At 37.7% G+C, this 144,179-nt stretch overlaps 10 protein-coding genes across 21 annotated transcripts; 8 read left to right on the forward strand and 2 right to left on the reverse strand.

Moving 5' to 3' along the window:
* The first annotated feature begins 10,197 nt into the window (after positions 1-10,197).
* LOC103974582 (MADS-box transcription factor 51) lies at positions 10,198-35,347 on the forward strand. 4 transcript variants are annotated; one of them, XM_065140412.1, is made up of 8 exons: positions 10,198-10,494; positions 10,748-10,795; positions 31,256-31,334; positions 33,417-33,478; positions 33,563-33,659; positions 34,210-34,251; positions 34,370-34,497; positions 34,964-35,102. In XM_065140412.1, the coding sequence occupies exons 1-7, from the start codon at positions 10,304-10,306 to the stop codon at positions 34,472-34,474; spliced, it is 624 nt and encodes a 207-aa protein (XP_064996484.1). In that variant the 5' UTR covers positions 10,198-10,303; the 3' UTR covers positions 34,475-34,497; positions 34,964-35,102. The 4 variants fall into 4 exon arrangements, with proteins under 4 accessions (XP_064996484.1, XP_064996483.1, XP_064996485.1 ...); XM_065140411.1 differs by lacking the exon at positions 34,370-34,497 and having other exon boundaries at positions 34,964-35,347; XM_065140413.1 differs by lacking the exon at positions 10,748-10,795.
* A 2,929-nt stretch (positions 35,348-38,276) lies between these two features.
* Positions 38,277-41,047, forward strand: LOC135631376 (uncharacterized). The gene is made up of 2 exons (XM_065138994.1): positions 38,277-38,722; positions 40,762-41,047. The coding sequence occupies exons 1-2, from the start codon at positions 38,416-38,418 to the stop codon at positions 40,791-40,793; spliced, it is 339 nt and encodes a 112-aa protein (XP_064995066.1). The 5' UTR covers positions 38,277-38,415; the 3' UTR covers positions 40,794-41,047.
* A 7,242-nt stretch (positions 41,048-48,289) lies between these two features.
* Positions 48,290-71,352, forward strand: LOC103972836 (calmodulin-binding transcription activator 4). Of its 3 annotated transcripts, none has more exons than XM_009387209.3 (12): positions 48,291-48,658; positions 49,185-49,316; positions 49,431-49,546; positions 56,596-56,684; positions 61,335-61,380; positions 63,494-63,977; positions 64,651-64,931; positions 67,347-68,026; positions 68,192-68,774; positions 69,428-69,718; positions 70,044-70,185; positions 70,996-71,352. In XM_009387209.3, the coding sequence occupies exons 1-11, from the start codon at positions 48,646-48,648 to the stop codon at positions 70,098-70,100; spliced, it is 2,772 nt and encodes a 923-aa protein (XP_009385484.2). In that variant the 5' UTR covers positions 48,291-48,645; the 3' UTR covers positions 70,101-70,185; positions 70,996-71,352. The 3 variants fall into 3 exon arrangements, with proteins under 3 accessions (XP_064994190.1, XP_009385484.2, XP_009385485.2); XM_009387210.3 differs by having other exon boundaries at positions 49,191-49,316; XM_065138118.1 differs by lacking the exon at positions 70,044-70,185 and having other exon boundaries at positions 48,290-48,658.
* A 1,816-nt stretch (positions 71,353-73,168) lies between these two features.
* On the forward strand, positions 73,169-76,899 carry LOC103972834 (protein NUCLEAR FUSION DEFECTIVE 4). The gene is made up of 4 exons (XM_009387208.3): positions 73,169-73,484; positions 73,581-73,984; positions 74,569-75,506; positions 76,228-76,899. Exons 2-4 carry the CDS (start codon positions 73,649-73,651, stop codon positions 76,736-76,738), a joined length of 1,785 nt encoding a protein of 594 aa, XP_009385483.2. The 5' UTR covers positions 73,169-73,484; positions 73,581-73,648; the 3' UTR covers positions 76,739-76,899.
* Positions 76,900-78,183: 1,284 nt separating this feature from the next.
* Positions 78,184-85,169, reverse strand: LOC135632047 (F-box only protein 6-like). The gene is made up of 2 exons (XM_065140349.1): positions 84,985-85,169; positions 78,184-79,628 (listed from the first exon to the last, which is right to left on the reverse strand). Exons 1-2 carry the CDS (start codon positions 85,083-85,085, stop codon positions 78,389-78,391), a joined length of 1,341 nt encoding a protein of 446 aa, XP_064996421.1. The 5' UTR covers positions 85,086-85,169; the 3' UTR covers positions 78,184-78,388.
* Positions 85,170-98,744: 13,575 nt separating this feature from the next.
* On the forward strand, positions 98,745-102,852 carry LOC103972832 (transcription factor TCP20). Of its 3 annotated transcripts, XM_009387204.3 has the most exons (3): positions 98,745-99,864; positions 100,032-100,105; positions 101,531-102,852. In XM_009387204.3, the coding sequence occupies exon 1, from the start codon at positions 98,844-98,846 to the stop codon at positions 99,783-99,785; it is 942 nt and encodes a 313-aa protein (XP_009385479.2). In that variant the 5' UTR covers positions 98,745-98,843; the 3' UTR covers positions 99,786-99,864; positions 100,032-100,105; positions 101,531-102,852. The 3 variants fall into 3 exon arrangements, with proteins under 3 accessions (XP_009385479.2, XP_009385477.2, XP_018676705.2); XM_009387202.3 differs by having other exon boundaries at positions 98,745-100,105; XM_018821160.2 differs by having other exon boundaries at positions 98,745-100,097.
* Positions 102,853-103,204: 352 nt separating this feature from the next.
* LOC135630888 (uncharacterized) lies at positions 103,205-105,224 on the forward strand. The gene is made up of 4 exons (XM_065138169.1): positions 103,205-103,361; positions 104,538-104,610; positions 104,789-104,844; positions 104,915-105,224. Exons 1-4 carry the CDS (start codon positions 103,285-103,287, stop codon positions 105,012-105,014), a joined length of 306 nt encoding a protein of 101 aa, XP_064994241.1. The 5' UTR covers positions 103,205-103,284; the 3' UTR covers positions 105,015-105,224.
* Positions 105,225-119,230: 14,006 nt separating this feature from the next.
* LOC103972830 (uncharacterized) lies at positions 119,231-124,375 on the forward strand. Of its 2 annotated transcripts, XM_065139036.1 has the most exons (4): positions 119,231-119,785; positions 119,870-120,128; positions 121,681-122,905; positions 123,041-124,375. In XM_065139036.1, exons 2-4 carry the CDS (start codon positions 120,039-120,041, stop codon positions 123,493-123,495), a joined length of 1,770 nt encoding a protein of 589 aa, XP_064995108.1. In that variant the 5' UTR covers positions 119,231-119,785; positions 119,870-120,038; the 3' UTR covers positions 123,496-124,375. The 2 variants fall into 2 exon arrangements, with proteins under 2 accessions (XP_064995108.1, XP_009385474.2); XM_009387199.3 differs by having other exon boundaries at positions 119,231-120,128.
* Positions 124,376-128,079: 3,704 nt separating this feature from the next.
* LOC135631910 (probable glucan endo-1,3-beta-glucosidase A6) lies at positions 128,080-131,809 on the forward strand. 4 transcript variants are annotated; one of them, XM_065140026.1, is made up of 4 exons: positions 128,080-128,395; positions 128,521-128,638; positions 128,779-130,101; positions 131,584-131,809. In XM_065140026.1, the coding sequence occupies exons 2-4, from the start codon at positions 128,575-128,577 to the stop codon at positions 131,619-131,621; spliced, it is 1,425 nt and encodes a 474-aa protein (XP_064996098.1). In that variant the 5' UTR covers positions 128,080-128,395; positions 128,521-128,574; the 3' UTR covers positions 131,622-131,809. The 4 variants fall into 4 exon arrangements, with proteins under 4 accessions (XP_064996098.1, XP_064996095.1, XP_064996096.1 ...); XM_065140024.1 differs by having other exon boundaries at positions 128,089-128,461; XM_065140025.1 differs by having other exon boundaries at positions 128,089-128,445.
* Positions 131,810-132,866: 1,057 nt separating this feature from the next.
* Positions 132,867-135,029, reverse strand: LOC135631178 (cytochrome b561 and DOMON domain-containing protein At4g12980-like). Its single transcript, XM_065138640.1, has 3 exons — positions 134,287-135,029; positions 133,502-133,756; positions 132,867-133,228 (listed from the first exon to the last, which is right to left on the reverse strand). Exons 1-3 carry the CDS (start codon positions 134,896-134,898, stop codon positions 132,920-132,922), a joined length of 1,176 nt encoding a protein of 391 aa, XP_064994712.1. The 5' UTR covers positions 134,899-135,029; the 3' UTR covers positions 132,867-132,919.
* Between the last annotated feature and the right edge of the window lie 9,150 nt (positions 135,030-144,179).

A 144,179-nucleotide genomic window follows, 5' to 3' on the forward strand; every position in this document is an offset into this window, starting at 1 on the left:
TATGTTAGCTTGCTCATCTCAAAAGAGAAGCAAAGATTGCTAACTTGCATATTTCTAGAAGTAAAAGTACTGTATGCTGTAAAACTTGCATATCTAAAACTTGATAGCTTGAATGTTCTAAGCATGATGTAACACTTGCTAAATTTTCTAGCTTCAAAACTGCATAATGATAAAACTTGATACTATGTTTTTCATGCAATGAGTTAAACTTATATTCCAAACACAAGAATAGTTGGACTTCTCCTTTTTGTTGATGACAAAGGGGGAGAAGTATGATGTTATGCATAAGTTTATGCATAAGTTCATGATGACGTGTTGTAAGTATTCATGATGAATATTGCAATGACTTGAATTCAGTTTGAATTCAAGGTTCTATCAATATGGCATATTGATAGGGGAGTTTATTTAAACTCTTGGAGTTAAGTTTAACTCCGTCATCAAGTGGTTGTTATCATCAAAAAGGGAGAGATTGTTAAATCTCGTATTTTGATGATGAAACCACTTGATATGTGCTTATATTTTAATCTGTGTTTTGAGTGACGCAGGATGCTTCGATCAGGATGAGACAATTAAAGCAGGAAGAATCATGTTGTGCCGAAGAAATATGTTAGAAGATTGGACGTCGGGCCGGTGGATCGGTCGACATATCGATAGAAGGCTTCAGGCCGCGAACTCGGGCATCGAGCCAAGAAGAGCGGGTATTGTGCCAAGGATATCGAAGTTGCGGAGTCAATTGGCCGATTGGGCAATAGGCCGCAGGAGAGGACGATGCGCCGAATAATCGAACGAAGCGTCGAGGGACCAATGACATGCCGGACAACAAGGTTAATTGCTTAGGATTAATTGTCTCGATCAAAGTTTTATTTTACATGTGCAGGATTAACTACGATGGAAGATAGACATGCAACAGGAGTTACATCGGAGTCAAGACTATGATCACGTTGGGAGTTCAAGAGTTCGACGGAAGTCCGGACGGTCGTCGGAGGTTCTACGGGAATAAATATGAGAAGTCCAGGAACTTGCCAAAGTAGCTCATCGGAACTCGTCAAGTGGATCATCGCAAGTCCAGGAGTTTGCCGGAAGTCCGCCGGAACATCATCGAAGGTTCGTCGGATGTTCGCTGGAAGTTCGCCGGAAGAAGCGATTGACGCACCGGAACAAGTTATAGTAAATGTCTTAAGAAATATCGTAGTTAGCATGTAGATTAAGTTAGGAATGGGAGGTGATCTCATTAACTTAATCTGGGGGCAATTGGGCCCTTGATATACCTAAATTGGGTCGAATGGATAAACCCATTCGGAACAGAATTCCTGCTAGGCGGTGGCACCGCCAGGGTCGGCAGTGGCACCGCCCAGGAGATGGTCTCCCAGACTGGGTGGTGCAACCGCCCCTGTCAGGCGGTGGCACCGCCCAGAGGCTTAGTCTCCGAGCTTCCAGGCGGTTGTACCGCCCCAGTCAAGAGGTAGTACCGCCAGGACCCCGGAAATCCAGGAAAAGATATTTTTTGAGCTCCAAATTCAAACTAGTTTGGGGCCTATATATACCCAAAAACATCGAAAATCCAATCTTACTCTGTGATTTTTAGAGCTCAAAAGTGTTGTAAAGGCTAGAAGTTCTCCTCCCTCTTTTCTTCCAAGTTTTGATCTTTCAAGAGAGGAGAGAAAAGTTTGTAAGGGTTGTCTCCTAAGCCCGTCAAAATGAGTGAAACTGTAAAAGGGTGGTTGGCCTTCGCCTATTGAAGGAAGGCCTCTAGTGGAAGTCGGTGACCTCGTTAGAGGAGGAAGCCAAAAGTGGATGTAGGTCAAGATTGACCGAACCACTCTAAAATTGCGGTGCTCTCTGGTTTGCATTTCTTCTTGTTGCTTACCTTACTGCAAACCTTCATATGTGCTTTACTTCCTTATTACTTTTGCTGCACTCCTTTACGAACTCGCTTTCAAGTTAAGTTTCCGAAAACGGTTTTACGTCGGAAATGATTTCATCATACGAACGCAATTTTAATCGTCGAAAGTTTTTCGCTGCACTAATTCACCCCCGCCCCCCCCCCCCCCCTCTTAGTGCTCTTGATCCTAACACGTCGGTCTCACCTCGTCAGGCCCCGGCCGCCCGATCAACAGAGTTAATCCTTCTCGAGGCACGGGGCGCCGCCCCTCTAAAATGCCCCACGATGAGTCGATCCCGCTTCTCCACGTAAGTGATCAGCATCACTCCAACCTAGGCATGCCTTCTGGCCCTTTAAGGACCCCATGGCACGCCTCGGAGGAGGGGGGAGAAGTGATATGGCGTATTTTGGGCCCAAGACACGTCACAACTGATGCCACACGCCAAGTCAGAACCGTATTAAGAAGTTGTTCCACCTGTCCCATCCCGAGAGCTCGGAGCAGTGCCATCTGACGTCGCTTTGCTCGACCTGAGACGACGGCCGGTCAGAGGTGTCGTCCCATCCCTCGAGGGTCAGCTGCCACGTCGAATCGACGTGCTACCGACCCTCATGCAATAGTATAAAGCCCCAGGCCAGTCTCCGACCTAGAGGAGGAACGATCGATCCCATTACTGACTTGCTCGTCGGAGGGGCCAAAGCCAAGGATCACTCAGCGAGGGCCATTTATTGTAGGCGAGCGACCACCCATGAGCTGCAAACGTTTTAACCCAGGGGCGCCATCCACCGCGCAAAGGAGAGCAGTCAATCAGCCCGGATCCCGACCAACGCCAACCAGCACTCTTTCCTGAGGGCATGGCCACCTTATCATCTAGCTCACTCTACAGAAAGCTCCCAACATCGACCCGTGGACATAGCCGTACTGACTCATCAGTCACGATATATTTGTTCGCTAACAACTTGCACTTGCTGTTAATGATTTGAGCTAATGTCACTGGAGCAACTCAAGTCACTTCAGTTTTGCCATAGTGTTAATAGGGCAGCTGAGAGAGAACTGGACTATGTCTTCATAGTTCTTTTTATTGTGTTTCCCACTAGAATCCAGTTTCCCACACACACACACACACACACACACACACACACACACACACACACACACACACACATATATATATATATATATATATATATATATATATATATATATATATATATATATATATATATATATATATATATATATATATATATATATATATATATATATATATATATATATATATATATATATATATATATATTCTTTAAAAGATTAAAATTATATTATTTTTGTACTTTTACCTCATTTAGGTGAATTCACAACACGGGCCAGAAACCACTTGAATATTATCAGGTAAGAGTTTTTGAAGTTCTCATGAATATATTTGATTTGTAACATGGAAAGGCAGGAAGAATAGCAATTATTTACTCATATATAGATGATTAATTTATACTTGATAATGATTCTAAAGTCTTGATAATATTATTATGTAAATAATATTTAATATTTGATTGAAATATACAAAGATTGAGTTTTATCTTTTTTTTGGGTATTTAATGCCGTCTTTCTTCACATATCCTTTCTTGCCACAAAAGAAGTATTTTATCATGAAAGTTTTCTTTTCATTAGTCTGTTAAATATTTTTAGACCTAGCAAATTTCTTTGATTGATGATGCTTCAGTTTTCTTTTTTTTGTTATCAGTTCCTTGAGTAATAGTCATAATATTATGAGAATTTTTCTATTTTAATCTTATTTTTTTTAAAATACAAATTAGTCAGCTCATTCAAGTCTCACTTATCCTTATTTATATTATAGTAAATCTTGAATTAGCCAAACTGAGAAAGAAGAGAAATAAGAATGAATTGCACAAGGAAAGGAAAGACTCACTAACATTCATACCTAATGTTTTAAGTTTCATAGTTTTGTCAGTCATATTGAGAATGTGATCTTAAATCCCTTGAGTGTCATCATACTAAATCGTAGTCAGTTCTTTCATTAACGTGCCAACCAATGACTTATCAATAGATTTAAATCTATCTTCAATAGCCCTTAAATATTCTCGTGCATTAGTTGTAGTTGGTAATTAAGTCTTTATATTATTTACAATCATCATTTTTATAAATTTAAACTAAGTTTATTAGATCTTTTTCAAGTATTCATTTTATTAATTTGTTTCACTGTACTTTCATTAGTCAAGTTAATAGGCCTTTCAACAAGTAATGTTTAGTCAATATCTAATATGTCTAATATGAATTGTATATATTCTAACAATTTTGAATAATTTGATCCAAAGAGCATAGGAACACTAGAAGCATGAGAAGGTATGAAAGAAAGTATCATTGCAAAATATAAAATAATATTCATGTTTTGAGTTTCCAAGATATGATGAACTATTGATATCATCCATATTTCACCTTTGAGTGAAATATTGATATATAAAGTGTTTACTCAAAATTATTTATGGAGGACTGATACAATTTTTTAGAATAATATTGTTATTTTTGGGTATATAACTTTAAACTGCAAGGATATTCAAAATAGTATCAGTCTACCGTATTATATAATTATTTGAATTAGATTCTCATTTAAGATTATTTAAATATCTTAATTATGTATGTCATTATGAATATTATTTCTTAATGCCATTTAGGGCTAATTCCTTAATGTAATTTTATAAGTTATTCGTATAGACTATTTTGCTGGCTATAATAATATAAAACATAATTTAAAATATTTTATAAATGATAAAACTTTTATTATAATTTACATTCCATAAATTTACTATCCCTACTTTAGCAACTACTGATCAAATAAAACTTAGAGAGATGAGTTATAAATAATATTAATCAATTTTTTTTCAATCTAATTTATGTCCAAACAATTCAGTAAAATAATAATTGTGATAATTATTGAATATTAATTTACATAAATGGAAACTCATATAATAACTATAATTATGATGAAATATAAATCATGTCTTCATGTGAAAGATAAATATAATTTTATAATCTCAAATATATACATGTGAATAATCAAATAAATATTCAAAAATAATAATTAGATTTTTATTTATCAAATATAAAATATAATTAATAAGTTATATGAGAAAATTATAAAAGAAATTTATATTTTATATTTTTTTATTTAGCATAAAACTTTAAATTAAACTAGTTAATTTTAACTTTTCTCACATTGATCAAAATTAAATCCAGTTAAACAATCAAAATGAAGTCATGATCGATTCAATCACAATTAAAATCAATCATATTGATCAATTTTATAATTGAGGATATAAGTCAAAAATTCTCAATTTCATATGGGTAAAATTATAATTTTGCTATATGATATAAAGTATAATTTTAAAATTTATAAAGAGTAGACCTATCAAAAGATTAAAATAAAATTAATGAAATTTAGAAGGGTAAAACTATAAATTTTCTAAAAGAACCATAATATGCACAGCTGTTGCGACCCGTGCGTGCACGATGCACAACCGTCACCTGCACGCTTGCGTAGCCTTTGCGATGCGTGCGCAATGCGCAACCATCGCCTGCACACTTGTGTAGCCTTTATGATGCCTGGCCATCACTTGTGCGATTATAACATGTGTGGCCAACTCGATGCACTACCATTTCCTGCATGGCTATCGCCTACACGACCAACCTAGCGCACGGCTCGTGGTCGTCGCCTACGTGGCCATTGCGATGCGCGGCCAATGCGGCCACCTTGACATGCGGCCATTGTTGTGTGCAATCGCCTCCTGCTGTTATGGTGCACATGCGCTACCCAGCGTAGTCGCCCGCTACCAACAAATTTGTCGTAGCGGTTAGCAGATCCGCCATAGAGGACCACACATAGCGGTGCTATTGCAGTCACTATGGTTGTCATTGCCAGCGGTGTTGCTATCGCCATCATGCATAGCGCTGTTGTACAACTAACACAACCATCATAGGGCTGACGATCATTGAAGATTGCAACCCTCAACAATATTATCGAAGATAATATTATCTTCGATAACAAGCTGTCGACGATAATCCATTGATCTAATACAAGAAATCTCACGTCGCCCGCAAGCAGACGACAAGGAGCAAATAGGAAGATAGATCGATAATATACATGGATCATTCAAGTATCATAAATTAGAAAATAATATATCTAAGATATTTGATTTCAAAAAACTCGACTTTGATACCAATTATAAGCATAAAACTATAATATGCTATATGTTACAAGGAAAAAATTTAATGCCAAGATTGAAATCAAATAACAATATATCATATTTTCGACTCATATCTTTTGATGTCATCTGGAAAAATCTTTATATGATCTGAAGTGACACCGTCTTCAAATTCAAAAATCACGATGATGTCAATCTGTAAAGAGAACTAAACTCTGTCTCTTCTCTTCTCATCTTTTCACATGACAACTTAGATCAATAGAATAGGAACAAAAGAGGATGATAGAAAAATCATAATCTCTCAATGATTATCACATATCCACTCGTTATATATCATGTGTTTAGTCCTTAGGATCATATCTATATATAGGCGAGAGCAAAGATTCTACAATAAATAATTAAGAGAGTTTCTCTTATCAAGATAATCTCTTAAGGAAAGGAATCTTATCGATTTTCTTTCTATTGATCGATAACTATCATCATAATTTAATCAAATTTATAATATATTTTATCAATTAGATAGGATCATGTAATCTAATGATTCTAACAAATCCCAAGTTAAGTTAATATAGGTGTCTTGTCGAGGTGAACAGGGTTGTGTGGGGTTGCTTTAACCTGATCCTGCCTGGTTTCTGTCATGGCTCCTTCTCAATGATGGCTCAGTTTGGAATCTATGTCAAGAATTGAATGTTAGGAAGGCTCTCCACAAACCACTCTACTGTTTCTGCTGCCGTTGCCTCTGTCTAGTAACACTGACCGGTCTTCAATTCCTTTCTGACCTTCTCGATTGTTCTTCTACCCTACCCTAACAAAATACGATGTGAAAAGAGGCCAAAAAAAAAAAGAGAGAGAGAGAGGAAGAAAAGTGGTGAGAATCTGTTGGACAAGATAAAAATAAAATATTGAAATATATTTTTTAATATTAAAAATTTTCATACTTTTTATGCTATGAACGCTGTCTATAAATAAAGATTACGAAACATATCTTGAAGAATTTGTATTTATCGTCGTGAAGTTATCATAAGGTTCATGTACATTTCCATAGTGACTCTGTTTAATCAATTCTTAATTTTTTTATATATATTTCCATGGTGTCTCTTCCTAATACAATAGACTAAAAACTAAATCAAATTTATTTTTCGACATCCCCAATAAATTTAATTTATTTTCATCATTCACTTAAACTAGACACTTAAATATGAAAATTAGTTTTGATTTGAGGGGCCTGTGTATCTTTCTTCTTCTTTTGTATCATCTTTTTATTTCTTTATTCTTTTTTTATTTTTTTAATGTCCCAACCTCTATCACAATCGCAATCACTTAAAAGTACAATCTTTAACTTTTACCTTTGTTCGGAAGATCTCTCGTACTTGCATGGGAGTATGTGTTGATGATCCAAACATTTTTTATTTTTCATATAAATATTTACAGATTAGGAAGAGTATTTCCTGTGTTTTGTTCATTCAACGCCTCACAGATCAACCTGAAATGATCTGATGTTGCACAGCCTTTCCTGCTACTTGATTCTTCGCTTGTTGTTGGCTCATTGTTGCTGATTAGCTTTGCTGAAGTAGTTGCCATGCAGTTTGGGTTCTCATTTTGCTTGGATCATTCTGCACCTGTCATGTTTCTCTCTCTCTCTCTTTTGCTTTGTTAAACACATGCTGGACTTGTGAAGAGGTAAGGGTAGTAGTGAGAGTAGAGTCACATGAGTTGTAGGAAGACAAAGGATATCAAGATTACAAGATAAATATAAATATAAATATACATATATATATATATATACATATATATATATATATATATATATATATATATATATATATATGTGTGTGTGTGTGTGTGTGTATATATATATATATCTCTCTTTAAAAGCTTAAAATTATCTTATTTTTGTACATTTACCTAATTTAGGTGAATTCACAACACCTTTGAGCCAAAAACCACTTGAATATTATCAGGTAAGAGTGTTTTGATGTTCTGAGGAATCTATTTGATTTGTAACATGGAAATGCAGGAAGAATAGCAATTATTTACTCATATATGGATGATTAATTTATACTTGATCATAATCCTAATATAACTCATAGATTTCAGTCAAAATTTAATATGCTAATATACTAGTTTTGATTTCATAGTAATACTATGCTTGAAGCTTAGCAATGCTGAGAGTGGCATAATGATGAATAATACTTTTCATAAAGATTTTTGGCAGTCATATATACTTGCCATTAACTAAGACTAATACATGTAAAGAGACGACCTATCAAGGAGATATACGAAGAATTTAACCAAAAAAATTTCATTTTCAGGTGATAAAGGGAATTCTACAGCATCCTAATGAGACTCGTGATTTGATAAATTTTATACCCAAAAAATTTTTATTTAACTTGATATATTGTTAATGATTATATTGGTATAATGAAGACCGAAAAGAGTATATATTTTTTCATAACGTTTAAAGTAACTTAACGGTATCTGACATGAGAGTGAGTGAGGATGATGTTAACACTTTAGCACTGTACGATTGATATCCCAGCATTATGTAGTTGACATCTCAACATTACGTAACCAATATCATGGCACCATGTGATTGACTCCTCGGATCCACATGGACGGTATATATTTGACATCTCAAGACCACATTGGGAGATAACTTGATGTCACATGATCTAATCGGTTGAATCGTTATCACGCTACCAAACTTTGAGCGGCACGATTGTAATTAAGACTAATAGGAACATGCAATTGCTCCCCGTAACCGACACTAATCGTAGAAGCAATAATCATAAAAGCTCATTATAAAAAAAAGGCTCCCAAGTGTGTTCCTCACTCTCTAAAATGCAACTTTAAGTTTTTTTTTAATCTTAGAACCAACTCAAGCATCACACGGATATTTGTTATTTGTTATGAATACTTCTAATCTAGTTTATAGGGTTTAATATCTTCAGAGTTGGACGCACCAATCATAATTTAATATCAAACCGAGACAAATGTAGAAAAGAATCTCAATTGATTTTAAATCGACTTATAATCGAGACAATCAAAAACTAATTTAAGAATATCCTAAGAAATAATAGATTATAATAGTATCAACAATAGAGATAAAATATATCACAACACCACCGTATGCATAAGCAAACTATCTTCAGATGTCTAAATCTAAAGAAGAAGTGGCATCAGATATTTTTATAAAAAACACTCTTCAGCTTTAAAGATATCCAAGAATTACAGGAGAATTAAAAATATATAATTTTCTATAAAATGGTTGTATGCCTTTATCAATATCTGAATGTTTCTCTGAGCACCCATCTCTCAAATCATTGCAGTCGATGGAGCTTCTTGTTCTACCATATCCAATAAAGGAAAAGAAGAGGAGAATTTTATTTATATATAATCTATCAAAATTATGATGTGTGAATAAATAAAAAATATGAGCACTTTTTCCGCGTATAGATCCTACGCAGTAGAAGCTTACTGCGTTGCTCCGTACTATTATAATAGGAGATCCGTACTGAACTAATTTTAGAGCGTCTTAATTTGGGGGTAGATAGATTGATGCAGTAGCAGTGATAAAGGAGTCAACCCTTCTTTTACGATTGAGAGAGTCTTTGGCGGCTTCGCGACGTTTAAAGCATCCGACCCGAATATGCCACTTTTGGGTTATTATGGGTTGACCACACGCCCAGAGAATTCCTCCGACAAAATGCCGTCGGTTCCTCTTCGTACTCGGCCCGACATGTACATCCCCAGCGGCAGGCTCGACCTCGCGGGCCCAAGTTAATCGGGTCCGAACCGTAAAGCATGGAGACAGTTGCGGGGATAGCCATCGGGGACGTGTCCTCGAATGAATACCGTTCGCTGCAAAGCCGCGACGTGGACCCTCCTGCCTGAGGCTTATTTACTCGCACACGACGCACCGCCGATCGACATCATGTACATTCACGGGCCCGCGCGAGGACCGTCGCCCATCGGACCCACCTTCGGAGACCAGCTCGGTAACTCACAACCACGTGCTGGGTATTCGATTGGGTACCGACGGTATCTCTGGAAAATGATAATAATAAAGAAGAGGAATGACCAACGACCTCACCATCCTTTGGTTCTGTCGAAGGCGACGCGAGTCACTCGCTCGACCTCGTCACCCTCGGCTCGGTCCGGGGGATAAGACTTTGGGGATCGGCGCCTCGGCGAAGGCGGCGTGGGATGGCGCCGCGGAGAGGGAGGGTGGAGATGCGGCGGATCGAGGACCGGACGAGCCGCCAGGTGCGCTTCTCCAAGCGACGGAGCGGGCTCTTCAAGAAGGCCTTCGAGCTCGCCGTGCTCTGCGATGCCGAGGTCGCCCTCCTCGTCTTCTCCCCCGGGGGGAAGCTCTACGAGTTCTCCAGCGTCTCCAGGTACGCCGCCCTCCCCCTGCCCTCGTTTCCATCCACCACGTCCTCCATCACTCGGGTCCCGCTGTCGGAACCCTAGGTGTTGGATCCGTCCGTTTCGTGGTAGGCCTTCGGTCACCTCCTCTCTCGTTCTTGACGCGGCGGTGGCATAGAACATGATCGCCGATGCGGGAACGGGAGAGGGGATCTTAGTGTGTTATGGCTTCCCCTTTCACTTTTCCGGGACACTGATAGCTTTGATTTGGTTCTGTTCGAGGCTGGACCATGCGGCATGCATTGCCACTCGCCTGAACTTTGCGTGCGGGTATAGTTTAATGTCTTGTCGTGTGTTCTGACATGCCTTATCATTCCAATTACATGTGTATCTCTTCCTGCTGTTTGATAAGCAACATACTTTAGAGTTACAGTTTCATGCTTGTTCTTTATTATATCTTTTATCTAGGAACAATAGTTCGTCTTGTCTTTGGTGATATTTCCTATTATCTCGATGTGTCAGTTGCCATGGCTGCATCCGTATAGTCATCGTTTTCAGAATATTACCTACATTTAGACGCTAAAGCCATAGATTATAGTGGACTTGAAGGCTGGGATGAGAAGATTTTTCTTGGGCACCTCAATTTGCTGACATGAGACACACGTGATTCATGTAAATGGGAAAGAAAAAAAAAATCCTTGAAGCTAGTTCTTTTGATAATCGAACTCTATTGTTTGGTGGCCTATAGAACGTTACAATGTTTGCATTAGGTTGTCTTTAGGGAGGCATCATTTTAATCGTCTCATATATGATTCATGGCTATTATAATGGTTGAAGCCATGCACATCTTATGTTAAGAGAAACCAAATTTCGATGCCTCCATCCTCTCGTCTTTTGGTGGAAAAGTAGAAGGGAGGTGAGAAACACAAGGACGGATATATGGCATCGAGTAGGAGATATTGGATGATGATGCAACTTAAGTTTCACTTATAAAAATAGGTGATTAAGTCGTTGATGGGCATATAGTAAAGAAAACCATCAACTTTGGTTGCTTTTGATATCATCTATAGACTTCTTAGTTCATTATAACTCTTTATTTTCCCGAAATGTTAATCCATCTCAAGTCCAAGTAGATTTGGGTAGTTATTTCCCATGGGCAGTAAAACTCTAGGCTGTTTTATATATTAATATGATTATTTATTAGTCTTTAATTTTTGTTTCTTTTGTGAGTACATTATTTGCTATTGCCAATGAGTCTCCCTTAAAGTTTACTATCTATAGTTCTTCAATTCTATGCAATGTTGTATAGGAAATTGACCCAAAAATTAACAATTATTTTGAAAATTAAGACAACTTCTATTAAGCATATTACAATTTATTGCTTGAAATTGGTAAATGAAGTGTTCTATTTTAAACAAAATTTTTTTGAAAAAAAAGGAGTGGAGTTATCTGAGGGAACTGAATGTATAGGACTTGAATACCATAATATATATGATATGGAGGTTGAGGTTCATTTGTGATGTAAGGCTCCTAAGTAGACCATAAGTTTTTAAGTGGTGTTCTTTTCTTTTATTTCTCTCTCTTTTTAACATGGGACTATTAATTTACCACTTTATCTCTTTTTGATCTGATTTCTCTAATTTAACATTGTGTGGGCCTACAAGTAACATTAGAGAGGGCTTGTCCAATAACATGATTTAAAGATCCTGACACCATAGTGATAGTGTTATCAATAATTGATCAGTATTGACATTAATTATTTTAAGTTTTCTTATAAAAGCAATCATATTGAAGATTTTATAACACAAGACATGGCACGGAAAGAACTCGGGTTGATGTTTAAATATTTGAAATATGTAGTTTGATAATTTTTGCTTTTTCACAATATTGCCAAGGTTGATGAGAAATATTGTTTTGGTTTGTCCATCAAAAGAACTCAGGTCAAAGTTTAAAGATTTAAGAGATGTCTGATAGCTTTCAATTTCCCACCTATTGCCAAGTTTAATGGAAGACTCTTACGTGTAGAAAATTAGGCTGAAATCTTTTTTTACAATAATAGGCTTAAAAGACTTGCAAAATTTGCTTAGGACTAATTTTCAAGATATGACTTACTTACAGTTTAAAGTAATATCCTATGTGAAATTAATCCCTTAAAGGAAAAAAGATGTGTAATCCGAAGCATTTTCACGTGGCATGGGGTTTTTTAATATGAAAGAGAATATAAGAGCATATGCTTCATGATGATAGATGAGTATGTGTTATCATGCAAATTATGGCCAACCAAGTCAGATTAACTTAAGGTGTTGTATTTATTTCGGATTTGAAGCACTCTGCTCTAACTATTTATATGTGTAGGAGAGATCAATCAGCTAACAAATTCCATGAACATCATAATTTTAATTGAGGCAATGAGATATTATTCACCACTTCATTCTAAGGTGAAAATATCATTTTTAACACTCAAATCACAAGGGACTATAATGAATATAATCTAGCCCTAATCTTTCCTTAAGTCTTTACTAGGTTCCTTGTCCTAGTTGGAACAAGAGACCACATCAAGATCTTTTCTAATTTGATAAGCTTGAACCACATAATTCAAGGTTGGTCATTTACATTCTTTTCTAATTTGATAAGCTTGAACCACATAATTCAGTCATTTACATGCTTTCACCCAGTGTTATTCTAGTCATGGATAAATCATCCGGATTTAGATCCATGAGGAATGACTATAACTAAATAAAGACACTATACTTATGGCTATGGTTGGATTCTTTAACTTAGCCACTGCCTATGAGTCAATTTAATACTTATCAAGGTCCACAACCCCTAAAGAGCAATGATCTTATTTGATTGGGGTTTGTATACCATAAGTGAATTAGGAATTCACATATATTTTTAACACTATTTCGGGAATGATATTGCTAGACCTCTAGTGCCTTGTTTAGTGTAGTGTTTGAAAGCCCTAAAGCCCTAAAGTAGATATATAATATGTTATAATAGTTATTTTTATTTGTATTTGAAAGTTGTAAAATTTTTCAATAATGAATTTTTTTGGGATATGAAAGTAACTTCCATTCTTCAAACACATGATTATAACATTTTTGTTCCGTTGTACATTATATATATATATATATATATATATATATATATATATATATATATATATATATATATATATATATATATATAGGGCATCAAACTTACTGCATTACATGTCGATAATATCTCTTATAAATAAGAAATGTCAAATTGCCTAAGAGTTTATGCTAGTCTAGACACCTCATTGGTCATGAGGTTTGAAAACACTAGTTAACATGTTGCTACTACTAGTGGTCATCTCTGTAGGATCAGAGATTCACTACGATGTATAGTAGATTTCACCCTACTTCACACACTATGTTAAGTTACTACTCTTAAATCAATTTTTCATGATTCAAGTTTAATAATCTTGATTGAAGTTCCTCTATCAACCTTCGAAGTAAGATTTTTAATCTCAAATATAGATCCTCTATCAATCTTGACTCAGGCAACATGACATTGGTTCATGCTAACGTTCCGAGTATTGGTACACTAGTATATATTGAATTTTAAAAATATCCTTAAAAAGGTTAAAAATCAAGGTTGAATTTAAACTATTAAAAAAATCAAATGTAAAAGAAAGGCATACTTGCTCGAACTATACCGGTACATCTACGACTAGTACGACTCCACTGTATCAAATTGATAAAATTATATATCAATATGGTGTATTTCTAGGACCAATGCATCAAATTGCTACAAGATTTGATATTGCTAAACAATGTGTCATTGATGCAATAACATGGTTCACAATTATCACTTTATCATCATTGATGACCCATGTGGCAAGTAGGATCATGGTTGGGATGACTCTAGAGGATAGAGTCTACAATTGTCGTTACAACACTATTGTTACATATTCGACTCAAAGAAAGATGATCAACATCCTCCATGCATATGTTGATCATTATGGGTAATGTTTCATTGTTTTATGGTTGTCAATTGTGAGATTCGGGTTGATATTATTGTCACGATCCTAGAAATCCACATACATCTACAATTTGATAGAAACCTTATCAAATTCGTCCTTGTTTGTCAACTTCTCCTTGAGTCGCAATACTTTCCAGAAACTCTACTTTGAAGATCCTTTTGGTTTCGTGGATCACTTTTGAGTCGCAACACCTTGACCGATGTAGTCGCAATGAACATATTGGCATGGTGTGCCTAAAAGCGATGACATGCTATCATGTAAAAATGAAAATTTGTTGCTTTTGAATCATTTATCCATAGGAAATTAACATATAATTAGATCCACAAAATTATTGTATTTTCAAAGCTAGCTTAGTTGTTGGTTGATCTAATGGATCTAGCCTTGATCCACATTATATCCTAAAAGGTAGGTTTTTCTAAATGTAACCTAGGTCCATGAGGATGGAGCCTAGATCCACCAAATCTAACTACATTAACCCAAAATTAGGTCCAAACTTTGAGACTATATAAACTTTGAGACTTAACATAGGCAAGCAGAAATATGGATAAACATATTACAATTTTTAACCTAATTTTGGTTACATTATTAATTTCTTGAAATATATTTGTGTTATCATATTTAATAATGATAAACAATTTAAGTACCTGACAATAATAAGTAAATGGACGTTGACCGAAGGCAATTACAGTCTAAATCAATTTATTTACAAGGTTTAAACAAATTAGCATCTCTTTTTCATGTATTTAACATTAAAAAAAAGCTCAGACTAGACAAAAATGTAAAGATATCTTGAGGTCCTAATACACTAAACCATTGACATAATGTAAACCATTGACATAAACCTTGAAGGATATTTGTTTACTTATTTGTTGCATGGACCATCCGAATAATTGGCATGTGTATGACATCAGTTTTGCATGGCCTATTGGTTCATGACGAGACGTCAAAGAAAATTACTTATTAGTAAACTGTGTCTAGCTAATTCAACTTAGGAAAACAGTGTTACAGTAATGTGTTGAAATTATTGTCTTAGTCGCTTGGAGCTACTTTTTAGTAATAAAATGTCAACCAATGCAGGATCTTGGAGGTGGAATGTTGAACTCTTTTTTACTTTCCAATTAATTTTCTTGTCTCAGAGGGAATTCTATACAGTGTTATAAATAGTTTGTAGCTAGTCATTGTGAATTTTGACAATCCATCAGATATTGCAGTCTTAAAATATGGCATGGGACAAATAAAATATAGCCAGAAATGTAATATTAAGTTTATTTAATTTATAAAAAATGCAAAAAGAAATGCTAGTGTCATATAATCAAACAAAAAGTTCTTGGACTCCATCTAGAAAACATTGAATTTGACAATCATTTTTTCATAGTTTTTCTATCCTTTATTTGATGAAAAATACAATACACTTTGATGAATATATACACAAAAAATAGATGTATTGGATGAAAATAAAATTATATTCTTGGATGCCTAAGATACCCCATAGTTATCAAAATTGAATAAAACCAGCAAGCTAAGCTAGGCCAGACAAAATTTAAGAACAAAACCCATGGCTGATTTGCATCTCAATTGGAACATTTGTCAATAATAAGGACTAGGTTGAACTATTGACCCAATCTTTTTATGGTGATTCATGAGAACCTTTCAGATCAAACCAAATTATCCTATTTTGCCATCCACTACAACCCTTGATGCTTGTGAATTGGAGTATAAAGGAGCCTGACCATTTTAGCTATTATAAAATTTATTAATTTCTTATCATCTATAGGATGTCATAAATACAAGGATATCAATGGAGTGGGGTGGAACTACCTTTCCCATCTTTGTCCCTACCCTCATCTCATTCCCACCCCAAACCCCATTTTGTCATGGCCTTAGCTGGAATTGTCTAAGGCGTGAGACACCCTTGCGGTAAAGACGCAAACTTAGCTTGCGTTGCCTAAGTCGCGCTTCGCCCTTGCGATTTGCGTCCACAAAGATCAACCTCTCATAGGTCCCGAAAGATCTGTAAAAAGAGAAAGTTGATTAGTTTGTAGAACGAGCGACGGATAAGTCCCGACGTCTCGCGAGAAGGGGAAGATTTATAAGCAATTCAGCGAGCACCTTGCGTGCACAAGAGAAAAGAGGGAGGGGGAAAATAAGGACTTTAGAAGGTTGAACGAATAGCTGCAAGTTCACAAACAACTGCTCACCGGGTGCCCGGCGCGACAACAAGTTCCCGTCAAGGTAACGTGCGAACTTACGAAAGGTTATTCAACGCTCGACACTATACCGAAGCCTCATCCAACTGTGCCACCCGGGTGGTTCCAAGGGGTTGAGATGGCTGACGTTTTGTGAGCGGAAGCGGACTACAGAAAACAGCTCGTGGCACACGAAAATGAAGCTGTTTTAGGGTTGTTTTGCTCGATTCGGTGAGCGATCGCTTTGTAACTTTACAACTTGTTCGAACTTACAATTTTACAAGCAAATTGACTCAAAACCAAGATAAAACATGATGCCAAGCAGCTGTACATATAGATGAGAGCGACAAACGGTTCGTTGAATGGAGTTGTTGCGTGTACGCGATGACCGTTCGTGACATTCTCTCCCACTTAAACTGTTGATGCCCTCGTCGACGCTTGTTGGTAGTTGTTGATGATTGCTTCTTCATGTCGTAGGGTGTCTTCAGGCTCCCAACTAGCTTCAGTTCGGGAAAACTTTCATCACTTCACCAAGTACTCTGTCTGCTCAGCTCCATTGGGTAGCTTTATCTTGCGGTCCGCTAGAATGATTTTAACTCGCTTCTCGTAGGAGGCTGTGGTTGGGGGTAGTCGAGTTTGAACACTTCGGGAAGCATCTTGCGGATCCGAGTGGTAGGCTTTCAAGTTGTTGGCGTGAAGAACATTGTGAATTTTGAACCATATTGGCAGGTGCAACTTGTAGGAGACGTTACCCACCCTGCTGATAATTGGGAAGGACCCTTCATACTTGCGCACTAATCATTTATGTACTTTGTTCCTAAAGAATTGGAGAGATACTGGTTGGAGCTTAACCAACACCAAATCGTCGATCTTGAATTCTTGCGGTCGCCTTCCCAAGTCTACCCACTTCTTCATTCTTTTTGTCGTCTTTTCCAAGTAAGCCCATGCAATATCTGCATTTCGGTGCCACTCCCTTGTAAAGTGATAAGCTGACGGATTACTCCCAGTATACCCAATTACCATAGTGTGAGGAGTTGACGATTGTTGCCCTGTAATAATCTCGAAGGGGCTCTTGTTGGACACAGAGCTCCACTGCAAGTTGTAGGAGAATTGAGCAATGTCCAACAGCTTCACCTAATCTCGTTGGTTGGCACTCACGTAGTGCTGAAGATATTGCTCTAGGAGCGAGTTTATCCTCTCGATTTGGCCATCCGTCTAGGGGTGGAGGCTTGTGGAGAAGTATAACTTGGATCCCAACAGTTTGAATAGCTCGGTCCATAATCGTCTCAGGAATCGAGCATCTCGATCACTGATGATATTGTGCGGGACTCCCCGATACTTTACCACATCCTTCAGCATCAGCTTGGCCGCCTCCTCTGCTGAACAATGTAGGGGAGTAGCAATGAAAGTTGCATACTTTGAAAAGTGATCGATTACCACGAGTATCGATCCGAGCTCCCTACTAGTGGCAAGCTTGATATGAAGTCTAAGGAAATGCTCTCCCATGGCTTTTCTGGTACAAGCAACGACTCCAAAAGTCCCACCGACTTCCGCTGCTCCACCGTCCCACCGACTTCCGTTGCTCCACCTTCTCTTGTTGGCAAATGAGGCACATTCGAATATATTCCTCCACATCAGTCCCCATCTTCGGCAAGTAGAAGGCCCTCTCTACGAGAGCCAACGTTCGGTGAATACTTGGGTGTCCAGCCCAAAGGGAATCGTGACACTCTCTTAAGAGTTCACGCCTCAAATTATCCACTTGATGAACATAAATTCTATTCCCTTTTGTGTACACGAGTCCCTTCTGGACCCAAATTTGTCGTACCTTGCCTTCTTTGATGAGCTACATCAGGATAACTGCCTGGGGGTCACTATACAGTCCATCCCTGATCCTGGAAAGGAAGTAGTGCAACTAACTTGCTTGGCCTCTGCCCTCCAATTGTACGACATTCACGCGCTCTACTTTCCGACTCAATGCATCAGCCACGACATTTGCCTTTCCAGGCTTGTACTCCATTGCCATATCAAATTTAGCCAGGAAATCCTACCATCGTGCTTGCTTTGGGGAAAGTTTCTTCTGCGTTTGGAAATAGCTCAGAGCGATGTTGTCTGTCTTCAGCAATCCGAGAAGGTAGTGTCGCCAAACTCGTAGACAATGGACCACCGCTGTTATTTCCTTCTCGTGCATTGGATACCGTCGTTCGGTTTCGTTGAGCTTGCGGCTCTCGTAGGCCATTGGATGACCCTCCTACATGAGTACTCCCCCAATAGCGAAGTTTGAAGCATCTGTATGGACTTCAAAAGGCTCTCCATAGTCCGAAAATTTGAGCACCGATTCTTCCAGAACAGCAACCTTCAGATCTTGGAATGCTATTTCACATTTGTCAGACCACTTCCAAGGTTGCTCCTTCAGCAACTCAGCCAGTGGAGTTACACGCTTCGAATACCCCGCTATGAAGCGTCGATAGTAGTTGACGTCGATAGTAGTTGACGAAATCAAGGAAGGATCTCAACTCTGGTACCTTCTTTGTAGTTCGTCATGCCGCAACCTCTTGCACTTTTGATTTGTCCATCCGAATGGAGCCATCACCGATTTGATGCCCCAAGAATAAGATCTCCATTTGGGCAAAGTAGTATTTCTCCCTCTTCACGAACAAAGTGTTCTCCCTGAGAACCTTGAAAATTGTCTAAAGGTACTTGACATGCTCCTCGAGCGTTTGACTGTAGACGACGATATCGTCTAGAAGACAACCACAAATTTATCCAAATACTCATTAAATAGCTGGTTTATGAGAGTGCAGAAACCAACCGAATGTCAAGTTTTGAGAAATACTTAGCTTTTCCCAACTGGTCGAACAAGTCCGTGATGAGCGGGATGAGATATTTGTTCTTTACTGTCACTTTGTTAAGGGCTCGATGATCGACACATAGTCGGAGGCTCCCATCTTATTTCTTCTGAAAGAGAACTGGAGCTTTGAATGGTGCTTTAAAGCTGCGGATGAGACCACCGCTTAGCAGTTCACCTAACTGCTTTTTGAGTTCTGCCAACTTTGACGGGGGCATGCGGTAGGGTGGTCTCGCTGGAGGCTTCACTCCTGGCTTCAGCTCGATGTTGTGATCCACGTCTTTGCATGGTGGAAGAGTCTTCGGCAAGTGAACTCTTTCAAGACGTTCTGTAACGGACAAACTTCTAAACAAGATGTTGGATGTAATGCTTATGTCTGTCCGTTGTCTTTTGGCATGTTCATGCCTTGTACAGCAGGTAGAGGGGCGGCCGAAGGCTAAATAGTCCCATGTTAGTTGGGTTGGTGGCCTCTTTAGGCTTGTAAATAAAGGTTGTGTCATGTGGACACGTGCGAGAGCTTTTCGGTCTGTAATGGACCATTTTACCCTTTGTTGTGCAACTATTCAGAGCTTGTAAAGTCTGTTTGTAATTTGCATTGTCTATGAAGTGTTTTTCGGACATGTTTGCTTGTGGATCCCGATTGAGGCGTTCTCTTTAACCCGTTCTCTCTTTTGTTGGTCCTAAGGGACAATGGGAGGCTTCGGGGAGGCTGACCTTTGCGGACGGACGCGCGAGGGTGCCGCACGCCTTAGGCAAAACCAGCTAAGGTCGTGACATTATGGTATCAGAGCGGGACAAGCACTCATAGAAACACTTGACATGCAAACGTGGGGGACCTAGCGGGGCTGCGTTGAGGGCAGTCAGCACACGCGCGACCGTTTGAGGGAATACGGGCATGGAGATGTAGGGAAAAGAGTCGCTCAGAGGAGCGAGCATTTGAGATTGGCATTCAGAGGAATGGCCAACCCTTCGCGCAAGAGGCACCACGAGAACAGGCAAGCTTGGAAGAATTTGGAGCGCACAAAGGTTGGGATGGCTGAGTTTGAGCTACGGCTCAACGTTGACAACTATACTTGATGGTGCTCTAGGCAAGCGAGGCGCTTGGCAAGAATGAGACCGTCCAAGGTGGAATGAGTTGCTCAACGACCAAAAGAGTTATGCAAAAGCTCACAGAGGTGAGGGGAATTGCTAACTCGAAGAATTTGGTACTCATGCATGGGCTTGTATACGGACGATGGAATGTTCGTGGCCATCCCAAGGCGGTCGAGACTCGGCGCCATGGAGCATTGAAACTTTCTCTTCGGCATGCAAAGGATACGTCCAGAGGAGGCTGAAGTGTGCAACGAGTTTAGCATGTTGCTAGGCCTTGAGGGGTGCGGCGGTGGCTGTATTGACGTGGAGGCGCAATCTAGCAAGTGCGTTTGCAGGAGGCAGAACAATGCACAGTTTGTTCAGCAGATCGGAGTAGTCCAAGGGGATGGTGGTCTCCGAAACGAAGAGAGATGTTGCTCCAACGGGGTAGTTATCCAGGAGGGATAAGTCCCGGCTCTCCAGAGTGAGAATCATGTGAGACGGACCTCATATGTTGAGGAGGAGTACCTCAACAAACAACAACTCCACGAAGCTCGATGGACTGAGCAAGCGGCGAGGAGTCGTCGCATGATCTCGCTTGAGAGAATGCATTGGAGGATGCATTGCGAGATCAAGTGGGGGAGCGACCTGAAGCAACTTAAATGAAGGCACACTTAGAGTCGATATGGAGATCGGACTCAAGGGAGGGCTGACCCGTGGAATGGTGGGCGCGAGGGCCACCATCGACTCAATGCAAAAACGAGGAGCGGAGCAACTTGGGTGTAACTTGGCGAAGTACCCAAGCCGCATGAAGGGAGCCAGCATAGAAGTTGGAACATGGAGCAGAGGCATAGCGCTTTCCCTAGACAGAGGTCAAGGACATGAACTCTTGCAGAGGCAGGAGTAGAATCATGCTGTTCCCTGGGTCCTTCATTCTGACAGAGCGGACTCATCTTGCATGGTGCCAAAGACGAAGGGAGCTTCGGGGCACATGCACCTTATCTCGGAGGAGCATTCGATGGAGGAACTAAGGCGACTCAATTTGCGGAGGCGAAGTTGGGTACAGAAGGCCTTAGCACGGGGCAAGAGGACGCAGAGGCGGGTACTCTTGAAGAATATGCCACAGTGTTGCCATTCGAGTTGCTATGAAGGAAGCGGTGCGCAGTGGAGATTGTGCTGGTAGGGGCAGAGGCCCAGGATCCAGACAATGGTGCACAAGTTATAGTGAAGTCGGAGGACTTCGGGAGCTACTAGGCGACGGACTGTCCTAGAGCGGTGCTTCATCTAGGTGTGACCCAAGAGTGGGTGGATGAAGGTCGATTGCCAAAGGAGCGAACAAAATCGAAGGTGGAGGAGACCCTGCGATGTATTGGCAGAGGCCACACATGGAGGGTTCACAATTCGAGTTTATTTCACAAGGATCAGAATGCAATGGAGATGTCACCAGGAGGCGACATGGTGCAGCGGATCGTGGTGGAACAGTTCGTGGCAATGCGACACACACGACATAGTCCCGGGAGGGACTAGATCATATGGAGGTATGATCGGGAGCTACTGGGAGCTCCGCTTTGGTGAACAACACGACGGCAAGAAGGGCTATGGATTCAAGGAGTGAAGGCCATGGTACCGCAGAGGCGGGTCTTCCGGGCGTGCACCGAATTTTGCATCGGATGAAAACCTTGGTCATCAGCATATGGGGGCTGGGTTCCACCAAGGGAAAAGTTCGAATGCAAGTACCAGTGAGTCCCATGAGAGGGACTTGATCATGCAGAGGTATGATCGAAGCAGCTGGAGAGTTGGACTGCTCCAGAGCTCATATTCGCTTAAGGGAGCCCGACAAGTCAAAGGACAAGGTCGAGTAAGCGAACGTTGCTACCAAGGAAGCTAAGGAGAACAGAATCGGTGCAAACCCTACAATGTGATGGCAGAGGCCATGCATGGGAGTTGCAGTCTGTCTTTCCATCGACCAAACAGACTGCTTGGAGAACACAGAGGTGTTGAAGCAGGGGGTCGAAAGGGGCGAGGAAGCGACGACGAGTCCAGTGGGACTTAGCTACCCAAAATCAAGCATCAGTTAGAATGGAGGTGGACTCAGAGGAGTGCCACGGAGACATCTCTACTGATTGTGAAGGAAAGGGATACAGAGGCGAGGCGACGGATAGTAGGGTCATGGGCATGGCAGCGCCATGGTACCGCAGAGGCGGGACTTCCGTGCAAGTCATTGATCCCTTGCTCTCACGGAGGGAGAGCGCTTGGTCGTGAAAGGGGCCGAGGAGGTGGAGCATGCAGAGGCAATCTCCAAGTACCGAGACAAGGCTAAAGGGCAGAGGCCAAGAAACTTCGTAAGACCGGTGTCAACAAGTTTCTCATCAAGATAGCCGTAAGTGAAGGACTTCGGGTCATGCAAGAGTGCACGACCAAGGAACGAAGCAGGCAGTACGCGGTGCTGTACCTTTGCTACTCAGTGGAGTAGGCGGCAGGGTTGATGGAGAAGACGGTACAATCCTAGAGGCGACCTCATCTATCAGAGAATTACTCCAAGTTGGGGTGAAAACTTCCTGCATTCCAGAAGTTCAATGGCATTGAGAAGGTGAATCACAGTAACTAACTCAACGCAAGGAGTGCAAACACTTCAAGTGCTTCAGAAGTGTGAGCAAAGAGCAGGCGAAGGCCAGTAACCAGCTCGATGCATGAAGTACAACCTCGAGGAGGCGGGCGAAATCAAGTAACCTTTGCCTTCTCAACTCTTAAGAGAATGGGCGAAACCGAGTACCCCAATTTTCTTATCTATCCAGCAGAGGAGCTCTGCACAAGTTCAAAGACCCTTCGAAGAGAATGGAAGATAATAGTTGTCAAATCCTCACCAACGGTGATCAGTGCTACTGAGAGTAGATTGTCCGCCTCATTTCCCAACGAAATGCCAATCGAAAGCGGAAGTGATGCGAACCTACTTGGATGTGACAACTAAGTGAAAGAAGAGTCAATGAGCAGATTTTGTGAAGGAAGGACCCAAAACTTCAGAAGTTTGCGAGGCGATGCTCGTTAAAGCTCCAACAAGCATCCACCCAGTTCAAGCAGCATGTGGAAATTTTGAGAGACTGGCGCACTAAGGATGGTCTTTTCCTTCATTTGGTGGATCCGCAGGAATCAACGAGGATCAATACAACTCAGCCAACCCCACACCAGAGTCAGAGTCATTGGCGAGTTGAAGCAGCATGGCGGATCAAAGGTTCGACTACTCAGAAACAGCAGCGGAGAGCAGCTGGGAGCCAGGAGGCGCATTGCAGTTGGAGCGGAAGATTGAAGACTCAGCAAAGGTGAAGAGTTGCAGTGTTCACAAAGGCTTCGACGAGGATGTCGAAGGGATAAGTGGGGGAGAATGTAACGGACAAACTTCTAAACAAGATGTTGGATGTAATGCTTATGTCTGTCCGTTGTCTTTTGGCATGTTCATGCCTTGTACAGCAGGTAGAGGGGCGGCCGAAGGCTAAATAGTCCCATGTTAGTTGGGTTGGTGGCCTCTTTAGGCTTGTAAATAAAGGTTGTGTCATGTGGACACGTGCGAGAGCTTTTCGGTCTGTAATGGACCATTTTACCCTTTGTTGTGCAACTATTCAGAGCTTGTAAAGTCTGTTTGTAATTTGCATTGTCTATGAAGTGTTTTTCGGACATGTTTGCTTGTGGATCCCGATTGAGGCGTTCTCTTTAACCCGTTCTCTCTTTTGTTGGTCCTAAGGGACAATGGGAGGCTTCGGGGAGGCTGACCTTTGCGGACGGACGCGCGAGGGTGCCGCACGCCTTAGGCAAAACCAGCTAAGGTCGTGACAGTTCGTCACCACAGCAGATTCTTAAATGGCCTTCTCGTCGAGTGGCTCTAGCTTCATAGTAGCCACGAATATTAATTCACCTTTTCGCACCCCTTTCTTTAGTTGCAATGCAGATATATATTGGGGTTCCTTAGTTCCTCTCCGAGAGACAGAAATCACACAGGGGTCATCACCTCCCATCATGCATAGGAAGTTTAGGAACGGCATTGGCACCAACTTCGCCATCATATTGGCGTTCCTGCTCCATGTTCCTTGATGGGAACTCTCTTTGCCAACCCGGAGATTCGCTTGGCCTCCGAGGTCACCGCCTTCATTCGACTTGGGCTCTTTGGCATGTCGTCGACCATTGCACGGATTGTTTGGCTATTTAGCTTTATGTCTACGTACATCAGTTCACCGCTTCCTGCTTTTTGTAGCTTTGTCTTCGTGCTCTTCCCCACTTGACCTCGCATGACATTTAACAAACGCATTGCTCCCATCCGGGGTCCTTGCGACTCCTCGTTGTCGCTGCTGGATTCAGAACTGCTTGAACTATGAGCAACAGCTTTGCCATTGTCCGACAGATAAGTCTCGACGTCTCGCGAGAACGGGAAACTTTACAAGCAATTCAGCGAGTACCTTGCGTGCACAAGAGAAAAGAGGGAGAGGGGGGAAACAAGGACTTTAAAAGGTTGAACGAACATCTGCAAGTCCACAAATAGCTGCTCACCAAGTGCCGGGCATGACAATAAGTTCCAGTTAAGGTAACGTGCGAACTTGTTAAAGGTTGTTCAACCCCCAACACTATTCCGAAGCCCCATCCAGTCCTGTGCCACCCGGGTGGTTCTAAGGGGCAGAGATGGCTGACCTTTTGTGAGCGGAAGCGGACTGCAGAAAATAGCTAGTGGCACATGAAAACGGAGTTGTTTTGGATTGTTTTGGGGCTGTTTTGCTCGGTTCGGTGAGCAGTCGCTTTATAACTTTGTAACTTGTTCGAACTTATATTTTTACAAGCAAAATGACTCAAAACCAAGACAAAACATACTATCAAGCAGCTATACATGTAGATGAGAGCGACGGATGGTTCGTTGAACGGAGTTGTTGCAGGTGCGCGATGACCGTTCGTGATAATTTGGACAAGGCATGGGCAGGGATACGGAATTCCCATTTAGGGAAAGGAATCCATTAGTTCTCCATATTTTCTTAATTAATCTAATTTATTTAAAAAATAAAATTATTATTAAAATTAATTAATAATATTAAATTTTATAAATAATAATAATAATAATAATAATAATTTTTATATTTAAATATAGATATATTCAAATATAAATAATAATATTTGTTTATATTAATCAAACCAAATGATTTATAATTAACTCATAATAGACTCAACCAAGTCTTAACCCACCCTGATTTAAATCAGGTGGCTGATTGGCCTATCCAATGTAGAGACCCAATATCTCGATCCACGTATTGATGGGGTGGGAAGTGCTATGCTCGTCCCTGTCCCATAACCGTGCAGGTAATATAAAAATACCCTCTATAAAAAAGCCCTCTATCCCTACCTTGTTAGAGGGTGGGTTCCCACGAGTACCTGTACTTGTGTTTATAATTAACACCACTGAATACACCAAGATATTTATGATGTCATGATTCCATAAATTTGTAATGAATAGAAAACAATTTTGATTCGCATGTAGTATCATATCGAATAATTTTTTTTAGTTGAGAAACTAAGATACAAAGCCACCAAAAATTTAAAATTATTAGTTACAAGCAATTTTAGTATCAAAAGCAAATCTTTTTGGGTGGGTCTTTAGCGGCTAATATAATCTCATGATCATTATTTATAAATATTTATAAACATGAATGTGCCCGAAGTATGATGAGAAGTTATTGCTTTACTTTTCTTGATCATGTAATTGATGATGATTATTAACAGCAAGTCCTAATATCCCTCCTATTTAGGAATTATTAATTAAATTTTTTTCCTCCATTAAGTCCTATATAAGTTAATCTCCTTAACTTAGGTACATGTAAAACTCCTATTCATAATTTTTTCAAAACCTCTTTGTTTGTTTCTTTAGTCCTATAAACAATTTCTTCATCTTATTAGATAATAAATCTAATATTTTATAAACTTTTATTAGAATATTTTTTTTGTCATTGTTGCATAAAAAAGATAGGCATTAAAAGGTGGCACCTTCTCAAATTGCACAAGACATCATACACTCTTTTTAAGTAAAAAATTACTTGAGCTACAAAACTTACACAATCAAAATTAAGAAATGTGATTGAGGTCCTAAAAAAGATAGGCATTAAAAGGTGGCACCTTCTCAAATTGCACAAGGCATCAGACACTCTTTTTAAGTAAAAAATTGCTTGAGATGTGATTGAGGTCCTAAAGCTCAAGGCTAGTATGAACCAAGTTGTAAGGGGCCACAAACTTGTGATGTTAGTGGCCTTAGGCTTAGGGTTAGTTTAAACTAGATCGTGAATCGTAAAGGGCCAAAAGGCTTTGGGTGGATCAAGCCACGTTGTGTTCAAAAAGCTCGGGATGTAGGCATTAAACTTAGGCACAAACACGAAATCAGATTACGAACACACATCTAGATAGCTAGTGTGCCGATCTAGCTGATCCCAAACATGTGCAAAGATCAATTTCAAATTTGCATCATGGCGAATGGTGTCTTGGTTAGCCCAAGCAAGTGCCTAAATGCCCAAGGCTCATCGAGGTGATGCCTATGTCAAGTCATCTTTCTCAAAGCCCTTAAGAGGCACTTGGGCCTTGGCTCACCTCGAGTGCCTATGAGTGCCCTAAGCATCTTTAAGCAAATGCCTAAATGCCCAAGGCTCACGATGTTCATATCAAGTCCTTTTTCTCGAAGCCCTTAGAGGTGCTTGGGCCCTGGCTCGCCTTAAGTGCCCTAGCATCTTTTGACAATATTATTTTTTATTCTTTCAATTTAACAATATCATAAGTTCTTCTCATACAATTATTATAATAATAGTTGATATATTCAATCCCATTCATACTAAATTAAAACACTTAGTTGATAATATATGTCTCGATAACACAACTTTAAAATTAATTTCATTTGAACTCTTACCAACTAATTTTTGACCGTCCAATTTCTTCTTGTACAATTACTATAATAATATCTAATATATTCAGTCTTGTTTGTACTAAATGAAAACTCTCAGTTGTTTATATATGTCTATAACAGAGCTTTAAAATAAAATTCCATTTGAACTCTTAGCAACTAAATTAATGTTATCAACAAATAAATCATACGATGGCCTATCTTATCCATTACTAATGTAAAAAAAGATAAAGACTTTATGATTGTATTTGTTTAGATCCATAAAAGCCAAATGTAAACTTTTGTTCTCTCTATATTTTCTATTGTTGATCTTTTTAGAGATAGAACCATATTGATCTTTTGAAATATTTATTTCACATCTTACTTTACTTTCAAGTTTCAACCACTCTTTTCCAGAGTTATGTAGTTATCTTAAATCATTTTATGATTTAACCTCTAATAAAAATCTTTATCCCATATTATTGTACTACAATTCTAGTAATTTGGAGTAAATAGCCACTATGACTGTAAGTTATGGTGCCTAATGGGTTACTATAGTCACCCAATCACTTATTGTCATCGATGTTAGCATAAAAAATGATCAATTGGCATGCCAATTCTTGCTATATCAAAGGATTATCTCGATATACTACTCATTCCAATTCATTTTTTGGGATCCAATGTAATACTTAACAAAGGAAGTAGGATATTTTGGAATCCAATGTCATTGTCATCACAATGAGTTCCTCTGTTAGTCAACATGAGACCAACCAAGCTATGGCAAATTAGTAGTATTCATGTGATCTATCATGTCACATAAATCACATAAATTAAACACATATAGATGCATCCATAAATTTCTGTTATAACTAGTCAACTACTATTACGTGTCATCATCTTTGGACATGATTGAATAATAATAAAATGAATCATTACTTGAAATAAGATTTAAGCTAGTTTGATCTAGCCTGACTTTTTTCTTCTAGATCGATCTCAATTCTCCCTCATGATACCATGAGGTAACTAGAGTAAGAGAGCAGCCTGATACTTGTTGTCTGTCCTACATTTTTCATTTAGTGTATGGTTGTAAACCTAGGCACCTAGGCAGATGTTAATCCCCCTCTAGAATTGGCACAACCACTTCCCTCAAAAAAGTAGTCAACACTACATTTGACCTACAGCATCCTACTTCTCAAAACAGCATTGTCAATGATATCTACAGGAACTTAAAAGACTAATTAGATACTTACCACAGCAAAGTTTGTTTGTTAGATGAAACAATTTTGCTTTATTGTGAGGATGACTTTAGAAACCTCAATAGTATTTGGGTACTAAAAAAAAACAAAAACATGATGAGGCTATTTTGAATAAGAAGAAATCATTAATGAAAAGATGGTCATTAATGAACATGGTAATTATGTACTCCAGACGACATATATGGAGGGCAACTCAAAAATGTAAAGGCATGAGATTAATTAACCAGTATAATTAAGGTACTAAAATCGAAGATTAAACCCATTAGTATTGTTGATGGTAGACAATAAAGATAATCTTTAATTGCCTGGCACATTGTGTAATTGCCCTTTCTCAAGTAAACATAGTAAGGGTCCTCTAGCTAAATGCATCAATCGAGGATCTAACTAGTATCTATGTACCAAGGAAAATTACTATAGAATCCTAATCATTCCTAGAAACCCTAAAAACTGTAAGCCTTATTGTATCACTTTGAGTTAAAAATGCAAAATGAAAGAAAATTAAAGTAATGCTCGAAATATCAATAAAATGAACTTTCAAGAGCCCTACTCTTTGCTTGCATTTAATTGCAAGAAGAATAATAGGATCTGAATGAGTACTAGAACACCCTAATAAAAGTTAAGTGCTATAATATCATCAAGCTAAAAATGGAGATTGAGTAGAATTTAAGGAGTTCTATGGTTTGCCTGTGTTAATTGCATGAACGAAATATCAATAAAATGAACTTTCAAGAGCCCTACTCTTTGCTTGCATTTAATTGCAAGAAGAATAATAGGATCTGAATGAGTACTAGAACACCCTAATAAAAGTTAAGTGCTATAATATCATCAAGCTAAAAATGGAGATTGAGTAGAATTTAAGGAGTTCTATGGTTTCCCTGTGTTAATTGCATGAATAATGGGAGAAGTTTTAATGATGAATTGCTAGATGAGCCTAATAAGATATGAGCCTTGATAAATTTCCAACATTTAAATGAGAAGTTTCTGGCTATTTGGAAAAGAGGGAATCAAAACGATTGTGTCATATTGATTCATGATAGAGAGTTTTAGTAGTAGTGGCTGCACCACAGAAGGTAGGAAATATGAGGATTGATTAACACTATCAATACAAATGGATCACCAATTTACTTTTTCGACTATCCTACAAACCAAATAGCAAGGCTGTGTACGGATTGCCCGAGGCAAGTGAATTACAAACTGTCCTTACCATTTCTTCTTTTCCTAGATAATCTTGTACGTACAATGAAAGACCAACATTGTTTATCACTGACATCAGATAAGAGATTAGTCTATCTTTTTTGCTTCATAAGATTAGATAAGAGACTAGTCTTTCTTTTTTGCAGCAGCTGTGTCTTAATGAAACATAACCAACTTGCATTATTCTAACTTGGTAAGATGTGATAGAAACTTGAGGACTTTAGAGCAAGTTCAAAGTTCTACTAGCCAAGCATGTGGAAAGGCTGCCAAATCTTCTAGGCTACTTTATGCTTTACTCATTTTAGAAAGAGTTTTGATGAAGTTATTGCAAACTTCATAAAAGGCCAACTTATAACATATGCTCGATCAAGGTGGTGACTGCACCTTGGATGAGTATGTTAGTTGATTTCATACACTGATCACAATGTGGAGGGCAAAGTATTTGTAGAGTATTATGCTAAATTACATGAAATTATATGAACCAATTATAGCAATACCAAGCAACAATTCTTTGCCTCTACAGAAACCAAATTTACAAACCGGTAGATCAGATGGTAGACCACAAATGAGGGCCCCAACTTGAAAGTACAAAATGAAAAACTATGTATTTGAAGAAAAATTTCTCTAGTCATCTTGAAAAATAAGATAACTCAAAATATATGTTAGAAACAAGTTGGAGCAAAGGAATGGCAGAATTATCCTTTTGAGAGCAAACTTGACAACATAGTCTATCATACTTCAATAATTATATAAACATAGTAGTCTGTTAAGAATGGGGGTTGAAACATGTTTATGATGATTAACATAGGAGAACAGAATGGCTAATTAAGTGCTTCTTTGAATTTGAAGGATGAAAAGAATTTTAGTGCCGCATACAAGTTACAATTAAGCTATCTTGCTTTGGAGGGCTTCCCTTAAGGACCCACTCCAATTCTATAAACCTGGTAAGATTAGCAACTTGGAAGTGGAAATTTCTAGTTACTGTATAGACCTAAGGAATTAAATATTTGTTTTGATATTGGTATAAGTAACTAATGGTATAAGTAAATTTCTAGTTACTAATATTTTATTAGTATTGGAAACCTAGGACCTGTGTTGTATTCCAAGTGTCAGAACTCAAATTGTACGAGGCAAAAGCAGCTGCTTTGTCAAAGTCTATCAAAGCCTATGACATCTACCATCAAGTTACTAACTGACTAAAGTTAATAGTTCAGTACTATAGAGCTAGAGAAGATGGCAGCCATATTGATAAATTGTAGTATATAAATTGTTGTTTGATTTTCCTGCTCTTTGTGTGGGCAGTACGATTTCAGACTGACCATTTATATCTAATTCAGCCTGGAGAGTACACTAGATCGGTACCAGACATTTACGAATGCAGAAAATGTTGTTCGCAAGCTTGATGATAATGCACAGGTAACACCTTTTCTACATTTTTGATTCTCATACATATTGCAAAAAGTCTTGTCATGCTTTGACTAAAGCACAACTTCACAAGGAAAGTTTTATGTGAATTAGAAATACTGATATGGAGACTTAAATGGATCACTTCAATCACGATTACAATCCTTCTACAAGTCTTGATCACAATCATAATTAGGAGATACGACTATCTTTCGATAGCTTATGTAGTAGTAACGGGAAAGGGTTGGGTCTGGGCAGGTTGGGTTGGCTCAGTTCAAGACAAGGTTTATAATTTTGTACCATATCGGAGTTTCAAGCTCAGCTTGGTACGGTACGGTACAGTACAAGTATACCGAGCGATACATTTCGGTATACTGATATATATATATATATATATATATATATATATATATATATATATATATATATATATATATAAACGACGATGATGATGGGAATTCTTGATTTCCCTGCGCAAGATGTCGTTGAGGAGACTCGCCTGGGTTCCCCGTGCAAAAACAAAAAAGGCATCGCCTCGCTCGGTTTCTTCTGTTGGGGAGAAGAAATCGCTTCTCTCGCGACGTCGTTGAAGCTTCGACACCGCATCGGATCTTCATGTTTTCTTCTTTCTTCTCTGTCATCGATCGATGCTACAACCCGGTAGCGGACAGTCCGTGTATACTGTTGACGGACCGGTACGTAACGCCTGGTACGAGTCGTATTATTCGAAATTAAAAATCTTGGTTCAAGATGGGATTATAAGTGCTATGCTGAGCTGAAATGACCTGAATGGTTTGAGTTTTCTTCAACTGCACCTGACCCAAAAAACCCGTCTGGTGTGTTTGAAACAGGTTGGATCAGATTGATGTGTAAGACGTGTTTACTGTTGTTTTTAAACCAAAAAAAGAAAAAAAAACATCAAGTTGGTTCAGCTAGAATCTGATTGAGCTATAGCATCAGCTTGACCCAGAATGACAGGTCATCCTAAATTATCAGGTCCAGATCAGGTCAGGCTGACCCCAACCCTATTCACAAACGGTGAAAACACTGACTACACCATAATATGAATTGAGGATTTTGTCATGCTAGTGAAATTTTGACATAACACAATGTGTGCCAGTGCTTTTCTATGCTGCATCCATGCAAGTTAGTATCATCACTCACCAGATTATCATGCACCTGCAGTAGCAAGGTAGGCCTGGTAAGCACTATACCGGCCAATAACATGTAACTGGCAGATGCTGTGTGTGTTACATATTAATCCATGATCTTGATCATTAATTTTGAAAAGAAATTGCTCAAGGTAGTACTCTGCACATAACAACTAAGATGTTATTTCTTTTTCCGCCTTGTGGTAGCAAACATTACTAGGTAGACTCCTAAGTTGAAATAGTAATCATGAGCATATGATGCACTGAACAATTGTTAATCCATCACATGAATGTTCAGCATTTGCTTCATTAAATGCCTAGAAAGCACAATAGAATTTCTGAAGTAGTCATTGTTTGGAATCTTGAATTACTGTTTAGAATAACAAAGGAGGCTGACATATCATGAAATATTTGTACAAAAGTGTGCATATATGCTTGAGAAAATTATACACAAGGCTAACATCATCTCTTCTCTTCTTCTGAAAATTTTGATAATGCTCTTTATGTCATAATCATAATAATTCAAGAATGCAATCAACTACAACTAATCAGGATGATGAAAGAAATTTAGATGAATAAAAGACATTTTTAATATAATTATTCAGTTCATGTTATTATTTAATCTTGTTTGACATGTGAATATAATAAAATTTACCATCACAAACAGAACGAGCATTCAGATAGATATCTAGCTAGAAAACATTATAAGATCCAGATAGATATCACTTTACATTTGATTACTACAATCTGATTTTTCTACAAAATAACAATATCGTATAAACAAGGAAAGGACTCTGGAAATTTGAGCTACAGATGATATTATTGCTTGCCTGTCTCTGCAAATGTGGAATGACTTTTTCATTCACATCAAAAAAATTATTGGGACTTGTTAGTGATTCATTTTAAATATCTATGAAAGTAACTTCTTTCATTATAATCACAGAATCGTGATGAAGAATTTTCTCTTCTAGAAGCTAATTCCAAAGTTCTGGAGATCGGGAAAAGGTTATAATGTGACTTCTACCATATCTATAACAAAGAGAGAGTCCCAGTGGAAGGTTTTGCTTAAATTTCCTGCTCTGTTTGCAGACTTGTCGAAACAAATTTGGCAGAGATGAATGCTGAAGAACTTGGAAAATTGGAGGAAGACTTGTGTTCTGCACTAAAATGGGCAACATCAAGAAAGGTTAGGAGTGACTTCCCAACTAGAGTTTTATCATCACATTTACCATGCGCATGCAAAGTGAAATCGGTAACCATATTGGCTGTAGAATAACCGTTACATGGTTCTGAGTGCCAGGAAAAATTAAAGAAAAGCTTCAGCAACAATTTGTTAAAAAAAACAGTTGCTAAAATTCACAAAAACCAACAGAATTCACAAAAGTCATTAGGCTTTTAGATAAAATTTCTGTAGCTATCTCGACGATATTTAGGCAGGGCTGTTTTCTGTCTTTCCTACTGTCATATATTTCTGCATTCTCACATTATTATGGTTGCAAGAACGCAAACCGGGACAAGCCAAGAGGAACCCTTTTCCCCTCGTATCAATCTAAGTTGTTTGTTTGGATACAAGCACGCCGGCCGACTATTTGAAATTGACGGATTACTTTGGGGGTTTGCTATGACCGAAGGCATTCAAACTGTTTACTTTGTAGCCATGATTAATTTTGCGAGAGAATTTGATCTTATTGGCAAGGGAGACTTACTGATTGACTCGTGAACTTATATTCTTGCAGAAACAATTAATGACGGGCTCACTAAACAGGCCGGAAAAGGAGGTACACATCTTTCTTCTATGATTTCCTACGGGATACTTGCTACTTGATTTGATCTGCTCACGTTTACTGTTCTGCAATACAAATAGCATAATTGATTGGATATGATGTGCTCCCCTAGTTGTTGCCAATAAAGATTCAGTTCGCGACTTCCGAGTCATGCCCACTGAGACCTTCCAAAGACCACTTGATTCTTGGTTGCTCGATACTATTATCTACCTTTTGACTGAGAGGAGAAGGCAGAAATAGGTAAGAAAAGTCTATCGAATCTCCCATCCTGATTCCAAACCTAAATTCCTCGTGATAATTTCGTTGTAGCAGCATGCTCCTAAATCCAAGAAAAGACTTGCTTCCATGCACCTAGACACAGTTTCGTTCTTCATTGTTCTCGACTAGATCAATTTGCCATCTCAAGAAGATTTCTTGGCCTCTCAATTTAGGACTTTTATGAGGTTTCAGCCATTAGATTCATCTAAGAAACACATGAAAGGGCACGATAGCTGCAGGGTGTAGACGTCCTCCTGTTCGTTTTGCATTACCAGCCATGGTTGCTTGAGATCATACCTTAACAGAAGACCTGCGTGCACCCACGGAGATGAATTCCTGCACCTTTGTCGTTGATCGAGCAGCCAACGTCGCTCATCTTCCTTCATCCCGTGCATGCTCTGTTCCTCCTCCTCGTCTTCCTTCCATGCTCTGTTCCTCTTTTCATCAGGTAGTCGGCACCACGACGACGAGCATTACCGAGGTGGAGCGCCGCAGTGACGGCAGCAACGACAGTGCGGCGGAAGGGGAGAGAGCGTGGGTGCGGCCACCGTCACGAGCAGCGCTTGGGGACGTGGACACGTAGCATGGGGCGCGGTGACAGGCGGCTGCCGCAGGTTGCACGCGTGCCGTGAACGCTGTGGCCTGCGCTATCCTTTCGGCTCCCGATGCCTGGTGTAAACGTACCTTGTCTTTTTATGGCCTCTGTGTGTTGTTAAGTTGGCATAACTAATTGTTTGCCCGATTCTGCACTGACACGTGCCTAGTACAAATCTCACGTGAGGTACGGGGGCAGTAAACAATAATGCATAGCTCAGGTGTCGTCTTCTTCTTCTCCTTGCTACCACCTGTCATCGTCAACTGTTCCTATAACCGCTCTTCTTTTCATAGTATATAATAATAAGTTGGATCATAATAATCATATCAGTATCCTAGATGAATCAAATTAAGAGTTTGCCTTTAACCAAGATGAGGATTTTTTATTTAATTAAATTTCTGATGAATAAAGTTTAATTTAATATGCCGACGGAACTGAGTCGGTGACTCATAGGACGAGAAAGGGTTTGTGACGGAATTTTTATTAGACGTAGATGAAAGCAAGATTGATCCTACATTTTAAATTTGTTTCGTCACTTGTCTTTATGAAAAATATCTATCTTTATGATTTTGATGTCATTCATGCCTTCTTTTCCTACGTGACAAAAGATATGCATACTTGACATCCTCCCGACATGACTCCTCGAATGACGGGTTGACTTGGCAGCCTTCCTAGGAAGCGAATCAACGTGACAACTCAACTAGTTAGCTTCTAGGCAGCGTGGAAGCGCTTATTTCTGCACTGATTTGTTCATATATATATATATATATATATATATATATATATATATATATATATATATATATATATATATATATATATATATATATATATGAGTTGGGTGCTCGCAAAGTTAATTTTAGTTGGTAATAACTAAAAGGTGGTGATTTTTGAGAAATTTGATAAAGTTAATATTCATACTATTGAATTAAATATGAGGCGATGTGATATGTAACAGACGGTGACGTGTGTCCAATGAGATCAAATGATTGGAATCACATGGTGGTCGCGATGCGTTCCTCATGGAGATCGTCACCCAAATCCGCTTTACATTTGACGACTAAAGCAAATCCAAAGTGGCGTCACGTCATGCATGCCTCCATCCATAGCCAACACCTCTTTGTATTCCGTGGATAGATAAGATCGACTCGTTCTCTCTCGGGCTATTCCACGTCATGCATCGTGTCACTGTATAGAATATTATGCACACAGTGATACATATGTGTAAACGGTAGGCAGGTATATAATATATATTCGAGGGGATGTGATGGCTCCACTGACACATGAATCCTATCCAAAATTGATGCCTCACGCATGGCTGTTTTTGTCGGTGACGTGGCTTGTCAGGTTGGCCAAGGTGGTCAGCGACCCCACTCATTGCCTGGTCCATAAGGCTTTTCCTGATAAGAATAATCCAATAAAGCATAATAAAGTTAGAAAAGATAGAATTTTAGCGAATTGAAATCCAGTAGTCTTATTTTGTTGGTCTTCATATTGATCATAATACTTTTGAATAAAAGAAAAAGAATTGACTGCCATGAAATCCCTCTATTATGGGATTGCATGACTCTCAAAAAATAGTGAACTTTTAAGGTAACACTATACGTATGTAGAGAGAGATATATGAATACTATTGTGGCTCTGCTTTCCATAATTACATTTGAAAATAAAGCAAAAGAATGCAGGATTATCTGTAAGGAGTTGTCCTCAACCAAGTTTTGATTCGGATCCTATTTAATATCACCCGATTAATCTCTTATTCCAATTACCATAAGTCATGTGCATGCTTGAAATGGAGTATAATGAAAGAGTGTTGACCACTATAAGGTAAGGGTGTTCATCCGACTTCACTATTAGGATCCATAGATACTTTTGCATTGTGATTGAAAGATAGAATTAAAAGAAGTCAGTTTACTTGGTTGGTGGAAATCGTAGGATTAAATTCGATTTTCATCACTTATCCTTAATAAAAAATAAAATATAAAATATAATAATACATGAAGAAGAACTTATAATTCTTTAAGTTTTTAAAATAATTCTGATAATCCACGAATAAATTCTAGTAAACGTATTTAGCTTCAAAAAACTTAAAATTCTAATAAATATTAAAACGAAGTAGCCGTTTGCTCATATTGTTTAATGGGTGAAGTAATTATTGAAATACTCGTATTTTACATTTGTGTGATAGTTTTTATCCGTAGGCATTTGAATAAATGGAATATTTCAGTTCACTATCATGTTAATGGTTATGAGTTATATTTGATTTTCCATCGAAGTATATAGATATATTTTGAATCTTGGACATGATATCATGGATTTGTATTTGTATATAATCCTAATCTTGTGTTTATGAGTTACGCTCTTACTATAAAACAAACATTAATGGTTAAAGATATGGTATCTAAATGATACTTGATAAATATGCATATAGTATGCGATATCAATATGTTAATAGTTTATCATGCTCGAATCCCGTTTCATCGCTTATCTTTTATACTTCATATACTAATTTATATTATTTATATCTATATTATATATTTTTGATATAATTCATAAAATATTGATTTAATGATCATATATCAAAACCATTTGCTTCCAAATCTTCTCCTACAAATTCAACAACAAGAACATCAACTTGTCTCACCGGTTAAGAGTGATACAAAGATTCAACGATACATTTTTCATACTCATCGATAAAGATCTTAACTATTAATAATAAGCATGTAGGATAGCTAGCTAGCATGAATAGTGAAAAATAATATGGAAAAACTTTAATTCATTTGTCTACTTTCTAATATCATTTAATTACAATTGGCCTTTTTATACACCCCAAATATAAGAGAAAAAAAAGAAAGGAAGAAAGTTAATAATAAGAAGAAGAAAATAATGATAAAAACATAATTATATCAAACTAAAAAAGACAAAAAACTTTGAATTATTTAGAGAATATATATATATATATATATATATATATATATATATATATATATATATATATATATAATATAATATATATATATATATATATCCGATGTGGTGGGGTCCAGCGAAAAGGGGTTTCTAATTGCGGTCATCAGCTCGGTGAGTTGCCACGTGGACACATACTATTGGCGTGTGTGAAACCGACCCGACTCCCAAGGGACAGACTTCCACTTCACCGAGCCTATCCGTTTGCCTCCGTCCCCGCCGCCGACCCCGCTACCTGTTTGTTATTATTCCTACGCTTTCCATTCCTCCCCCCTCTCCCTCTCTGCTGTGCTCTGCTCTTCAAGATCAGTGCGAGGATTCGAGGTCTCCATCCGACCATGCCCCGGGATGACCAACTCCTCGACGATCTCTGCGCCCTCGTCCTCGCTGCCTTTCGCTCCCCCCGCACCGCCCCGCCGATGCGCGAGCAGGTGACGCCGGCGGGGTTCGCCTCGTTCCTCCTCGGCGCGTCGGTGGTCATGATGTTGTGCGGGTCCATGACGTTCCTGATCGGGTTCCTACTGCTGCCCTGGGTCATCGGCCTCTTGGCGGTGGTGTATTTCGCCGGGGTCGTCTCCAATCTGTCCGGCCTGACGAGGGCGATCCTTCGCCGGATTTCCTCCTCGAACCCCGAGGCGATCCCAGGTACGGATTAGTCTTGTATAGTTACGAGAATAATTTGCTTTTTAGTTCAGATAATTCTGATATTTGCTTCATGTTTCTCATGATATCTGCATTGAGGATTTTTGGATCCTTATTTTTCGTGTTTGAATAGACATACACTTATCTGAGAGGGTAAAACAATCGTTAATCTATTAAACATGTCCAATAAATATATTGCAATTAGAATCTACAATTTGTGGCACAGTTGAAATATTCACAGATTGTTCACAGCTGATAGGCTCAGGCCTCACATCTCCTGGTATTAGGTAGATCAAGTTGATTAAGTTCAAACCCTAGTAAGGTGGTGACTGCATTTTTCATGTAAGATTTTTTATGTACATGAACTCCAGGGAAAATCTTATTTAAAAAGTCGATGGTTTCTTGTTGGAAATGAATGCTCCAAGCTCAGCGGTGGTTCAAACCCCATGAACCCACTCAAAGATGAACTCAACTGGCTATATGTATAATTTGGACCAGTTGAAGTAATTCGAGCTGGGGCAATCCAGGGAAGATGAATAAATTGGATCACCACAAAAACAAAAGGGAAGCACAAAGGAGTTGAACTTCGGAGAAGTGTGATTAATTACATCTCAATTAGCTGAACTCATGTGCTTTTAGCAGTGAGAAGTGGGCTAATGCATAATGTGATCGGTTGGTTAATTTTTTGGTACTTCCGACTGATGCTGTGAGCTGCTTGTTAGATAATTAAGATGATTATGGCCTTTAGTAGGAGACAAGAATTGGTCGACCACAAGTTACAAAGTGGCCGATTGCATTAGTGATAGTAAGATTGTTAGTCAGTAGTTCCCTGATATTCTAGGTACCTCTAAGCAGAATAAGTGGACATTGGCAGAGGTAAATTCTGATGAACATTAGGCAGAGGTGAATTCTGAGGAACATTCGGCATGAGCTACCATATTAGTTTAGGGTCCTATCAGAGAGCTAAAATGAACATTACGCATAAATTGAATTCTGGAATGCACCTATACTGATGAACAGGACTCTTTTACCAGATTTCTACTTGAAATACATCTCTTTGGAGTTCTGTAAAGTTTTTGTTATGAATGACGTTGGACTTTTATTAGGGCTTGCTAGGGCAGAATCTTTTGAAACATCCACAATTACCTATGCTCATTGAGGTGCTTAATGTCTTGCCTATCTTTTTTACTTTTAATTCAGCATAGAAAGGGATCAAGGCCCTTCACAGCTTGCATTGGTCTCTGTTCAACAACTTCATGAAGCCAAGTATAGCTGTAATATGTGGACTTTTGGATCATGCATGTAGCTCAAATTGACTCGATTTGGATTGGCTGTTGTATTATGATGCGACAATGAGCATAAATACAAGTTTTGCATATTTCATACATGTGCTCTTAAATGCCTGCCAGTTTGTTTTAAATTCTTTATACTTCATTTAATTAATGAGCCATTGTGCTAACCATTGGAAAGACTGCTTAATCATTGGGCTTCTCTGCTTGGGTGGTTGACTAGACTTGCCAACATCATCTGTTTGTTAGGAGGTCCAATGGTCACATAGCCATCTAACAAGCATTCGTATGTTGAGAACCGTGGGACCTATTTGGTAGCCATTGAAGCAAATAAAGAGCTCATTCACATTATTTCCTGACCAAAACTTTTTCTATTATCGTCTATGTAAAAATCACTTCTCATATCTAGTTCGGTATATGTAAAAAGCACTTTTTATATCTAGTTTGGTATACTTTGGGCAATGGATTTGGAAATGGGTAACTGTTTTTTGTTTTTTTTGACATGTTCATATCTGCACTATGATCAGTCTAATGCAGAAGGCTTTTGAGTCATATGTACTTAGTCGAACATTATCAAAAAGCAGAGATATTCATTTTTTTCTCATTTATAGGAAGGTTGGATACCCAATAATATAAACTTTTGGATAGTATGATCATGCAGGCACAAACTCATGTGCACTGACTTGTATATTTCTTATTACTTGTGAAGTTATTTCTGACGATTAGTTCTATTCCTGACTATTCTTTTGGCAGATATACTCTCTTCCAAATTTACAACTTGTTAGATGTCAAAGGGCATAAATCCAGTATCAAGGATGCAGGAAGGTTTTGTCGTTCAAGGATTGGCTTGGTCCATACCAATTAAAACCACTTGTAATTTCTGCTCCGACAAATTTCTTTTCTTATTGTTTTCTTTGATACAAGGTGTCGGTTATAGGTCCTCTGCTGTTTTTCCAGGCTCACCTTTTCAAATTTTAGTAGTTCTCTGTATATAGTTACATTATTACTAGTTAAAGAGTGTCAGAAAGTCCGGCTTTCATGTGTTTTGTTGTCTTGATTTTGTGAATTATGGAATTAATAGTGTCTCAATCTCAGCTTCCGGTAAGGAGAATAGATGTGTTAATTATCTATTTAGGTGAGCACATTACCAGGTTTGGTAATGTGGTCTCACCTAAATCTAATTATGAAACTAACAAGAGTAAAATGCTCACTCCTAAATTAGATGAATAGCTTGTTCTTATGGAGTAGATGCCACTATGATAGCTGCAGAAGACGTTGTGCTTGAGGTGACAAGGTGCCAACAGCTGGAGGAGATAACGCAGAGATTTTTGATAAATAATATGATATCTGTTGTCAATTTTCTAGTTTATCCTCATAATCAATTGTTAAGATGTTCCTTTCTTTTCTAGTGTGAAAATTTTGATGATAAGACATTGGTGTCTACTCTGGAATTCTTTTCCTTTCAGTGACATTAGTTTCTAAATATGTATAAAGGTGAGGTTGTGTCACCCATTTTGGTACACTTGTTCTTCAATCTTATTCTTGACGTGCATGCCAGGATTGAGCTATAAGAGGTGAAATCTTTGCAAAGACCCAAGCCAAAAAAACCATCAACTATTCATTCAGCAACAAAGATGAGGGATCAAACACTGTGGATGATCACTGAAAGTTGATGATCTTATCATTTATGTCAACATTTGCTATTAAATTTGGTTATTAAGTATTGGGTAGAATCAACTGTGGATTTTAGATCATTGGAATTCTTTTTTGTTGTTTCAGGTTTGTTGATTTACTTGAGGTGATCATATGTTGTGGTTAGCTGAGATGGGTCAACTAGGATTAATGGGAAGGGGAGGAGGTTGTAGGAGACCTCAGAAAGCTTTACCAGGAACAATAAAAAAGGTTTGAATGTTTATGATTTAAGTAGACATATTATCTACACAGCTAGCAAAAATAATTTAGACATCATGGCTTGTTGGTATGGTTGCTGATATAGATAGATGTCATGTACTTTTCAGCTTTATGGTTCTTTTTAAGTCATATGGTTTTCCTTTGTCTTCCTTTTAGAAATGTTGGGTAGATCAGCAATTCACAAATAAATGATGCTTTGGTTGCTTTCATTCCCAAAAGAAAATGATGTGAATCTATCAGTAGAGCAATGCAGACCAATTACTCCCCTTAAGTGTCTCTGACTCCTTAGTTGATCCATCAAAAGGTGGGTTCATCATGGAGAGACAGAAGCAACTGTGCTTGACCTCTTGCTAAGCTTCATAAAATCTAATGACAAGGGTATTTATTATGTGTGATAATTTTTGTAGATGTGAATGTATTTATTGGACATTTTTTTACTGGTTTTCCCTAAAAAGTCTCAATAGATAATTTGGGACACTCTCAGAAGTATATAAATAATCCTTTATTCTCCACAGAGAAGAAGATCACAAAGTATTATAATTCATCCATCAAGTAATAATGATAAGTAAAAAATATATATATATTGACACTTAAAACATATTCTCGTGCGAAAGTACTGAAAGAGAGACTTAAATAATCTTAAAGGATAATCATGAAAAAAAATATTTCCTCTCATAGTATTAGATTAGCCAAGTTATTAATACAAAAGGAAATGTGATGGACACATGATTGAGACTTGGAAGATTACTAAGAGCCTACTCAATTTGACGATAATGTCCAAGAAAATAAAGTTATTAAATAAATCAAGAACAATTCATTCTCCTAATAAAAGATTTATTCAGATTGAGGGTGTTGAGATCATACAAGAAAAATAAAATGAAAAAGCATATGAAATTTATTTAGACAAAAAAAAAGTAATGGGTGACAAATTCTTTCAAAATAGACAATTTTACTTTTGTTGAAAATATATAATATCTTTTACTTGATGTAAATGAGTTTGCTGATCCAAAATAATTTGTTGGCGATTAAAGATTTAGAATCACAAGAAAGTACTATGCATCATTATGTGATTGTTTTTCATGATGAAGATATTAAAATTTATGTTCTATGTTAGCGATATGAGAATTATGTATGTTTAAGGCAAACAAAAAGCTTATAATTAACTTTAACAATTTCCAAAGATGTTGTTATTTGTGTCGATTACATCGAAAAAAAAAAAAGATAATTCAGAACTTTCCAAGTTTAATTTGTAGGATATTATAGCCTTTAAATATATTCATACGTATGACTTTGTCACAGATGAGATGGAGAGGGTGACAACGAAAGAGATTATTTAATAAATTAGTATAATTATCATCGTAATTGATAAATAATATAAGATCCATATCTTTCTTCCACGTTGAATTCCATCGAAAATATGCCACTCCCGAAGAACAAGTTGATGATGAAACGAACGCATGAAGCTTAATATAATTAATATCATAGGACGATAAGTATTACGGTCGTCTACTCGACAATCTGATTGTGATGTGCAAACAAACTTTGGGACAGTCTGAACCATGTTTTCCACCATGGAATTCAGAGAAGCCTTCATTTTCGACCGACCGCGAGAGCGACCTTGACTGGGCCAGAAGACGAGGGATTCCTTCGTTTTTCTTGACGGATACCGAGCTCTTCTCCCCATTGGAACACATGCTATTGTAGCAGAAGTGGACCGTTGTCTTATTGTTCTTTCTTCTCCTTAATCATGCTTGTTTGCAGCATATTTTTCTTCATCAGTATAGATAAGTCTTTTTTTCCCTCACTCGGATTGTTGTATACTGTTCTTTTGTCACTGTTTTGGACAGTGTGGCATAGCTCTGAAGAAAATGATGTACGATCACCGGGGAGAAGAATCTAACCCTAATCATGTTCGTCGGTGGCCTGTCTTGCTTGCTGAACATTAGTCTTTTTTCCCAGATATGAGTGCCATCAGAGTGTTCTTTCTTCACTGTTTTGAGCAGTATGGGATAAATCTGAAAACAAAAAAAAATTATTTCATGGAAGACAAGATTTCATTGGGCTCATGCATTACTCGTGGAAAGAAAATGCACTCGACTGGGGATAAAACCTAACCCCAACCATTCATTGTTTGCTGATGATTATACATACTGTTTATGGCTATCTATCTTTTTCTAGAAGAACATTTATGAGTGTCCTTCCCAGAAAGTTTTACTGTTGTTTAATTATCGCCTTCTTTGTCATAGAAGAAGACTCTTCAGAACGTACATGATGGAAGAAGACTGGCTCATATGTCCCCACTATGTGGAAACAAAAATGCTGCTTCTGTGGGTAAAAAAAGCTGAACCTAATGATGTTTTGTGGATGATGATGATCAACTTTGTTGACATGTTGTTTTGATGAATGCTAGTCTCTTTCCCTCGATATTCTCACATAGTTGGACTGCTTTTTTTATTTCCTTTTTTAATCAACCACTCTTTGTTGAAGACAAAGCTCCATCATCATCATCAGACCCCATTTGCATTACTTGTGGGAAAGAAATTGCTACATCAGTAGAGATGAAGTCCAACCAAAACAATGTTTATTAATGATGATGAATATGTTTCCATTGTTTGATACTTGTCACTGAAACAAGTGATGATGGTTTTCATGGACCAGCTTTATGGGAGGGGTGTGTTTGGTTGGCCATAAGTGCTAGCAGATATAGACATTTCTTTCACCCAAGTCAAGGTTGCAGGGATGAACAAAGCCAAAGTTAAATAGCCATTATCTGAAGGGGGAAGGAGGTCAATTAATTAAAGGATAAATTTTACATTACTAAGAGACTGATAAAAAAAAAAGATTATACTAAACATATTGTGATTGGCCTAATTTGGTCATAAATCATTACATTTTTTTGACATGATTCAAATATAAGCTCTTATAACAAAAAAATAAACAGGCATGCTATTATTTAAAAGGAATTCAGTTGACTTTATGGAAAATTGTCTTCATTGTTTTCTAAATATGCTTAAAGACTGATGATAAACTTACCTATCAATGTTATGAATGTTATTAAGCTTTCGATGAAAGTTAATCATAAAATATTAATGTAACATACATTATCAAATTGAAATGTGTTTATTAAAACACAATCATGAAGTAATATTTTTTAAAAAATATATATATTAGTAGTATAATGTTACATAAATTAACACTATAATATTTTATTGGACTTTTTGTTAGCACTACTACTCTATTACTAATAGTTTATTGATAAATCATCCATAAAAATAAATTCTCATACGATATGTTAATCAATTCATACCAACAATTATTATTATTATTATTATTAATTATGAAATATTTAATAATTCTAATACTAAACCATACATAAATTTTAATGAGATGCTTAAACATCACATCATGATTAGGGAGGAAAATGGGTTAGGCAGGTGGAAATCATACAGTAAGTGAATTTCCTATGGAAGAGTTCATGTTTTTTCTTTTTAATATTTTGTAAATATTTTTCAAAGCTGACTATGAATCCATCTCAAAATTCAAAATGAACTTTTTTTCTTCTGTATTTTGGAGCTCAAATTCCCACTAGTTCAAAAATCACAAATGATTAAACATGGTGAATTATTTATACTGTATTAATTTGAAGGCAGCAAAACATACCCAAACAAAAATATTTTCTTCAAGGGATCTATCTCATGTTGCTTAGGGCTTACATATCTATAGTTGCAGAGCTTTGAAATAACATATTTGTCATTATAAATTTGATATAACATGATATATTCCTACCTATATGCCACTGGTATTGACATCTAGACAGAAAAAACTCAGGTCAAACACTTTCAACCATGACTAACATTAGTTTTCTTAAAGAAAAAAAAATTGTACCTAAAATATTTTAGTATTTTAAATGGTATTTAATGTAAATTATAGTTTAACTAGCAGAAATTAAATACATTCTCATGTGCTAAACTTACATTAAGAGGAATAAATATGAAAACTACAGACTTATGAAGAATATATATATGTGCACATTTGCCTTATTAGTGTATGTGATGTGACATTCTACGAATACATATATGGCTTTGGAGAATCTTTTTTAAGACATCATTGTCCACCAAATTGACCCATTTAATCGCCATAATGTACATGTCATACACTAAGCTAACTTAGACTGCTCTTTGGAGGATAATGATGTCTTTTGAAGGACAGGTGTCTATTCTGATGTCCTTGTCAGATGTCAGTCGATGAGAATTATTGAAATAGACATGATGAACTTTCGACAATAATGAATTGCTTATAACGAACTTTTGTAAAAAAAAACATTTCTCAATGAATTGCACTCCATTATTATAGCAAATCATGAGATCCAATTATTGTAATAACAATAAAACTATGAATTCATATGTTTAGTTAAGTTTAAAATATGTATAATTATTTTAGATTTTTTTATCTTTTTTCATATCACTAATATTTTTTTTTTTCTGTTTGTTGTATTTGAATGTTTCCTAAGCATATGTTCATATAATCTTAAATAATTTTATCCCGTCTTATTATTTATGAAAGTAACATATAGTTAGTTCTTTATGAATAAAAGTATTTCTCATTTTGATAATATAAATTTTTTATATATGTTGTTTTTTAATTGTCGAACACTCAGATCCATAAAACATTATTAGCCTTACAATTATCTTTTTTTTTTTTTTAATCACAAAGATATCCGATGATCATACAAAACTCATGATGCCCTCTTATCATTTTAACTATCATGCTTTTATTATATGAATAATATTTTCATCGATATCTTCGTCTAAGTTGAATAATTGATCTAAAACAAATAAAGCTTTTACTTAAAAAATTTATTATCCTTCCAACTTAATTATATTCTCCTGTTTATTTCTAAAATCACTAATATTATATTTTATGCATTCAATCTTAATTCTACCTGATCTAAACCTCTAGTTTTTAAGACTAATCTCCATTACACGATTTTATAATTAATTCTACTTAAATTATCACCAATTAAGATAATATCATTAGCAAAATACATATACCATATAGATCTATCATATAAGTGACTAATAAATTTATCCATTATTGATATAAATTATTATAAAAAATTATAAATTCCCCTCAATCCATAAACATATATTTTTTTTTCCTTCTTCTATAACGGAGGAAGGGTAACAAAAGAAGAAATTTTTATGTGTATCTAAATTTACATAATAGTCTCCAATTTCTTGTTATTTATATCATTATTCCTCTAATCCTTTTAAAATGCGCATATAAGTTACCTATGTAGAAATATTTTAATATCACTTGCTTACAAATATATGTTGAGTTTTGATTTCTATGTACCCCTAATCCCATTCATTAATCAATTCTTTATTTTCAGACTGGATGAAGGGTAAAGAAGAAGAAGCAAATTTTGTAGATCAGACTCACATCCTTAAAACATGTCTATTTGTCTTTCACTTTGATGGACAGAACATTAGAGCATGTGCCCAACATGCTCTTAATACCTTTTGGGTTGTCATTCCCTGTTTTTTTCTGCTTTAATTATGGGGATAGGAGACAAGAGTAGACTAAATAAGAACAATAATTTTTGTATTTGTTCCTTTAAATTTAAGTTAGGATATGGAATACATTCTTATAAAACTAAGGCTCTTTCATGTATTGCCCCTTACATGGTTGCTCTATTTACAATTATATAACATGCTTTTACATATCTATTCTTTCATAATTTCTGAAAATATTATATATATATATATATATATATATATATATATATGTACTTTCAAATATTTAGATCCTCTACATATCTCATCCTCATTACCATTTGTATATTACCCACCGTCATTACCAGTGAGTTTGAAAAAAATAAAAATAAAAATTAAATATATAAATAAATACCCTTTACAAATTACACTAATGTTCATTTTTTTATTTTTTTCTATCTTTTTGTGTTCCTTCACAGAGTCAAACTTTGATGTTGGGGAAAAAATAAAGTACCTAAAGAAGATTGGAAGAGAGTTGAAGATCAAAAGATTGCATTACACCAATGAAGTTAAAAAAAAAAGAACCCATCCAATTTGATGTGTAATATTTATAGTAATCATTTCTAAACTAAAGAGCATCAACAAGTTAGGTAAATTCAAATCTCATTGCCCTGATGATCAATTCATGAACACTAATTATGATGATATATCCATATGTTTAATTATATATATATATATATATATGTATATAATATGATAAATTTGAATTTTTGGGCGTAAGCATACTATATATAAATATTGTCTCACAACAATATATGGAATAGTGGCAAATCAGTGCATCCAAATGCACGACACGTTTTGGGTCAACATACCGTCGTCAATACTGTAAAGAGGCGACCGCGGGCATCTCTCTCCTACCGTTGTCTGTTTCCCCTCCCCTCCCATTCTCTCTTCCCTCTTCTTCTTCTTCTTCTTCTTCTTCTTCTTCATCTCTCTACTCCATTCCTTTCACATCTGAAACCGAGAGAGAGATATACTTCGGGTTTTGTATTTTCTTTCTCCCGCTTCCGTGCTTCTTTGGCACTTCGCCGCTCTCCGCTCATCGCCGTGGTTCACCGCCGGCGGTCTCTGCGACTGTTGCTGCCTTCGGAGTTGCTTCCTTCTCCAGGGTTGAACCCTGAGAGTTCCTTCCGATTTGATTCGATCTCGGGTCCCGCGACGGAGGACTGATATGATGCAGCGAGGTGCGTTCGGATTGATTTTGGGTTTTCCTTCTTTTGTTTGCCTTTTCCTTTACTTTCTCTCCTTTGATTTTAAGCGGTAATTGTTCTTCTAACTGTCTTAACTTTTTTTATAAAAAGAAGGAATCTTGGTTCCGTTTTAGTTGCGTGATACCGGATAAGTTCTTCTTTGTGAAAAGATTGGTTCTTGATTGCTATCCCCCCTGCAAGATTGGAGCTTTAAGCTTACATTTCGGCTTGTTTGACTTTTTGCTGATTGGGTTTCTTGTTTCTTGATGAGAGTGGAGTTGTATGACTTATCTTCTTCTGGTTCATGTGGAAAGAATGGACTGCTGATGGCAAATTTTTAGCTGTGATCGTGTCTCTGGGAATATTCTGGCTATGAATACACTTGTTGATTCTGCTTTTATTGCCTCTGAATGGTCAATTTTGTGTCAAAAAGTGTCTTAGAATCTTCTCTATCTCATATGATTGTTACGTGAAAAGCAAGGCGGGAACAGACTTAAGCTGCTTCATCTCTTTTGTGCAGTTACAGACTTTGATATCAATAAGTTAAGTAAAGAAACTCAGTTCCGGTGGTTGAAGCCAGTAGAAGTCTTGTTTATTCTGCAGAATCATGAGACGTTTGAGATCACTCAGAAGCCTCCCCAGAAGCCACCTAGTAATCGATGCATTCTGTTGAATCTTATACCTACAGTGTTCTAATGTGCTTGATTAAGGGTCTTCAGCCCTCTATCTTTTCAATTTTCTGATTCGACTTTCTTGTTCTTGACAGGTGGTTCTTTGTTTCTTTTCAACCGCAGAGTGCTTCGTTATTTTCGTAATGATGGCCACTCATGGAGGAAAAAGAGAAACGGTAAAACCATCCGTGAAGGGCATGAGCGACTTAAGGTACATAGTGTTAAGCTTTTAGTATGCTTCTTTATGTAGGATGTTGCTTTTATACTCTCCATGTCTTCGTGCAGAGGATTTTTCTTCTCTTCTTTCATTCTGTGTCTTGAGGTTTGCTTGCTTTGCCTCATCAAAAGATTTGTTTAATGTCATCCATATCTTTTTGATGAGGGTGAGCATTGTGCCATTATAAAATTACTCCTTTATCACCTGTGTGAGCAGGGTTCCAGTCAAGGAAATTTGTCTTTTTACTTGCAGGGACAAGGCTGTGTATAATAGATCTATCAAGATAATCCTTTTTTTATTCCTTAAATGTTTTTGTTAGTCCTATATTTCTTGCTTTCTTTAGATATGCTGAAGTTTATTTGTTTACAAGTAATAATTTAAGCATGAAGCCATAAACAGTACCAGGGAGGGGTTGCAAGGATATGGCAATAGATGAAATCTTAAAAAATTAAGAAAATGAACAAGATGCAATACTGCACTGGCATAAAGGAGAAAAATATTATAGATATAAAACATTACAAATGACTTATCGTATGCAATTTCGGTAAACAACACGATGACAAGAAGAGCTATGGATTCAAGGAGTGAAGGCCATAGTATCGCAAAGGCGGATCTTCCGTATGTGCATCGAATTTTACATCGGATGAAAGCCTTGGTCATCAACATATGAGGGCTGTGTTTCACAAAGGGAAAAGTTCGAATGTAAGTACTAGTGAGTCCCATGGGAGGGACTTGATCATGTAGAGGTATGATCGAAGCAGCTGGAGAGTTGGACTGCTCCAGAGCCCATATTCGCTTAAGGGAACCTGGCAAGTCAGAGGACAAGGTCGAGTAAGCGAACGTTGCTACCAAGGAAGCTAAGGAGAACAGAATCGGTGCAAACCCTACAACGTGATGGCAGAGGCCATACATGGGAGTTGCAGTCTGTCTTTCCATCGACCAAAGGGAGCTACTTGGAGAACACAGAGGTGTTGAAACAGGGGGTTGAAAGGGGCGAGGAAGTGACGACGAGTCCAAAGGGACTTAGCTACCCAAAATTAAGCATTAGTTAGAATGGAGGTGGACTCGGAGGAGTGCCATAAAGACATATCTACTGATCGTGAAGAAAAGGGATGCAGATGCGAGGTGACGGATAGTAGGGCCATGGGCATGGCAGTGCCATGGTATCGCAGAGGTGAGACTTTTGTAAAAGTCATTGATCCTTTGCTCTCATGGAGGGAGAACGCTTGGTCGTGAAAGGGGCTGAGGAGGTGGAGCATGCAGAGGTAAACTCTAAGTACCGAGACAAGGCTGAAGGGCAGAGGCCAAGGAACTTCGTAAGACCGGTGTCAACGAGCTTCTCATCAAGATAGCCGAAAGTGAAGGGCTTCGGGTCATGCAAAGAGTGCACGACTAAAGAACGAAGCAAGCAGTACGTGGTGCTATACCTTTGCTACTCAATGGAGTAGGCGGCAGGGTTGATGGAGAAGACGGTACAATCTTAGAGGCGACCAAATCTATTAGAGAATTACTCCAAGTTGGGGTGAAAACTTCCTGCATTCCAAAAGTTCGATGACATTGAGAAGGTGAATCACAGTAGCTAACTCAATGCAAGGAGTGCAAACACTTCGAGTGCTTCAGAAGCATGAGCAAAGAGCAGGCAAAGGTCAGCCTCCCCGAAGCCTCTCATGGTCTCTTAGGACCCACAAAACCCACAAAAGAGAAAATGGGTTAGAGAAAACGTCTCACTCGGGATCCACAAGCAAATATTCCAGGAAACACTTCATAGACAATGTAAATTATAAACAGACTTTACAAGCTCTGAACAGTTGCACAACAAAGGGTCAAAATGGTCCACTATAGATCGAAAATCTCTCACAAGTGTCCACATGACACAACCTTTATTTACAAGCCTAAAGCGGCCACTAACCCAACTAAAATGGGACTATTAAACCTTCGGCTGTCCCTCTACATGCTGTGCAAAGCATGAACATACCAAAAGACACAGACATACATAAGCATTACATCAAACATTCTGTTTAGAAGTTTGGCCATGACATTCTCCCCCACTTATTCCTTCGACGTCCTCGTCGAAGCCTTTACCGACACTGCAACTCCTCGCCTTTGCTGAGTCTTCAATCTTTTGCTCCAACTACAATACGTCTCTTGGCTCCCAATTGCTCTCCGCTGTTGCTTTTGAGTAGTCGAACCTTTTGATCCGCTATGCTGTTTCAACTCGCCAATGACTTTGACTCTAGTGTGGGGTTGGCTGAGTTGTGTTGATCTTTGTTGATTCCTGCGGATACTCCAGATGAAAGAAAAGACCATCCTTACTATGCGCCAGTCTCTCAAATATCATATGTTGCTTGAACTGGGTGGATGCTTGTTGGAGCTTTAACGAGCATCGCCTCGTAAACTTTCGAAGTTTTGGGTCCTTCCTTCATAAAATGTCCATCGACTCTTCTTTCATTTAGTTGTCACTTCCAAGTAGATTCGTATCACTTCTGCTTTCGATTGGCATTCTGTTGGGAAATGAAGCGGATAATCTACTCTCGGTAGTACTGATCACTATTGGTGAGGATTTGATAACTATTGTCTTCCATTATCTTCGAAGGGTCTTTGAACCTGTGCAGCACTCCTCTGCTGGATAGATAAGAGAATTGGGGTACTCAGTTTCACCCATTCTCTTAAGAGTTGAGAATGCAATAGTTACTTGACTTTGCCCGCCTCCTCAAGGGTTGTACTCCATGCAACGAGCTGGTTACTAACCTTCGCCTGCTCTTTGCTCACACTTCTGAAGCACTCGAAGTGTTTGCACTCTTTGCATTGAGTTTGCTACTGTGATTTACCTTCTCAATGCCATCGAACTTCTGGAATGCAGGAAGTTTTCACCCCAACTTGGAGTAATTCTCTAATAGATTTGATCGCCTCTAAGATTGTACCGTCTTCTCCATTAACCCTGCCGCCTACTTCACTGAGTAGCAAAGGTACAGCACCACGTACTGCCTGCTTCGTTCCTTAGTCGTGTACCCTTTGCATGACTCAAAGTCCTTCACTTTCGGCTATCTTGATGAGAAGCTCGTTGACACCGGTCTTACGAAGTTCCTTGGCCTCTGCCCTTCAGCCTTGTCTCGGTACTTGGAAAACTCTAAATACTTGGAGAAACCGAGATCTATCCCTCCTGGATAACTGTCCCATTAGAGCAACATCTCTCTTCATTTCGGAGACCACCATCTCCTTGAACTACTCCGATTTACTAAACAAACTGTGCATTGTTCTGCTTCCTGTAAACGCACTTGCTAGATTGCGACTCCACGTCAATACAGCCCCCGTTGCACCACTCAAGGCCTAGCAACATGCTGAACTCGCTGCACACTTCAGCCTCCTACCGATGTATCCTTCACATACCGAAGAGAAAGTTTCAATGCTCTATGACGCCGAGTTTCGGTCGCCTTGGGATGGCCGCGAACATTCCATCGTCCGCATATAAGCCCATGCATGAGTACCGAATTCTTCGAGTTAGCAATTCCCGTCACCTCTGTGAGCTTTGCACAACTTTTTCGGTCGCTGAGCAACTCATTCCACCTTGCATTGTTTCATCCTTTACCAAGCACCTCGCTTGCCTTGAGCACCATCAAGTATAGTTATCAACGTTGAGCCGTAACTCAAACTCAGCCATCCCAACCTTTGTGCGCTCCACATTCTTCCAAGCTTACTTGTTCTCGTGGTGCCTCTTGCACGAAGGGTTGGCCATTCCTCTGAATGTCAATCTCAGATGCCCGCTCCTCTGAGCGACTCCTTTTCCCTACATCTCTATACCCGTTTTCCCCCAAATGGTCGCGCGTGTGCTGACTGCCCTCAACGCAGCCTCGCTAGGTCCCCCATGTTTGCATGCCAAGTGTTTCTATGAGTGCTTATCCCGCTCTGATACCATCTATCACGGACTTAGCTAGTTTTGCCTAAGTCGTGCGGCACCCTTGCGTGTCCGTCCGCAAAGGTCAGCCTCCCCAAAATCTTCTATGGTCCCTTAGGACCCACAAAAGAGAAAACGGGTTAGAGAAAACGCCTCACTCGGGATCCACAAGCAAATATTCCAGGAAACACTTCATAGACAATGCAAATTACAAACAGACTTTACAAGCTCTGAACAGTTGCACAACAAAGGGTCAAAATGGTCCACTACAAACCGAAAATCTCTCACAAATGTTCACATGACACAACCTTTATTTACAAGCCTAAAGCAGCCATCAACCTAACTAAAATTAGACTATTAAACCTTCGGTCGTCCCTCTACATGTTGTGCAAAACATGAACATACCAAAAGACACGGACATACATAAGCATTACATCAAACATCCTGTTTAGAAGTTTGTCCGTGACAGCTCGGTATGCTTGTACCGTATCGTACCGAGCCAACCTCGAAACACCGGTATGGAACGGTATTGCATACCTTACTTATCATTATATTTATTTATGGTATTAGAATATATAGGCACATACACATAAATAATAATAGGTAACTGACACCTTTGACCTATTCTTCATGAAAGTTCTTTGAGAATATAGACAAGATAATAATCAATTTTGAAATAAATGGGATAAGATCATTATTTTACTTTTGCATATTAAATGTTTAATGCAAGTGACCTGAAACGATGTATCTAATCATATGTCCTGTAGTATAAGATGATAAACATTTATGTAAACAAAGTTTTCCCAAGAAGTATACATGAGGTATCCTACAAGCATCATGAGACAGTCCAATCATGGCTGTAATTATTTAAAGATATTGGATTTAAGATGAAGTCACAAATGTCCAAGAAGTACCGTACGTCCACTATATATCTGATATGGACATGCAAGCAGTTCAAAGAAAAATTGTAGCAAGTCATGTGTAGCTTGTCGTCTTTTATGCAACTTGATTAAGCTTCTTGATCTATAGAAAGCAATTCAAGAAAATATTGTAGAATGTTTTTAACAATTAACATCTTTACACAAAAGTTAAAACTACTTTGTTTATAATTAAGAACCTTCAAGAAATAACTTTGGTAGTGCCACCCAGCAGTCTATAATTCATAGTTTAAAAAGTGAGATTTTAAAACTCATAGTTCCAGTCGTGAGAGTACTTTGTTAATAATTAAGAACCTTCGAGAAATAACTTTGATAGTGCCATCCAACACTCTAGAATTCATAGTATGAGAAGTGAGAATTTAGAACTCATAGTATGAGAATTGAGAGCAATTCCTTCTAATACAACTGGATTCTATCACAGTATATCCATTTTGTAAAGCAAATAGTACGAGAAGTGAGAGTACTTTGTTAGTAATTAAGAACCTTTGAGAAATAATTTTGATAGTGCCATCCAACACTCTAGAATTCATAGTATGAGAAGTGAGAATTTAGAACTCATAGTATGAGAACTGAGAGCAATTCCTTCTAATACAACTGAATCCCATCACAGTATATCCATTTTGTAAAGCGTATAGTTATTGACTTCATCCCACATATGAATCTGTAAGCCTGAGCTTAGAAGAACAAACAGACATTTTTATCTAGTGAATGGGTTGTTACATAGAGTAAATTCAGCTATTACCTGATAGGCCTTTAATAAATTCTTGGACTTTATGGGATCTAATTGCAACTGTAAAAGCAATGACTTATAAGGCGCAAAATAAGTATGAAATCCAAGATAATTGAGAGAAACTTTTTGACAATAGCTGTCTTCTAAGTATGTATTAGAAAAAATATATTCCTAACAATCAGAGTTTACTGTACCAATGCGTACCACCCGGTACGAGCGGTATGTACTGATCCAACAGGATACTGGTATGCAGATTGCCCTCTATCGGGCAGCACCAATCACTTGACCCCGTATTGGGCAATACGGGATTTGTATCGGGCGGTAACGATCAAAATCAAACTATTATCAACCTCTATCGGTTGGTAATGATCGGATTTCGATCGTTATCGATCAAGAGCTGAGATTGCCCTATTTTAAATAGTCAATTTGACCATTTGAGGCTTAGAAAAGAGTTTTTAAACCCTTTCCTCCCCCCCTCTTTCAATTCATTTCACTCTCTCAATCTTTTAAACTCTCTCAAACTCTTTTTTACTCACATCTCGTTCCTATTCTCATATTTTCATTCTCCTAAACTCAACAAAGCTATGATTTATGGATTAGATCAAATTTAGGAGGCTAATTTGAGAGGATTAAGAGGAAGAGCACTCTGATCAAGAGGTATATATTCTCTTTCTAGATTTTTATTGATTTATGAGATGATTAAGCCTATTATATATGGTGTATGACTTAATGTCTAATATGTTGTTTGATATATTTTGGATGGTAAAATAGTATTAATTATGGAGTAATTAAGATCTTTAATGCTGTAATTAGTACGTTTAATATTGATTTTTTTTAAAATAGACACCTAATAGGTCAAATCTTTATATTTTATGCATATTAAAAATTGGATCATATGTTTATGATGATATAATAGGTTTAAGTAGATTTTAATTAAGGTTTTTATTATTATTAGTAGTAGTTTTAATGATGATTTAATCAAAATTTGATTGATATTATGTCAATTTATATTATTTTTACTAAAATTATACTAAGTTTATATTTATTTCTGACTTAAAAACCCTAATTTAACTTTCTTTTATTTTTAGATTTTTTATGATTTTGGGCAACTGTTGGTATGCCTTGGTGTGTATCCCGCCTGCTCGGTGCACTAGTATGAACCGAAATTATAATCCTTACTAACATCAATCAGTAGTCATGAGTTTAGGAGTTGCATTTGGCACCAAAAACTGCTATGCTACATATTTCAGAAATCATGCCAACTTTTTTTTGTTTTCCTTAATTGTAGAAAGAAAGTAGATCAAAATTGCATGTCATCATATGGTCAAATTTATCATTCGTTTTCTAATTTTTTTGCTTTGCAATATAAATGATTTTAGTTTGGTCAGTTTTTGATACTTTGGCTAATTTAGTATATTTTTTGGTTATGCTGTTGATGAATTTTATGCTAATTCATTGTCTCAATATGCATACTCATTGCCAGATTGGAAATTATGAAGCAATAAATTGTTATTATGCCCATGGGGAACCAAATTCTTGTTTTCAAAGGAGGAGTTATTGGATGCTAGATCCGTGAGTTATTCTACTTCTAATTACTTCTGGATCGTTGGAATTATTAATTATCATAATTTTCAATTGAACCATGTATTATAGCTTGCTTTTGCTCATAATTGTCTTAGTATTGTAATTTCTTTTGAAATAAATAGAATCTGCTATATCTATTTGGCTGTCAGCAATTTTTAGCAACCTTAAACCATAAGTTTATATGATACTTTGTGCATGAGATTAATTTTGGAACTTCGGTTTACATGTAGTTATGAAATGAAGTCTGTTGAAGGGGGTAGTGGTTGATGATGCAAGAAGGGTTCATGTGAGAGAGAGAGACAAGTGCATGCCCTTTCCATCCACATTGCTAGTTCATGCCCGTACCAAAAGATACTGGTTGATATGAATCGATCCTAGTGAAATTGCATTAATTGATTAGGACTATAGGGAATCTGTTTAACAAGTTTCATACATCTCCAAAATTATATTAAAAATAAACATAAATTATCATTGTAAATTGGTAATGGATAAACTAAAGCATATTGAATAAATAATCATGGTTTATTTATTGGCTTATGATATTCTTTTGATTGATGATAGTTTAGTTGAGATTAAATTTTAAACTTGAATTATGAAGACATACCTTAGAAATAAAGATTATAAATTAAGTAGGAATATGATCAAATATTTGAAATGTAGTTTTAGGAATAAAAAGTCTTTGTAACTTAAGAGTTTCAGGCAAGGTTTGCCTTACCAGTCTAAACTAATGTACCAGTCAATCAGCTGTATGGTATGTACCGCCTCATACCGGTGTACCTCGTCGTGCTAACGATATAAGAAATTGATAAAAAAAATAGCTCCAAATAGTCCTAAAAAAAAAAATAGATTAAGATTTTTAAGTTAGAAATAAATATAAATTTAGTATAACTATAGCAAAAAATATAAATTAAGAAAAAAAGTAACATATATATTTGATTAGAGAACATATAATAGGCTTATTTAATTTAAAAATCATCAAAAATTGAGAAAAAAGATACATACCTTTAATTAGGGAGTTCTTCCTCTAACTTAGGTGTTAATCCTCCTTAATTAGCCTATAAAGTTTGATCCAATCCACAAATCGTAGCCTTGTGAAGTTTAAGAGAGTACAAATGAGAGAATGAGAGAAATATATGAGTGAAAAAGTGATTGAGAGAGTAAATGAGTTAGAGAGAGTGAAAGGGGAGAGAATGAAGGGGTAAAAAGGGTTTAAAAACCCTTTGCAATGGTTCAAATGGTTAAATGGACTATTTGAATGAAATAAATCCTGGCCTTTGATCAGTATCGATCAAAATCCAACTGTTATCGACCGATACGGGTCGGTAACAATCGGATTTTGACCATTCTGACCTGTACAGATCTTGTATCGGACGATAAGGGGTTATATAACATAGATCACTCGGTATAGGGCAGTCCATGTATCGGTCCCTTGTCGGATCAATACATACTACCCATACCCGGTGGTATACCACGACACGATAGACCTTGTTAAGGTATCTTAGATCAGTTATTCAATAGGATTGAGAGATTCGTAAGCACATTATTTATAGAACAAAATCTAAGTGATAAATTTGGAAATGGATGCTAGGGTTTTTGTGTGATGACTGTGTTTCCATTTAAAATTAATTTTTTAAAGATAATTATAAGGCTGCATATGTAGGGTTACTATAAATAATAGGATAAGAAATGTTTCAATTTAAAAGAAATTATTTGTTGCCGTAATAAAGGATAAAAAGAAAGAAAATGATCTGAAATGTATATATTGATTCAAAGAAGACCTATAAATACTGTGACTAAATGATATGAAGCAATTTGAATTAGTGGTGTAAGGATAGAGGAGACCTAAGAAGACTTTACTAGAACCAGCAATGGAGATATGAATGCTCTTGGTTTTATTACAGATCTCAGATTACATGGAGCTTAATGGTGGAGAAAAATCCATGTAGGCAACCCAAACTAGTTGAGACATTATGGCTTGGTATTGTCATTGTATAAACTATAAAGATATTATTACCAAAGTCCTTAATTTTGGATACTGGACCAGTGTCAATCCTAACCTGGCCTAATACGGCTCCAAGCTGTACCAACATACTATGTGTCAGTACATACCAAAATATCAAGCTTTAAAAAGAGCCTGAAAATTAAAAAAATTATTGTATGGCCAGATTCATAATTTTGTGCACCGATATGTTCCTATGAGGGCTTCGACTGGTATTGAACCAGTCTGTATCGGTCTACTGGGTGTCAGTACGCTGATACATACTGAGTCTGAAAAAAGACTGAAAAAACTGAAACTATAGAAAAAAAAAAACTGCCAATACAGGTCATCTACCATCCTGAACTGGGTGTAACAGCAGTGCAGGCCCTGTACCAGATGGTATAGGCCTCACATACCAGTATGCTGCTGGACTGATTAATACCACCAGTGTCGAATTGTACTTAGGGGTAGGGGTATTGCAAACTTTGTTGCTGGTAGCCTGGTACAAACCTATACCGGGCTGTATGCCTTATACCAGGCTTGAATTGTCCAATTTATCCATAAGATATTGGATCGGTTATACCGTCTGTACCAAATCATAACAGGTGGTATTGCAATCCTTAATTATTAATAAATTTACCAACTTGAAGATAAGCCACACTTCATTGTAGGTGATAGCATCTCTATTTTTCTAAGAGATAAAAGACTACTCTATATCCTTTCCTTCTTTCTTTCAATACCCTTTTATCTCTATAGTATATGATGAATGATACATATTGTAACATTTATGGTAGATGGTAAGTGTGGTGGATGCAACAATAAACAAATGGTAGTAGTGTCTTTATTGTTTCATAGTCATAATCATTTATTTTTTGATCTTCTCTATACCTCAGCTTTTATCTTCTTTGCCTCCTACTTCTCTCTTCTATGCTTTTCTTTAGACGTTGTGGAGTTGGCTAAAATTGACCCGTATTGGTCAACTTTGATTGGGTTCAATTGATTCTAGTTGTTTCCTGTTGATTTTTAACTATATGGTAAAAAAATCGATTAAAATCATATTGTTCTTGAATGATATTGATATCGATCGGTTGTCTCATATCAGAATCAACAGATACTAGAAATAATGCTTTTGAAATTCATTTTAGAATCTTTAATTGTTTAAGCTGAGATTCTTCCCTCCCCAGTTTTAGCAATCTTGACCCTTGAGAAGTCCTACTATGACACTAAAACTTGCCCTTACAATACATGCGAAAGGTATACATGGTAAAAATTTATGTTTTAAATTATTAAAATAACATAATAGCACAAATAATAGAACTGAGGATGTCCCTGCTTATTCAGACTGTATATTTGGCTACTTATATGTGATTGCATATACATGTCTATGTGAATCATCCAAGTGGCTGTTGACCACATAAGGCATCATATAGGCTATATATGCAATCAAATTGTATTTTTGCATCTGTATAGATCCTATGCAATGCTGCCATATGATTGTGTACACATATGCGGCTACATAGACTTCATTTTAGAAAATTAATCTCATTTACCTTGATACAAAAAAAAAATGCAGGGTTACCTGGATGCTCAAATTGTGTGTTCCATGTTGGAAATATATGCATTATATCCATGTTCTAGACATTTATTAATCATTGAGTTGAACTTTAATTGTCAAGTGGAAGAGCTGAGAAAAGAGGATTTTTTGGTTTTTAAGTATCCTTTAGCCTCATCTTCATAAATTTCACATTTTCAAGACATTAAAACACAAGCATCATATGTAATCTATGCAATGCAAGTTATCTTTCCTCTGCTTGTGCCTACATCTCCTTTCCATCTTGCTGCTGCATTCGACACCTGCATATATGTCTGAGTTGTCACTGATTTACTTTCCCATATAAAACTCAGAAAATGTAGCATTGAAAGAGATATTAACTTATTCTTGTGCTAATCTCTGGATTCTGGATTGTAGCTGTTGGCCTCTATGTAGACATCTTAGGCTTGAGAGAAACAGATGCATCTTGAAATCTTTCTGACTGCTGGTAGTTGCTGGCTAAGCTCCATAGATGTATTGTTAATTGTGGGTGATCACATGTATTGTATATTCTTCTTCAGGATTCTCCACTTTAAGTGCCCTGTGGGACTTTTAAATGTAAGGTCGATATTGGGACTTGTTATTCTGCCAAGTCTCTATCTATTTCCCGCTCTTCTTTCTCTTATGGAAGGATCTATTGTGGTTTGGGGCACATGGAGTTCATCTGACTTGTGCTGTATGCAATTCTGGGTATATTCACCAACCTTTTCAGGAAGGATTGTAACATTTTAATTTATACTGATATCAGTAAGTTCATTATAGCCAAATACTAAAAAGTATCATCATCGAAGTTGGAAATATCATTTTTGGTCATATTAAACTAGATTATATTGTTAATGAAATTTCTAGTTAGTAATATGAATGAGTGTTATGGTTGATTATTTCATACATAACTAAGCTTGAGCTACGGCTGATAAGACTGACAGCCTGACAACTGTAATGAATTCCATTCTCAATGTTATGCCAGACCACTTTATATTTAAGTTTCAGTTTTAGGAATCTAGTTTCCAATATATTGCTGTAGTCACAGATTTGTACATGCCTACTTATTGTGTTTACTTATTTGCAGGGCCTTTGACCACATTGTTCTCGTACACTATAGAGAGGTTATCAAGGTTTGTTTTTTTTTTCAAATTCTGGACATGCTTCTTTTTTCAGCTCAGTCATGTTTATGGAAGGGAAAGACATTTATACAAAGTTGTTGAAGAAGAAAAAAGACCCCAGTATGAAGAAAGGATATCACAGTAATCACCTTAGAAAGGAAAAAGCCAAGACAAAAGAAAGCAACATAATATGGAAGCATTTAGCTCGGACACAAGCATCTTTTAAAAGGATTTGTTTTCATACTCTTTACCAAGGATTGAAAATTGGTTGGACCAATCCATATTGACTTGTATTCACCAGTCTGATGAGAAATTGGGATGCAGACTGAGTGATTTTACCTGGTCCAGTCCAAAACAGATGTTAGTGACTTAATGCACAGTTACCCTGCTAAACCTAGCTTACCTCCCAGTGTTAGTGAATAAAACCAAGACCAGTGGGTGCTTAACCTATAGCCCGGTGTTCATACCCCTTTTTTAAAATTATTTTTATATTTTTTTTTATGACAGTTAACTTTTTTCTAGTTTTCACTCTTTCCTCCGGTCCCTCTCTTTGGTCTCTCTTCTCTGTTCCCTCCTTTCTTTCTCTCATCACTCTGTCATTTCTCTGTCATGACTCTGCTGCTTCTTCTTTGGTGTACCTCCTCTTTTTCCACCGCCATCTATTCTTCCTTCACTCTTCCTCCTTTCTCCGTTTCCTCCTCCTTCTTTTTCTACCACTCCTCTTGTGTTGCCACTTCCTCTCTGCCTTGCCTTCTCTTCCTCCATTCTTCCTCCACTGTCCTCCTCTCTGCCTTGTCTGCTATCTCCTTCCCTTCCTCCACCTTTTTCTTCTCCCTCCTCCTCCTTCCTTCTTCTCTCCCTCTTTATATTTGGTCTGTGCTGTCTGGTGTGCCTGCATATTGATAATGTACCATATATTAGTCTGCCAGTGTGTACCGGACCCATATTGGTCCGGCAGTGATCAGTAGAGATCTTGGACTGAAACTTAAAACCTTGCTATTTATATGCCTTTTCATGAATTCTAAATTGGTACTTGGTTCTCTTCAACTTCAAATTATTCTACTTTGTTTGTTAAGTGCCACTTAGTATCTGGAGATGATCTATTTTATGACCTTCTGGGATTTATCTATCAAGTATTTTATCACAATCAAATTATGCTTTAAAACTGGTTTGAGATCCTTTTTCCTTTTCTTTTTCCTTGAAAGTGGAGGAAAGGAGGAAGGGGTTTCGTTGGAAGTGAGTTTCAGTTTTTACTATCTAGTGACTTTGTAGCCTAGTGGAAGACATATATAAAATTATCCTGCAGAGGAAAAATGTTTTGTACTTGGATTTTAACAAATGAGATCGCATAATATGAATAAGTTGAAAGCCTTCCAGATATAACCCTCCAAATGATTTTTGAAGTATCGGATGAAGAACCAGATATAGTCCTAAAATGATTCTTGAAACATCTATATACATACATACATACATACATACATATATATATATATATATATATATATATATATATATATATATATATATATATATATATATATATATGTATTTATATATATATATATATATATATATGTATTTATATATATATATATATGTATATATGTATATATATATGTATATATGTATATGTATATATATATGTATGTATATATGTATATATATATATGTATATATATATATATGTATATAGGTATATATATATATGTATATATATATACATTTATACATGTATATGTATACAGATATATATATATGTATACATATATATGCATACATGTATATATACATGTATTTATATGTATATATATTCAAGTTTTGCTCTAACTAGTAAATTAGTTTATGCAAATCTTAAATATGGAACTAGAAAAAAAATTATGACATCACTTATAAATATAGAATGATTAGTGAAATATCAAATTATGAGTGACTGTTTGTGAAAAATATTACAGCTCTTATTTATATCTAAACTGAAAGTTTAGTTCAGGAAAAGTTTTATTTTGTGAGTCATCAGTGTTTTGCTTATGCTTTCTGAGTTCTTTGTGCCACTAGTATACTGCTGAGAAACAAGGTTTAAGTTACCATGGCTGGTGATATGATTATTGTTCTTTGTTCTGCAACCCAGGGAAGACACATTCCTAAATCTATTGTCAGCAGCTCAATTGATTCTTGTCCAACTCTGAGATATAGCACGAGTGTCAGTAATGATCAAGCACAGGGAATTCATTCTCGTACCATTGAATTTAATGATCCTTGTCAGAACTCATGTAGTCCAGGATCAGTGGAAGAAGTTATTTCTCAGGTCACTGGAGGAAATATTAAGATGTCCCACTTAAACACAATGGACAGATCAGAATCTACTAACCAATTATTGCAACCAGAATTAAGTCAAGCACTGAGAAAGCTTGAAGAGCAGCTAAGCTTAGATAAGGACAAGGATAGCTTTGCTTCTTCTGAAGAAGAACTGCCCCCATTCTGCAACCTGAATGTGGAAACACATAATACACAAGATGAAACAAGGAGCCCGAAAGAGGAGGCACTTCAGAATCCACTTGATAAATTCCAACAAATGTCAAATGGTCACAATGAAGATAGTCTGCAATATGACAGTAAGTTGAAGAGTTCATGCATGTTTTGTTGTTCGATCAAGTTGGATAGATTTGGAATCATGTATCTGTTAAGCTTTGTTTATTGCTTGTGGTTCTTGATGAGCTGAATCAACGAAAGTAATATTATATGCAGAACAGTTTATCAAGCATTACTGAGCCATGTTTTTGTTTCTTTTTTAGTTGTATTTAAACGTTTTGGTTGTCGTGAACCATCTATTTAACCTTTTATGATTTTAACTTCTGAATTTTGAATATATCAACAAGTTAATAGCTTATTGATTAGCAGCCTTTTTCATTCAAAAGAGACTCTACATCTGAACTTTTTCTTCGCTTTTACTTTGCATTACTATATCTTTTACATAAAAAAGCTGAACTTTGTTCTACCTTACTCTGAATACATTTTGTGACAATGAATTGATTTGCTATGATAAAGTTTTGGAAGAAGAATAGAATTAGTGATATCAAATAGAAACACAACAGAAAATGATAATTTGAACTAACACCACTTTAGCTATCTTTGATTACAATGAATTCCCCAGTCATGAAAATTTTCTTTGTTGACATATCAGCTAGCCTATTTTTTTTAGCACACTATAATCTTATTAATTTTATACCTTGAAGAAGGTTAGCTCCATATGATTAATAATTCATCTTGTTTATGATGGAACTGCAGATGGTTTGGAATGGCATCATGGATCCCTTTTTCCACAATCTTATGCCACTGAAGCAGACAATTATGGAGCCAATTATAGTCTGCTGATACAAGGAACTGGCGAAACTGCTCCTTCAGCTGAAATAAGTGAGTTTTCTTCTTTGTTTACAGATATGTGGTTTGACCAAAGTCAGTTTGGAGCTCCTCGTCGAACAGAATCAGGTTTGACATTAGCAGAAAGGTATCTGTTTACCATACGCGAAGTCGTTCCTGAGTGGGCATTTTCTTCTGAACCAACAAAGGTATTTGGTGATATCCACTGTATTCTGTCGAGACTGATTCTGGGTTAGCTTTTTGAAATGTATTCCATGAGAGTATGTACTATTTTGCCCACTTGATGGTGGCTAAGAGTAGGAAGTAATATACACTAGAATTAGTACATGTTTTAAAATCACAGTTATGGTTTTAACTTTTGTGTATGTTCAATGGTTGGTTTTCAGGTTATCCTTCTTGTCTTTTATATCATGGAGTACTAGCAACATGAATAGATAGATTGATTCTAGAGTAACCAAGTAATGGTAGAGAATGTAGATGACTGCTTTATGATATTTCAAACGTGAACAGAATGTATGACAGGAATATGCCCACTTGCTTTGATATTTCTAACTGCCAATGAAACATGGACGAAGGTTATGAGACGTCACAATACAAACACATATAGCAAATCTTTGTAAAGTAGGACACTACACATCATAGATACACTATCCAAGTACATATTTTCCATATATTTACTGTAGTTGTGTATTGTAAGTGTATGTTATGTGCGAGTTTGATAATCTGTTATCACCATATGCACAACATATAGAAACCATTTATATAGATACTAAAATATTAGATAGATATCCACATTATTTAAAGTCAAAATTCCAGTGTACAAAATATTGTCTTATTTAGCATGATTAGAAGCCTTAGATGATGCATCATTGGTTACATGTGAAAATTTCAACATGGAATGAGAATTATCTGGTAAGTGTTAGTATCAGAGATGTACACGACACCGAGACCAAAAGCAAATTTGAAAGATTTCCTGCTTCAATTAACTGCCTTTATTATAGGTATTATGACATGCTATTTACTTCCAGAAGTTGCATGTTGTATTGATTATATGTTGAAACCTAAAGTTTGTGAAGCCTCTAATATGTTATGCTCCAGAAAAGCAAGGACTTATACTTCCAAAAGTAACTTGACTAATTTCTATGGTTAATTTCTATATCCAGCTGAAGTACTTGACTAAGTTTTTATTTTTTCCTTTTTAACATTATAGTCAAATTAGTATCCATCTAGAAAATCAAATACAAGATTGTCAATAATCCAATCATATGGTCTGTCTGCATGGCTCTTTTAATAGGTCTGACATGATAAAATTATGAAAGCAGGAAGCTGAACTTACTGAGTGTTTAAGCTTATAAAATAATATTTCAAATTATTATTAAATTTTATTAATGTAATTAAAATATTGAAAAACTTGGTTTAGGATAAATAACACTTAGTTACAGATTCTGATTAAAGGCTTCAGATTTTCAGGGGAAAACATAGATAGTATAACAATCCTAGAAATTTGATAAGCTTATATTTGGCTTCACATTCTTTTCGAAATATGATAATAGATTATTTTCTATGATGCTTCCTTTTTGTGACATCATCTCCAATGATTTAGTTGCACGATATCAAATTACTCATTTCTACTTTTTTAAATGTTTGAATTTTTAATTTTTTGGAATCTTCTCTTAACCTCTTTTTTCTATATCCCAAACTAATTTATTACAACTTTTTTCTAAAATTTCATTGCTTTCTTTCTGCCCATGCTCACTATCAACTATCATTGTGCTTTATATGCCACTCACAGCCGGCCTCATCGATGATATATCTCCTCTTCCTCTTCTTCCTTCTTCTTCCTTCTTCCTTCTTCCTCTCTCCCTTCCTTCCTTCTTCCTCTCTCCCTCCCCTAGCCAAATGGTATCATAGACTGTTCTGACATACCATGTCTTGGTACTTAGGAATGAATCGGACTGGTATGGATCTAATGTTGGAAACTGAAAACCTTTGTACCAGCTACATGCTTTGATACCAGTTGGTATTATTTCTTTGTTATTTTTGTGGCTGGTACTGAGTGATATAAAAGGTTTGGTTTATCACCTGGTACATCGACATCATATCAGTCCAGCAAATTTACTGAAATTGGTATTCCATTGAGATTGAGAACCTTGGTTTCTATTGCAAATTAGAGTGTGATGTTCAACTTCCAATTGTTTCTTCAATTCAGTGTACCCTATTTTTTGAGTATAACAAAACCAGCATTTACATAATATTCCATTTGAAATAGCTAGAAATGCAGTTGTTTTTTAAAGGAAAATATATGTTCTTTGCATCGTTTGTAAAATTGGTGACCTTAACTACAAGAGGGAGTAGTTTTTAAGTATTAAGCAAGGTCTTACCTACTGGTTGGACCTATATGTATTGACTTGTATCTAGTGGTCCAACTAAATACTGGTATTGAAATGTTTAGCTTGATACTGGTACATATACTATTTATTTTATTATTTTATTCAATGATATCAGTTGTTTACCATGACTGTACCAGTCAATAGGTCAATAGCTTGATACCAGTGCATATCCTGTCGTCGAGTTCATTTTAACATGAAACTGTCACTCTGCAGGTTATCATCACAGGAGACTTTCATTGCAGTCCTTTTGAGCATACATGGACTGTATTATTTGGAGATATTGAAGTTCCTTTGGAAATTGTTCAGGATGGTGTTTTCCGTTGCTTAACTCCCCAGCAAAGTGCCAGAAAAGTCAAACTGTGCATTACATCTGGCAACAGCCAACTCTGCAGTGAGCCACATGAATTTGAATTTCGTGAGAAGCCAGAAAGAGCAAGCTCCAGTAGTACATCAGTTGGAGCTGTTGGAACAAAAATCTCAGCGGAACTCTTATCTCTGGTCAAATTTATGCAGATACTTTTTTCTAGTGCATCAAACCCTCAAGAAGATATTGAACTGGAAGTTGATCCTTTGAGGAAGTTGGAAGGATCCAAAAATCGGTTAGAACCAATCATCGAAGCTCTCCTATCTGGCTCTATGGCTCCAGAAAAGATAATGAATGCAATCCTTCAAGAACTATTAAAAGATAAGTTGCATCAGTGGTTATCATTTAAGCATCAAGGGGCTACCGAAAAAGATCATCCACTATCCAAACAAGAACAATGCATCATACACATGATCTCGGCCTTGGGTTATCAGTGGGCCTTACTTCCAATTCTCAAATCTGGTGTATGCATAAACTACCGTGATTCAAATGGATGGACTGCACTTCACTGGGCTGCAAGTTCTGGAAGGTATCTGAAATCAGTGCATCCATTTGCTTGCACTGACCTAGAATCCTAGCGTGTGGCTGAAATGAAATTATTTGAAGAATTAAAAGAACATATCTATCTAATTTTGAGCTTGATTCCTGATAACTTACACATGTTTAAATAGCTTTTGGGAAATCGACTTTGCAGGGAAGAAATGGTTGCTGCACTTCTTGCTGCTGGTGCTTCAGCCGGAGTTGTCACAAATCCAAGTGCACATGATCCAGCAGGCAAAACGCCAGCTTCTTTAGCTGCTGCCAGTGGTCACAAAGGTCTTGCTGGATATCTTTCAGAAGCTGCACTAACCAGTCATCTTTTTTCTCTGACAACTGAGAGAAATGAGAGATTCGAGGAGTCTGCTTATGTGGAGGTCCAGAGAGGTGTGAACAGTATATCTGAGAGGAGTGCCCATGCCCACTCAGATGGTGGGACAGAGGATCAACTTTCACTTAAAGATTCATTAGCAGCTGTCAGAAATGCAGTTCAAGCGGCAGCCCGTATACAAGCTGCTTTCCGAGCATATTCTTTCAGGAGGAAGCAACAAGAAGCTGCCATATGTATGTCTCCAGCAGGCATACATGAACTTTCTGTTGCATCAAGGTCACATAAAGCATTTTATGGTTTTAGTGATCAAAAATATGAGCAAGCAGCTTTGTCAATTCAAAGGAACTATCAGCGTTGGAAAAGACGAAAGGAGTTTCTACAGAAACGTAGATGTATTGTGAAGATACAGGTACTTGAAATTTGCATTCTCTTTTGATCTTCTGCATACATTCGGGACATGAGTTGCACGTTACATTCGGCATTACCGTTTGCATAGAATAAGCAACTTCGATATCATTATGCTTATTATACTATTCATAGAATGTCTATGAAATATAGAAATATACCAACAAGTAAATGTAGTTATGAACAAATTCATCTTTAATAATGGTGGCATAAAAATAATTCTTAATACTTTAAATTGTTAAGAGTGTGGTTTCCTCTTTGAGAGAGAAATTTCCTAGATGTCGACACTTAAAGCACAAGTCTCTCAGACATTTAATAAATTTAACTTCACGAAAGTCCGATATATTTCTGGAAGTTAGGTTTCATAATGTATTCTAGTTATTTATGAACTGCACACACTTTGGCCAGAATCTATTTGTACATCACAATCTTGCTTCCAAAGAGCACTTTCAATGAATTCTATAGAATCCTTTTACATGAAAATATAAAATTGCATTTGAATGTTTCTAGTAACAACCCGTAACGTGTTGCATTACTTGGAACAAGTGTTTGTTTTGACACTAATTTTATTTGAGTAGACATTGATAGACAGTACTCTGCCTTTGCCATATGGTCATGACTTTTTTTTCTTTCTTCTTTCAATTGTTGTTATGACAGGCTCATGTAAGAGGTCGTCTAGCAAGGGAAAATTACAAGGAGCTCCTTTGGAGCGTTGGTGTCCTAGAAAAGGCCCTGCTGCGATGGCATAGAAGAGGAGTTGGCTTACGGGGGTTTCAAGCTGAGCCAGAATATATCGACGAGGAAGAAGATGACATAGTCAAGGTTTTACGTAGGCAAAACTTGGATACAGCTATTAATGAAGCTGTCTTCAAGGTCACATCCGTGGTAGGGAGCCCTCGAGCACGGCAGCAGTACCGCCGGATGCTTGAAAGCTACCAACAGGTTAAGGTAAAAAAAAAAAACTTAGAATTCATATGACACCGTGTGAAGATTGTGATGGTACAGATTTACAGCTTACTACCGAGTTTGCAGAAATGATGGAAATGGTGCATCTTTTATCATTCAACATGAAACTTTAATTGGCTGCTGCTTCTGGAATGTCATTTATTTAGAAGTCTATCATGTCTTGTTAGATTTGTTAAAAATCATGTGATTAGCTGGAGTTATGATTAAGCACTAGTTTATGTAACTGAAGTTTTAGATGCCCCTTGTAATGTTAAGTTGAAGGTTCTGAAATTTTCTTGCCTGTTCTCTCTTGAAATTCCCCTTTCAGGACTCGATCATCTTGTCTTCACCCAAAGGTCCTGATTCAGCTTCCACAAAATCTTGAATAAGGGGTAGCTGAAGCACAATGGTCTGGCAATCAGCAACCTTCTGGTCCGGTTCAGAATGTCTTTCCTCGACAAGTTTCTTAGGTACATCTTGAATGTGACCTTTAGCAGTGAAGTTACAGATTCATTGATGCTATCTTCTACATGTTGAAATCTAAATGATCTTATAGACAGGAAGTTTCTTTGAAGTAAAATATTGGAGTTCGTGATTCTTACATCCCATGTTCTTGCCATCTTTAAACTCGTGTCTATATGAGTAGACATCTCATCTCAAAAGATACTGATAGAACCCTAAGGTTTTATCGTAAAAGAAATGGAAGAAAATGGGATGATGACTTTGAGGGGATCGGCCTCTTTTTCTTCCATTTCTTCTATTTCTTTTACGATAAAACATTAGGGTTCTATCATTTGGTATCAGAGCATTTTACGATAAGACTTTAGGATCTTATCATTTGGTATTAGAGCCCTTCTTTCTTTTACGATAAAATCTTAGGGTTCTATCATTTGGTATTAGAGCGACGATCCTTGGCGTTCTCGTTGCAACAAGCAATCAATCAATGAAGGAAATATTATTCTAGTCTGTGAACTAAACCCTAGGAGGTCGATCCCCTTGAAACGATCAAGGAGGTCGATCCCCTCGAAGTGATCATCCCCTTTTTTTTTATTTCTTCCATTTCTTTTACGATAAAACCTTAGGATTCTATCATTTGGTATCAGAGCATTTTACGATAAGACTTTAGGGTCTTATCATTTGATATCGGAGCCCTTATTTTTTTTACGATAAAACCTTAGAGTTCTATCAAATACTTCTTCTTCGAGAATATTTGACAGTAATTAATGTTTTGCAGTTTCTTCTGTGGCCATAATTTGTCTTTCTTTTCTCTTTCTCTGCAGACCAAGCTGGATAATTGTACATAATAAAACAGCCGAAGAATAATCATGATGTGTGGAACTATCACAGCAAACTTGAGTTTAATCGTGCACACGATAAAGAAGATCGGCAACAGCTAAAGGATGGATCATTCCGAAAGGTTGGTTAGAAGATGAGTTCTAGATCAGTGTATATGTTTAAATATAATCTTTCGCCATTACCAACTAAAACGGGTGCTTTATCTGTTTGTCTACCTGTAATCTAGCGGTCGTACATAGTTCTTTGTAGAGGTTGCTCTCTTTGTATCTGCTTGCTACGAGATTTGTGGCATTACCTTCATGTATTATTCTGTTCTTGGTCCAAAGTTCACTTTTCTCTCACTTTGTTAATGTCACGACCCGGGTCTTATGAATTAACTGGTCTATCAACTTCATTTGATCTAAATCACTGACTAAAAATACTTAAACTGAAATTGATAAGTCAATTTGAGGGTGTTACAATCTCCCTCACTTAAAGATTTGTCGTCCTCGTCAAGATTTAGTATGAGTCCTCTGACTCCATCCATGAATAGTTTTTTTTTATTCGAGCTTTCTCAACTTCGTTTGGTTTAAACCATTGACCAAAAATATTTAAACTGAAGTTGATAAACTATCCTATTTAATATATATATATATATATATATATATATATATATATATATATATATATATATATATATATGGATAAAAAACATAACAATAGATTCTATTATAAAGAAAATATAGCATTTCAAGTCTATTGCAATCTTCCAACAATGTCAATTGTAAAGAAAACATAGTATTCAACATTTAAGTATTATCTTTAAATATAAATCCAAAACAATGTTGATTTCGACTTACAAAATGAAGTATTGGATGACTTTAAACTTAATTTCTATATGCATGTTAACAAGAAACTATATTACAAACATGTATTTTTTTTTTCTTTTTACTAATAACCAAAAAATCTTATCACGAGAAATTATATTTCAAGTAAAATTTACTATCATGATATAATCTTGTGGACAAGAAACTATATCTCACGGTAACAAGATATTGCTTCGTCCAGCACATCACACGACCGATGACGTCAAAGCATCGTCCTGCGACTTGAACGTGACTGCACTCATGGCCTGGTGGTGGGAGCGATAGGTGAGTAGGTTCCATGTTTCGGTGCAGTTTCCATTCCTTTCGTGCCCACGTTGCTGCGTCAATATTCGGGGCGCCCGTGTTATTTTGACCCTTCATGCAGCGAAGGGTCGCAATACTATCGCTCACTCACACATACACACACACACAGCTCGTGGACAGAAGCCATGGAGAAGAAAGTGATGCTGATCGAGAGCTTGGAACATCTGCTGGTAGAGAGAGAGAGAGGATGTGATGTGATACGCATTACATGTCCGCTTGTTTGATTGCTACATCCATAGGGTGTGTTGGCTGAGCATGGATTAGATACCGATAAGGATAGGACCAACAAATGGATAGCATTCCTATTAATATATATTATTCGGTATGAATCTAAACCCAACTATTTAGGCATCCGAACTCGATTGTCCTATCTAAATCTACTAAAGAAAACTCTTTAGTAGATATATATATATATATATATAAAAGAAAAAGTTATATTTATTTTGATAAGATTCATACTATCATTACTAGTGCGAGCTCCCCTTCTTCTTCCTCCTTCCTCTCGGATCGTACTTCTTTATCGTATCTTTTCTATTCCAAATTTACATAATATCAGGGTCGGTAAAAATATCTATCTTTTTTATTTTTTTATGATATCGGAGTAGGTTTCGAATTTTAGAGGCTAATACAAATTAGGAGCTTTTAGGATTTATTAGGCCATCTAATTTAAAATAATTATCATCCATCATTGATTAAATACATGAGTTCTATGATTAAATTAGAGCGAAGCTTGCACGCCAGACGATGCTGAACTGACCAGAAAACGAGGAGGAGACTGTCTGTGGCCGCTCGCTGGTCGTTGAGCTACAAACGAAATCATTGTTCAATGAACTGTTTCCGAGTGTCATCAAGTTCTTGAGGAGGACAGAAATGTCATGTTCACAAGCTGAAAGCTCTAATCATTTCGCGTTTCATGAATCTAAGGGAGACATCTGGCGTCTTGGTATAGTTGTTCGTCTGGGTTTTAGTTGTGTGTCTCAGTCTCCCTCACACACAGTCCTTTTCGAATCTAGAAAATTGTTTCGTGGAAGAAGAAGAAGAAGAGAAGTAGAACTCTCTTTCTATTTGTGAGGCTCTTCTCTTGGTTCCTAGATTCTATAAGATCTCATTGCCGCTGCTTCTTCACCACCAGCTTGCCAGCTTTCTCCTTTTCTGAGAGAAGAATATAAGAGAGGAAGAAAGTTCCTGTTTTGGAGCTTTGATCCCAGTGTTTTGCTTGAGAATCACACAGAAAAGGCCAAAAGATCGCATCTTTACATGGCTTGTAGTTTGGATTTCTTCTCTTCCGAAGCTATCAAATCCAGGTAATCAAGAAGGAAAGAGAAGAATATCCACACTTGAGCTCAAAAAAGGAAGAAAGAACCCGACTCGATCACTTTCCCTCGTTGTTCCTGAACCAGGCACCGTTGGTAAAAGGGTAAAGGTCCCACCTTTGACTCGATTGCTCAACCTAGCGAGGCGAGGAACGATGGACAGGCTCCAAGGAAACCTGCAGTCCTTCTTCCACAACAGATGGTTGGTGTTTGTGGCGGCAATGTGGATGCAGTCCTGGGCCGGGATCGGCTACTTGTTCGGCAGCATCTCGCCGGTGATAAAGAGTTCCATGGGCTACAACCAGCGCCAGATCGCTAGCCTCGGCGTCGCCAAGGACCTCGGCGACAGCGTCGGGTTCCTCGCCGGCACCCTCTGCGAAATCCTTCCCCTTTGGGCCGCTCTCCTCATCGGCGCGCTGCAGAACTTGATCGGCTATGGATTGGTTTGGCTCGTCGTGACACGACAAGTGCCGGTTTTGCCACTCTGGGTGGTAAGCCAAGCCTTTTCCCGGGCTTCATGTTCCTCGGCAAAACGTGCTCTTTTTCCTTTCTTTCTTTGAAGAATCACGGTTTTACTGCTACTTTGAATTTTCTTTTCGGCGTTGACCTCTTTTTGCTTCTTTTACATTGGAACTACTGAATTCTTTGATCGATTGACATGTTATAATTGGTAAATAAAAGCGTGGAAATTTACAGTTTTTGGCACACTGGCATGTTATGATATTATAAGGGTTCTGACTTCTGAGAGGATCTCTCGTGGGGACTGTGTCTGAATTGCTTCATTCGAAGAAAATTTGGAGAATTTTCTCTGCAGGATTAAGTTCTGCAAGTACATCTGAACTGAGTCATTTGTGAATCGCTGCTCTTGCAGCCAGCCAGCCAGCTGACTCTTTCTGGCATGTCACTCCTTGTTGTACTAGTGCTCTTCCCTCGAGGCTTCTCGTACTCTCTTTTAACTTCCAAAAAGAAATGTGATTTAGCCTTTATCATCGGAATAGGTGTTCTTTTCGATCTGGCTCTTTATGTTGATATCTAGCGTGCCAAATTTATGTTGGTTTTGGTGTGTCTGGTGCAGATGTGCATTCTGATCTTTGTTGGCAACAATGGAGAGACATACTTCAACACTGCTGCCTTGGTTTCTTGTGTGCAAAACTTCCCTAAGAGCAGGGGACCTGTGGTGGGCATCCTGAAGGGATTTGCCGGTCTAAGTGGTGCTATTTTAACTCAATTATATGCTATGATCCACATCCCGAATCATGCAGCTCTCATTTTTATGGTCGCAGTTGGGCCGACCATGGTGGTGATGGCCTTGATGTTCATCGTGAGACCTGTTGGGGGTCACAGACAAGTGAGGCCTTCTGACGATTACAGCTTTAGCTTCATCTACAGTGTGTGCTTGATTCTGGCTGCTTATCTGCTGGGTGTCATGCTCCTCGAAGATCTAATCGACTTGAGCCGAACTGTGATCACCACGTTTACTCTCATTTTGATCCTTATTCTTTTAGTCCCTATAGCAATACCTGTGCTCTTGACGTCGAGTTCCTCCGAAGACCCTGCAGCCACTCGAGAGAGTCTTTTACCTGAGAATACGAAAGGAGGAGGGGGAGGAGTAGGATCCCAGGAACAAGCTGAGGTTATTCTGAGTGAGGTTGAAGACGAGAAGCCTAAGGAAGTCGACTCGCTTCCTGAATTAGAGAGGCAGAAAAGAATTGCGCAGTTGCAAGCAAGACTGTTTCAGGCTGCAGCCGAAGGAGCTGTGAGAGTCAGGAGGAAAAGAGGACCACGTCGGGGAGAGGACTTCACGCTGTTACAAGCTCTAATCAAAGCAGATTTCTGGCTATTGTTCTTCTCTCTGCTGTTGGGATCAGGATCTGGTCTGACGGTCATCGATAATTTGGGTCAGATGAGCCAATCTTTGGGTTATGAGGACACTCATATTTTTGTCTCCATGATCAGCATTTGGAATTTTCTTGGACGTATCGGTGGAGGTTATGTTTCTGAGATCATCGTCAGGTATTATATGTCAACTGTGTTTTGTTCCTTTGCTGCACAGCTCATCATTCCATGCAAATAATTAGTTCATATTGCTTCTATCTGCTAGCTAATGTCATGAAATCAATATTATCATCGATTCTACAGCCAAATCAATAATGTCATGAAACATCCTTGCTCTTTAGGCACCATATAAGCAATTCTTGTTTTCGAAAGAATGAACCATAACTATAAGATACTAGCTACGTTTATGTCCCATTTTCTTTATTTCTAGTATCCATCTTAGTATGTCTGTGGTTATGCTTGTGATGAAAAGCAATTCCTTTTCTTGGTTTCAATTGCAATATTCTTCTCCCTAGAGTGAATTTGACCTTCAAATAGCAGTTCATCGAGTAGATGGAGCTACTAAATAAAGCATCATCATTATTCTGTTATCTCCTCCCTAAAGTTTTCTGGGTGGAAATAATTGCCAAGAAATATAATAATACAATGCGGGATATAATCAAGTTGTAAAACCATACCACATGTTGGATATGTGACGAGTATATATATATATATATATATATAATCAGCAGATAAGGGAATATATGTTTACATCAAAAGACGAGGATTAGAGGAAGTACTTACTACCTATAAACGGTAATGGAGTAGGATCAAAATAGAAGAGAAATGCTTCCATGTTTTTGTACTAATGATGTCTCTATGGAACATCCTTCCACCATTTTTGGGATAATCTTATCAGGAATCGGGCGTATCCGAGGCCTGTAGCGCTGGCAGTAGCTCAGGTTCTGATGGCACTCGGACATTTTTGCTTTGCAATGGCTTGGCCACGGGCAATGTACATCGGCACTCTGCTCATTGGGCTCGGATATGGTGCGCACTGGTCTATCGTGCCAGCTGCTGCCTCTGAACTGTTTGGCTTGAAGAACTTTGGAGCACTGTACAATTTTCTCACCGTCGCAAATCCAGCAGGTTCATTAGTGTTCTCTGGTCTGATTGTTAGTGGTATGTATGATCACGAAGCCGAGAAACAAGCTCGAAATCGACATAGTTCGTCAGCCTTCTTGTTTGGAAGAATGCTCGATGCAGCAAGCTTCAGTGAGGAGAAGACACTCCAGTGTGAAGGAGCCATATGCTTCTTCCTTTCTTCCTTGTTGATGTCGGGACTCTGTGTCGTCGCAGTGATCTTGAGCATGATTCTTGTGCACAGGACCAAGGTCGTCTATGCCAGTCTCTACGGAAATGGTACGTGAGATCCTGATTCATTTTCCTGGAGTGTTGTGTCTGCTTCCAAGTAGTCGTGGCCTACTGCTTGAGTTTCGATTTGTCGGTCGTATCATATCGTATCGATCGAATGTTGATGTATTTATTCTGTGCAAAAGTGAATAAGTATTGTGTAAAACGCTTGTGCATAGCTTCTGATGTTCCAAACCATCTACACTGGAACAAGAAACGATTCAACCAAAAAATATGGTCAGGAATACAAAGGACATGAGTTGCTGCTGATCCTATAACAACTATGATCTTACCATGGCTCTGACATCATTGGATAAGTAACATAACATGAATATTCGCCTTGCCTCCAAATACCAAGGATCTATCTACATGGCATAAAGTGTGAATCTACAGAAATATCATACTAGTGCTCACCTTTTGGGATGATTCCTCTTCTCTTTAATCTCTCGCTCTCTATTCAATCTGCATATTGGCTTAAATGAACTGTATAGTTTATACTATTTACCTGTTAATATTTGGACTCATAACTAGTGTTTCCTTTGGCATATAAAGTGAAGTGGATGATGAGTGAGGAAACAAGACCTACACAGTTTAATATTTTGCCAAGTTCTCATTTGGTACAAAACTAGCTTATACATCATTTGGTACACACCATTTAGTTCATACATCAAACACAAAAATCCAATAAATAACTACAATGACACCATTTGAAAGCACCATCTCCAATGCTGTTTACAACTATATTAAAAATGCTATCATTCTAACTCATGAATCTTTACAAAAACACACAATCCACTAGTGTTTTAGCATAGAAACAAATACCATCGAGTCACAGTACCTCTTTAAGACTCCAATTCTAGCACAAATAGAGCACTATCCCTGACCTGCATTAGGGGATTCCCTGGTGTGTACAGTATATGAAGGTGGAAATTGTAGAGCAGTGATGCAGTGGAACAAGTAACTTCAAGGTGAATCTGAAACCATAAAATGTAAAACGAGTCATGTTATGTTACCTACCATTTGTGATGTTGAAATCTTCATGTTTTCCATGTGACATTGCATGTTGCATAACGTGTTCTGCATCTGTAACCTGTAAGAAGAGAAATTTCAATATCTAGTTCATTTTGTCACATGCTCCTAGCATTCCATAAACTGGCAAGTCTACAAGTCTATAAAACCAAACTGAGCTGATCTCAACCCGATCAGTTTCAGATCAGCCCTATATGCAATTCAGCCTTCAAATCAAGCAAGCATGAGCTAGCTGATTTGCACACGAAACAAGCCTGAACAGCCTTAGCAGAGAACTCGACATCAATATCAACCAGACCACAATACGGACTTTGAACCAAGCCTGAACAAGAAATCAAAACACTAGCCACCTTCAACAGAGAAATCTAAGGTGATTCATGTAAACTCATCCTATTCTTTGGAAAGAAATCAGATAAAAGAACCAGCACAGGGATGCAAAATAACAAGACTGCTAGTTATTTTGACGTGGTCCAGAACAGAAATGAGAAATGTTTACACAACCTCTAAAGAGGTGATAGAAGGCTTGGTATTCTTCGTGATGTAACAAGGCAAAGAAGATATTCAGAAAATGATCACTGAGGACATCGGATGCACTAACAGGCAGAACTTTGTATCTTCTCAGAAGCAGGAGAAAGCAATCATGCAAAAGCAGTGGGACATGGATCAAATGCAGTGCCACATGCAATCGACTGCCTCTTCCGGCCATGAGGGAGCAAACACTCTGGTACTCTCTGCCATTCCTTGTTGGACATATTATACGTAACAAGACGGTTCATCCGCCTTGACCTCAAAGACAGCATAAGCAACCCCCGATTGCCCAAGCATGTCATCCTTACGTGCTTACCATACAGCTCTAAGCACCAGATATTTGGCATTCTGTCCACCTCCTTCCACAAGAGAGTCATCTTTTGCAACTCCCATATGTAGATGCATGTGACAGCATTCTTGGTCACCAACCCTACAAGCATAACCTGACCCCCATACTCTGCAAGTGTATAGTCTGTAAGATGCGACGGTGATGGGATAATGAATTGCTTCCAGGCACCATTTGCCACATCATACGACAAAATACCATCTGGTTCAGCATGCATAAAGTACAGACTATTGCCAATGGACACAGTTTGTGACCTAAAATTTAAAGAAAGGGGAAGCTTGATGCTCGAAGGAAAAGCTCCGTTACGTGTCCAGCTGTTCTGAAGTGAGTCATAGATCTCATGATCTCCATTGCATCCAAGCCACACTATTTTGTACCCATTGTTGGCACTCGTCCCATTTAGTATCATCCCAACAGCTACTCGTGACCAGACCCGGAAGGACCTTGGTGGAAGTTCTTTGAATGAGTTTGTTAGAGGATTGCAAACGTAGAAGTTTTTGTGTCCTAAATCCAAGAAACAAATGAGACCACCAGCTGAGGCTACTGGAAGAATTATCGTCTTTGCAGGCAGAAATGGGATGGAGAAATGATGCCATTTTCTCGAAGAAGGGTCATACATTGCTGCACTGCTTATGTTTTCAGGAGTCACCGTATAGAACCAAGGGTGCAAACGTGGAACTTCCGCAAAGTGTTGGGAGAAGCTGTGTGAGGTCAACAAGGAGTTCCACTTTCTGCATACAGTCCGGAAACGGAAGAAGGAATCTATAGGGAGTCTAGCAATTACAGCTTCAAAAAGATCCTCTGGAAAGTCTTTCCAGATTTGCTGATCCATGAAGTCAGTTGAAATTAATGCAAGTGCTTTTGCAGGGTTCTTCTCTCTTCTAGATCTCTTGCAAGGCAGAGATTTGTTAACTTCAACCATCTTTTGGTCAGAATTATCCTCCATTATAAGACCACAGAAGTCGTATTCCAATGAGTTATTGTTCAACTCTACCATATACCACCTGATAAGAACCAGTTTTGACAGAAATTCTATCAGTTATTTGTTTCTGAAGACAACTAACTGATACTGCAAACATCACAGAATAACACTATAATACTAGCATATTGAAGTTTGAAATGGAAAAAGATTAAGCAAGGTGGCTTGAATTAGTGACATGCAACAATATTCAGAAGTAAATAGCCAATTTCTCGATCAACTCAAAAAATGATAAAAAAATTCCAACATAGTGAAGTTGCTTGGTGTAGTTAAACTAACCTGCTTTCATTAAATTAAGGTAATGATGGTCATTTTCGAAGCATCATGCTTGAGACAAGCAACAGACCAGGCATAAAATGAAATAATTAATGCAAACAACCCTTTATCTAAAGCATCATGCTATGGGAAACAATATATTATTATATGACCTTATATTATTAATTGTGCTATCATAGAAGATCTCTGCCTATATAGCTTTACCAACATTCCCTTCCAGAACTTATTCCAACAACAGTTGTAATATCAAGCTAACTGTTCCCATATATGAAATCAGCTATGTAGAGATTTCCCTGCATTAAGTTAAGGGCAAATGTTAATGGACAATCCAAATGCAATTGTTTCTCTCATTTTTCTTTGATCTTCCAAATACATTTGATCTTCTTTTATTTTTTATGCTTCTAACCTAAATTGGCTCAGGCCACCTTAACAATTCATTATGGCCTTCCAAATACATTCACATCATACTTGACAAAATCTTAATTGAGATCACCATCAGGTTCAAAGAGGGATGACATGAACAAAATTGAAGATATTGGTCAGATCTGATCTGGGAATGGAATCAGTTTAGAAAATAATTCTAGTTAAACACCACGAAATAATGTGCTAGACTAGAATTTGACATATGAAACAATATGTATTACAATGAGGTTCGTGGGACCTATTCGCTACTCAACCTGCCACTTTGCCCACGTGAAAGACCCAATAGGATTGGAGATCTCTTGCCTAATTTGGATAAAAGGTCAGCAACCCCTGCTTGGACTTGGTGAGGGGTTCTTGACGCTACTTGGCCTTGCCAAGGGAAACACCTGGTTTCCTAGGCATCTGATTCAAGGGGACCATCAAACTAACCAAAAGCCCTAAAAGGAATGATCTGTTAGGGTGAAGAAGAGGGCACCAGCTGGTTTTTTGGGCACTTTAATCATAAATTGTTGTTGGACTATTGGAGTCAGGATTCAGGTAATAGCAGCCTCTATATAGAGCACTGTAAGCTTGAGAATGATTTTTGATTATTTATCTTTTATTTTTTGGTGATAAAGGTCATTATTTTCCTTTAGAATAGAACCCCTGAAGATTTTTCTTCCCCCAAAGAACAAAAGCCCTAGAGAGAAATGTAGCTCCATATAGTTAGGTGTCAGAACCAGGTTCACAAGATGATCCTACAAAAATATACAATTACATCCATGCCAAGCATTGCATCCATCAGACTAAACAATGTGGGGGATAAGTATTGCAGATCAGCCACAAGATTTTGACAACTTGGAGAGATGAATGCAAACCTGTCAATGAATGTCAAGTTGCATGCTAATCATGCGGGTAAAACCAAAATGAATAACAGAAAAAAATCCTGCTATTGCAACAACTTCTAGATCCTTAAGAAGAAAGAGTTCATCAGTTCTTTTCAATTTCCTAGTAGGGTGAGCTGTCAAGAGTGGCAAGAGAGGATGCCTAATTAAAGCAACTTCAACTGTGCAACTGCAATCAGGTGCAATGATTGTAAAGGCCATGGCTAGGCATAGCTGACAACATTAATCCAATATTCCAATGCCTTAACTTGCCAGCTTATGAATCCTTAAATATTATGTGGGCAATACCACAATGGCATATTGTGGTATTGCCCACAGATAGGAAAGGAATTGCTGGAGAAAGCCCTTAAATACTGTCATAGGCTACATAAAACACCATTTATTCTAATTTCTAAACTAATTGTGTTATGGACCATTGTTCAGTATCTGCCTAGAGGCAAATGGGCCATGTAGTTTGGGCCAACCTCAATAATAAAAAATCAAATTTTTTTTCCCAAAAATTGTTAACCCAGATGGTTCAATCATATCAATTTGAACCATAAGGTCAACCATTTACACATGTCAAAAGATTGAATCTCTCAAAGTTGAATCTGTATAGTTCGTACTTATCATTATACTTTCACTTACGTGTCATCTGTTGTATTGGATACAATGATTGAGTATTCATAAAATTTCAAACATATAAATCAAGGAATGTCATATCGTATACTAGACCAATAACGGTCATTGGCCGGACCATTACATTGCGATCGAATCAGTACCAGTATATGTACCAGTGTTTCGAAGACAAAGAAGGCGAAGAGGAAGGCATAATGGACGTAGAGGAGAAGGAAGAAAAAGATAGAGAAAGGAAGAAGTGGAGGCGGTGGAGGAAAAGGAGGAAAAAGAAGGAAAAAGATATGGTAATGGAGTAGGAAAAAGGGAGAAGAGGAGGATGAAGCACACCGAGGAGGAAGGTGACAACAAATGATAGTGGTGGTGATTTCAGATGGCAACGGCAGTGGTGGCATTATTAGATGGAAATGGCGAATGACAGCGGCGACAGCATTGATTCCATGCTCCCTTGAAGAACAAGGCTAGCATTCGTGAGCCCTAATTGGTGTTTTAAGTTTTGTTTTTTCTTTGATCATAAATTGGGTTGGATCAGACAGCCCAAAATGTGCCAGTCCACTCATTGATATAAATATCTATTGTGCTATAATGTAATACCAGAAGCATTTCAAAGTAGAATTTAGACAAATATTTTACATAATAAACACATCCTTTGTAAAAAAAAAAATCTTATATCAACGTCCATAAATTTTGACCTTTCAAATAGCATATATTTTTATTAAATACTTTTACATGTTTTCTCTAAATTTTGTTTCTAATGCCATGGTTGACCCACGATTGAATCAAAATTATTGCCTACCACCCATATGGCTATGTGCATAGATAGGGGCTACTCTAACCTTGTAACATATACAAACCATCCCTGAACGATAATGTTTTCAATTATTTATTCTACAGTTTATCCATGTCTGTAGTATCCAAATCATCATAAAATAGCAAGATCACCTTTAGTTAGGTTCCTTCCTTTATGGAAAGTACAGGCTGACCTTTGTATGTAGAGCAATTTTTCTAATGTACGGCAAGCATAGAAGATCCAAAGGTTCCCCTCACCATCTTTGATATTGAGAATATGAAATTGTATTGGTTCAGGTGGTACCTTAAGCAAATTAACAGTCTAATTAGGATATCTAAGGCACTCATGGTTAGATTTGGGCCATCTTGCATGATCAACTAGATACATTTATTACTTCAACAAGGATACCTGTGGAATATTAAAACAAGATCAAGTATCAGAGCTATCTCAAGAGTTGTTGATTGAACATTAGTGATTTAGAGGAGCATTTGCACACTTAAGTTTTCAACATCAAACCCATTACTTTGCTCGACACTTTCCAAATGATATGAGAGTAGAAAAGGAAAGAGTTTTCTATGCGGAGCCTGCTTTACACCTCATAATTAAAGGTAAACTGATCTCTACCTCAGACCTACTGAATCTAGATTAGCAAGTTCTGTCATAGACAATGCTAGCTCTGTATCAAAGGTGGTTTTCGCAAATAGGCTAGCCAACTTGACCAATTCTTTCCCCTTAAAATATAGGCCAATGTGATTGTCAAGCGAAAAGAAAATATCCATGTTCAACTGCCATGAATACTGGACACTTGGATGCAAATGCAGTCCAATTGTAAAAGATGCACTACGAGGCCAGGAAAGTTTTCAAGGAGATACAATGCTTCTCCACCAACAGAATATAGAAAGGATTCTCTGTGTGTCATATCTGGAGAAGATGCCTTATATGAGGAAGCTCTGTCACTTTGAGATATAAAGTTCTCAGCTTTCCTAAAGGACAATCTCATCAATTCCAGAAGCTAAAGGTGGAGTGAATTGTGGACATAAATGGATGGCAGCTACACTGCTAGGAATGAGGCAAACAAGTTCCATTAGAATACTAGGTGAATAGTTTTATGTATATCTCTACTGCATTTCTCCGAAAGGGGTCAACATCATACTGCACACAAAAATCCCACAGTAAACAAGCACATCAAACTTCAAGAACCAGATAATGAACATCATTTGCAACTAAGATAATTGAAAACAGCTTGATAATATATAATCATTGAGACGAATGGCATCAAAATCTATCAAGATAAGAAATGACTCATAGAAGCACCTGATGGAGACTGGATTAGGTAAAATAATTCAAATCCTCTAGAAGGTTTCAAACTTCAGTGGAAGAAATTCACCGTTTCTACCACCAGTAGATGGTCTGCATATTATGAGTCAGGAGCAGCAGGAGGAAGGAGAAACATCATACACTTTACCGCACAATTTGGTTGCTCGAATGCTAAAGTTTTACTATCTATTTAAAGATGCAACCACATTGTCTACTGAAAATCATGATAATCGATCATTAGGTTCAGGGGTTGTGGTGCCGCATGAGGTGCCAAAAGGAAGTAGATGATAATCTGCTTAGTTAAACATCAGAGTTCAGCAAGAAGGCCCATCACATGAGGCATAAGACTCGTGTTTTCTTAATGATTGTTGGCATTAGGACAAACTTCTCCAGAAGCAAAGAAGATCTAGGACTTGCGTTTTCACAGAAGCCGGTTTCTTGGAGAAAGCAAGCCAGGTAGCCGATCTAGAAGATCATATTTTGGGTTCAAATAGTGGTCGACTGAGATACAGCAGGCTCCCCTCTGGCAATAACAGGATTAATTAGAAGTACAAAAGAAAGAGGAGGATGAAAAGAATGATCAAAAAAGCAATTTGTAGATCATCTACCCCAAGTGGAGTCTGGCTGAGACGATTATAGTCAACATATCAATCTTTATCGGCGAAAGACTTTCTAAGACCACCACCACACTTCATAGAAGTCGGAAATTAAGCAGAGAAAGAACGAAGACAGATTAAACTGCCGATCAAGTACTTCCTCTGCGAACGGAATTTGGGGGTGGAGACATGATAGACTAGGAAACTAGAATCCCCCCAAAAATCACAAGCAACAATAGAAGAACAGATAATAGCCAGCAAACTTCCCGCGTATCCTTCAAATCTTCTAGGATTTCCGGACCCCAACGTGTTCTCAGGTCTCCATGATCAAGAGATCGACAGATTGCTAGTTCAAAGCCGTTTCATTGTCGACGAAACTTAGCATGCGTTTCCACCCGATCATCGGGAATTCGAAGACCGAAACTAAATCAAATAAGGGAGGAACGAGCAGAAAGGAGGAGTGGGGAGGGAGGCATTTGCCTGGGGTTGAGGTGAGGATAGTCGAGGGAGGGAGAGCCGTAGAGCTCGCAGAGCTCTTGGATCTGGCCGACGAGCTGCCTCAGCACCGCCGCCCCATCCATCCCCCGCCTCCGTCGCCGCCGCCGCTGCCGCTGCCACCACCGCCACCGCCCCGGCCCCCGCCCCCCTACGCCTCCGCCTCGCCTTCTCTCGCCTCCATTTCTCTTCCCCTCCCTTCTTCTTCCTCTAATAGGTCACAGTTCTACGCCCCCACTTGCCTTCCCACGTCATCCTCCTTACCAATTAACCCTTCATTCTTCTCCATATTTACCGTATTTTGGTCATTTCGGTCCAAATCACGTTGCAATTCGTGGACCAAATTGTAACCCATATCGGAGCTCAATTAAATCCAATCGGGTCAGATCCGATCCATTTCCATGAACAGCTATCAACTCTACCTACTCAATCTAATTGCATTAAGTTGCATGGGGTGTCTTCTTGTTTTAAGCTGAATAAGTAAGTGTTCTTCTTCTTCCCACTACAAATCAGTATGAGTTCATATGTTCTCTCTCGCATATGAATTAAGTGATCGAGTTTCTTCGATATATTTTTAGACATTAGGTGACTTATAGAAGGGATATATATACATATATATGAATGAAAGAAGTGGAAAGAGTGTGATGGTAGACTGATAAGATAAATCGGGACCTAATCTCTGACTTGTAACCCACTCCGAGTCAAAATTAGAATATGAATTGGACCCCAATCATACACATTCCAAAGATGAGGATGCGGAAGAATGGCATAGGAAGGTGGTGGCCATCGGCAACAAATGCAAGCCACTGACCGATACGATCAAGTCCAACCGGCGTGTGATCTCACACCTCCTCCCAAATCGACTCCACCGAATGTGGGCGATGGCTTGGCTTCTCAAGCATCCCGTGGGAAGGAAAACCTCACTGGGCGATGATGCTTTCAGCACCCCAAGTAAGAGCTCCTCAACATGGCAAAAGGCAAGCAATTGCTGCCATGGCTGGTTTGAGATAAGCTGTGTCTTTGCTCGAGGACAAATCAGATCTTGTCAAGCTCTTACTTTCCTCCACAACATGATAGATTGGCCAACCGCATGGAAGTAATGGGTGTGTAGAAGAAGTGAACAGGATATGATCCGATGACAACCTTTCTGTGAAAGGAAAAGAGAACAATCATGGGGGAGGGGAGGAATCCTACCACACAAGCTTAGGTATAATGACCAACTCCTAAAGCAATGCTACTTCGATGCCTTTGCTTCAAGAATTGTACAACGGAGAAGATGGCAAAACTCGAAACAAGTTAGCTTCATGACAAAGTTGGACAAGTATAGCTCGCTCGCATCATCAACAAAATGGTAATAGCTTACCCTTCTTGAATTTGAATCCCACTATTTACTATCATACTTCAATTCTAATCTAAACATTATTTTGGTACCTTCTTTCCTATCTTAACCGCATGACTATACTTTCAAGATAAGTATGGCTAGCTAGAGTTCGATCATTAATGAAGATAATAACTTGAATTCGAATCTATCTATTTATCGGTCCAATAAATCGATGATCGTATGCTCATATAAACTTAATTTGACGAGTTAAGTAGACGTTAGTGTGAAAAATTAATACAAGTAATCGATAGAATAGGCATTAATCTCACTCTAACTAACTAAATACGAGCTTGATTATTTATTTAGATACTACTTAAATATGTATTTTATTTTTATTTTTTGAGAAAAAAATACACCTTTGATTATTACTTAGAGCTAAAGAATTATGATTTATAAGTATTTTGAATTCCAAGCAAGCAAACACCCTCGACAAGGAAGAGAATGACAGATGAAGAGCATTCTATCATCCTATTAATACCCCATGCTTTTAACCATGACATCTCATGATCAATGCACAGTGTTTTCCTGCTCTTTAGTCAGCTAAATCTTTGATGCCAATTGATGATTACATTCCTCATGCCATGATTGTTGCCAAGAATAATTGCCATCTTGTCTTGACAGGTGATAATTGCCAAGTTAACTTCACACAAAAGACTCCTCTTTTTTGGTGGGGAATAGCTTCCACTCCATCTACTGTGCCAAATTGTTCCCAACCCTGTGTTGTTGATCTGAAGAATACTTATAAGCCAAAGCCAATTTGGTTTTTGAGAATTATGTATTCACTGTAATAAAATTTTGATGTAGGATGTGTCTGTCTCTCCTCAAATATTAAGATTCTTTATATATGTGATGACTTTTTTCATGACTTAAAAATCATATCTTTTTCTCACTTCATCCTTGGTCCATGAATTTAAGAAACATATAATATCGATTTCTCTTATTCTCTTGATCTATATAATGATATATATTATTTATATGTATTATAATAGAAAAAAAATACTAATTTGAGATCACATAATTTATAGTGAGAAGTTAAAAAAGGATAGGAAAAAAAACCAATACTAACAAAACATTAATAAAAAAATCTAAATATAGATAATATTAAAACATAAAATATCTAAAGGCCTTTGATATTCTTACAACTATAAAAGCCAAGCAATAATAAATTAACAATTTTAATATCTTTATTCTTTCAGTGAAATGGCTGTCAACTCCATCGATCAACCTCAAAAACATATAATCAAGTTTTTGGATGGTAAAGGAGCATCCAAATGCTAAACCTAATTTAGGGTGAACATTATGATTTGGGGTGAAAGAGAGAAAAAGAGAGGTGAGTTAGTGGTAGAGTGAGGTGATCTTGGAAATGGTGGGTGGAGGAGAAACAATCATTAGGGTTTTGGTCATAATTGTAGTGGAGGACAGTGAGTGAGGAGGAAAGGAGGGGGGGGACTAATCATGAGCTTGGCCTGAAACCCAAGAAGATATGAGGGAGGGGTGAGCAATCATGTGGGATGGCTGCATGGGGAGGAAAAGGAGAAGAAAGGTGGGTGACTGTAATGAGTGGTGTTGCTGCTTTTTACTTGAATCCAACCATGTATCCACTCATGAGGTCTTGACCTTTCCGAGCTTTGGTGCTTGGGCACTTGATGGCCATCTCCAACCCGTGTCTTTGGGTCATGTTAGGGTTCAGATCAAATTAACCTTGTCTTTGATTTCTGTTGTGTTTGAATCAGCTACCTTTGTGAATGAATGGAGGTGATTGCTAAGTGAGCATCCACAAGGGTAAGAGATTTGGTTTTTTGGGAATAAGATGGGTGCTTAATTTTCTTATTTGCCAAGGATAGGTTAGAAAGATAAAAAGATTAGATCACATGACCTTTTAATTAATAATTAAAAATAAATTAATAATAGGAGATTTGATTATGACCTTACCTTATTATTAACAAGGTATTTACCGATATCTTTCATGTGTTTTCGTGCTCAACATATATCGAAAATTTATCGAATGATATTTGGAAGGCTCAATTTATTCGTAATCAGACTTAATTTTTTTTTGATTGGTTCATAATAATATTAGAACTCTTTCTGATGATTCGGGCTCAGCAAGTTTCCAATGACACAACACTTACTGACCAAAATATGGGAAAGCAAGAAATAATTATGAAAATAGAAAATATGAGTAGGTAATGACTACTTAATGGACACAAATTAAATGACTAAAAACAATCATATTTGGTCAAATGTTATGTTAGAATGTGAGCATTGAAAATTTCCAATTAATAATATAAAAATGTTAAACATAAATAATAAATATATATATATATATATATATATATATATATATATATATATATATATATATATATATATATATAAACTTATTCTAGAATGCAATAGATCTTCTTAATTTGCTTAAGGTTTAAAGGTCCGCTATATCATGTACACAAAGAAAGAAACAATCTTTTTCCATTTACAAGGTTTATGAGGCTATCCCGTATGTATAATAGTCATGATATATGACAAATTTTTTGATATTCTATGGATCAATTCTTAATAATCTATCATGAATTTTCTTATCTCGAGTTGAGCAATTTGTTTTCAAGTATTTATTCTATCAAAACTCGTTGTCAAATTGGGCCCAACATTGTCACATTGTCGTTTAAACTTGGATCCAATATAACCAGATTGTGTGAACTAGCAATGCAGCATATCAATCTCAAGTGATTCACATATATTGTGTTTGAGAGAGAGAGAGAGAGAGAATAGTGACTTTCTTGCTATTGTTGAGAAGATTGGGTCATGTTTATAATAAATGTCGAAGAAATAAAATATTACTATGAGTTTTTTTATGGTGGGATTAGGTTTTATTATAGCGTTGCTCTCAAACAAATTATTAAAAGAATGTCAAATAAAATCTTCATATACTATTATTTATGAGATCGACTATGCAATATAATCGAATTAAATGACAAAGGAAATGTGAGAGGAGGATTTTTGGTCTTACTTAAATGATGCATGTGGATGGGTAGGTTTAGTTCTTGCCATACTCAGGAATTGGATTGCACTGAGAATTGGAAATCATATAGGGAGGGGATCTTTGCTTTGAATTTTTGTCAGATTAGATTGGCACATCAAACAATATTCTTCAGATGATAGAGAGGAAGATAAGGAACTGAAGAGCACGTACAACACTGGTTAATGGAAATGCTCAAATGAGAGATGGAATGGATAATGATCAATCATTTACATATCTTGGACTTCCTCGCTAGAAGATGAAGGGAACCAGGTTGGGGGAGAAATCACATGGAACTTGCTATGTGGAATGCAAAACACTTGTTCTTATGAAGTAAAGTTATGGGTTCCTATCCTATTTATCATATGACAATTTGATGATATTAAATGTTCTTGGCTAAGATGTTGCATGGAAGGTGGATTATGCATTATCAATGTGACAACATTTAGTACTAGTAGGCATTGATTGGAGAAAGGATTTGAAGATAACATCAAACTAGTGAACCTTGAAGGGTTAACTTTCAAGCTTCCCCATCTTGGTAAAGAGCTAACTTCTCAAATAACTACAGGTGGAGTCTCCATTTTGGTATTAGTAATATCAATATTGACAAATTTTGGGCAGACTATTGGGACTTTAATGGGTCACTTATGTTGGAAAAGTTCATATATGAGATAGATTAAGATATTATAAAATGATTAATCTTATATTGCTAAATGATTAAAGAGTCGGACTATATATATATATGTCTTAATTCGTATTATAAATAACTTAAGCTTACAAGTCTTTTAGAATTTAATAATCTTATATACTTTTGTTTTGCAGAGAATCTTATTCCTATTACCAGAGAGAGAGAGAGAGAGAGAGAGAGATGATATTGTTGCTATAGTTTTTTGCTTGATTGAAGCAATTGAAAGCTATGGATTTTTCTATATTACATTTTTATCTTAATAAAAAGTGGAATAATCTAATCTATATCTCATTTTTTAAAAAGGGAAGAAAAGAATGACACTTTTATAGAGAAACTATTGATGTTATTTATTGTATATTAATGTATAATTTGTTAAAATATTTATGAAAAGATATAATCACTTAAAAGATTAAAATTGATGCTCATCTAATTCGAAAAGCACAACAACTTTATAACATGAGGGTTAAAAGGTACTTGATAATTTTTATGATAAAATAACAATCTGCAAATGATAAATTTGATTTTTTTTTACTTTTATATAGTATAGAAAAGCTTGCAAAAAGAGAAGAAAAAAAAAGACACCACATTATCCCATGTGAAAAGTAGAAGATGGTATTGTTTTTGGCTATGGTTTCAGTTGATGTGATCTTGAATGATATGTCAAATATCAAAAGAATATATATATATATATATATATATATATATATGTCAACAAATTTAGTCAATAGTTTGGCCATTATGTTCCCATATGTCAAAAAAAAAAAAAAAAGCATTTGTGGCAAGTAATCCACTCACTAATCAACACATGGAACAACTATTATTGTCAAGAATGAAGTATAAATCTCTTCTTCCAACTATTATACCTCTGTGATGTTATATTGGTTAGTGTATTATTACATAATTGATGGCTTTGAGGTTTGACCTTAGACATTTATATGTTATTTAATGTAATAAAATCATCTTCTTGAGAAAACTAATTCCCTAAAAAAATAATTGATTCTATTTGAAAAAAATTATTATGTAGAATACTAAATTTTTCCTTTTTTTTCTTATTTTGTTTTTGCAAGTTGAATGAGATTTAAAGAACATGGTTATTGCTATCTTTTTTTGCCAAGAAATGATCAATAAATAGAGCTAAATTATAATCATTTCTGAACCTGAAAGAGAGAGAATTTTACTCAATTTAAATTACTAATAATGAAGCATAATTCAAAATTTGGATCAGCTTCAAGTAATAGGGGCAGTTGAAATGAAGAATGAGAAGAGTCAAATTCAAGGCAAGTCTGATATGAAAGTTGAAGAGATCATAAAATGGTGTCAAGATTCATTTGGAAATTTTAATGGATTCAACAATTGCAGTATGTCAATTTTCTTTGTAATAGAAAAATAATATTAACTAAAAGAACACTGTTAGAGGGTTGGATGAACTGAAAGGATCATCCACTTTACAGAAAGTTGAAGGACAGGATGTTCTGGTGAGCTCTCTAGTTTCTGGATACATAAATTCTAAGAATCCTATAAATAAAGGATGGGTGAAAAAATCGAGTAAGAGAAAAATATTCCAATTGTTAGTAGAAAAAAACATTGAATCTGAAAAAAAAATTTTGAACTCTCCCATGAGTGTAGGCCAATGACTAATGGGTATACTATTAATCCAAAGATCAGACTATATAATTATATTAAGATCATTGCCTATGTTTCTAAATCCTCTCCTAATGTTTATGGTTAATTAACTAAACTCACTCAATCGAGAAGGATTAGGAATGATATGTTCAGTGTGTGTAAGTCATCATATTTTATTCTAAGAATACAAACTCAAAGAGTGTTAGGTTTATTTAAGATAAGAAGAGTATGTTTAGTGAGAAGATCACGAATTCCAAAGCCTCCACAGTCTTTGAATTTAGAAATGATATTCCAACTAATAAGTTTATAACGAGGAAGAAGAATTATAATTTCAAAAGAAGCTTATAGAGGTTCGGGTTATATGATTAAGTATGATATTCGAAAATATTACGGTTAAAAAGAAGTGAGTTGGGGTTGAATTGATTATAAAATTAATAAGCACCATTTTAATAGCTCAAAAAATTAGACCCTTATTGAATCGGTTTTATCAACCATAATATTTTGATAATTTTGAGGAAGACGACTAAGTGAGGAATTGGAACCTAGATATTTTATAGGTCAATTACTTTCTCTAATATATGTTGAAGTACAAATTAAATGTTTGGAGGAAAGAGAGACATGTTTAGAAAAATAGATGTTAGTTTAGATAAATTAACTTTAAGGTATTAAATTAACATCTAGAATGTTTTAAGTACTTTAAGAACATTTGAACTAGATTTTGGGTTTCCTCGAAAAGAGATTGGAATGTTATCAGCAAATATTAAGTGAGGTATATAAATTCCCTTAAGATTAAAGGTAGAGACGAGATTTTGGTCTCCATAATGAGAAATTAAGGAAGAATGGATTTGTTGAGAAATAATGAAAGAGTAGAGTAATAGGAAAAACCTCTTATCTTATTATCATTGATTAAATATAAAAAAAATAGGAGCAGATATGCCCGTCCATTTGATATAATCTAAAGAAAAATTCATACGATAAAGAGCTTATATTATTGCTTCTCAAGAGGTGAAATCAAATTCTTTTTCTATATCTAGTTTTAGTAGGATAAGAGGGGATTTACTTTTAGATTTAGAGAATGTATGAATGAGTTGATTAGCAATGAGGAAGTTATCATAAATAGTATAACCTTGTAAAATAGTATATTACTTTGGACTAATTAAATCTTGGAAATATAGCTTTAATCGATTGGCTAGTACTCTAGATAAGAGTTTATAGGTCATATTACAAAAGGTAATAGGTCTAAAACCCTTAACCTCTAATCGATCATTTTTTTTTTAAATAAAGATATTATGAGTTCTTCCGTAGCTCTCAGGTTGGTTGCCTGTTGAGTGAAATAATGAGAAATAATGAGAAATTATTGGGGAGACTTGAGAATATTCTAATAATATTTATAAAACTCAACATTGAATCCTTCTTAGGCTCTTTCTCAAGCCCATTTGATTCAATATAGATTAAATCTCTTGGAGAGAGAGAAGGGACAATAGAGATTGGGAAAGATTATTGATAGTAGTTTAGAGAGAGAAGGATAAATTGATCAATCAGAAGAATTGTTATGGGTAGAGGCTCAAAGAGATAAGTACCAATTAACAAAGGAAGAGATTATCTCATTGGTTTTAGTAGCAAGGGAGTCATTCTGACTGGCTAATAGAGAGATATAATTTCTTTTGTATCTATAGGTTATTATTTGTAGATAAAATTAGTATTCTTGTCGCCTTGCTTGATACATTCAATTTTACTCTAAGACTATAATTTGAAGTGAAGTTGCATATTGAGAGCAATAAGTTTGTTATGAAAGCAATAAAGTTGATTAAGTTCAGAATCAGAAAGGGGAATGAAAGAATTCTTAAGTTCTAAATTAGCTAATTGTTATATAGTATGCTTAAAGAGTCCTCTAGATTATGAATGTTATACTTTTTCTAATGACTAAGAGAAAGACCAAGAGATGTAAGCTAATGATGAATGCAAACCATAGAAGTTGTAAATGATTTGAGAACCAAGGAATTGATATCCTTATTTGCCAATAAATAATTCTCAAACATTGACTAACTAAGATGGGAAATGATATAAAAAAGTTTTAGGAATACCGAGACATAACACAATAATCAAATATAGAGATCCATTTACCATAACTTGAAAGCATGATTTAAGGAAGCAGCAAATTGGTCCTTACTAAAATGATTATTATATTAGGTAAAAAGATTTATGTTGAAACTCAAATCTTATAAACTTGATTGAAAAAAAAAATCTTTAAAGTCCAAAACAGAAAGAGTAAGAGAAAATGGATGGTCACCAATTTTATCTATCAGGAGAAACAACATAAATAAGATCACTACAACAAAATCATGAAACTAAGAGAAGGAGTCAATAGTAAGAAATTCATTCTGCAAAGTCTTTCGCAAAAATAAAAATTACTAACACAAATGGTTAAGAAGAAGCAAAGGGATATATAAGTTTTAATTCTGTTGGTGCCATTTGAATATTTTCTTGACCAATTTCTTTCTATTCTTTTAATAATTTTTTAAGAATTTCTTTCTATAAAGCTTTAAGAAGGATTAAACAATTTAATCTATAACTTTGAAGGAAGCTAAAGATAACTTCTTTATAATCTTTTTTAAGCACCCCTCTACAGTTTTATAATAAAAGATACATAGGTTAACTAAATTATATTAAAAACTTATTACAGGATGCATTGGACCGTGAAGAGTCCATGGTGTTGGCCTTCTTGGATTTGTTATTATTTATTTATATTTAAGAGTAAGAAGAAAATGGTTTAACTTCCCTGAATAGGTTATCGTCTGATTATGCTAGATGACTCAAAAGGAGTCGATCATTCTGCTTCAAGATTTCCTTTTAATAAATTATCGTCAACAAGAGTGCCCTCATAAACTATCTTTTGAAATGTTGTTGTCATCTTCTCAACCAGTGCATCAAAGAAAATAAAAACATTAGGCGTATGTCTTTGAGGATGTTTTAAGTAGATTTATTTTTCAGGAGATAATGCTGAGAACTAAAAGTTTGCTTTCATTAGAGGAGGTTAAGGAGGAAGTGGAGTACCCATGGACTCCAAATGGGCCAATGGATTAGATAGAGGAATGTTCGATCTAGACTTAGACTTTGGAAAGACTCAAGAAAAAGAAGAGGGGTGATTAGGGTTTTCTTCTAAGGTCCAATTATTAAACCTCGTGGCATGTTCAAGAGCGACTAGAATCAGTGATATTAAATTGCTAGCCTAGATCTTATTAGGGTCCTGGCTCACTAATATTGGTTGGAAAGGATGTGAGGAGGAGACATTAGAAGTAATTTTTAGATGCAAATGAGTTGATTGCCCAAGACTCGAAATAAGATTGAAACTTAAGTTACCATCCTACTTCATCTCAAATAACAAAGTCTTCGGTTGAGCTAGGATGGGAAGATTGGGTTGGTTAAGTTAGATTGAGAAGCAAGATTATGAATCTTTTTTTCATTTCTCCAACATCATTCGGTTATGTTTAGTCAATTTAGAATTATATTTTCTTTGGACTTGAACCCAAAGTGTCGTGCAAGTGTCATTTGTCTTCCTTCAAATGCAAAGAGAGAACCCTAGAATCAGAGATTGACATTGTAGAAGCCTAGGTTGAAGGGAGCTCATAAATGTTAGAAAGATTTTTAAATATAATCGATTGAAAGAACAATGAAAAACCTACTTAAATCCAAATGCCTCGAGGAATAGACTTTGATTTAACAAAACACAAATTTGGGCATATTTTTCTGTTATCCTAGATAAGGTGATTTCATAGGCCTTTAGAGATTTATCTATTTAGAAACCAATTTAGGCAACAAAATTAGGTCACATTAATTCTAATGGAAAACCTAGTAACTAAAGCTATATTGGGATTATATCATTAGTTTCTAAAAAGGTTGAAAATTAGATTTTTATGGAAGAAGAGTAAATAATTAACCTCGGAGGATCATAGTAAAATTTGATTTATAGAATAAAACGGAAAGAAAAAAAATCCATCGACCATATAAATAATTGAGAAAACCAAAGATAAACCCTAAATTTTGGGCAAAGTTGATTTTAGGAATTATAATAAAAGGATTTTACTAAGAAATTTTTCATAGATATTAGTTTGTAATTCTGAGACCACCAATATTTAGTGGACCTTTAGTGAAGAATGACTTTAGATATTGGAGAGATGATTCTATATGGCTTGATTTGGTTGTTCATTTGTAACCCCTTTAACTTTGCGAAAGATGTTTGCTCAATAAATAGGTTAAGAATGGGCATGTACTCTTAAGCATAGTAAAGATGATGCACCGTGGGAAGAGTGGATAAAAAAAGATGATATAATGGAATGAGAGGAGAGGAAAGCAGCACCTCCAAGAGAGAGTGGGGAGAGACTTAAGGATCACTAGAGTTTCTCTCTAGAAATCCTAACAATAAACTCCTAACCAATAATATTTAATTACAATATGTAATTACTAACATAATATATATACCACATTATTTAGTTCTAAAGTTACTCGTTGTTTATATCATTAGTTGATGTTTAATATGTTTATAAAAAAATATATTATTTTTATTCTTTTTCACTTATGGAGAGAAAGAAATAGAAGTTTACATCATAATTATCACGATTGACCAATCTGATCCCACCAAAATAGAAATCAGACCCTTAGCTAGTTCAATTGGCAATTAGATATTTTTTTATTAATATTATTTATAATATCCTTAAATATAAATACTTATATTTTAAAGATATTTTAGTCTTTTAATAATTTTTTAAAATACACATCCTTGGATCCCTCTTACCATCCCCTTTATCAGTCTCTCTTATCTATTTTTGTCTCTCATTAATCTTCTCATTTATTCTAATTTTATCGTCTCTCTTGTTTTCTTATTTTTATTCTTTATTCTTTATTATATTTTTATCATGATGTTTTATTTTATTTCACAATTATTTTGTTTCTTTTTTTTATCACAACAATGTATTGAACTCATTTTGAAATAAAAGCCACATTTTGTAATTATCATATAATATATTTTACCTAATTTTTTTTATTTCTCATATATAATATAAGTATAATTTTATATGAAATCTATAATCCGATCACTTGTTCTATTGGTCTAATTATTGAACTATTGATCCAAGGCTTGATCAATGTCTAATATGTATTGGATAATTATCATTTAGAAAAAAGATTTTAAATTTTAAAAATAAAAATATATATATTATATTAAACGACAGATAATATTGATTTAAATATGAAATCCATCACCTATATAATAATATACTAACCATTAGGAAATGTCAATGAATCCATCATTTAGGAACAAATTTGTTATCTTTATTTTTATAAAATTTTCTAATCACGATACCATGATAACATAATCTCCTTCTTTATCTCTTTTGCACTTTTTATCTTTGAAACCAAAGTGTGGATATCTTTCTCTTCAACTCTTGCTTCTTTGATGACTTCAACCACAAAGATCCACATAGATGATAAAATCATAAGAATAAGACAATATAAGAATATCACTTTGAGGCTCCCTTTTCCTAAGAGGATAATTGAGGATTAGATGTCATTTTCTTAGAGCTGGTTTTCACAAAACATAAGGAAGTATATATATATATATGGTGGCCATCCCTCCACCAATATTTCCAAAACCACAAAACTCATAAATGGCGTAGATTAACGAAGCAAAAACAATAAATCATGTATGTGACCTTAAAAAACACTTTGATAACTAGTGTAAAATTCTATCCTTGTCCCCATGTAGTTGTTGGTTTTGGTTTTTGTTTTCCTTATCGAGGAAGCATTTTTTTAATTTGAGTTTTGCCTTCTTTCTTTTTTTTCTCTTCCACGAACATAAGTGTTGACATGTTAAAAGTAGATAATAAATCTTACATTTTAATCCTCAAATCATACAGTAAATCTTCCAATGATATTTTGTAAAATTATCATTCATTTGAAGGTATTGGTTAGCTTATCTAGTAAATTTTAACATATTTTTATAAAGTCTCAAGAATCTTACTTTCATCACTTACCCTTTATATATATATATATATATATATATATATATATATATATATATATATATATATATATATATATATATATTTGAACTATCTTTTCCTAAAAAACACCATTGACTATTAAAACAACTTGATGATATCAATATCTAAAGAGATATTCCAATACATATACTGTAAGATATCCACATAATAAGTTAGGAGTTTGAATCATGTTAGTGTTCTTAGATCAAGAATAAAAATTAGTTTTTTAATTAAAAATGATGACATGGAAAGGTGAAAGAAGCTAAATAGAGTTAGAAATAAAAAATTCGAATAGACATACAAAATACTAAAGATATAACAAAGATATTCATTCTTCTAAATAGAATGTAATACCAACAACTAAATAGATTAGAAGGATATATTAGAGAAGTTGACGATGGAACTCAAACAAATTAAAGAAAATAGAATGTAATAAATCATTACAAAATTTAAAAGATCAATAAAACACTATTATGTGATCACACGTGTATGCGAGACATATGTATTACACGTTACGTGCGATCGATAAAATGATAAAAAAATACCTTGATGTTATACGACTGAGGGATAAGAGACATATCTCTTGAAATAAAATGAAAAAAAATAAAATAATAACTTATGAATTTTTCTTAATAAATGCCCTGATGTAATATCAAAACATAGATTCTGTTGGAAGATACAGAAAATCTTCCGTAAGATAACAACAATGCAATCTTTTCTCTAAAGTTACTTTTGATTTATCTAATAAATTTATTCCTTTTTACACTTTATGACTTTATCTCACCGATTGACATCCACCAACTCGCATTATTTTAATTTAGATAAGTTCAACTAATAAATATTTTTTGAAATTTATGATATACTTAATCTTAGAAAAGAAACTAATTTGATTTTATTGATAATTCTTGGAGGGATCAGTCGATCTATTCCCATCACATCATAAACCTAAAAAGGGGGAATCTTTTATTTCCATGTGCGTGTATTCCTCATTCCCCAATTCGATTCCCTCTGCCAAAACACGATACTTTTTTGAGTTCCCCTCCCCTTTATCCCTCCACCCGACTCCCCAAAATCCAACCTTTCCCTTTCTCCCTCTCCCTTATGGATCCCAAAGACTCATCGAAGCAGCCACAACATGTTTCCAGGCTCCCCCAGGAACGCTCCCTCCCACTGTCTCATGAAACTGATGCAGCAGCAGCAGCAGCAGCAGAAAGCAGCGATCTTGTGCCTGCCGCAGCCTCAGAGAGGCACGGGGGATTACAGTTGGTGGCAGCGGAGAAGGATGAGCAGAGGAAGCAGCTTGCGCCCAAGAGGAGTTCCAACAAGGACAGGCATACGAAAGTTGAAGGCAGGGGGAGGAGGATCAGGATGCCGGCCCTCTGCGCCGCCAGGATCTTCCAGCTCACCAGAGAATTAGGCTACAAGTCCGATGGGGAGACCATCCGGTGGCTCCTTCAGCAGGCGGAGCCCGCCATCATCGCGGCCACCGGCACGGGCACCATCCCGGCGTCGGCCCTTGCCTCCGCAGCCGCGGCTGGCCCCACCGGTGCCACCGTCTCCGCAGGCCTCCATCCCAAGTTCGATGAGCTCGGACCCCGGCCTAACCGGGCCATGCTGGGGCCTGCTAGCTTTGGCCGGCCCCTCCACGGTCTTTTGCTGCCGCCTGGTGTGCTTGACTCCGGATTCCTGCAACCTGGTTCGGCCGCCGCTGCAAGTTCCAGTGCGGGCGGCGGCGACACATCGGTGAGCAGCTTGATGCAGAGGATGGGGATTTTGCACGGGCTGGACTTGCCCGACGGCAACACAGGTCCGATGAGCTTCGCGTCGCTGCTGGCCGGACATGGACAGCAACTGCTGGGACTGGAACTTGGGCTATCACAGGATGCCCATTCTGGTGCGCTGAATCCTCAGGCCTTGAACCAATTCTATTCGCAGATTGGGCATGTCATGGGTGCAGCTGGTTCAGCTGGGAGTGGGCAATTGCAACACCAGCAGCAACAACAAGTCTTTTCAGCGGAAGACGATTCACAGGAGTCAGAGTAATGGTTGGAAGAGTTTTGTAGGAAAACTTGCATGCTAATTGTTGGCTTATTTCTTTGGATCATGAAGATGGCCGGGATCAGTAAGTCTCTGTGGCACATGGTGATGGTGGTTTCTTCTGCCTGCTCCTCCCTTCTCTGCAACCTCCATTTGTGGTTTCCCAATTCTGGTGTCACTCTCTCTTTTAGTTCATATGAGTGATTTATGCTATCAGCTTGGGATAGTAACAATATAATATTGGATGTATAGTTTTGCAGTCCAAGGTTGACAGAGCCGGATATACTGTACCGGGATTTCATGTATCATGATGTCAAGGTGTGCAAGTAAGCCATGTTCGATGATCAATTCATCTGCGATTGCCTTGCTCTCTGAGTTGGAAATATCATCATCCATTACACTTATGTCTTGTACCTCTGTTAGGCATGCCGAGTAATTTTCCGTTTTCTATTGATGTTCTGTAAAATATTGCATACACAAAGTCTGGTAATGTTATTTTATCTCTAGTCTTACCATTATTGACTTCAAGCCAGATAATTGACACTGTCTATAGGCATTCTAATTCTCCTCTTTCATATTACTCGATAATTACATGTTTTTATGATAAAATTCTATTTATGTCTATTTTTATTAACTAAGTTTTTTTTGGCTTATAGATTTAGGATGTCTTTGTGAATATTGAATCCATTACAAAATTATGTTATTTGTCTTATTTTATGATATGAGAGTTGATTTGTGCTTAAAAATATTGTAGCATCTCAATTAATTTCACATCGGAAGTGAACTAAAATGAAAATTGACCTATAATGATCTGATGGGTGTATTATTGTTAACTTTAGTTTAAACATTTTGAGCTAGCTATTCAGATTCAATAAAGTTAATGTGCCAGTTATCTTATGGTATTCAAGCTGACTTTGATATTATTAGAGCACGGTGAGAGGCTTGAGTAGAAAAGGGTTACTCCTGGACGGGGCCAGTTCGTTGAGCCTGAACCACTAACTTAAAATACTTAAGTTGAAGTTAATATTAATAACCATCAAACCTGATCATTGTTCATTTTGAATTGGCTAAAGAGTAATATGAACTTGAGAAAATTGTAGTTAAAAAAAAAAAACACAATGTAGGCCAAAATATCAGTCCATTTATGTTCATCGCACTTCCTACGTGTGTTGTATATGTGATAGTTGTCATACTGAATTTACAACGTTATGTCCAATTTAGTGTGAAACTTCATGATATTATTTAAAATGATTGATATGAAAGGGAAGAAAATAAACTGTTGCACTTTGTGGACATAAATTCTGTAAGTGTTAAGATGATTATTGCATCGTGTTGTTGATTCAAGATTTGAATAGGCAAAATCAGGATTCAAATTTGGAAGTGCATAACATGTTGAGAAGATCAGGTTATCTTTGTCAAGTTCATGCGCCTCGGTCTTCTTAGTTTTGTCAAATTTATGTCGAGCAGATAATATGTGTCTCAACTTGCAAAATTTCTTAGTTTTGCAGAACCTCAAATTATTGAGTTTAGTATTGTCTATAAATCTAAATGGACTTTAATATATTATCGACATTTTCAATAGTTCAGTTTAGTTTGGCTTTCCCTGATAAAACTCTGTTTTGATACTCTCAAAGCTTTCTATAAGACCTTATGCATACTCACACTTTGTTGTTCAAATATGGTGCTGAGAGACTATCAATTGACATGCTATTTCTCCTGAATCAAGTTTGCATTTTTTGTCATGGCTGCAGACATCAAAGCCAGCAGAAGTAAAGTTGGAGTCTGGATTAGAAACAGCACAGACAATTATTATTGCAAGTTACGACAAGGCTTCTTTGCTGTTTGCTGATTCTTAACCTTGCTGCTTCTGGTGGAAGCTAAGAATACATGATGAGTGAAGACCCAGATTATATATAGGCATCAGAACAATCTGCTAATCCAGCTTAGATGATTGTGGATAGCTGGAAGATCTCTTTCTAAAATAAATTTAAAGAAGATTGACAGGCAGATCAATTTGCTGCTTCGGAGCCATAGTCTGAGAGTTCATTGGAATCTGTCGTCGACCGACCGTGCCCAGTGGATGATATCCAGTGTGTCCTCCACTGAAGTGGCACCAAGGCAACTCCACCACCTCCTGTTTCATCTCCCTCAAGACCTCCAGAAAGACTTTGATGCCGCATGGGAGCTCAATAGGTCCAGTGTTGGGAGTACCCAAACTCCATCTTCGCTGCTTAAAGCTGCATCCTGAAGAGAGGGTGGTTCACGTGCTCTGTTCGGATCACAAACTGCTCCCGCTCTCTCTCATGGCCGATGAACACAGTGAAGCACCCCTCCTTTCGTTGGCTCACTATATTTTGGCACCACTCCAAGATCTTCAGTATCAGGCCCTTTGGCCTCTTCTCTTTGCCATTTCGGAGCTTCCCCATGCAAAGCTTCATACAAAGAATGCACTACTGTGATATGGGCAATATATGAGAAGTTTGCGACTAACCAAATGAGCTTATGTGATCAACCTGTCACAAACTTGATGAAACATGACACTGGCTCTTGGGACTCTTAGGTTACACGTAATTTCTGTAGTGGATCAAGTGGCATAGTGATGAAGCAGATGAAGCATAGGTTGTGATGAGGATTTGTCTCAATAGATGGAAACCAAGCTGATAGAAGAAGATGGTGACCAAGAGATGTCAGTGGCACTATATATAGAAGGTGAGGAGGCAAGTGCAGGAAGTGTTGGCTGTGCTGTTCATCACAATTGCGTCCATTTCGGGAGATGCATGGGCAGTGGAGGAGACTTCAGTCACCACATGCATAGCTACTGCGCCAACTGAGCTCATGGCCATCTCCGGGGAGCCAATACTACTGCGGAGAATCCCAATCTTTCGGTCCAAAGAGCGCTTGGAGTACTTCACTACCGTTTACCATGTGTTTGAGAAAATGACACTGTCGCACATCATCCAGAGATCATATTGCTGCACACTTTGGAACAGCTCTTTATACCTAAAGCAACAAGCATGATGTAGAAGTCAACTCTACCTTCCATGTTCTAATCGATGAAACAGTTGATGCTCAATGATTGTTTGGTGAGCAGTAGCCCGAGGCGAAACGCTACGTGGTGTACGATGAAATGCCTCAATGGCAACCGTTGGAATTGGAAGCGTTGTGTCGCTGCATGGCCAAAGTACAAGGTTGGACTGCGCTCTCTCGACATTATGTTGCTGATCCAATATGTTAAAGCAATTCTATCAGTGAAACCTTTAGCAGGAAAATGGATTTCTATCCGATTCCATTTTAAACCCGATTCAATATACTCGGAACTTATTAAAGTAGGATCCAATATCTGCGTACTAAACATAGAGGGAAAGGGTAGTCGGGTCGGATCACCCGCTAACCCGCTGGGTCGGTTTCGAATCTATGAATTCTGACCCGCTTTCTCACGTCCCCATTGAAATCGCGCTCTTAAACCCTAGTCGCGTATCCGTTCCCCATCTGGTGACCGTCGTTGATGGATCCCATGGCTTCTGACGCCGGCTTTGACGTCGGTGACCGGTCACCTGCGTCTTCTGGGTGGGAATTTGTATGGTAGGTTCTTCATCCCCTCTCTGCTCGTACCGGCTGGGGGACAAAATTGGTTTGATCGGATGCTGTATTCTTCTTCGTGATGCCGTACGGCGGCTCGGTTTCGTCTCAAATTGTGATCTTTTCCTCTCTGTTCTGCGTCTCTCGATGTGTGACATTTTCCGTTAGTTTGTTCTTGGCGTCTTTGCCTGCTCATACATGTATAATTTCATCGCTTGGGGTTTTCGGCTTCAGATTTTGTGATTTTTCAGCGACGGCTCATTTTAGTATTTAGATAGTGGATGGTATTTAACTAATGCTAAAAGGTTACAAATTGGCATTTATGAGTGATATAGGAGTATCTCGGTGGCTGATCCCATAAGAGTGGAAACGAGAATGATTAGGTGGAGGAACAGATGGTAGATGCCAGATAATTTTGCTTTTATTATTTGGATTGGAAAAAGATGTCTTTTTTCAGCCTGCTAAAGTGGTTTTGGTTACCAATGAGCAAGGTGAGGTGAATGTTGTTAATAGTACCACCGTGGATCATAAGAACCTACTATGGGTTGCTACCGTCGGGAAGAATCAAGCACAACAAATATGGAGTTGCATTGTTTTGTTACATTATATTTCAATAAGTGTTTTTAGTAGACCATACCAAAAGTTATTAATCTTAGAGAAAACCAAAGAAGCATTGATGCAAGGCTTGCATGACAACTGATGCGTTAGTAATTCCCTCTCACAAATGAAAATTTTCTTGAGCAAAACCCTTGCTTGTGGATTGGAGTAAATATTGTAGATGCTATAAACATAAAACATTCAGTTAGGAAATTAGCACGATCGAAGCATGCTTGTTATTCTCAACTTGCTTCAGCATTCCTTCAGTACATGCATCATTTGTTTTTGTTGGATTTTTATTACAATTTTTGACCCATACATAATAACATATTTACAGCCTTGTTAATTGTTTGATCCAAAATTTGAAAGTTTCTTTAATTGAAATGGCAGTAGAAAATTTCACCACCTCATTTCACCCAAGAGTTTCTGGGAATATGTGAATGAAGTTTAATAGTTTTGGTTATTTCAGGCTTTTCCTTTTCTTTTAACTTGAACTTGATGTATATACTTGCACATCAATTTCATTTTTATTGTAAATGGTGCCACATCCAGGAATTACCATACCAACATTTTGGTTTGCAGTGACTTTGAAGTTGATTATGGATCAGAGGAGCATGCAAAAATTGTATATGCTACATTAACCGTTGATAAAGAGGTTTGCAGAACTCTTTGTCAATTCCCTGTCAATAATTGTATCCTTAAAGGTGGAAGATAATATATTTATATATATTTATATATTTATATATTTATATAAATATAATATAATATATGGTAGACCGAGACCAGTATACTGGTAACTTTGTTGAACTTGTCTCTTTCGATTCTATTTGCAGCTGCAGCCAGACAAGGTTAAGAGGCAGATGTCCATTTCTGATGGCAAGCTCAAAGTGTAAGTTCACGTCTTTCTTGTTTGAAGATCCCTGTTTATCGTACTTCTTCATTTTCCCCTGTCAATACAGGCACTTTGAAGCAGTGGAGGCTAGGTTTCTGCGTGCATCATTTAGTGCATTTGTGGATCTTATGATTCTTACTACACAAATCATTGAAGAGTACAATTAGTGAGCAGCATTTTAGGAGTGAAAGGGAGCAGAAATATGGCAAGTCGTTGGGTTTGAAATCTTCGTATGTCTTGTATTGTAATTTTATGGAAATCAATTAGTGAGCAGTCAATCATTTTATGTCTGTTCTTGATCAGTAGATACCAGTCAAGACTTCCACAATGTAATTGCTTAATATTTTCTATCTTCTATTAATATCGTCTTCAGCTCACCGCATGATACATCTATCTTTGCATCTAGCTTCAGTTGATTAGTCATGTGTTTATATATGTATAAGATACGCATTTCCTGGTCCTAATATCACCATATAATTGGTTGACCATTCTGGCAGATCACAGAAATGGGCTGGGTTTGATTTTTATTTTTACCTTTAATTTATTTTCTATTGTTTAATATCCAGAACACAGTTCTACAAGTCTTTCACTCAGAATGTGCCAATGATAATCATCTGTATGCCTCTAAGTCTTGTTAGTAATTTCTTTGATGCTTGGTTTTAGGAAACATTTAATATACATTCGTTCAGTACACCTTCCAAATGCTGCATCTAAACTTATCTAAATGAAAACTAAAACCTTGTTGATGTTTAATGCATCAATTCTCATATGACGTGTCACCTTATCGGCTCTATATGTTTATAGTTCTTGTCTAACAAGTAATGCCAATTAATCAAGCAACTCCTAGCAAAAATAGCATGTTATAGAATGTTGTCATGATATATGTTATTGTGAGTCATAAATGTGATATCAAAATAAATGATGAAAACAGTATGCATGAAATGAACAATTGTTGCTTTCAGCCCATGACACATGGAATCCATAAATGCATTCATACTTCTGGTTTAGCAGAGTTGGACTGACCAGTGTTTGCAAAAGACTCTTTTTAAGTAGCTGAACTGCCAGTGTTGGAGTCCACATTTGAGTGTAGCTCTGATTGTAATGGTTTTGTTCAGTTCCTCTTACTACTTACACCACAATGTCCACAACAAAGAGGGCACAAATTCCATCATCTATATGTTATACTATTATAAATAATACTGTGCAATTTGTACACTTGAATAAGAAAAAAATTCCTTATGGTTTAAGTTAGATTGCTTGTCTTTGTGTCATTTTTCGAGGTAAAATATTTTTTTGCTAATGCAATTCTAATCTAATATCAACTTAATGAACTTCATAAAGCCACCAACAGAAGTTTGAAATCAAAGTTTCAGGCATGCCTTCATCTTGGATGTATGAATCATAAATGTATACACCTCAGTGTTATTATTATCTTGCATTTGTATGATGTAGATATGTGGTGGAATTGTATTATCGTTATGTTTTTATGTGATCCCATTGGTTACATTATCATTATATCTTTCTACATCAGGTCATATAATTGCTGCAAAAAATGATCATATAATTACATCTTTAAAGACATCTTGCATTGTAATGGTTTTCCAAGATTTCTTCATCAGATCATGTTACTCGATAGGGATGAATCCCGACATCTTTGAGCTTCTCTCGCCATATAAGCAATATCTAAACGAAGGCTTAAGCCACCTACTCTCTACGACCACCAACGGGAGGTCACGTCACATGCCTCAACTTTTCGAAATGAGCCGGTAGAAACCACTCCTCACTGATCCCACATTCGAAAAAATAAACTTGACTTCGCATTAATGATCGGTGGCATGGCTTGACTTCACTAGCCTTCTCTTCTGGGCGAACGACAAGGGGATCACGCCTTGCTTGACCCAAAGAAACAAAGAAAGTTTGACCGTAGGCGTTATTACGACAATCCCCAAACGTTGCCCCTTGGAGCACGCGTTGGCAAGCTGCCCGCATTAAATATTTTCATCACGTCGGGTAAGAGGAGCCTTGACGAAGGCCCATTCGCTCCATCCAATGCCTATGTATAAAAGTCATGCCTCGGGCTAGGCTGAGTCACTCCTTGCACATCGCCTCTTCCTACAACTTTTTTCATCCTGCTTGCAACACCTGCTTTCCACATCAGCTAAGAAGAGCCACCAAAAGGGACCTACAATTTCGGTAGGGGACCAACCAAGCTGACTCACCAATTGACGGTCTTTGTGTGTGAATATTTTGATGCTAGGAGGGTCGAATATCGTAGGAATGTCCTTCTACCACTCCTAATGAGCACTCTAGTGATGAGACGCTACTTACAGCCCCTAGCCCCTTTGAGCAAAGAGGGCACGTGCCTCCCTTCCAACAGAACAACACATCCAACTCAGCCTAGATGCTAGGGCCCTACTTGTCATGACCCGAGTCTAATGAGCTAACTGGCCAATAACTCCATTTTGGTCCTTTAATCACGGATCAAAATGTTTAAGTGGGAGTTAACGTAGTACACTCATCAGGCCCTTATAAGCTAATCATACACATTGCCCACTTCCGATGTGGGACTAATGGGATGTTATAATATCCCCAACTCAATTAGCTTGACGTCCTTGTCAAGGCCCAACATATCCCAGATCGAACCCTAGCTTAGTGCATGTGACTCCATCCATGGGTAGCCCTTTCCTACTCGAACCCTCTTATCCTGCCCAAATGCTAGGTCGGCTCTGATACCAAATGTCACGACCCGAGTCTGATGAGCTAATTGGCCAATAACTCCATTTTGGTCTTTCAACCACAAACCAAAATGCTTAAGCGGGAGTTAACGTAGTATACTCATCAGGCCCTTATAAGCTAATCATACACATTGCCCACTTCCGATGTGGGACTAATGGGATGTTACACTACTGGCGTCTTCTTAACAACCCAAGACTTTCCCCTCTAGGGCTAGGAACAAGCTCTTTACTTGTCTCGTCAACGATGATCTTGGGGCTTGCTCAGCAAATCCAGACTCTTACCAACGCAATGCAAGCTATCACCCCACTCCTCCCTTAGTTGACGCAGCTGATGATTCTAGCACAATGGCCACACTCCCCCCCCTCAACTGTCGATTGCACATCTTCACTTGAAGCTCGCCGGTGAACCTCCTCTACCGAAAGGGATGAGCGGTGCCACACTACACCCTCTGATGGTAGAATGAAGCATTCCACCAAGCCGCACCTAAACCCTGCTAAAATCCAAGGCCCAGTCTGTCGATTCCTGGGAACACTCGATGAAGGTACAACTCTAAGCCATGAACCAAAGGCTAAACAAAGTTCAGTAGGAACTCTGGTACCCCCGCGATGAACCCAACATGCCCCAAATATCCCCCTTAATTTAGAGCATCTAGGAGGAGCCCATCCTAGCCAACTTTCGCCTCCCCTACCTGGAAACCTTCGATGGAAGCTCTAACCCCATAGAACACACCATCGTGTTTTGGGCCTAGATGTCTCTGTTCGGCACTTTAGATGCTCTGATATGTCGGACATTTCCGACGACACTATGGGGGCCAACCTAGGAATGATACAATTGCCTCAAGCCCCTTTTAATTACTTCTTTTTCGTAGTCGCCAAAGAATTCGAATTCCACTTCCTTGCCAACATGCGACCAAAGCCCTCAACCATTGTCTTGCTTAAGCAAAGGAAGGATGAGCCCTTGTTCGGCTTCATCACCTGATTCACCAGGGAGATCCAAGGGATTTAGCCACCTCTTGTTAATAATCCAGGCCTTTATGATGGGCTTAAGGCCTGCCCGCTTTTTTTTGTTATTAGTTAAGAGACCTCCCATAATCGTCTTAAAGATGCTATAAAGGGCCAACTAGTACACATTAGTTGAAGCCATGATCTTGGGACGTCGAGAGGAGGGTAGCAGGAGGACACGCCATGAACCTCGGGTCTCGGCCCCGGAAAAGGCATCACCGAACAGATGATCGATGGGAAAGAACGGGGCTACTCTCCCACAGTATATGAGGATGGAAATTTTTCTCCAAATAAAGGAGAAGGGCCTACTAAAGGGAGCCCATACCCATGAGAGGGTCTCCAAGGTAGAGAAATAAATCCAAGTACTATCGTTTCCACTGTGACTATAGACATGACACAAAAGAGTGCTAGGATCTAAAGTGCTAGATTGAGAAGCTCATCAATGCTAGTTATAAGTGCTTTGCAAGCCAATCACGTGAGTGATGACATGTGTGACATGATACACATTCTTTTTGCTTATTATATTATTTGATATTTTATCACTTTATCTTACATGCTGCATATATTGTGATATCCGTGGATTTGTGCAATGAGAATTGGATCATGATGAGATCATGATAATGAGACCGATTCGCCTTTAAACATAGACCCTAAATAATCCCGGTCATAGGTTACTCAAAAGGGACATTGAGATGATTGGATAGACTGGTGTGCTATACACCTTTCCATATGATGAGGGCAACTGATCTAATAGTTACTCATGTGGGGACATTAGGGATACCACGCATGTACTCATTGGAAAATGAATTTACTGATTGATCCGCTCACGAAATGTTGGATAATTGATGATACCTCATTATCAAGTAGTGATTCCATTGTCCTAATGGTGTATATGGTCCTTAGACTTAAGACACCTAGGATGTCCTATATGAGTACTTCACTCTTTGCTACCAGACTTATAGACCTAGATGTTCTAAATTTAACATAATCGATCATCGGGAGTGGCAGCCAACCTTACGAGGGCTATTGAGTGTCGATAGAGGATCATCCACTCTTGGTGTTATGAGAGGAATATCTCATATGTTCTTGCTCAAACAAATCCTTGGCTAGGGTCATTTGGATTGAGAGAGAAAGAATTCTTTGGGAGAATCCGATTAGAGCAAGACTTAAGTATAAACCGTATGGGCCTGACAACACTATGCATGTTATATAATCTCTAGGATACTAAATGGATGAGAGACTATAAATATATGGTAATTGAGGACAGATAAGTCCAAGGGATTAGATTCTCTTGTATCATTTGGGGACTACGGCGTAGTGACCTAGTATCTCCACAATCTATGAGCCAAGTGAATTATTATGAAGAGAATAATTCATTGAGCTAGAATGAGTTATGATAGGTATGACTCATGGTTAGCTAGATATTAGGCCTAGATGGTCACACACATATTGTAGGTGTTGCGACGAGTAAAGGTTCAGATATGAGATATTTGTTGGAGCCGCTATCTTATTGGATATCTAATAAGCCCATGAATTATTGGATCATATAGAGGAGATATAATAAGAGCTAATGAGAGATTATTAGGTAGAGATCCACTAATATAAAAGACTTTGGTAGTTTGATGAAGATTCAGTACATAATCCATTATGGTTAAGTTAATAGAGACATCTATAAATATAAGAAAACCAAAGGGTCATAGGCTAGACCTCTTTTAGCTACCATCTCCTATTCTCCTCTCCCTCTCTCCTCCTCAACCTACAGCCTCTATTTGGGCGTGTGGACAGCAAGAAGTGTCGTCTTTTCTTGATTGTGTGGTGCGCATAGCGAGGAGGATTGTGCAAGCGATTTGAGGAGCATCTTCGTAGCCTCTACCACGTGAATCATCACTAAAGAGGATAGTTGACCTCATTCATCCTCTCTCACATATCTATAGGAATTTAGGGATATACGATCTCTCTAGATAACACAATCTTCTTATATGTTTAGTTTTTTTATTTCGTGGGTTTTTGCGTATCAATTTTTGCACGACGATAAAAGACTAATTTTTATATGAAAATCTGAGATTTTGTTTTTTGTTTTTCTGCTGCGCATGTGATGTCACTCTAGATTTCCCAACAATAAAAAAGGGCCACTTAACAAGTCACCTAGGCCAGTCTCGGGAGCGTTCGCCTTGCCTATGAGGATCCATAGAAAAGTAGATTGACATCATCTTTACGGAGCATACTTTTGGAGGCAAAGTCTCCTTTAAGTCGGAAAGCCTACTCCCATGTCTCCTTAAGAAAGACCCCAATGGTGAAAGAAAGGCCTGGGATCGTCTTTGGAGAAGAAGATATGTGCTACCTAGACACCACCAGTTGAATTCTAGATTTTGATGATTCATAAAAGATATTTTTTATTAAAAAAAAATTTTTAATTACTTATTTTAAACCATTTGCTCTCGTCTATAACATCTTTATATAAATAGGACCTAATTAGTTATCATAAAAAAAGGAGAATAGAACACTTATTGATGCCCAAAATCACGACGGCTGCATGGTCGAGCAGTGATGGGAAGGGCACGGCACAGGCGTAGATTGGGCCAAAGGGCAGGAACAATAATAGCTTGCTACAAGAGATGTCCATTGTCGATTCGAAGGGAAGAACTGCTTGACTTGTCCACTTTATGGTACAACTGAAGTATCGGGAAGTTACAGCTGTAACCTACATTAACCATTAGAAAATGATAAAAAGGGCATCTCAGGTGCCTTTGTCTGAAGCAGATGCATCGGAGGTTGGAAATGCCTCAGCTAACAGGGCCTAACTTGTCTCGATAAGAGATCAATTAGAGTCGGTCACATTATCAAGATTGTCATCGTCTAGGCGATCGTCGTCGAATCGGACATCTTGCGATCTATGCAAATCAGCAGGGTGCCTAACTTGCATGATTGGGTCGCACAATAGAGAAGACAAGGCGGCTGCGGAGAAGATGTCGAAGTTGAGGAGCTCCCGAATTGACACGGACTTGTTCCTGTCTTTATCACGCTGGGGAGCTCCCGACCTAACGCTGTAGGCTTTACCCTCGAGTCAGTCACGCTGTCAACGCGATCGCTTCCTCAAGATGACATCGAGTTGGCCATGTCATTTAGTTGGTCATACATCAAGTCGACTGCGTTCTCACATTGACACGAAAACCCTCGACTCATCCGTGCTCTCAAGTCAATCGTCCACCGTCGGCTCCTTGTTCAAAATGGGCGTGCCATCAAATTAGTTGCGCCTTCAAGATGACTGCACCGTCAAGCCGGCCGGCCATCTCACGCATCCCGCGGTCGTCCTTCTCGCGCGCCTTCAACTTAGCTGGCCGACTTGGTCAAGCTTGGTGGTGGCAGCAGTTACTCAAATCTACTGTAGATGCTACCAGAAAGGATGTCTTGGTGCACGTGCGTGAAGGCAACGTGGAGTATGGATCGAGGTGGCATGCGGTGATACTAACGATTAAATCTTGATGTCGACTGAATATATATATATATATATATATATATATATATATATATATATATATATAAAAGCAGCTTACCTGACTTGGCAAACAGTGCCGAGGGTCAAGTCAGGAGTCACTCGACTCACGTAAGCCATGCAAAGTGACTAAGTAAAGAACTAGCATTTAAGCTGTTGTTATTAAAATAGAATCTAATTGATCAGACTCTATTTAAAAATATATATATTATGAGTCGAATTTTTGAGGAATTGGATGCTCTTTTATGATGAGTTTGAAACCCTCGTGTCATGTGCAATCAATATAATTTTATTATATGTATATATGACTGAGTTCTAGTTTGATTCAAAAAATTAATTAATTAATTAATTAAAATTATGATTTTAGGGGTAAATTAGTAGGATGAATTCTCGGAAAAATAAAAAGAGCTCGTTTTTGTTTTTTCTCAAATAGAACTCTGATTTCTTTTTTTTTAAACATAGTTTCGTTATTTTTAATATTAGAATATTATCCTTCCTTTATTTTCCCTCCACTGTCTTTACAGCAATCCATTTTTTGGCCCGGTTATTTATCACCCTTTCTTTGCTAAACCAACGGATTAAACCGAACCCAATTAATTATAAAAAAATAAATTTAAGATACCATTAAAACTAATAAAAATTAGAATAAGATTTTGGAATGTATAAAAATGTATATTGCAAGTTCTTATGTTTGAAATAATAGGTTAAATACATATATATTAAAAATAATATTTCTATTCTTTTAATATTTAAAAATTGGGAAAATATTTTGAAGTCATAAACATATGTAATCTAGGTCTTTATTTTTTTAATGATGTTAACTATATATAAATATTTAAATTAAATAATCTTAATTTTGTGCATAATGTTTGCTTTATTTTTTTCTAAAAATATTCATATAGAGCTTGTTATCACGAACACTTACTTTGTTGAATCTTAGTAAAATTAAATTTGATTTAATGAATAATTTTAAAAAATACTCATATTTTAAATTTTTTTATAATTAAATTTATACATAATGTTTGTTTTATTTTTTTTAAAAAAATATACGTATAGAACCTTGTTATCACGAACACTTACTCTATTGAATCTTAGTAAAATTAAATTAAATTTAATGAATAATTTAAAAAAATTATATTTTAAGTATTTTTTAAACAAGTGTCCCATAAATTAAAACATACCCAAACTCTCCCTCTTCCTTTGCAATTATCGTCACTTCAGTTGCCTCCATCATTGCCCACCATTCTCTTTTCCCTACCATTCACTTCACCTTTTACTCCTCCTATCCCTTCCTTCTCCATTAGTTGCCCTCATTCCTTATCAATTTCCTCCTCCTCTCCCCTCCTTCCTTGTCACTCATCATGTTCTCCTCTCCTCTTCATCCCCACCGCCTGCCCTCTCCTCCTCTCTCTTCCTTCCTTATTGCCCACTCTCTCCTCCTCCTTTCTTCTCCTTCCCCATCATCTGCCCTCAGCCTCACCCTCTCCTCCTCCTCGTTCATTGCCACTCGCCCTTCCCCCTTCCCTCCTCCCCTCTCCTTCCTTTTCACCAACGAGGTGCCATGGTAAGAGCAAGCAATAGCAATAGCAATGACAAAGACAACAATCGTAATAGAAGCAATGGTAGTAGTAGAGGATGAAGGATAGTTTAGATATTTTCTTTGAATTAGGAAAAAAAATTAAAGGAGGTTGGGAAATATTTAAAATATTAATATTCTCTAGGAAAATCACCATAACTTAATTAAGCTTTGATCAATTATATTCTTTTTTTGTAATAATATTTTTTTGTTCTCGAGTTATATATATTTAAAATATACTTAAAATATCTTCTTGCTATAAAGACTCTTATTATAGGTAATTAATAATTTTTTTAAGAAAACTCAAGATTTGAATATAAAAAACTCATAATTCAGTTAAGTATACTTTTTTATAAATAGCGTCATAGCTTTTTAGGAACCTTTAGGACCTCAAAATTATTATCTAATCTTAAAAGGGTTATAAAATAATATCATTTTTCACTTGTTTAGTTTATTTTATAAATAATATTAATATTTTTAAAATACTATATGTTGATATATTATACTAAGTTATTCTTTAAAAAAATATTCTATGTTAAAATTTGAAACTTATTTCTTAAATTTTTAAATAAATTTAATATTTGTAAAATTAGAATAGATTCAAATTTATTTGAATCAATTTGTTGAACCAAACATGAGTTGATCATATAAGGAACAAAAAGTTGAAAAAGACCCAAAAAGATCGTTCATATTTTGAGAGATAAAATAAAAAATGTAAAATTAAGTATTTTTTAAGAAAAAATTAAAATAAGATGTACTTTAGAAAATAAATAAATCATAATGAATATAGGTTAAATCCTAACCTAATTTGATAGGTTAATTGAAACCCTATGTGAATTTGATAATTGGGTAACTAAACATCATATCACCATCCGCCAAATATCTATTCAACTTTCTAGATAATCCAATATGTAAACTGAGTAGGTTGGTTGATTAACAAGATAACACAATTGTAATATTCAATCATTTAGATGACTCCTCCTATTCGAGTAATGCTCTATAATCTTAAAAAATCATTCTCATATATTAACTTTTCTAAAATGATTATCAAAGTCATCTATAATAAGCTTTATATCACGACCCATATAAATCGACTTAATTGACCTATCGACTTCGTTTAACCTAAATTATTAGTTAAAATGTTTAAACTAAAGTTGATAATAATATATTCATCAGATCTTTATAAGTCAATCTTAGTCATGCCCACTTCCGATGTGAGACTAATTAGGAGTATTACACTTTAAGTATACTAGTTTAGAGCATGATTTTCTTATTGAATTCTAAAGACCTTTATGACTTTTCTAACTCTATTAATGTAAGTATCAAAGATTTTTTTATAAGGCATAGTTTTGTAGAATTCTTTATCGAATCCACTCATCTTTCGATACCATGAGCCCTCCTTTTGTAGGTCCACATCAATAAAAAAATATTCTCCTTTTTTTGTGTTATGTTGACTATGGATGCTTGCAAGTGACACATCATTATTTGATCGGCTTGATTGGTGTAGGTGGTGCCACATCATCGCTAATTAAAGTAGGCTCTCGGATGCCACATGTTGAGTCTTAAATAGTTACTTACAATTTAATTGGATATTATGTGTAAATTTTGATTGGTTATTGGTTCTAGTAATATCATTTTATTAGTTTTAATGAATTCTATAATTTTGGGAAAGACATTCATAAAATAAATTCTGTTCATTAGTATTAGAATTTATTGTTGGTCTACATCATAGGGTTGAGTTGATTGATCTCACTTCTTGAAGGTTATTACATATTCATAACCATATCATTGAGGAGGTAAATGTTTCCTTGGGATCATCTTTTTTAAAAAGTCCTTTGTGTTACGATCATCAACATGAGCGTGTCTATGATCACTTAAATGCTCATGTCAATTTGAAGTCTTATTTGAGGATTTATAATCGAATTTTGGATTCTAAACCATACTTAAGATACTCTTATTTATAGAGTGAAGGGGTATATTTCTAAAATAAGAAATGTTCTAAAGAATATTCTCTCCTCTAACTCATGTTGATATGGTAGGTCTAACTAATTGGGCTTCGGCGAGTCTTGATTAGTTCAAAATATTAACCATATTATTTGCCTCTATTATATTTTAAAAATATTTATTCATGTGAGAGTGTAATGCACATAATAAGAACTCCATGCCTATAGCCTGTATTAGATATCGATAAAAGAGTATCTTATGTACCTTTGCTTAAAACAAATGTGTGAAAGGTTGGAAATTGCCTTGGCAGTAAGGTCACATCAGGGGCATCGAATGCCTTATCCAATTTGGGCATGTTGAGTGCTAAGGAGATGCTTTGCCAAGAGAGCTATGTTAGGCACATTGCATGCTATGCATAGTTAGGGTGCATCAAGTGCAGGGAAATACTTTGGTTATAAGGGCTCTATATTATATAGTTTATTTAATTAGGTCGTAATGAGCAAGGGGAGACACTTTTCCTATATTGACTATGTCAATTGTATCACATGCTTTATCCTAGTAGGGTACTTAGGAATGGGGAGACACAATGAAGCATCGATATATGCTCACATGGCAAACCCAATTAGGGAGCATGACAACATGAGGAGATGCACTAGAGCATTGAAGTGTGCCCATATGATTTACATGATTATGAAGCATAAGATGTCAAGACATGTTGGCCATGAAAACTATATGTCATTTCAAAACTAGATGCATTTTAGATGATTTCCTCAAGATGAATCCCTCACATCATATGTGTCATCTCAAAACTAGCATTGGAGTATGCTTGGCATAGTCAAACTAATGTTCAAGTTAGTTCAAAATTTTATACAAGTGTTAAAAAATATAATTTCAGATCTTCAATCTTACATGACATAGATATTATTTATAGAATGGAGGGAACTATTCTTAGAATAAGGATATTTTGAAAAGATTCCACTCTAGCTCATGTTGATGTGATGGATAGGATTGGTTGGGTTCTACATCAAATCATAATTGGCCCAAAATGTTGGTCATATTATTTATCCATTATTATGTTTCAAAAAGACAAATTCATGCCAAAGTGTATGCCTTAGGAATTCGATAGTTATTGTATACATTAAAAATCAATTAAAGAGAGTCTCAATAGCTTTTACTTAAAGTGGATGTGTTAGAGGTTGGAGATGCCTCAGTTATAAGAGTTGTATCAGGCACATTGAGTATCTAGAGGTGCTTTAGCCTCGATGATCGTGTCAAGCATATCTCAAGTTTTGCCTAGTTAGTGCACACCAACTGCAAGAAAATGCATTGACTATGGAGGTTGTGTCATGCTCTTTGCTCGACTAGGACACATCGAGCATGGGGGAGACGAATTACAACAACAAAGCATTACTATATGATTTATCTAATTAAAAAAGTTTGAGATGAGACATATTAAAACGTTATAGTATGACCATATGATTTATCTAATTAGGAAAGATGAGACATGGAGATGAAAAGATTTAGATATAATTTAATTAATTTTGACCACCTATATCATGTATTTAGAAATAGTATCACTTTTCCATTCTTCAGCTATTTTAAATATATTTAGTGTCTTCTAACTATAAGAGACTCAGTTATTTAGTGTAGAAAATACAAGATTATCTAAAGAATTCATGATTCAATTGATTACACAACTTAAAATTATTAAACTAATTTTAAAAGGGTTATAAAATGGTATCGTTTTTAAAAACTTTTTAGTTTATTTTATGATTTATCTTAATATTTTAAAATATTATATGTTGATATATTGTATTAATATATTGTATTAAATGAAATTTGAAAATATTTTTATGTTAAAATTTAAATATTATTTCTCATATTTTTAATATAATTTATTTAATTAAAATTTTAGAACCAATTTGAATTTATTTGAATTGATTCATTAAAACAATTCCGAAAGGTTTTTATCAGACACACTTCTAAATCTAATTTTGTAGGATACTTTGCCAAACCCATTCATCTCTCAACATCAAATTTATAATAAACTTGTTCGAATCCAAGATTGCCTATTTAACCCAATACCTCAAACAAGTAGAATTTACATTAATAAGCTCAAATAAGTCAGTCAAATTCAAAGAGTTCAAAGGTGTGTGCATACGTAGAGATGCCTTCTTTTCTTAGATACATATCGATAAGAATATGAATACTTTTAGATGTCATGTTGATTATGAATACTTGTGTGACACCACATCTCTAAGCATCAAACTTACACTAAACTGGGATGGAATCCAAGATTGGCTATGTAACCCAACACCTCAAACAAGTAGAAGCTACATTAATTAATAGGCTCAATCAAGGAAGCCAGTCAAATTCAAAGAGTTTAGAGGTGTGTGCATATTTAGAGATGCTTTTTTTCATTATATCCAAGTAGCTAAATGGTGCCACATCATTACTGGCTGAAGCAAAGTAAATTGGATGCACCTCTTGAGTTATGATTGGTTGTCAATTCTAATTATATCATTGAAAATAAATTTTATCATTTTTGGAAAGACATTCATAAAATATATATGATCTAAGTTATAGTTTGATTCAACAAATAATAATAATTTAATACTTTTTGATTTTTTTTCCTTTTTTATTTGTCTGATTCATCAAAAACTAAACCAAAAGATAAAATAAATGGAAGTGTGTAAAAATAGTAAGGATTATAATCCAAGTTCTTATTTTAAATTAATATTTAAGTACATATAAATATCGAAAAACAATATTTTTGTTCTTTTGTAATCATAAAAATTAGAATCTTTTCAGGTATATAAAATGTATAATCCAAATTTTTATTTTTGGATGACATTATTTTGTGGATAATATTAAGTTTAAATGACTTAAAATTTAGTCAACTGCACTATTTTTGGGAAACAATGTAAATAAACCAATCTTTTTTTTTTTTTTTGCCTAAAATATACCCACCCACCGACCCTCATTATCACTATGTAGAATCTGAGCATATTTATATTTAATTTAATTTAATTAAGAAATGATTATTTATATTATTTTTTGGAAATAGTGTAACTGTCAATTCGAGTGTAAAAGACACACGATTGAGTTCTGTACACTTTCTTCTAGAAAAAGTGTGATCGACTTTTCAGAGACTTTTAGAACATTAAAATTAATTTACTGACTTTAAAAAGAATTATAAATAGTATCATTTTTCTTATGATTATCTATCTTAATATACTAAATTATTTTGAAATATAAATTTCTAAAATTTACTTTAATATGATTATTTTAAAAGAATAAATTTATTTAGTTTAAATTTTAGAATCGATTCAACCGATTCATTGAACCAAAATCCGAACTGAACAAAATAAGAAAATGACAAAAAGATGGAAAAGGCAGAAAAGATCCCCTCATCTTTTGAGGGGTAAAATTAAAGAGTTAAAAATAAGGTATTTTACGGAATTAAAAAAACGAAAATTATTTGTTCTTTAGAGATAAATATTTTTTTTTTGTGGAAATTCGCGCAAATAGGTACCGTAATTGAAATATGTTTTTGGCCTTTTTCCATCTTCGCTTGACTCTCTATATATATACCCTTCCCTCAGCCCCTTTCCACGCTTCGTTCCCGAGATTACATCGAAGGAAACCGCAAGGAAGGAGACGGCACGACGGTCTGCAACGAAGCCGCCAACAACAACACAGCGGAGCAGACCCCAGATTCCATCTATCGAACAAAGCTCTCGAGTCTTTGATTCCTCCTCCTATTCCCCTTTCCGAAAGATCACTTCAAAGCTCAGAACCTTTTCTTTTCCGTCCCATTTCCGGACCCTTTCCTCGATCTGGGGCCCCGCCTCCTTTCTTTCTCCGCGGGACGCCGGACCCGGTTTTTCGATCGAAACGACGGGGGGTTTCGGTTGGTGGTTGAGGGTTCAGGTGCGGTCTTGAGATCGGATACCTCGGCTGCTGGCTTTGCTCGAGTAAAGGAGGAGGCGCCTTTCTAGTTCTTCGGTTGTGGTTTCTCGAGCCCCGGGATTGATCATGGTTTAGAAAATGCAGGGCTGCACTTGGAAATCTTTCTGGACTTTGCAGTCGAGTCAAATTAGTTGCTTTAGATGAGCTCTGCTGCGAAAAGGGATTTCAGTTCTTGCCTGTGATCGCTACTCACTGGGCACAATTAGCGTTCTTGAGGTGCCATCAAAATGTGATTTTTTTCTTTTGCAGAAAGAAAATAAGTAGCAGGATTTATGTGACAACTTCACTCGGATGCTTTAGGTTGGTCTTTTGCCTTATTAGAACATAACTTTCCCGATATTTCATTGGGCGTGTGGACAACATAATCGTGGGGGAGCACGGCGGTGATCCATTCCCTTACCAGAACAGCTGAACCGAAAACTAAGTCTTTCTGGTCAACCATTTCTGGTCAACGAAGGGTCATTTTACGATGTCTCGCTGCTTTCCTTATCCACCACCAGGATATGTAAAGAAGGCGAGGAATGATGCAAGGCGTGACCATGTGGACTCACTGGCAAAGGTGCTTCTTCGATATGTTTATCTAATCTTGTTGAATCTATTAGCCCTCATCTCAAAGGTCTTATTTTGTTTGCCTGCCAAGCACATATTACTTCGCTCTTGGTATTTGATAGTGTATGTTAGGAAGCCGATTAATAGGTGTGGGCATGGTTTTGTTTGCCTGCCAATTGCATTGTTCGATATGCTGTCTTGGTTTTTAGTTGATTCTGTGTTCTGATTCAACAAGTTGCGACCACTTACAATAGGTTGAGAAAATTCAGTTGCGCTTTTTATATATATATATATATATATAATCATAGATCCATTATTTTAGAATGCAAATGATAGTCTATTAATAAACTGTTCAAGAAGATTTCACTTACAGTGGCTCTCACATCTGCATGTATTATTGTTGGCCTGCTTTTGAGGCTCTTGTGGATTCAAGATGAGAAATGTTTCCCTGGTTGCACAGTAACTGAATACCCTTGTTCTGCTTACATCTCTATCAAAAACATTGGTAATATTATGGACAATTGAGATCTCTCATTCTGATGGAATGACAGAGGGGTGAGTATTGGAAAAGTCTGATTCTCACAACAATCTAACCTACATCTGCCGTTATCATAATAATAACAATGATAAGAATGTGTACATCCTGTCGTTGACTTTTGTCACTAGATGTTCTCTTGTAGCTACCAGTCACAGAAGAAATTAGGATAACACATCTTTATTAGACTAGTGAAGTTGCTGCTTCAGCTGTGAGACAAAGTTTAATGGAGAGGACCTGTAAATTCTTTCTAATAGTTTTGATCTGGTTAAAATTACAAATTCACAGATCAGTTTAGGAAGTAAACCTATTGAACCAGTTAATGTTGACCATTTTGCTCGTCTGATTTGAAATGAGCAAAGAGTTCAAAATTTTGACATATTAGGATACCAGTGTCAACTTCTTGTTTGACTCATAAGTCTTGCTTGATATGTCGACCATTTTTGTAACCGAAAAGTTGTCATTGGATTGCTATGCACTCTGCCAGCAAGATGCACCCATAAATGGGCTCATGTCCTTATACAAATCCGTTCAGATCATGGTAATTTATATGTGTTTTGTTAAAGAAAGATTTCTGTGTTGAATCTAACAGGTTTAAGTTTATATGTGAGAGTAGTTATTTCAGATTTACCTGAGGGAGATCTGCAAGGCTTTGAATGACAGCTTGTGCATTTTGCTTCTAACATAAAAGCATCTTGATTTATCTACCATGATTTTCTGGGTGATGTTATGTTTTCTCACTTAAGAAGAGAAAAGAGAGACTTTTAACATGATATTTAGCCCCGTTGGTAAAATGATCTTGTTACATGTTTTTTCATGCTTTAATAACTGAGAGAGCTTCAATCTTAGAAATTGTGAAGACATGCATTGATAATTCCCTTCGTTTATGAGACTGTTTTCAGTTTTTAATTAATTGTAATGGCGTCTTTTGTCCTATATTTTTTGTTGATGTGAGAATTTAGAATGATGATTTACCTTTTCTTGTGGCTGACTTTTTGTTAACCAAGAAGTGGGCTATCATTTTCAGGCGAAGCAAAAAGAGAAAAAGCATAAAAAGGAGAGAACGGATGAAGAAAAAAGCAAAGATAAAAGGAGGAAGGACAAAGAACTAAGTCAAGATAAACACAAAGAGAAGAACAATCAAAAGGAAAAGCATAAGGACAAGAAAAAGGACAAGGGTGTAAGCAGGACATCTGAAGATGGGACTGAAAAACCGATTCAATCTCACCATGAAGACAGGCTTGGGGGCAGATGGAAAACTATAGAAACCAACCATTGTAAACTTAGTGATGGGTTGGACCGTCAGATCAAAATGGAAGAAAAGGTCTCAGCAAACAGAGTGGTCGATAACTTCACTAGTTCAGTTCAAAGAAGCTCTGATGTATCGGGTACTAAAGCTGCAAAGGTTATTGAAAGAGCTGCAAGTAATAAAGTTATTCCTGCTTCCATGGATTCCTTGACAAGCAGAATTAATGGGATGGGAAGACCAGCAGACAGAGTCCTAAATTCAATTCAAAGTCAGGCTGAGGTCCTTCGATCTGCAAACGCAATTCAAAGAGAAAGAAATGCAGCTAACAAGTTAGTTTCAAACCTCACTCATCTTGAGCAAACAGGAGATGCTGGTAAGGGTCAACCAGTAAATAACTCTAGGGTTTCTATTCAACAAAAAACTGATGGTCCATATGTTGCTGCTGTGGGAAATAAGGAAAACTGCAAACAGAACAAAGCCCTTATAGATCCCAGTAGCACAATGCAAAGATCATTTAATGGTTTGAGTCGATCAGCAGAAAGCACTGCCATTTTAGCTAATGAGAAAGTTGATGGCATTGGCCTCACAAAGACACTAGAGGATAGAGGAGAAACAAAGAAATTTGTTCCAAACAACATTTTAATAGAGCAGAGAGAACAAGATGGGATCAGCCAAGCAGTGGAGAAGGATGCTGACAAAAGAATTGGAAGGAAAGAAAAGAACACGGAGGAGGAAGCTTATGGTAGAAAAGTAGAAAGACACAAGGACATAGATTGGGATAAGGACAAGAGCAAACTTGAAGTGAAAGGAAAAGATCAGGAAAAAAGTAGTCAGAACTGTGAGCGAAAACATAAAGAATATGATGAGATAACAGACATGGGTAAAAAGGTTCATATGGATATTCCAAATGCAGAACTGATAGCTTCTGCAGAAGACCAGAAGAGTAGCAATACTCATGAAAATAAGAAAAGAAAGGAACTTGAGATGAATGGCCTTGTGCATGGTGCGTAATCCTTTTTAGTGGTTCAATTTAGCTGTTTTTCTTTGATTCTACAAGCGCCATTTATTTTATGATATCCTAGGTATCTTTTTTCTCTGGTTATTGGTTTGAATTACCATGCTTGCTTTGTCATTTCAGAGAACAATTTGCTTCCTAACAAGTTCCAGAGAACAACTGCATCCGACCTTTTAGCAAATGGGAAAATAGTGAACTTATCCCATAATGCTTGTTCTTCCATGAGTTCTGGGGCCTTAAACAACAGCAAGGCAGGAAAGCACCCTGTAGATAAAAAAGAACACATTACAAAAGACATAAAAGCAGCGCAACCATCATCAGATGGCTTGAGGCATCCGGCTGTTATGCACATGAAACCTCCTCATCCAGACTCCAAGTATCTTGATGAAATGTACTCTGTTCCCAAAATGGATGATTATCCAGAATATGATGACCAGGATTGGTTATTTTGCAGAAGTCACCTTCATTCAAACCCAAGGACAAAGCTTGAGGCTGATGAAAGACCCCGAGTGTGGGCCAAGGCAATAAGAATTGGGTCCGAAAATGTTGTTGCTTTGCCCTATGTCATTCCATTTTGATAACGGACACTCATTATACCTGAACTGCCTGATTCCTTCTGAAGATGCGGTAGCAGGATCAAGATACGCCACTTTGTTCCTTGTCGCTGCCTTTCATTTTAAAAGCCTGTTCTTTCAGGTGCAAGTTCTGACTTGTTGCATCAGTATTACATGCCACTTACAATGTCCTGGACCGTTTTAAGTTGGATCTTCACTCACTTGTGATGCTCAAGATGTGGAATGGCTCTGAGCTTGCAGGATTTGGAGGATGTGTCAAGATATGCTCATATATGTATCGTATCAAGTGGAAATGAGCTTGTTTGCTGAAAATTTTCAGGTCCATAAAATAGAGCAGAGATCTTGGCTTATTATATAGCATTTGAATTGGTTCGAAATGATCACCCTTATCATGGATACAAAAGGGTTTTCCTGCTACACTATTGCACAATTTCATGTAAAGCTTTTCATAACTTAAAATGTACAGTAGAAGGGGAAGAGAAGAAAACTAAAGATAATGTTGTCATTCATTGATATCTTACTTATCATAGGCTGACTTTGTTTTTATTTAGGGAGAGGTTGATATAATAGAGGCTCCGTTAGCATGAGTTCTGAAAGTGCAATGACATTTTTTTTTTTGGTTGCACTAGCTGAAATCACTTTGCATCTTAGACAATTTTTCATATGGTGGATGCTCAAGTAGCTCTCGAGATAGATGATCTTGCTTATTGAAGCTACTACTAGGAAAATACAGCAAAGATACCAAGTAGCTATACAATTTTTTCCAGTGTAGTCTTTACGTTTTTTTTTTTCCTAGTCTAAATTTGTGTTTGTTGCATAACAATTGTAAATGATGTTCAAGACATGTCCTTTATCAATTCCATTTAAATGTCTTTTGTTTCCAGATATTGTCAGAATCTATTTTGTTTTCTAACAACAAGATGTGGTTGGAGTTCGGAAACTGTACCATGTTATCCTGTGTAACTTTCAGCATTCTTAAATCATTTAATTCCTTCAGTGTCGAGTTGTAACCTTTGATATCCTGCAATTCTTTTCAACCGTGTGTTGTATGATATTGTTTGTGGATTCAGCTTGATTTTGTAATAATGTTTGCCTTGTTCATCATGGAATTACACTGTACATTCAATTTTCTCCCAACCCTTTTCATCAAGGATTGTGCAACTTCTTTTGTACCTCTGCCCTACTTTGCTATCCTCATTTTCTCAGATTTGACACAATTAATGTTTAGTATTTTTTCATGAAAATAGTTGGTGTTGTAGTCTCTTTTTAATTAGAAGCAACAAGAATTTGTTGCTTCATCAGTAATATGCTGTAGTTTCTTTTCATTCTTTTGAAACATATTCGAATCAAAATTTGCAGTTACCACATGTTCTATTCATATCTGAACTTCACAAATGATTTATTATTAGCACTCTTTTTTTTTGGTTCTTTGTTTCTTTTCCACTCAAAACTTTATCCATCTGATTTGGTCATACTATTTTAAATGAAGATGTTAAGTCGTTTTGTATATATTATGTAAGGCTTTCAATCCTTACCCCTCTGGGATTTAATCATATCGAACGGAAGAGAAAGGAGACGAAAGCGAAGAGGATTAGATGAACTAGAGTGAGCAAACAAAGAAGAGAACCAATTTATCACTGTATCATCTCATGACTGCTCATAGTCATTTGCATAAACAAATATATTAAAAAATCAAAAGAAACATGATGATGATGTTTGCTAAAGATCGAAGGGAATCCGATATCTCTACCAATCCCACACTAAGGTTCCAAGAACTCATCTGACGTTTTGGCTCAAGTACTTGACAGCTTCTACAACGTTTTTAGCGATGTTGACGGCCACCTTGGCGACAGTCTTCGTCCCTCCGGCGAGAAGACCGGGGAAAGCCTCCGCCGCCGAGCCAAACACTCCTCCCACCTTCACCGACACATCCTTGACCTGCGCAACGGTGGAATTGAAGGCCGCCGCTGCCGCGGTCGTCGTCGTGCCGTCTACCCTGACGATGGACACGAGCACATCCTTGATGAGGCTGAGTACGAACTCAAGCAGCTCGGTGACGCTGTGCCTGACGTGACGAAGGAAGGAGTATATGACGAGGCCGGGCAGTCTGAGGACCCAAAGGAGGAGGAGAAGAAGAACGGCTGTTCCCTTGAAGAGCACAAGAGACGCCACGTCCACCAGTGAGAGGAAGCCATCGAGCACCAGTTTGAGGGATGCAAGCGCCATTGTCGTCGGGATCAACGAAGGCCTCCGCACGAGGAAGAGACTGAGGCGAGGAGCTGCACGTTGAAACTTGTATCGTTTGTTTTATTGCAGCGTCCGCATCGTTCAGGCAGCAATCACTCTTTCCGTGGTCAAGTCATCACCATCGTCATCATCGATCGATCGAGAGAGAGACGGTGTCGCTGTAAGACTTAGGGAGGAACCATCAGGCCGTGCACTGCAAATCTGACGGTTGGGATGGAAGGAGAGCGCTCCGTGATTCGTGCCGTGGCACATTCTTGGTCTCCATCCTGTAGCTGGTGGAGCATAAGAAACATCACACCTTAACATTCTGCATGAAAGGGAGTTGTTTTATGCAACGAATTATTAGGTTAATAATTGTTATTATTATAAGTTTAGGTCAGAGGGATGAATGGGTCAGAGGAGACTAAAAACTTCGCCACAATTAACACCATTGACATGCCTCCAAGGTGCTACATACATGCCACGCAAACCCTAAGTCATTAACTTGATAATATATATATATATATATATATATATATATATATATATATATATATATATATATATATATATATATATATATATATATATATATATATATATATATATATATTACTCGTATAAGAAAACGAGGACACAAATTCGAACACAAGGATTATAAAATCGAATTAAACCGGCCGGTTCGATAGGTCAATTCAAGATCCGGTTGGATTTCTCTGCAGACCACACCGACTGTGGTCTGTCCATGTTTCAAGATGCAATGAACCCGTATCTCCTGTGATCAATAAGGCAGTGGAAAGAAAGCAGGTTGGATTCAGTGTCGGCTGCAGCTGCTGTGAATAAGCATCAATCATTATTAACCTGTGACATCTCACTGCAGCACTGAGGTGAAAGAGAGCTCTGGCAGCACCTTAATCATCATCCTTTGTCATCATCTGGAATGATTTTGATTGATTTTATTGTGATTGTGTACCATCAGAATGGACCATAACGAAGGGCGAATCTCGGAAAAATTCCTTTTTTTAGGTATTTATCAATATTATATATTTTTAAAAGATCGTTTCTATTTATCATAATTTTTAAAATATTTTTATAAGATAATATAAGTCTATTCAAAAATATTATAATCACATCGACCGATCAAAATCAGCGGATCAGTTCGAGTTGAGTTATTACTATGTATTGCCATGAGTATTTTAGAGAATATAACAAAAAGGGTATTAATTAAAAAATAAAAAATATACGTCTCTTGAGAAAAGTTCAAAAAAAATATTTTTCTAAAAATTCGCCCTAAAATGAATCCAAAGGTTCGTAGGAGAATAGTTTGCTGAGGAGTTGTTGGTCAAAGAACAGCCAACGAATTCAGATAGAGTGTAATGGTAGAAGAACACCTGCGTTCTCTATATAGTTTTTGCTTCCCTTCATCATCTGCCCACTGCGTTAGCAAAGCATCGCTGGAACATGTTGGGGAAAGAAGCTACCGACCATGAAACCTGTTGCTGCTGAACATTTCGCCATGAGAATGAATCCAAAGAGGAGACTTCTGATTCTTTTATTTTAATGGTCATGTGATGTTCCGAGGCATGCAAGATAATGTCTTGTACAGTAGTAATCCAGGATTTATTATTCTTTTAATGGTCATGTGATGTTCCTTACCATGCAAGATCATGTCCTGTACAGTAGTAGCTCATTGCAAAGGCACACAGGCATGATTCATGGTGCCGTGAAATGACAAGGAATTCCAGCATACAATCTAAACAAGTAGTCAGTCGCAGAAAGCAACACAATCAAAAGGAAGAACAAAGAAAATGAGGTAGGAGGCTTACTTGGCCAAAATTGAGTAGCCATGGCATAAGTTGGAACTTTAGGCAAGCCTTGCATCAACCTCTCACATAGGTTTAGCACATAATTCAGGCAGCTCTCAAAGCATATCAAATCGCATGTCGCTGATTTCGACTCATAATCAACAGATTGCTTGCTAAAGCAGGGAAAGCACAAGATGGAGTAGGTATGACTAGGAATGGCAGTTAGCAGAATCATTGTCAGCTTCATCATATCCGTATTTGGAGTAGACATGAATGCTTGAGAAGATGGAAATAACATTCAAATGAATCTAAAAGAATAAAAAGTGATTTTGATCTCCCATGTCTTCTCATGCAGGGGAGGTGCAAGGTCAACCTCCATGAACAGTTTTCATGTCGTTCAGTGAAGTTCCCTATTTCCCTGTTGAATCACTTGAATCATATATCTAGTTTTCATGTCGATTTACTCACCTAATTCCGTTGACTTCCTCGGCAATGTGAACCTCGGAATCTTTGGCTTCTTTGGCATTGCACTAGAAAATGACTCCCCAACGGACGCGCCGCGCCGGATGGCTCCCGTGCTGCAGTCAAGCAGCGGAGTGGTGGAGAAGCCTCGCCCCTGTCGCGAGGCACAGGTCCCAAGTGCACGGCCACTGCCTGCGACAGCCGTGAGCACGACGGAGTCCATGGAGGGGATCTCGCTCCCCCTTCCCACTGAGGAGACCAACAACAGGGCCCGACAGTTCTCTTCCTTTTCTTTATTCCCCGCGCTTTGTGATGCACGAACAAAAGCGGCGAAGCGCACGCATTCAAAGGGAGCGGAGAGATAAAGAGCAGTTCTTTTGCTCTGCTACCAAGCGTATCTCTTTTCTCTGGTAGCTGAAGTAGTTCGACTTGCCTTGAATGCTTTTCGCTTTTCTTCCGTGTAATTTCCTGCGAAGGTCGCCGCCTCCCTCCCTCCCAGCGTTTCTTGCAAGCTGCTGAGCTATTAACTCTGCAGGCTGTGAGCTCTGGAAACTGAAGAGAAGCGCAGCAGCCATCTCTGCAACTGACCATGCCGCCGCACACACAGGCGACCTTCCTTTTTCTTCTTCTACTCTTCTTCTTCTCTGCCACAGGTGATGCTTTGTTTTCTTTCCTCGATGCTCTCCGCCGAGTATTCTTCTCTTGCGCTGCCCAAGATTGGATTTTGACGCCGCAAGATCCTCTTTTTACCTCTTCTCGGTGCTCTTTAACGCGCTGTCGTCGTCTGTGGCAGCTAAAGGTGGGCACTTTGCGAGGTTGGGCATCAACTATGGCACCCTCGGCGACGATCTCCCCTCCGCCGCTCGCTCTGTGCACCTCCTCCACTCTATTGGCGCCGGCGCAGTCAAGATCTATGACGCCAACCCGGCCATCCTCCGCGCACTCGCTGGCACCCGCTTCCGCGTCTCCATCATGGTGCCCAACGAAATCATCCCCTCCCTGGGCGTCAACGCCTCCGCCGCCGACGCCTGGGTCGGCACCAACCTCGGCCCCTTCTACCCCGCCGTCCGCGTCCGCTACCTCCTCGTCGGCAACGAGATTCTCTCCTACACCTCCCTCGCCAACTCCACCTGGCCCTTCCTCGTCCCCGCCATGGTCAACATCCACCGCGCCCTCAGCGCCCGCTCCATCCGCGACGTCAAGGTCGGCACGACCCTTGCCATGGACGCCCTCGTGACCTCCTTCCCGCCCTCCGCAGGCGCCTTCCGCTCTGACATCGCTGAGCCGGTGATGCGCCCTCTACTCCGTTTCCTCCACAAGACCCGCTCCTACTACTTCGTGGACGCCTACCCTTACTTCGCCTGGGCCTCGAATCCCTCCTCCATCCGCCTCGACTACGCCCTCTTTACCTCCAATGCGAGCTTCAACTACTTCGACCCAGGGAGCAAGTTGACCTACACCAATCTGTTCGACCAGATGCTCGACGCGGTGGCGGCGGCGATGGGCCGGCTAGGGTCCGGCGACGTCCGGATCGCGGTGGCGGAGACGGGTTGGCCGAACGCCGGCGACCTGGACCAGATCGGGGCCAACGTACACAACGCGGCCATCTACAACCGGAACCTCGCGCGGCGGCTGGCGGCGCGTCCGGCCGTAGGAACGCCAGCGCGGCCAGGGGCGGTGATGCCGGTGTTCGTTTTCTCTCTCTACAACGAGAATCAGAAGCCTGGGCCGGGGACGGAGCGCCACTGGGGGCTGCTGTACCCCAACGGGAGCAAGGTGTACGAGGTGGACCTCAGCGGGCGGCGGCCGCTGGACTCGTACCCGCCGCTGCCGCCCCCGGATAACAACGAGCCGTACAAGGGGAAGATCTGGTGCGTGTTCGGCGGCGACCGGAAGCCGGCGGCGAACGCGACGACGGTAGGGGCGGCGCTGGCGTACGCGTGCGGGCAGGGGAACGGCACGTGCGACGCGATCCGCCCAGGGGGGCCATGCTACAAGCCGAACACGCTCGTGGCGCACGCGAGCTACGCGTTCAACTCCTACTGGCAGCAGTTTCGGCAGGCGGGCGGGACGTGCTTCTTCGACGGGCTCGCCGTGCAGACCAAAACCGACCCAAGTAAAGGCCCACTTCCTTTCTCTTTACGGTGGCTTCCTACGGAAGTAGAAGCCAGTCTCTATTGTCCATAACCTGTTCGCTGAAAGTTCAAACTGACGCAAGTATTGCATGGTCCAGTGTGTGATATGGCAGGTAGGATTAGATTATGGCAACTACTAGGATTCACAAAGAACTGAAACATAGAATATGGTTTAAGGTTTAGAATTGTGTGATGACTAAAATTAATTGTAGATCAATGTAAAGAATGCAGTGTTTAAATGGAGAAGTCAGAACTAAAATGATAGCAACTTCTTGATGTGAAAATTAGATGAATGTGATACATACCATATTGCAATGACAACAAATTGGAGTTGATTTGAGATGGGTCGGTAATGGTTATGATTGGACTTCCGAAAACAATAAACTGCTCAGGTTTGATATCAATGGAAATGAAAATGTTTATGATATTGTTCAAGTCGTAAAATATATCATAAAACATATCTTTCCTCTAGAGGTACTTGCTGAGGTTGGCATTTTGGCCACCGAGAAGAGGTAGCTTGAGTCATTGTTGTTAAGAGATTTCCTAGTTATGAAGTATATGATAACAGATGATATGGATGAGGCTAACAATTAGTTGTTTCTGATTTATTAGACATGTATCTGGTTGTGAATACCTCAATAACATATAGTGCCTAGCATAGAGCAAAACATAGAACAAAGTAATGTGTTTTTTTACTAATATTATCTTTGCAATTATTCTGAAAGATTAGATAAACAAACATTCGAATTAATGGTGATGTTGCATTTCATTGTCAATAGTTGATAGCATATGGAGCCTTGTATATGGCATAATATTGAACAAAGGAATGTTCTTTGACTTGCTCGCAAAATGGTATGACAGGTTAGAGAAAGAAGCATTCAACCTAAAGTGACATTCCCATTCAACTTGGCACTAAGAAAAAACATCTTTTTCACATAGGGGAAATTTGTCACAAAATGATTTGAAGGATTGGGCAATCAAACATTCATTTTGATACTAAGAAACAACTCATTGTTTTCAGATAAGGGAGACTTTGACAATTTAGTCGCCTATTAACTTATGCTTTGAAGTTTAAAATGTAAATGTTTAGCAAAATTCTCTAACATGTATGCCATTTTTTAGTTGATTTCTTCATGGTTCGTATCATGATCATGATATATTTTGGGGAACTATTGTCACTCTTCATTTCTGTAATACACTCTTAATTGTTGAAACTGTTCTTCATGCTTCAGTAGATTACCGTTTATAACGATATGGGAAGATTGTTTGTGAAAGCACAGTTATGGAGAATTTGTGTCGGATGTTTCTTCATGGACTTACAGATTCATGAAATAATGTGGCTTTACGGTCACACAAAAAAATTTCGATATAATGATTCTCCTTTTTATTTGTGTGCTCTCTTTCTATGTTTGTTGTCTTGATTGAAATTGCTGGCTGGAGTGATTTTTTGATGATCTCTGCAGGTTACGGAACTTGCAAATACGCGAGTTTGACAAACTGAGGAGTATTAACACTATCAGCAGCATGTCAAAATCAATATGTGATTTGCGGAATCCATTTGTTGAAACTCTTATTTATTTCCAGCATTATGAGTTATTTTGAGATTAATTTGCAGTGGTATCTGAATTTCGAGGGTTACCTCTCTGTATCGTTCCAACTTACATAAATTTTACTGTGTTTTTCTGTTCATCTATTCTCAACCTTTTTTTTTTTTTTTCTAATTTCTTTTGGCATTTTCATTCATTTGTCTTTCATTCCACTTCATAAAATTTGTTGATGTTGATAATTATAGTGAGGAAGCATATAAATTCTGTGATAAATATGAGCAATTACTTTTATGCAGTTGGTTTAGAAAATTCTCCAGGGTTACTTGGAGTGAGCAAAAGTTTCATTTGGATGAAACCAATTTCTCCTCCTCTTACAATGTTAATGAGTTCCAAAAGAGTGTAGAAGGTTAGCTGCAATTATATTGATGATCACCCAAGGCATGAACCGTTTTAGCATGATACTATCGATAATATTGATAGGAAAATAAAAGATAATTAGTTTTCAAACTATCCTTACTTCTTATTATATCGGATAGTAATACATGTATTAAACTTTTCAAAAAAAAAAAACTTACGATAATCTTAAACTATTCTCGAATCTTAGTCTTATAGGTTCGAATACTTGCGATTCGGATGGATCTACATACATATAGATGTCATAGTGAAATATAATTTAATTACACTAAGAGTCTCTTATCCCTACGACTCACACTATTTAATCAACTTATTTAAAAGATAAGATAATAATTTAACATCTTTCAAAAAATATATTTTATTTTTATCATAAATTTTTGAGTTAAATCACATAGGATAAAAAAAGTCAAATGGATAAAATTTGTGAACACATGAATAAGGAAATAGATTAAAAAAAAAGATTCACTATAAATATTCTTTTGAAAAAAAGAAAAACTTAAATGATCTGCTTAGACTTTATTTTACAACTATGACCTAAAGCCTCGCGGAATGAGAGCTGTTAGACTTTATTTGGGTTGAAGAACGTCGCATTTTGTTATAGTTTCAATCCTCGAGCACAGGAAAACATAATAATTCTTATGTAATGGTCGGACAAGTAACAAATTTATGTCAAACACTACATCCATAGATTCACAGAGAAAACACAGATAGAAAGCATGACCAATTCACATTGTGATGGTAATGATCAAAGGAAATCCAGTCAGTGTACAAAGGAGGATGATAATGATAGATAGAACATTTATAAATATGACCGAGTTTCTTGGAAATGAAAAGGTTGTCATAAAGATATTGACCGCTGCACACCGCTAGAAGTCGATCCGTCGTAAGACTTTCTGGAGTCATCAGACCTCCTCTTGATAACTATAATCCAAGTAACAATCTCCAAGAACAAGGCAATACCACCCAAAATGCAAATTATGATGATAAAATACACTGTCCATTTATGATCGATGTTCAGTATCTGCAGGCCTTTGAAGACGTTGACGATCCCCAACACAATCACGGTGTATCCCACAGAGTGATGGTAGATGTTCCAGTACAATCTGTACTTGTGATCCTTATTTGGCCTCAGGAGCAGAGCAGAAACCTGTGGATCACACGAGTCAAGCCATCAACAACAAGTTTAATGAACACAGATGAGAACTACTTGAGCATATGGCATATGAAGAACATAGTTGTCAACAAACTCTTGAGTGACTTCTTTCTCCGAGTAATTCATTCAAATAATAGAATGTGTTTGATGAAGTCAATTGCTCCATAACTCATCGACAAGTTTAGCATATCTCATTTGAAGAACATGGCAGATTTCCTTCCTTCTCGGAATAATACAAAGAACAGAGGGTGATGCTTTGTTAGTTACCTGTATGGTGCAAAGAGTGAAAAGGGAGATGCCGATATTGCGATGAGTGGTGTACTGGATTCCCTTAGATCTGGAGCCAAGAACGAGACCAGTAGCCCAGCCACCGACTCCAACAGCGTAGCCAATAATTTGGCACGATACATGAAGATAAAACCATGCAGGGTCTGCAGATCTGAATGTTTTCAGATATCTTGCGAAGAGTTGGCCAATTGGAAGCAAAATCCCCCAACTCACAGCATTCAGAATTCCATGTACCTGTATAGGAGACAAGTTAGGAGTTTGAATCCTGTAAGAGCATTGTTGAGTAAAATTAAGAAGAAAGGAGTAAATTCTAATTGTTTGCTGGCTATAAATTGGTTTGCGAAATCAAAATATTGCTTGAAAGTCTTTAACTATTCCTATATTTGCAATTTATAGCACTTCTACTATGATTAATAGTAGGAAGTCTATGTAGACTGATAGAAACATATAAGCCATGCATTTGGAGAGTAGTAGTAGTAGTCTGTAATAAGTTATTTCAACTGCATATTGGACCGATGTTTTAGGTGTCTCATCATATGAATTTTTTGAGAATTCATTACTACATATTGGGTCAATTTTTCCAACATGTTTTTAAATTACTCTCCTCAAATTTGCTTCTAAAAAAAAGTAAACCTTTTGTCACCATATACCCCAAATCAGCCAAAAATATCAACTTTGGAAAGAAACCAAAACATTCACCGCCAAAAAAGAATGATTTTTAAGGGAAGGGAAATCAAGGCAGGAAATGCATAAATTCCACTTACATATTTGTTTCTTCTGGGTGCGGTGCCTCCGCCGGATGCCGAGATCGACCCCTTGATGAGATTCAACTGTCCCAGCGACTGCAGATTTTCCGGCTTGAAGTCGTGCTTTTGGGGGACGCCATTCACCACCGCCGACCCCACCTGCCACACCTGTTTCACCTCCGTCATCCCCGCCGGCAACTTCATCTTCGCGAAGAGCCGCATCACCCCCCCGGACTGCTCCGCCGCCATGTCCGACGTCTCGAACTCGATCGGCCCCTCCGCGACGGGGCCGTACCTGGTGATGTTGCACGTCTTGATACCCATCACGCCGTTGGGCTGGCGGAACGCGATCAGGGTCTGGCACCCGATCATGCCACCACCGCTGGGGTTGATCGCCCACGACACCCACCCCTCCGGCCCCGCCGGCGGCGCCACGAACGCGAGGGACAGCGTGGCGGACGCGTTGTCGTAGGACCAGTGGAGCGAGGAGGAGAGGCGGGGCAGGTCGATGCACGCGGCGTACACGCGTTTGGAGGAGAACGCCATGGAGGAGCAGCCACTGGCGGTGGCGGCGGCAGCAGAGCCCACAGCAGAGAGGAGGAAGAGAAGACGAAAGCCTAGAGCGGCCATGGCGCCAGCCAAAACCCAAACTTCGGAGGTGGCCGTCTTCCTCCACACGCGCTCTTCACTACAGGCCTGGGAACCGAATATATAAGGAATCGAGGGGGGTTTTCGCAAGGAGTACAAACGAGTCGTCTACTTATATTAGTTAGTAATTGATTAGGGATTCGAATGCCTAATAGACCGATCGGAGGAGAAGGAAAAGATCGATGGAACAGTACGTCGTTACGAATTCTCGGTTAACGAGTGGTTTCGTTGCCAAAATTAGCGAGGGAAAAGAAGGAAAGATGACAGCTCGCTTCTCGGGGAGAGAGAGAGAGAGAGAGAGAGAGTGAGGAGGGGGGGGGGGGGTCGGGAAGGCGGGACGAGGAAGGAAGGACGGGTACGTTGTTCCGCGGGGATGTCAGAAACAGTAAGCGTGGCATCGTCTAATTCGGTGTCGCATGCGTAATGGAGCTGTGGCCAGAGAAATTAACGCGGTCAAAATTTGTTATCCTCACCCTTAAATTTAGAAAGATGCACTCCGACGCTTGGAAACTTAAATACTTTTCGTTACTTGTCGGAGTTCGTTTGTACGGCAGAAAACAAAACGTCGAAAGTGTCATTTAACCCAAAATTTTTGTATATATATATATATATATATTTATATATATATATATATATAATAAATTTGTAATTGGGCTCATTTTTGATATAATTTATGTTAGAAAAGTGTCAAATAAGAGTGAAATAGATGTAATTTTATTCAAAATAAAAAATAAGAAACCAAATTAGAACTTGTAAAACGAAGTATTATTCTTATTTTTAACAAGAATGTGAAGCTATTTAGAATGGCTTAACTACTAAGTCCACAAATTTGTTACTATTCACAAGGAACTTTTAATACAATTCATGCTGAAAAAGAATCAATAACAGTATCACCTTGTTAATGTACAGAGGAGAGTCTTATATTCTTTTGAGTCAATTATGAAGGAAAATACGAGGGGAAACTCATCTTGATATGAAATCTATAGTCAGCTGATAAGATTGTCACATGAGATCCAAATAACCTTTCACCCATCATAAATATTCAAAAAACTGAAACATAAACTTTATAGCAATCATAAATTTTCTCCACTTCCTATGTGGCAGAAAAGACAATCCAAAACTCTTTCTTTTTCTTTATGAAAAAAAAATAATTATAAATTTTCTTCCTATTTTTATAAAAATATATCCTAAATAGAAAAAAAAAAAGAATACTTCTTTCCTTTTTGAAATTACTCGAACTCATATTTACATATCTCGGATTAAGCATCGAAGGGATCTGGTCGGAAAGTCTCTCCCGACCTTAGTTTCTATATAGATGGCATATCGAAAGTATAATACTTCTATCTTACCAGCATCGTACGGTTGAATCTCGAATTTTGATGATGAAATCAATTAATAGTATTTAATAATTTAATCTGCATTTTGAGTGACGCAGGATGTTTCGATCAGGGAAAGACAATTAAAGCAGGAAGAATCATATTGGGCCGGAGAAAAACATGTCAGAAGATTAGACATCGCGCCGGAGGATCGGTCGACGTATCGACAAAAGTCTTCAGGCCATGGTTTCGGGCATCGGGCTAAGAAGAGTAGATATTAAGCCAAGGATATCGGAGTTGCGGACGTCAAATGACCAATTGAGCAATAGGCCACAAGAGAGGACGATGCATCGAAGAATCGGACGAAGCGTCGATGGACCAATAACATGTCGGACAACATGATTCATACTTAGTAATAATTGTCTAAATTGAAGTGTATTTTATATATGCAGGATTAACTACGATAGCAAGGCATAAAGCAAAATGAAGTCTCGGAGTCGAGAACGAGATTTCGTTGGGAGTTCGAGAGTTCGTCGGAAGTCCGAACGTTCATCGAAAGTTTTGCTAGAACCAATCGAGAAGTCCAAGAGCTTGCCAAAGAAGCTCGTCGGAACTTGCTAAGAAGATCGTTGTGAAGTTCAAGAGCTTACCGGGAGTCCGCTGGAACATTGCCGAGAGATCGTCAGAAGTTCGTCGGAAGATCGCCGGAAGAAATCTTGACTCATCAGACTTATTTAGCTTAGCGTATGCCTTAGAATTCGTAGTTAGCATATAATTAGGATTGGAATTGGGCCAACCCAATTAGGGGCTAGTTGGGTCAATGTAAGGACTATGTTGGGCCAAGTGAAAAGGCTCAAACAGTGACCCAAGAGGTGGCACCGTCATGACATAGTCTTCGAGACTGTGTCAAACGATGGTACCATCAATTTGGGCAGTAGTACCACCCAAACACAGCCTCTGAGAGGCTGTTAGGTGATGGTACCGCTAGTTTGGCCGGTGGTACCACTAGTTTGGGCGATGGTACTACCTAGTATCAGGTATCAAACGGTGGTACTACCAAACTAGGTGGTGGTACCGCCCAGTGTAGTTCAGTGTCGGACTGACATAAGCAGTGATACCGCCTGTACCTAGGAAACCCGAGATAAGACATTTATAGACTCAAAGTTTGAATCAACTTGAGGCCTATAAATACCCCTCTCATCCCTAGTTAAAAGATACAAGTACAGAGAGTTTTAAAATAAGAAAACGCTACTGCAATCACTTGAGAAATCCCCTCCTCTAGATCTAATTTTAGAATTCTATTTAGAAAGGAGTGAGTGCTTGTAAAGGTTATCTCCTAAACCTGGGAAAAGGAGAAGAGAGGTGTAAGAAGGAGGTTGCTCTTTGTCTATTAAAGGAAGATCGTTAGTGGATGCCAGTGGCCTTGATGGAAGATGAATCGGTGGAGTGGATGTAAGTCACAATAACCGAACCACTATAAACTCAGTTTGCATTTCTATTTGTGCAATTTACCTTTACTATCAACTTACTTGCTTTATATCGACTACGCTCTTCTATACACTTTCAATTTTAAGTATCTTTCCGAAATCGACTTTAATCGAATAAGAAATTTTGAACCGACGTAATTTTTACCGCTGCACTAATTCATCCCCCCCCTAGTGCCGACTCATTCCTAACAGTTGGTATCAAAGCAAATTTACCTTTGTCATGATGTGAAGATTGATGAAAAGGGAAAAGAATTACAACATTGTATTCTTCTCTTCCATTTGACAATGACATAGGGGGAGCAAATTTTGCTAGCTTGCATACTTCAAGAAGAAGCAAAAACTTCTTAGTTTCCTCATCTCAAAAGCAAGAAATATAATATTTCAAAAGTGCTATCTTGCCTATCTCAAGAAGCAAAACTTACAACTTGCACATTGCAAAAGGGGAAATTTTTTTTTTGCACATTGCAGAATTGCTAGCTTACACTATCTAAAATTAAGAAATTTTTTTTTTGCTAGCTTGTATGTTGTAGAAAATGCTATCTTAATATCTAAAACTTGATAGCTTGCATGATGTAGCACTTGCTAAATTTGCTAGCTTGTATGATGATAAAACTTGATATTATATTTATAATGCAATGATTTGAATTGTAATATGTCCTAAACACTTGATAGTTGAACTTCTCCTTTTTGTTGATGACAAAGGGGGAGAAGTATGATAATATTATGTATAAGTTTATGATAACATGTTGCTTCAATTTTTGAATCCAAGAGTTCTATCAATATGACATATTGATGGGTGAGTTTGTTTAAACTCCGTCATCAATTGGTTGTCATCATAAAAAAGGGAGAGATTGTTAAATCTTATATTTTGATGATGAAACCAATTAATAGTGTTTAATAATTTAATCTACTTTTTAAGTGATGCAGGATGCTTCGATCAGGGAAAGACAATTAAAGCAGGAAGAATCATGTTGAGCCAGAGAAAAACATGTCAAAAGATTGAATGTCGCACCGGAGGATCGGTCGACGTATCGATAGAAGGCTACAGGCCATGGTTTCGGGCATCGGGCTAAGAAGAGCAGATATTGTGTCAAGGTTATTAAAGTTGTGTAGGTCAACTGGCTAATTAGGCAATAGGCCGCAAGAGAGGATGATGCGCCGAAGAATTAGACGAAGTATCGTCGATGGACCAATGACATGCCAGACAACATGATTCATACTTAGTAATAATTGTCTAGATCGAATTATGTTTTATGTATGTAGGATTAACTACGATAGCAAGGCATAAAGTAAAATGAAGTCTTGGAGTCAAGAACGAGGATTCGTTGGGAGTTCGAGAGTTTGTCGAAAGTCCGGACGTTCATCGGAAGTTCTGTCGGAACCAACCAAGAAGTCTAGGAGCTTGCCAAAGAAGCTCGTTGGAACTCGCTAAGAAGATCATCGTGAAGTCCAGTAGCTTGCCAGGAGTACGCTAGAACATTGCTGAGAGATCGTCGGTGTTAGGATCAAGAGCGGCACTAAGAGGGGGGGTGAATTAGTGCATCAGAAAATTCTTCGATTTTCATATAAAATATTTTGTCCGTTCAATGAAAACCAAATCGGAAGGATAGCAATTTGAAATATATGAGAGCATAAGCAAGATGAGGAGGAGAAGCAGTTTGCTATGAAATGATTTACAGTTAAAGTAAATTGCATTAATGAAAAGCAAACCAGAATTTAGAGTGGTTCGGTCAACGTGACCTACATCCACTTTCGGATTCCTCCACCGATGAGGTCTCCGACATCCACTAAAGGCCTTCCTTCAATAGGTGAAGACCAACCACCTTTTACAGTGCTTTCTCCTTTTCATGGGTTTAGGAGAGAACCCTTACAAGTCTCACACCTCTCTTGAATGATCTCAAAACTTAGAAATGCTAGTCATAGGTGCCCAGCAAGCCAATCACGTGAGTGATGGCACGTGTGACTTGATACAAAATCTTTTTGCTTATTATATTTTGGCATATATCACTTTATAACTATTGCATATATGCATATATATATTGTGATGTCCTTGGATTTGTGCAATAGGAATCGGATCATGATGAGATCACGAAAATAAGATCGATTCACCTTTAAACACATATCCTAAATAATCCCAGTCATAGGTTACTCGAGAGGGACATCGTGATAGCCGGACAGACTGGTGTGTTGTATACCCATCCATATGATGGATGCAATAGGTCTCATAGCTGCTCGTGTAGGGACACTAGGGATACAATGCAAGTGCTTATTGGAGAATGAGTTCACTGATTGATCCGCTTACGGAATGCTGGATGGTTGATGATGCCTTATTGTCAGACAGCGATTCCGTAGTCCTAGTGGTATATCTGGTCCTTAGACTTGAGACATCAAGGATGTCTTGTATGAGAGGTTGTTAGGTGATGGTACCGCTAGTTTGGCCGGTGGTACCACCAGTTTGGGAGGTGGTACTACCTAGTATCAGGTATCAAACGGTGGTACTATCAAACTAGGTGGTGGTACCGCCCAGTGTAGTTCGGTGTCAGACTGACATAAGCAATGGTACCGCCTGTACCTAGGAAACCCGAGATAAGACATTTATAGACTCAAAGTTTGAATCAACTTGAGGCCTATAAATACCCCTCTCATCCCTAGTTAAAAGATACAAGTACATAGAGTTTTAAAATAAGAAAACGCTGCTGCAATCACTTGAGAAATCCCCTCCTCTAGATCTAATTTTAGAATTCTATTTAGAAAGGAGTGAGTGCTTGTAAAGGTTATCTCCTAAACCTGGGAAAAGGAGAAGAGAGGTGTAAGAAGGAGGTTGATCTTTGTCTATTAAAGGAAGATCGTTAGTGGATGCCAGTGGCCTTGATGGAAGATGAATCGGTGGAGTGGATGTAAGTCACAACAACCGAACCACTATAAACTCGGTTTGCATTTCTATTTGTGCAATTTACTTTTACTATAAACTTACTTGCTTTATATCCACTATGCTCTTCCATACACTTTCAATTTTAAGTATCTTTCCGAAATCGACTTTAATCGAATGAGAAATTTTGAACCGACGTAATTTTTACCGCTGCACTAATTCATCCCCCCCTAGTGCTGACTCATTCCTAACAGTTGGTATCAAAGTAAATTTACCTTTGTCATGATGTGAAGATTGATGAAAAGGGAAAAGAATTACAACATTGTATTCTTCTCTTCCATTTGACAATGACATAGGGGGAGCAAATTTTGCTAGCTTGCATACTTCAAGAAGAAGCAAAAACTTCTTAGTTTCCTCATCTCAAAAGCAAGAAATACAATCTTTCAAAAGTGCTATCTTGCCTATCTCAAGAAGCAAAACTTACAACTCACATTGCAAAAGGGGGAAATTTTTTTTTGCACATTGCAGAATTGCTAGCTTACACTATCTAAAATTAAGAAATTTTTTTTTGCTAGCTTGTATGTTGTAGAAAATGCTATCTTAATATCTAAAACTTGATAGCTTGCATGTGTTGGGAAATCATAGGGGGGGGGCGACATCATATGCGCAGCGGAAGAACAAGAAAACAAAAATCCCCGATTCCCAAAAAGATGTTCATCGTCGTGCGAAGATTGGTGCGCAAAATCCGCAAAAACACAAAACTGCGTATAGAGATTGTGTTACCTAGGGAGATCGTATTCCCTGTTTCCTTGCAGATCCTTAGGAGAGGGTGAAGGAGGTCAAGCGTCCTCCTCTCTAGCGGTGATCCACACAGCAGGGTTGCGACGACGCTCCTCAAAACTCCAGGCCTACTCTGAGGTGGAGAGGGAGAGGAGAATAGGAAGGGCAAGCAAAGACTTTAGCCTATGAGGCTGTGAATCCCTCCTATTTATAGAGATCCCGTGTCAAAACCCTAATGGGTCCTTTCTGCTAGTCATAAGTGCCCAGCAAGCCAATCACGTGAGTGATGGCACATGTGACTTGATACAGAATCTTTTTACTTATTATATTTTGGCATATATCACTTTATAACTATTGCATAAATGCATATATATTGTGATGTCCTTGGATTTGTGCAATGGGAATCGGATCGTGATGAGATCACGATAATGAGATCGATTCACCTTTAAACACATATCCTAAATAATCCCGGTCATAGGTTACTCGAGAGGGACATCGTGATAATCGGATAGACTAGTGTGCTGTATACCCGTCCATATGATGGATGCAGCTGGTCTCATAGCTGCTCGTGTAGGGACACTAGGGATACAGTACAGGTGCTCATTGGAGAATGAGTTCACTGATTGATCCGCTTACGGAATGCTGGATGGTTGATGATGCCTTATTGTCAGACAACGATTCCGTAGTCCTAGTGGTGTATCTGGTTCTTAGACTTGAGACACCAAGGATGTCCTGTATGAGTGCTCCACTCTTTGATACCAGACTTATAGGTTTGGCTGTTCCCAGATCTAGTACAGCTGGTCATTGGGAGTGGTAGTCGACCTTACGAGGGCTATTGAGTGTCGATAGAGGATCATCCACTCTCGGTATCATGAAAGGAATATCCCATGTGTTCTTGCTCAGACAAATCCCTGGCCAGGGTCATTCGGGTTGAGAGAGAAAGAGTTCTCCGGGAGAATCCGATTAGAGCGAGACTCGAGTAGAAACCGTATGGGTTTGACAGCACCATGCTCGATATACGGTCTCTGGGATATTAGATGGATGAGGGACTATAGGTACATGGTAACTGAGGACAGACAGGTCCAATGGATTGGATTCCCCTGTATCGTCTGGGGACTACGGCGTAGTGGCCTAGTACTTCCGTAGTCGATGAGTCGAGTGAATTATTACAGAGATAATAATTCACTTAGTTAGAAGGAGTTCTGACAGGTATGACTCACGGCCAGCTCGATATTGGGCCTAGAGGGTCACACACATATGGTAGGCATTGCGATGAGTAGAGGTTCGGATATGAGATATCCGACGGAGCCCTTGTCTTATTGGATGCAGATCCAATACCCACTAGGGAAAGGACCCATTAGGGTTTTGACACGGGATCTCTATAAATAGGAGGGATTCACAGCCTCATAGGCTAGAGTCTTTGCTTGCCCTTCCTATTCTCCTCTCCCTCTCCACCTCAAAGTAGGCCTGGAGTTTTTGAGGAGCGTCGTCGTAACCCTGCTGTGTGGATCACCGCTAGAGAGGAGGACGCTTGACCTCCTTCACCCTCTCCTAAGGATCTGCAAGGAAACAGGGATATACGATCTCCCTAGGTAACACAATCTCTATACGCAGTTTTTGTGTTTTTTGCGGATTTTGCGCACCAATCTTCGCACGACGATGAACATCTTTTTGGGAATCGGGGATTTTTTGTTTTCTTGTTCTTCCGCTGCGCATATGATGTCGCCCCCCCTATGATTTCCCAACAGTGGTATCAGAGCCAGGTTGTTCGTGCGAATGATTGGTTTTTGAACTGCGTGTGTTGTGTTTAGGAAGAATATTGACGTCAAAATCGTTGACGCAAAAGCGAGGAAGGGCAGCAACAGTTGCTGCCGTCGATCTGCATGCCTGCAGCCACCTGCAGCGGCAGCCGCAGCCAGGCAGCACAGCGCCGGCGCATGCGCCGGCGCTATGCCTGCAGCAGCCGGCCGGCGGTCTGCTTGCAGCAGGCTTGCTGCCGACGGGGCTGGCAACCCACGGGCAGAGGCGCCGCAGGGCAGCGGCGCCTGCCACCGAAAGGAAGCGGCGCCTGCCGCCGCAGGGCAGCGACGCACGACGCCTGCCGCCGCTGCTCCTGCGGGCGAAACCCCCCCCACAGGGGCGGCCGCCCGGCGGGACAGCACCGCCTGCGGAGGCAGCGACGCCCGAAGGGGGAGCCCACCTGTAGCGACGCCTACCGCCGCTACTCCCGCGGGCGAAACCCCCCCCACAGGGGCGGCCGCCTAGCAGGACAGCACCGCCTGCGGAGGCAGCGGCGCCCGAAGGGGGCGCCCACCCGCAGCGGCGTCGCCGCCAGCGGGCGTGCCGCCTGCAGGCGAGGGCAGTGCCCTCGCCCCGCCGCACAGGCTCCGCCGGCAGGGTGGCGGCGACGGAAGCAGCAGAGGGGGAATTAGGGTTTTGGGCAAAAAGACAGTTTTGCCCCTGTGAATTTGATAAATTCCAGTTTCTGTCTTTTGTCCAAATTACGAAAATATCCTTAGGAATTGAGAAATTCCCTACATGTGCCTGATTTCAGAAAATATTAATTAATTAAAAGGTTTAGTTGATTATTATTTTTATTATTATCTAGTAGTCCTACATGATGATGATTATTTATACATGTGATGTATGATGTGTGGACGGATGATCATGGACCGTGTGATGTGTGTACTTGTGATTATTATTATTGAGGTCTGCGAACCTCCATTATATTTCTCGTTTATTGTCGGGCCTGCGTGCCTATGATTAAGTTGTAATCACATGAGGAGGCGCAGCGGGACCGTGGATGCGATA

This window comes from Musa acuminata, chromosome BXJ3-2 (genome assembly GCF_036884655.1).
Source record: "Musa acuminata AAA Group cultivar baxijiao chromosome BXJ3-2, Cavendish_Baxijiao_AAA, whole genome shotgun sequence".
Lineage (NCBI taxonomy): Eukaryota > Viridiplantae > Streptophyta > Magnoliopsida > Zingiberales > Musaceae > Musa > Musa acuminata.

Coding starts and splice junctions, on each gene's coding strand:
- LOC103974582 (XM_065140411.1), top strand. CDS start 10,304: ATGGCGCCGCGGAGAGGGAGGGTGGAGATGCGGCGGATCGAGGACCGG. Junction 10,495..10,747: donor GAGTTCTCCAGCGTCTCCAG/GTACGCCGCCCT, acceptor GTTCTGTTCGAG/GCTGGACCATGCGGCATGCA. Junction 34,252..34,963: donor TAAACAGGCCGGAAAAGGAG/GTACACATCTTT, acceptor TCTTTTCATCAG/GTAGTCGGCACCACGACGAC.
- LOC135631376 (XM_065138994.1), top strand. CDS start 38,416: ATGCCCCGGGATGACCAACTCCTCGACGATCTCTGCGCCCTCGTCCTC. Junction 38,723..40,761: donor GAACCCCGAGGCGATCCCAG/GTACGGATTAGT, acceptor TTCTTTTGGCAG/ATATACTCTCTTCCAAATTT.
- LOC103972836 (XM_009387209.3), top strand. Junction 64,932..67,346: donor TTTCTTCTGAACCAACAAAG/GTATTTGGTGAT, acceptor GTCACTCTGCAG/GTTATCATCACAGGAGACTT. Junction 69,719..70,043: donor AAAGCTACCAACAGGTTAAG/GTAAAAAAAAAA, acceptor TTCCCCTTTCAG/GACTCGATCATCTTGTCTTC.
- LOC103972834 (XM_009387208.3), top strand. CDS start 73,649: ATGGACAGGCTCCAAGGAAACCTGCAGTCCTTCTTCCACAACAGATGG. Junction 73,985..74,568: donor CGGTTTTGCCACTCTGGGTG/GTAAGCCAAGCC, acceptor TGTCTGGTGCAG/ATGTGCATTCTGATCTTTGT. Junction 75,507..76,227: donor GTTTCTGAGATCATCGTCAG/GTATTATATGTC, acceptor TAATCTTATCAG/GAATCGGGCGTATCCGAGGC.
- LOC135632047 (XM_065140349.1), bottom strand. CDS start 85,085: ATGGATGGGGCGGCGGTGCTGAGGCAGCTCGTCGGCCAGATCCAAGAG. Junction 79,629..84,984: donor TATCCTCACCTCAACCCCAG/GCAAATGCCTCC, acceptor GGTTCTTATCAG/GTGGTATATGGTAGAGTTGA.
- LOC103972832 (XM_009387202.3), top strand. CDS start 98,844: ATGGATCCCAAAGACTCATCGAAGCAGCCACAACATGTTTCCAGGCTC.
- LOC135630888 (XM_065138169.1), top strand. CDS start 103,285: ATGGATCCCATGGCTTCTGACGCCGGCTTTGACGTCGGTGACCGGTCA. Junction 104,611..104,788: donor CATTAACCGTTGATAAAGAG/GTTTGCAGAACT, acceptor TTCTATTTGCAG/CTGCAGCCAGACAAGGTTAA. Junction 104,845..104,914: donor TCTGATGGCAAGCTCAAAGT/GTAAGTTCACGT, acceptor CTGTCAATACAG/GCACTTTGAAGCAGTGGAGG.
- LOC103972830 (XM_009387199.3), top strand. CDS start 120,039: ATGTCTCGCTGCTTTCCTTATCCACCACCAGGATATGTAAAGAAGGCG. Junction 120,129..121,680: donor ATGTGGACTCACTGGCAAAG/GTGCTTCTTCGA, acceptor TATCATTTTCAG/GCGAAGCAAAAAGAGAAAAA. Junction 122,906..123,040: donor GATGAATGGCCTTGTGCATG/GTGCGTAATCCT, acceptor TTGTCATTTCAG/AGAACAATTTGCTTCCTAAC.
- LOC135631910 (XM_065140023.1), top strand. CDS start 128,575: ATGCCGCCGCACACACAGGCGACCTTCCTTTTTCTTCTTCTACTCTTC. Junction 128,639..128,778: donor CTTCTTCTTCTCTGCCACAG/GTGATGCTTTGT, acceptor CGTCTGTGGCAG/CTAAAGGTGGGCACTTTGCG. Junction 130,102..131,583: donor GCAGACCAAAACCGACCCAA/GTAAAGGCCCAC, acceptor TGATCTCTGCAG/GTTACGGAACTTGCAAATAC.
- LOC135631178 (XM_065138640.1), bottom strand. CDS start 134,898: ATGGCCGCTCTAGGCTTTCGTCTTCTCTTCCTCCTCTCTGCTGTGGGC. Junction 133,757..134,286: donor CACCCAGAAGAAACAAATAT/GTAAGTGGAATT, acceptor TCTCCTATACAG/GTACATGGAATTCTGAATGC. Junction 133,229..133,501: donor TCACTCTTTGCACCATACAG/GTAACTAACAAA, acceptor TGTGATCCACAG/GTTTCTGCTCTGCTCCTGAG.